Source organism: Nyctereutes procyonoides, unplaced genomic scaffold (assembly GCF_905146905.1).
Source record: "Nyctereutes procyonoides isolate TBG_1078 unplaced genomic scaffold, NYPRO_anot_genome, whole genome shotgun sequence".
NCBI lineage: Eukaryota > Metazoa > Chordata > Mammalia > Carnivora > Canidae > Nyctereutes > Nyctereutes procyonoides.
The window spans coordinates 20,588,726-20,730,913 of record NW_026575020.1 but is presented as its reverse complement, the minus strand read 5'-3'; the positions used below and the strand labels follow the sequence as shown (position 1 = coordinate 20,730,913).

At 53.7% G+C, this 142,188-nt stretch overlaps 1 protein-coding gene across 1 annotated transcript; it reads left to right on the top strand.

Moving 5' to 3' along the window:
• The first annotated feature begins 59,343 nt into the window (after positions 1–59,343).
• On the top strand, positions 59,344–114,648 carry TMEM132E (transmembrane protein 132E). The gene is made up of 9 exons (XM_055331058.1): positions 59,344–60,480; positions 101,830–102,760; positions 104,377–104,523; positions 104,805–104,997; positions 105,904–106,047; positions 108,251–108,456; positions 110,142–110,430; positions 111,354–111,545; positions 112,519–114,648. The coding sequence occupies exons 1-9, from the start codon at positions 59,913–59,915 to the stop codon at positions 113,572–113,574; spliced, it is 3,726 nt and encodes a 1,241-aa protein (XP_055187033.1). The 5' UTR covers positions 59,344–59,912; the 3' UTR covers positions 113,575–114,648.
• The last annotated feature ends 27,540 nt before the right edge of the window (positions 114,649–142,188 follow it).

Here is a 142,188-nt window from a genome sequence, read left to right as displayed (position 1 = left end):
CCCCCAGACCTGCAGCTCCCATTCCCTATCTCCTTTCAGGGCCCCAGCACCCCTGCCCATCTACCCCACCCTGACCCCCGCTGCCCCCCCACCCCACATTGTCTCTGGCCTCTGAGACCAGGGCCTCTGCAACAAACAGCTGCATCAGGCCCCAGGAGAGCATCCCAATCCAGCACCACACCAGCCCGTTATCAGAAACGGAAACGGGTCGGTTTCCCGTCGGCCTTCCCCACTGCACAGAGCCTGAATGACTTCTATTCAGAGCTGTAAGTCCCTCACATGTCAGCCTACACCCAAGGCAGGGATCCCTGTGCCTGCCCAGCCCTCAGGGAGCTCGCTTTCTAGAAAGAGTGACAAGGACAAGGTCCTGCCCCACACCTGCAGCCTGGGCTTTGTGGAGGCTGAGGCATGAGCCAAGAGCTGGGAAACTGGGGAGCCAAGGGGTCGGGGGCGGGGGGCAGTGATCAGGACCGTTTCACAGCAGAGATTAGCCACTTCCTTCCCTGTTGCAATTTAAACTGCTCCTGGTTCCATCCACCCACCAGTCCAGTTTCTGCCAAATCCAAGTTCTTTCCAATCTGTGAAGACAATGCTGGAACTCCCCAGCCCTTTCTTCCTCAAGTCCAGTGCCTCTGACTCTGCCCCAGATGGTTCAGGGTTCACTCTTCACCAGCCACCTCCAGTTTGTCAAAGTCTACCTCAAAGTGTGGAGACTAGCAGGGGATACCAGGTGCTCAGAGACATTTTCACCTCCTTTCTGTGAGCACCCTGCCTCTATTAATGCTGCCTAAGATTTTGCTAATCCCTAGCCAAAGGTTAGACTGAACCCCAGCCACTGATCCAGTCACAGTAAGAGATGGAAATGCCCCAGAAGTCAGGTATTTGAGGAGCCCTGAAGCAGGAGACTCGGAAGCTCTGAGGTTGCCTTTGGCAAATCCTTTCTCTCCTATTTTATTTCTGCTCTCAGCCACCCAGACCAGCCACACCCCGACCCCCACCAGGCTTCTTTTCTCTTTCAGCTTCTCTTTTCCACCTCTTCTCATCCTGACATCAGATAATAGCATGACCTTGGGCGAGTCACTTTGCCCCTCCAAAGCTCTCTCATTCTTGCTCTGAAAATGGCAGTAATAATCCCTGGGCTGCTTACTTCCCAGGGCCTGCGTGAAGCTCGACTGAGATAATTAATGGATGAGAAAGCACTTTGAAAACTAACGCTGCACAAATAAAAGGCATTATTTATTTATTTATTTATTTATCCATTTATTTATTAATCTTGCACATGACCCTCTGCGGAGATGCCACAAAGGGAGAGGAATAAGGAGAGCTCGTGACTGCCCAGGGCTTGAATCTTGGAATGCCAGAGCTGGAGGGACTTTTGGGGAGCAGAGAGCATACCTCCTTTATTTTACAGATAGGGAAACTGAGGCCTGGGGAAGTTGAGTAACCTGTCCACACTTGTATTAATGCAGCCCAACGTTTTACTACCTCCTAGCCAAAGATTAGACCGAGCCCCAGCCACTGATCTAGTCACATTTAGGGAAGAAAATCCCCCAGAAGTCAAATATTTGAGGAGCCACAGAGCAGAAGGAGAAATTCCAAGGCTCTGTTTGCAAATACTCCTTTCTCTCTCTCCCCTGTTTTTTATTTCTCTGCCACCCAGACCCTCCCCCCGCAAAGGTCATGCAGCCAAGAGGAACAAAGCCAGGATTCCACGGACAGGCGTGTTTCGGAGTGCACACCCCTCACCACTGTGCAAGCTCACCCTGTGTGTTGCGAGCAGGGGCTGCAGGCCAGGACTCCTTCCACTCCGCACTGGTCGCTGAACCCTGACGGGGCCTGGAGAGCAGCTCAGAGTGGCCCTGTCTCTTGACACCCACTGTCACCTTGATACCTAACAATTTAAGGATTTATGACTCTGGGTCAGAAGGAGAAGGCTTGGGGGAAAAGCAAGCCCTGAGGGAAAGGTACAAGCCCTAGCAAGAGGACAAATGGCTTCTAGAAACAGGGAGAAGTGAGAGAGTAGAGAATGAGCTCCCCAGAAGATGAGGGCAGAGGAGTGGCGCTTTAGAGGATGGCAGCAGGTGTGTGACAAGGACAGAGCTGGAGCTGCTCTGCGTGGGCGCTCGGGCATTTGTGTGATGTCTGCTCGGCATGGCCCCTTTCTTAGGAACTGTGCTCGGCTTGAGGACAGGCTAAAAGCCCCCCTTTCCCCTGGGGACCTCCCAGGCTAGTAAGGCACAAGCAAGTCTACAGACCACTCCAGAATACCTAGGAGGTGCCAGCCCCAGGGATCCACACCAGACACACAAGGGCCCCCCAGGCACATACCCTGAACCCAGCATTTCATGTTCTAGAAAGCATCCCATTCTTTTCAGACTAGAAAAAAATGCTCAGGGTTTTAAAGGAGAAGGAGCTCAAAGTGGATTCAAAATCAAGAGTCCTGCGTTTTGGCCTCAGTCGTGGGCCTTGCTCTGTGCTCTGTGATCTTGGACAAGTCACTGGGCCCTTACTGGCCACCATCTTTCTAGCTGTGAAATGGGATGATCACCCACCCACCTCGTCAGGCTATCCTAAAGACGGGAGCCGTTGGCTCTGAAATCACTTGGTTTAGGAGGTGCCATCAGCCGTGCGGATGCTGACTCGTGTGGCAAGGGAGTGGGGCAGGGGTGACTAGGAAAGTGGGGGGAGGGGTGCAGTGCCCCTGTGTCTGAGCTGACCCTGGGGACAGGCACCTGAGGCTCCTGCTTCTACTGTGTTGATGCCGGTACCCCCTCCACGAGCTCACTGCTGAACATGCTGTAACTGGGTTTCATTACCCAGACCCAGGGAATGGGCCATTGCGAGCCCCGAACTTTGGACAGAGCAGCAGCACATGGGAGCACAGAGGTGGCTCAATGCAGCCCAGGAACAGAATCCTAGGCTCAGATTAAGGAAGAGCAGATCTTTTTCTTTCTTTCTTTTAAGATTTTATATATCTATTGGAGATAGAGAAAGTGAGACAGAGCAGGAGCAGAGGGGGAGGGGCAGAGGGAGAGGGAGAAGCAGACTCCCTGCTGAGCAGGAAGCCTGATACAGGGCTCGATCCCAGGACCCCAAGATGATGACCCGAGCTGAAGGCAGATGCTTCACCGACTGAGCCACCCAGGTGCCCCAAGAGCAGGTGTTTCTGTTGGAGAAGAGATAACTCATGGCACAGGAGTCCACGTCCTCATCCGGAGCTCTGTCCACTGTTCCCCCTGACTCCTTGCAGTTTCAGCCCCTGGGAACCTGCCCACACCTACCCCTCAGCTCCACACCAGGCTGGATAATTCAGACTGGCAGCTGGGTATGAGGCCAGAGGCAGAGCTGTAGCCAAGACCCTCAAGGAAAGGTCACAGACATGTCTCGGCCCTGTGGCCCACAAATGCCTTTAGCCTATCCTGGGGGCTTCTGCATGGGAAGGCCTATTGGGGTGATGAACACCCCCCTCCCGTGGGTAGACTTGGTGACCACTCTCTGCTCCCAGATCTTCAATAGTTCCCCATCGCCTCTTTCCAAGTAACTCCAACCTGCTTCCTGAGCTCCGTCTTGCAATCTTCCACTCTCCACCCTCAAGCCATCCCTCGTCCTTAGATGTCCTTCCTTCCCATCCCATCCTGTTGAAAATACCCATCCTCCAACATCCTCTGGAGGTAGAGAAATCCGAGTCTGAATTCCAGCCCAGTAACTGAACAGCAGCATTGCAGGACCGGCCTCTTATGCTTCCTGCTTCAGTGTCTGCATCCGTGAAGTGGGGCTGGTGCAGATGACAAGCATGGCTTCAAATAGCCCTTCTCCAACTCTGGCGTGCGTGTGATCACCTGGAGATCTTGTTATCCAGCAGACTCTGATTCAGCAAATCTGGGGTGGGGCCCAAGTGTCTGCATTGCTAACAAGCTCCCTGGGGCTGCTGCTGGCGCCACTAACACACTTGGAGTTACAGGGCTTAAACGCCTCATCTAATGCCCAGCAAACAGCATTAGCTCCCTGCCATGGAGGATGGAGGGGTGCAGCTAGAGGATATGGGCTCCCCCAATATCCCTGGGGGCTTTGAGCCTCCACCTCCTTTCCACCTACCCTAGCAGATTTTTAAATGTACTAATAGTCTATGAGGGGTTATAATCCTACAACCCTTGAACCTCAAAGATGGCCTTTTAAGAGACCTCCTTCCCAACAAATAGTAGCTTTGAGAATAAAAGAGATGAGATGGATCCCAAAAGGGCACCCCACTCTGCCTTGTCGGCATTAGGGAAGGGCAGCTGGGGGTGGCTCTGAAGCCTGACCCTCAGGCATCTGCTTGTTCCCAGAAGGGTGCTCCCCAAGCTGGGCTGAGCCATCGCCCACCTGCACATCCTGCAGGAAGCAGGCCTGGGGTGTGGAATCTGCCCCCCTGCAGCTGGGAGGGGTCCATCCACCAACCTTGCATGACCTGGGCCTAGACACCTCCCTTCTGGGGGCCCCAGTTGGCTCACAGCAGCACTCGAGGGACATGCAGGGGTTTCCACCTCTTCTGTGAGAACGAAGGCAGGCAGGAGGTGAGGGCATGAAGGGCTAAGGCCTGAGGGGTGTGGGGGGCGGGGGTGGAAAGGAGAACCAAAACACCCAAAGGAAAAAACTTCCACTTGTAAACTAAATAGAGTTACTTTGTCAGGAAACAGCACATGGCACCATAAAAATTAAAGTAATTTACTATGGAATGCCATCCAGGTTTGTGTTAGTCCCCCGTTGGAAGCACAGAGCTAGCCTGAGTCAAGAACATCAGAAGTGTGGGCAGGAGCAGGGGGAAGGCCACAGCAACCCCACCTGGCTCCAGGCAAACGAGGCAGGATACGTGGGCCCTATGGCAGCCAGAGAGCCACGCCACCGGCTCCCCTTGTTGGGTGAAGCAGGATGAGGCTGAGCCCAGGAGAAAGCCCGGGGGGCAGGAGGCCCATCCAGGCCAGGTGCTGCTGTGAGCCAACTGGGGCCCCCAGAAGGGAGGTGCCTAGGCCCATCCAGGGCAGGGTGGGCTCAGCCTCCTAGAAGGTTCTAAATGTGGTCAGGCTGCCCATCCCAGGCGCTGCCAGCACTGTACCCCTAGCTGTGCAATGGGTGAGTGCAAAGTGAGACTGGCCTCAGATGCCTCAGATGCCTCCAGCAAAATGGCAAGAGACCAGGATTCAAATCCTGTCCTAACTCTCACTGACTGAGTAGCAGGGCAAGATGCGAAAACTTCTGGAAGCTTAGTTTTCTCATTTCATCTGCAAGATGGGGATAATTCCCCTCAGCTCATTGGGTTGTAGGGAGGATCAAATGAGAGTATCTGATTCCCCCTAGGAGTTCAGCACTGCCAAGAAGTCCCTCAATCAGGGCCCGCCGCTCTGGAAGAAAGCTGTGCCAGCCACACTGCGCCTCCACACACTACCCTCCGCTCGCCGTGCACCTCCTCCCTTGTCTACTCAGCTTGAGTGTGAAGCCCCCCACTGGCAGCAACAACATAGTAACAGCTGTCCCCATCCACCTGTATCCTGTGAGGGAACAGAGGCCTTGAGACACTTGCCCCCGGTCACACAGCAGCAAGCCTGGCGTTGGGCCCTGCCCAGCTCCAAGGCGTTGGTTCTTAACTACTTCCCTAAACTTCCTCTGCTGCCATGGGAAGAAGTGCCCGGAGCTCCAGATCCTCAGCTCTGCCACAGGTAAACTGTGCCCTGGGCACATTACTCCCTCCCGAGCCTCAGTTGGCCCACCTGCAACAAGGGGGTGATCGCTAAGGATCTGCTGGCTCTGATGTGCTCCAATTGTAATGAGCTGCCCTAAAGGGTTTGGTGCTCCACCCAAAAAGTGATTACTTTGTCAGAGGGATGACAGCCAGGACATAGGAGACCGGCCCAGTGGCCCACTTACCTCTCCTAATGACAGGCTCACGCCTTGCCACTCCTGCTTCATCTGCCGGGTCCCTGCTGCCCGACAGGGACAAGCTCCCACGTCACCGCAGCAGAACGGGAATCTCTGATCTGACTTTGGATGTAAATCTCTCATACACACACTCTCTCTTTCCCACTCCCAGTGGCTCCCCAGAGCTTCTGTGATCAAAGAGCCTTTACTGTAAGTCTCCCAGGGCTGGCTCCGCTGGGAGGAGGGGAGGAGCCAGCCCGCCAGGCTCCAGGGGAGGAACCCCAGGGAGGCCTCCTGCCAGCTCCGCTCTGGCCTGGGCTTCAGCACAGGTGCAGCACAGGTGGGGCTGGGGCCCTGATCTTTAAAGTGAAGACTATATGGCTCCACCCCCCACTGACTGATCTCTTGTATGGAGCCAGAAACTCATCTCCATGTGGTCCCGAAGAAGCATCTCTGCCTGGCCAGGAGACCAGAAGAGACTGGCTCCATCCGGTCCCTGTTGTGACCAGATGTCCCTGACCCTGGTTGTCAGTAATCCCATTGGGACAGTAGGGCCTGCCTACCTCCTGGACTTGAAGCCATGCTGGTGAGGCCCAGAACTTAACCATGTGTCTGCACCCAGGAGGACGCAAGCAGTGGCCAGCCTGGCCGTCCCTCTCCCTGCTGCCCCTTTGGTGAGGCTCAGGGTCCTAATCTCTAAAATGCAGCCCAGCATCCGCCCCTTAGGGTGAATATAAAAAGTAAATAGCCGGTGTGATACACATGGTGCTCATAAGGAGGGGCCACATGCTCCCCTCCAAGTCCCAGCTCCTGCGTCTCTGAGAGCCGGCTCCTGGGGCTCCCTTCTCCTGGCTGCCGATGTGGCACTCAGAAGAGACACCCCCCCCAACACACAAGTCCCCCTGCCCGCCCCTCCCCTTAGGCCCAGAGCTCTACATTTGGTGCATCATAGGATTTATTGTTGGGAGTGTCCAGCCACGCAGGGCCACCACGGACACTAGGGCGCCAGCTGTCCTTCCAGAAGCTCAGTGGGAGAGAACTGGGTAGCGCCATCCTTCTTAGCCACCAACCGTTATTATTGCCCAGAGACCAAGCAGGTCGGGGCCTTTCTGTCCTGGCTAAGTGGTTGTCGGCCCGTGGGCAGGAGAGTAGAGGGATTCGGGCCAGGAGAGAGGGCTGTAGATCTCCAGCTGTCTCCCACCCAGTGGCTGCAACAGTCGCTGCTCAGATTCATCGGGAGGACCCACTCCCCCACTCCCGGCAGATAAGCAGGCCGATATATCTCCCGTCAGAGACTCCCGCTCAAGGGCAGCACCATAAATCCCGGGGTGGGAGCGAGCAAGCGAGCAAGCCAACCACTCCTTGGCGAGCATCTTTCCTCCCGGGGCCCAGCCGCTCTGCACTTGGCTGGCACGGGAGCCTGCACGGAGCATAATCTGCAGTTCTGCATCTGATCCATCAATAACCCCGGGAGAGGAGCCTCCCTCCCGCTCCACGCTGGCTGAGACAACCGCCTGTTTTTCACCTCTCCCTGAAGCTGGGAGTTTAATTCTCCCCCTGGACCGGGATCTCTCTCACTTCTTGGAACGGTTCTGTGGCTGCCTGCCTGTGTTCTCCCGCTCCTCAAACCTTCCCAACCCAGGCTGCTGAGGAGAGGCAGGAGTGCTCCTGGCATTGCCAGGAAGGAAAGGTGGGTGAGAAGGCAAGGGTGGGGGGCTCCAGCAGGGAGAGGTGAGCTTGGTTGGAAGCCCAGAGCCACAGACTCGTCAGCCAGCAGGCTACATTTGCCTTGAGGTTCCCAACTGTACAATGGGTCTGCATTTATTTTTTCCAACAATTATTTACAAGCCCATCCTCTTCTGAATGCTACATCGAGCCATCAATAAGATAAGACCTCCCCCCCCCCCCGAGCAAGCTGGCACTCCAGTGAAGGAGACCAGCAATGTTGAGGTAAACCCATGGAGAACGGAGAGTCTTTCAGATAATCATGGCTACGAAGAAAATTGAAAGGGTGCCAGAAGAGAGAGTGACCGGGGTGAGGACATCACGTAAGCTATGCGTTTCAAGGAGGTCTGGGGAAATAGCATTTGAGCTGAGGACTCAGTGATAAGGAGAAACAGCCAGGGAAGGACATGAAGGAACAGTATTTGAGGCAGAGGAACAGCAAATGCAAGGTCCTGGGAAGGAGTTTAGCATGTTCACATAGAAAGGAAACGTCTCCAGAATACAGGGGTGTGGCTGGGGTCTGGGGGTCAGGCAGGGAATGCCGTTAGAGCAGGAGCCAAAGGACAGACCTCACAGGGCCCTGTGGACTGGGGGCTCTGGTCACAGGTGTGCACTTGACTCACAGTGGGAGCCACTCAAAGGTCTTGAGCTGGGGCAGGCCATCATCTGACTTAAATCTGATACAGTCGCTCCAGTTGCTTTGCAGTGAATAAGTCGGAGGGGACAGGAATGGGAGCATGTGGGAAGGAAGGAGCCACCATTATAGGTATGAATGTTTGATCCAAGTGAGTTTAGAAAGAAGGCCACAGAATGTAGCTTTAAAAGACAGACTCAGCAAAGATAAGCCGAAGAGCCAATGCCAGGAAGTGGCTAGACCAGCCTCCTCGTGTTTCATTTACAATTCAGCAAACGTTTATCAAGTACCTCGTGTATACCAGACAGTGGTATACAGTGGGAACCAGACAGCAGTAAGATAAAATCCTTGAGGTGGTCCCAGGCCAGCAGGGGAGACGGGGAGACAAACGACTTCGGGTGCAGACAGCCAGTGGACAGCCCGACGCAGGGTGGTCGGGGAGGGCTTCCCAGGGGAAGTGGCTATCAGCCAGCATCTACAGGGGGAGGGAGGGAGGACAGGCAACAACAGAGGGGGAACTCCAGGCGCAGACCCAAGGCCACGCAGTAGGACCAAGGATCGAGTCCATCCTGCCAGGCACTTTCAGCCAGCAGCCCCGGTGGAGAGGTCCCACACGGAGAGAAACGGAGGCCCCCGGGTGACTGCCAGCCTTAAGCACCAGACAGATTCCAGCCCTGGCCTTTGAATTCCACAGAAGCCGTGACATAATAAATAGTCGTTTTATACCACCACACTTTGGTGTCATTTGTTACACAGGCGGGGTAACTAGAGCGGCTCCCCGCTGTCTGCTCTCACCATGACAGCCAGTTTCTTTACGATGACTTGCGAGGCCTCCGTCCCGGACTGGCCCTCTTCTCCTCTCACGGCCTTGCTTCTGCCTCCTGGAAATACCTTGACTCCTGGAACATGACTTGCTCCCACACTGCACACGTGCTCTCCCTGGTGGCCGGCACATTCGTTCCTCCTAATGTCCCCGGCCCGCTCCACCTCTGGCTCATCTAGACCCTATGTCCCTTGGATGGTCTTCCCGGACCCCCACAATGTGCTCTCAGGAGCCCTCACGGGCCCCCTAGCCTCTTGCCCTGGACACAGCAATGATCACTCACTCCGTGGCTGGGGGCCTATCCTCCCGCCTGTTCTCCTCCCTTGACTGGGAGCTTGTGAGGGCATCAACTCCTCCTCTCTTACTGTTTTGTCTCCAGCACAATGCCTGATACACACCCGTTGAAGAAAAACACAGCTGCGTGTAAGAATGAGTTCTTCTGGCCCAGAGTGACCGGGCACATGCCAGGCATTGGCTGAGTCCCTCCTTTGTGCCAAGCACTGCTGGGTGCAGAAAACACCCATCTGCCTCTAACACACAGAAGTCTGGGAAGAAGCCAGTACTGAAGCAATCAGAAGGACAGCTCCCAGCCAGGGAGACTTCCTGGAGGAAGTGGCACTGGGGCTCGGCCCTGAAGAATGGACAGGATTCCAGCAGGTTAACATGAAGGGGACCGGGGCAATTGGGGAGATGAAGGGTACCATTTAGATAAGGGTCCCCAGATGCCACAGGGCCCCCAGACCAGACAGGGCTCCCCTTGCCCGCACTGGCATCCAAGTCACTAGCTCTTTGGTGGGCGGGGGCATCCTCTGTCACTCCCCAGCTGGTGCCAGGCTCCTGATTTTGTTGCAGTTACAGACCCCCCCTGAGATTCTGAGAGCTACAGACATTCCCTTTGAAGTGTTCCCAGGTGCACTTTTGCTGACACATTGACCAGTAATTCCAGAAGCTCCCAGGATCGCATCCCCAGTTAGGTACAAAAGTACGAAGCAACCCCTTGGACGATGGTGGGCTCTCCCCAATTCCAGGGCCACTAGAATCACTTTGAGGCGCTGATGGTGGGACTTCCAAAACAATGATTTATAGGCACACGGGGACTGCGCCAACAGGGGAAGGGGAATGTTCCCAAAGTCGGCTTGAAGACAGGGTAGAAGCCGGTGGAAGGAAGTGAGGGTCTCTGGGTTGGAGGGTGAAGCGTGGGGAGGGGAAGAGAGGCTAGTGAGGCTGAGGCAGGGCCAGCGAGGGTAGCGGGCATGTGGGTCCCTCCTGGGATGAGCTCTGGGTGCCTGGAAGAGGAGGAAAGCCTGAGTGAGTCTTGCCTCAGTTTCCCCATTTGTGAAATGGGACGATGCTCCTCCTGCCCTTGCTTCCTCCCCTCCACCTCCCAGCGAGGGAGGAGGGCTGAGATAAAGCCCACCAAGCATCCTGGGCCCCTCAGAGAGGCGCACAGGATTAACGTGAGGATTATGCTCCTATAAGGAGCCGCAGCCCTGCCAGGGAAGCGAGGCTCTGGGAAGCATCAGCCTTCCAGGGAGAGAGATAAGAGCGAGAGCGATAATGCCAGCAAAGGAGGAGAGAGAGCATCTGGAGGGTTTTTACTGAGCCAGGAGGGGAGAAAGCTGCTGGCTAATACGGAGGGGTGGGAAGCGGCTGCTCCTGATGCCCGGATAGAGCCTCGGAGCTGGAAAGCAGGCCCTCCCTGGGAGAGGCCCGAGCAGGTGTGGAAAGCAGAGGGGAAGCCGAAACCAGCAGGGCGTCTCTAACTGGTTCCTGCCCCTCTGAGGACCTCGGGAGTGGGGCTGAGGGACAAGAGAGCACAGTTGGACCCCAGACAAACCCACCAGGGGCCAGCCCAGCCCGTCAGAGAAAGGAGGGTCCTCGGTGGGTGTTCCTGTCCTGCTCGGACCCACCTGTTCTCTGGGCCCACACAGCTCTCTCCCTCCTCCTGCACGCTGAGAGTACAGAGCCCGGGCCAGCGGGCAATTCCACCAGGGTATCCACGAGGAGACTGAGGCACACTCTCAGCCATTAGTTACTCTGGGATCTAGAGTAAATCAGCCAAAAGAGAGAGACTGGGGCATTCAGATCTCGGGAGGGGGTCCTCAGAGGGAGGGGCATTGCCTAGCAGCCCTCTGCCTAGGCCGGGAAGGATGAGGAGGCTGGGGGTGCAGACCAGCCACTGAGGGGTGCAGAGGGCATCTCGGGCAGCAGACAGCAGAGCTAAATCCAGAGAAGATGAGAGGCTATAACCATTTATAACAGCTATAATTTCTTGGGAACTCACCACATGCCAGGCATTCGGCTGATGGACGGTATCTCACTGGATCTGCACCACTCTATGGGAAAGATTCGTTATCCCTTTGTGACAGGCTCTCAGAGAGGCTAAGTGACTTGCATCTGGTCACACAGCCAGGAATTGGCAAGCCAAGATTGGAACAAGATGTATCTACTTCCCAATGCCTGCTTTTCCCACTGTCTACGCTGCTTAAGATTCTGCTGAGGATGGGTAAATGGGATTTAGGTACAGGGCAGGTGGAAGCCATACGAGGAATATCATCCCGAGGGTTTGATTTCCCACAGTGGGAAGAGGAGAACAGGCAATCAGTGCCTCTCAGGCCTCGAGAAACAAACCCATCCTGAAGCTCAGGAAAGTCTCTCCAAGCGAGACTGGAGAGCAGAGACTGCCTTTGGCCTGGAGGACTGCCTGCTTTGTCTGCCAGTCAATCATCAAACAACACAGGGTCTCTGGCCTCTCTATCCCCGGCAATGCCCAGCAGCATTGGCTTTGCTTCACATATTAATTTTTCAATCTGATAAAAGCTGTTTGTCTCACAGCCACTTCTCTGCCCTGTTGGAGAGAGACACATCCTGAATCCTGACCCTCAGGGAAACACATGCCGTTAAAAAATCATCAGCCTTCAAATGAGGCTCAGGGCACAGGGCAGGAGCCTGTCACCTGGCTCTGAGCCCCAGGCTGCAAGTGAGGTTCATGAGCAGAGGCCCCAGGTCCACACTGGGTGGCTCACATCATTCGGTCTCCTCTTGACTCTCGCACTGCCTCATGGCTGAGTGACTCCCCAAGGTCTGCCCTTTCTCACCCGGGTCCACAGCCCCTTCTGAGGACATTGCCATCTCTTAGCTGCAAACCTGCCACCCTGTCTCTGTCGTCATCCCTTCTGCACCGGCTTCGCTCATTCAAAACTGTGTTTCTTGAGTCACTCAACACCTACCACATGCCAGGACCTCTTATACACCCGAACACTCATGCTAGGGCTTGCACACCACAGTGAAAGGCATAGTTCATGCTTGAGGAGCTCACAGCGTGGTGGGGGGGAGTGAGGGAGACTTGTGAATGAACCGATTCAGAACAGTGTGGTAAAGGTAAGCATCCAGCAAGCCCAGCGCTGTAGGAGAAAAAGGGAGGTGTCAGAAGTCATCCCAGAGCAGAGAGGTATGGGATCAGTCTTAAGGGATGAATAAGAGAGAGCCATCTAGACTTTCCCCCTCCCTATGTTCCGCTTGTTGAGATTCTGCTTAACCAACAGGCACAGCTTTAAAATCCCTCCTTGATCCCCTTAACCCAAACCAATTCCTGTGTTTTCTCCATTTCCCCATATCACATGGTTTTATTCTTATTAGAGCTCCGTAAATGGTCCTTGCAAGGCCTATAGCCATCCTGACTGTGCACTGCTCTGGGCTGCTGCTCCCCAGCTGGTGGGTGAGAATAGCACCCCTGGAGTTCTGTAGTGTGAAACCTGCACAACGGTATGTGGTCGCCCTGAGGCCATGAGGGATTTTTCTTCTTGGTGCCAGTCTGGCCAGCATTCCCTCAGCAAAATGTCAGACTGGTCCTCACTTTTACCACTTGGCTGCCCACCCATGTTTGTTGCACACCACCTAATAGGCCCCTCCACTTCCTTTAGACCCTACCTGCCTCAGCTTTTTTTTTTATCTTATTTATTTATTTATTCATGAGAGACACAGAGAGGAGAGAGAGAGAGAGAGAGAGGCAGAGACATAGGCAGAGGGAGAAGCAGGCTCCATGCAGGGACCCTGATGTGGGACTCGATCCCGGGACTCCAGGATCATGCCCTGGGCTGAAGGCAGGCACTAAGCCGCTGAGCCACCCAGGGATTCCCCTCTACCTCGGCTTTAATGGTCTCTGCTGATACGGCTAGCCATGTTTAAACCGATGACTGCAATGGTCCTGCCCAATCCATGTTTTCAGGATTCTTCTTCCAACATGATTTCAAGAAATGTATTGATTCATGAAATCAGAGAGTGTCGGCATGTGTGTGTGGACTATAGATAGAAAAGAGAAGGAAAACCATTGATCATCCACTGTATTCTGGCCACCATGCTAGCTGCTTCACGTAACCAGGTACAGATTATTTTAAGGGGGATAAAAAGGGCATTATTTCTGCTTCAGTGCTGAATCACAGGCAGTGAGACGGAGGCATTTACTGAATGCACATGTTGAATATACACACACATCTACACATATAAAACATCATTCTCTGTCTCCTCCCTCTATCAACGCTCCCTTTATGTATGGTATCCTTTGGTCTATCATAATGATGGATCCATGTATGGACTGAGGTAGACAAAGGTGGGTTTAAGCCTGACATTTAACCCCTTGAGCCCCCAACGTTCTTGTCAGTGCTATAGGGGTACCACTAGAAGGCTTGCAAGACCGCTGGGCAACCCCATGCCACGTGTTCACATGGTGCCTGTTGCACATTTAAGCAAGATACATTAGCTACTGGCATTATTACCATCATTATTTAGATGCTAGCTTGTTGGAGTTTGCACGTCAGCGCATCAGTTCAATGGACACTGGAACGGTTAGTGTGGGTGATGGCAGGAGCCACAGCAGCCTCGTTTCTGCACTGGTCCCCTGGATCTCAGCAGGCTGGCCAGTGGGAGTCAGAACGGCCCTGGGCCAGCTCTCCTGGAAGGCACAAGCTGGGAAACTGGCTCTGCCAAGTCCACTTCTCATGGAGCGACTGTCACAGCATTCAGGGAGGAGAAATCAGCCAGGAGTGTTCATAGAGCTCTCACAAGGGTGCCGAGAGGCTCAACAGACTCACTTTTTCCAAGCGGTTCCAGATGATCAAGTGTAATTCCCTGTGTACATATGATTCCCTCCTGGATTCAGGACAGCAAGGGGGATGTCATTCAACTGACTATTTAACAAAGCTGTTTAAAGAGGGAGACTGTGGGGGATCATGTTTTATGTATTAGCTGTGAAAAATTCTCTTTAAAATTTGTCTCAGTCACCAGAACGCAGGAGTTCTGATAAAGTGCTGAGTTTTATGATGTATGTTTTACAAGCACACGCACACTCACACACACACACACACAGGCTTCTCGGGGTTTACCTCACCCTCCAACCAGACAAGCCCCCCTCAAATCCTCAAGAGATGCATTTCATCCTCCCCCATCCCCAAAATGTTCTAAGGCAAATATCACACACCATTTTTCATGGGTGTGTTAATAATTCAAGCTTCACACCAAGTTTTCAAACTGGATTGGCTTCCTAGGCCGATGTGGAAATGTCTGGGTCAAATATACTTTAAAGAAAAATTCTTTTAATTAGTTTCTTTTGAACACCACACAAAGGCTTAGCTGGATAGCGAGGCAATTTATTGCCATCTTGACATTGCTTCCATGTTTATCAGTTAAATGATTCTATTGCATTGGAAGTAGGGCATCACAGCTCCAAAGGACCTTGCAGGCTGGTGTATTTGCTATTCCTCCCCTTGGCTGCTTCCTAGGAGGCTCTGGGCATTGTTCTCTCCAGTCTGAAAGCAGGGAGCAGCCCGGCCTCGAGATCAAAGTCATTTGGCCAAGGTCACAGAACAAAGGGAAGCCAGAGTCACAGTGGGAACCCGAATCTCCCTGTGTGATCTTGACAGGCTGCTCACCACCTCCGCCCGTCCTCATCTCTGAAATGGGAATAAGGATGGTGGATTCTTGATAGGGTTGATGTGGGGAAAAAATGAGCTCACGAATGTCAAGTGTCTGGTGCAGCTCGTGCAGCTCGTAGTAAATGCTCAATCAACTTTAGCTTAGATGCTCATAATCACTATCGTTTTTCTACCAAGCTGTTTTCTCTCTCTGTTCCTAAAGTCCTTGCATTAAAAACCCTCCCCAGTGCCTTTCCCATAATGTAGAAGAAACCCACCTCCCCTCGTCAAGGAGTAGACAAGGTTCCAGCAGCCCAGAGCTTCTCAGCAGTTATCCTCTACACGGATCTCTGAAAGACCTTGCTACAATGCATGCTCTTGCTTTTCAGTGGGCGTGGGGTGGAGCCTGAGATTCTTCATGTCTCACAAGCCCCTGGGTGATGCTATGCTGCTGGACCATGGGCCACACTTTGAGTAGCAAAGGGGCGTCCACAGGACAATAGTTTATTTCTAGAAAATGTATGTGGAAGGGAGGACAGAGGAAAGAGGAGTATTGGTCTCTTTTCTTTCCTTCTTCCCTCTCCCGCCTTTCCTTCCATCATCCTTCCTTTCTTATTTTCTTTCTTTCTCTTTCTTTTTTAAAAATTTTTTTAAAAGATTTTATTTATTTATTCATGAAAGACACAGAGAGAGAGGCAGAGACATAGGCAGAGGGAGAAGCAGGCTCCCTGTGGGGAGCCCGATGCAGGACTCAATCCCAGGACCCCAGGATCACTCCCTGAGCCATAAGTGATAGGTGTCACCCAGGTGTCCCTCTTTCTCTCTTTCTTTTGGCCTTCAGGGTTGGTTTGAGATCAGGCATTCACAGAGAAGAGCTGAGAAAGGCCTCAGGCAGGACGATTCAGTCATTAAATCCAAGCCTCCTTCCTTCCTCAACCAATAAGACAGGAATGGAGGACACACTATGCGCCAGATGCTAAATCCCCCCTGTAGACAAAAGCATTTTTCCAGGGAAGGAGGTCTCCATGGCTGAAAGGCTTTCCCGTCAAATCTTTACATTGCCACCTTTCAGAACTTTGGGACCCATAAGGAAATAAATGCCACTACAGAGGTCACAGTAGCTGCGGTTTCCATAGCCACTGTTTTTACCTGATCAAAAGGTCAGGGGGGTTGCAGACTCTTTCCGGGAACTGTGAGTGGCTTGGGGACAGGAGGAGTCATAGCAACATTGACCTGGACAGACAGGGCGCCCTGCACATGCTGGGGACAGGCAGGCCACGGCCCCCTGTCCCAACTCTTCACTTCCTTGCTGGGGAGCCTGGACCTCACTGAGCCCGGTTCCTCATCTGTGACAAGATAGTGAGAGCACTTCCTGCCCAGGGATGAGGGGAGTGGGGGGTGAGTGAGATTACACATGCCCAGCGGGGTGCTCGGCACATCCTTCTCCCCCACTCCAAAGGCACTGTGTTCCCTCTCATCCATCCATCGCAGGGAGCTGAGGCTTTTGCCTCCGAGTGACAAGTTGAGCAGTACCGAATCACAGGGGGTTGGTTCTTTTGTTTGTTTATTTCCCATTGCAAGCCTGTCTACTCAATAATTCAATTCAACAAGCCCTGGTTAAGCCCTATCTTTATTCTAAGGGCTGTACTGGGCACTTGAAGGGACAGAAGAATAAAGATAAATAAGACTCCGCTCCTGCTCTCAGGGAACTTCCTGTCTCCGCAATGAGGGAGCTAGACACCCATACAGCACCCTATTCCCCAGGGGGGATAACGGTCTCCAGCCGTCAGAAACACAAACACAACTGTCATGAGTATGTGACATTAGCCGTGGGTACTGTAAAGACTAGAATTCAATTCTATTTGTTTCAGAAAAGGGTGACATTTTCTCAAATTTTTATTAGGGAAGAAAACAAAAAAACAGAGACTCTTAGCAGTGTCTGATCAAAAGGCCAAGGCATCAGACATAGCTGAGCATGCCCCTGGAAATAAACTCACCACACATGTAACTCTGATGTCAAGGAAATTGAGACCGATGCTATAATTAAGGCACCCAAATAGCACAGGGTTCTGGTGACCGTCACAATTTCATAAATTCTATATCTTGTTGTCTCCTTAGGTATATGAGCTCTTGCCAGACCAAGTGTCCCGCTTGGGGGCTGGGAAGATGTAGTCACCATAGAGATTATGGACAGTCCGGCATTCGCTGCCTTGGTTTGGAGCATCTAGCACAGTACAGCATAACCAACTGCTTACCTGTCTCTCCGTGGGTCTGGGTTGGCTGCTCCTGGAAGGCTGGGCCTGAGTCTTTTGTCACAGGTAACTCCGTACCCAGGGGCCACGACACAGCGGCTACTTTCAAAAGATACCCATTTGGATCCTTTTTACAACCCCTTCCTCTATATAAAATTACTTTCTGTAATAATCACTATTTTTCTGGTTCAGTTGTTTAAATTTTAAAAATACATTCTCATTTTAAAGATATTATTCAAATTCCATTCAATATCTCATGTCTAAAATAAAATTTGCATTTACCAAAAAAAAAAAGAAGAAGAAGAAGAAACAACCAAATAACCAAAAAGCTCCTTGTATGGTACCTGCACGTGCGTTGGTGAATGCCTGAGTAAGGGGAAAGGGAAGGAGGCAGGCAGGAAGGAGGAAGGGATTAAAGACAATGGGAGAGGAATGATCCCTTCCACCTGGGAGAAATTGCTCCTTTGAGGAGGTGGGAGTTGTGTCAGTTTATTATGATGATAATAAAGCCTGACTTATTCTGGCAGGTTCCCAAACCTCTGCCTTTCTCCTCCGCCCCAATGCCTCCCCCAGTTAATGATTAACATGATCATGATCGCAATGCTGTTCTGTGTGAATCCTGGCCAGTCAGCACCGCTGGAGAGAAAAAGGCATTTAGAGACACCTGCAGCTCTGCAACCACACTCAAAGCCCAGAGTTCTGGGTGATTTGCACACAAGGGGGACGGGGTTGAGATCTAGAATTCTAGTCGCAAAACTGCACTGTGTGCTCCATGACACCATGCAAGTCTCCTTCCTGAGCCTTAGGTTCCCCATCTGGTAAATGGACAGTTGCCGACTACTCGGTGGGCATCAAACTCTGCTCCCTGCGGTGGTGAGGGTTCCAGAGAGACGGCTGGCAAAGAGAGACAGAGGCAAGGAGAGAACAGGCCCACGCCACCGTGGTCAGAACAGCACAGCTTTTATCTATATATAGACCAGGACTCTGCATAAACTTTCCCTTCGAAGAAAGGGTTCTGAGGTTAAAAATAAACTGAGAATTACTGGATTGGGCGTCCTCTGAGATTTCTTTCAGCTTTGACATTCTACTTCCCATCCTTGAATCTATTTCTTGAGTGCCTCCTGCAAGGTGAGGGCCGCGCTGGCCAGTAGGGATGGACTGGCGAGCAAGACCATGCCCTGCACCTCAGGACCTCCGTCTTGGGGTGGGGAAGATGCAGCCAGGCACGGTGTCCCTGCTAAATATGAGTACTTGGCAGCAGGAGCCAGCAGCTCCCAAGGGCCCTCACTAGACCCTGGGCAAGATGGAACCCAAACTATTTCTGGGAAATAATACACAAGAGCTACTCCTCCATGAGTGGTGTCAGACACATGAAGGGGACAAACTTAGGGACCCAGATGTGAAAGTGTCCTGACCCCCACCTCTAACACCCAGGATGCAGTTCCACAGGTATAAGGACATAAGGAAATCAGATGCCCACCACCACACAGGTGCCTTTCCCGAGCTATTTTTAAGTCTTCCTGATCCTAAACCCTGAGCATTTTTTAAAATTTTATTTATTTATACATGAAAAGCCACAGAGAGAAGCAGAGACATAGGAAGAAGGAGAAGCAGGCTCCCTACAGGGAGCCTGATGTGGGACTTGAACGCAGGACCCCAGGATCATGACCTGAGCCAAAGGCAGATGCTCAACCACTGAGCCACCCAGGTGCCCAACTCTGAGTATTCTTATCCCCCTTGTACAGATGAGAAAACTGAGACCCAGAACAGTGAAGTGAGTCGCTCAAGTTCCAGCAGCTCAGTCTGCCTCCTGTCCCTGTTTCCTCCCTTTCATGTCATGACCCCCTATGGCCTTTATTAAAGGTCATCTCCTTTCCCTCCTTGGCTCTGCTGTGGAGTGGAAAGAGAAGGGCCATTGGTCCACGGCAGGGTCAGAGTGTCCCTGAGGGCTCTGCATCCCCTGAGGCCAGCACGGTGGCCGCAGCAGAAATCAGAAAGGGGACCTTTGAAATGAGATGAAATGGAATCCCGGTCAGCCTTGTTCCCCAGCTGCCGCCTCTTTCTGACACCCACCTTGGAGCTCTGGAGCCTTCCATCCAGGCAAGGGGCGTGCATTCAGCCTCAGGCATCTACAGCCACGCACCCCAACAGGACCATTTTCCAGAGCATGCCACCTGCTGTTCCTCTGCCAGCCCCCAGTGATGGTTCAGCCACAGAACCCAAACCGACATGAGTTGTCACTCGGCCTCCTCCACCAACCGGCAGGTGACCAGGAGTCAGTGATTTATCCCTCGCTGAATCTCAGCTTCTTCCTCTGGAAGATCGTAACAGTGATATAGCAGGGTCATCCCTTTTTTCTTAGGATTAGTGTGTGATTTTTAATTTAATATGTATTTGATTCTAAGTTACGTGTGCTCATCGTTTAAGCCTCAAATGGTTATACAAGACTTTTCTGAAAAACAGCAGCTCCCTGCTCCATTTCTACCTCCATTTCCCATGTCCCAGAGGAAAACACTTTCAACCTTTGGAATCATCTATATCAAGGTATCATCCATGTGCCACACCATTCACCCTTTTAAAGTATACGATTCAATGGCTTTTAGCGTATTTGCAGAAGGTGCATCCATCACCACCACTCATTTTAGAACATTTTCATTACCTCCACTCCCAAAACCCCCCACCAGCTCTTAGTCACCAACTCTGTGTCCCCAGCCCCAGTCTTAGGCAGCCACTAATCTACTTTTCAGTGCCCCTGGATTTGCCTCCTCTAGACATCTCATGTGATGGAGTCATGCAAGAAGTGGTCCTCTGTGACCAGCATCCTTGCTTTAGCATCCTGTTGTCAAGGATCACCCATGATGGAACCAGTGTCAGTACTCTGCGCCCTCTTTTGCCTAATAATATCCCATCGTGTGGCTCTTCTATGGTCCATTTATGCCTTTATCAGGTGATGAACATTTGGGTTGTTTCCACTTTTCAGCTGCCGTGAACAAGGCAGGATGAACACGTGTAGACACGTCTGCACTTGGATGTGTTTTCATTTCTCTTGGGTGCACACCTCGGAGTGGAAGTGCTGGGTCATATGATTACTCTCTGTGTAACCATTTGAGGACCTGCCAGATTGTTTTCTAAAGTAGCTGCACCATAGGGGCATCTGGTGGGTGGCTCAGTCGGACTCTTGATCTTAGACCAGGTCTTGAACTCAAGGTCATGAGTTCAAACCCCATGTTGGGTTCCATGCTGGGTGTGGAGCCTACTTAAATAAATATATAAGTAATAAAGTACCTGCCCCACTTTACAGCCCTGTTGGCAGTGTCTGAGGCCCGGGGTTGTTCTCACAAAGGCGACCTGAGATGATGTTTATAAAGTGTCCTTGTATGATGCCTAGGAAGTAGTGGAGAAAAAAGAATAGCTTCCTTTTTCCCTTTATTAATATATCAGTGTTCCTTGGGGCACCTGAGTGCTCAATTGATTGAGATCTGCCTTCAGCCGGGTCATGATCCCAGGGTCCTGGGATTGAGTTCCACATCGGGCTCTCTGCTCAGTGGGGGAGTCTGCTTCTCCCTCTCCTCCCCACTTGTGCTTTCTGTCACTATCTCTGTCTCTCCCTCTCAAATAAATGGGTGAAATCTTTAAAAAATATATATATATATATATATATATCAGTGTCCCAAAGCCTCCAAATTTTCCAAAAGCCACCCCACTGACCTTGTTCTGAATCTAAGGCAGAGTTTCTCCCTCCAATTTATACCACATTTGTGTGGTAATGGTTCCTTTAATAGAACTTGTCCCATGCAACCAGGAGCCATTCTGGGAGCCCCACACAGCACCACACTTGCTTGTCCTCCTGATGTGATTGGAAGGGCCAGCTCTTGGGTTAGTTACCCTTTGAGACCGTCGTTCCTACTCCTGGGATCTTGTACAGTTGCACTGCTCACATGCTCTTAGAAGCCCACATCCAAGTCAGGAATCTGCTGGTGCTTGGCACTGGGTAACAACTCAGACCATCTGTATCCTGCCCAACACCCAATATCTGCAGATAAGGTAAGGCACAATAAACAGGGCCTGTCTAGGCATGGAATCCCAGCCTTGACTGCCTATGGCTCCTTCCAAGGAGGCACTAAAACTGTCCAAGATAAAAGGACATGCAAGGTACAAAAGAACACCAGAATGGGAAATTCATTCCAAGACAGCTTTTCCTGACTCTGGACCTCCACACTTTTAGCCAGATGCCCACCACAGGTCACCCCAAGTCTCTCAGAATACTTCATTTGTAGTAGCCAGGCTTTTTAGTGGTTGAAAGGTATGAAGTCCCAACCCAAGATAGCTGGAGCTACGAGGGCATTCTATTTTGTGGAGAACCCTGGATGGTGTTGGGGGCATTTTAAATGAAATCGCCAGGTCACCATTCTCTCTCTTATGTGTGCCTCTGTCTGCAGCCTTCTTCTGCACACCGGCTTCTCTGTGGAGATAGGGTAGGTGGGACAGAGAAGTAGGGGTAGGAGCCATGTCTCAGATATTTCTACACTTAAATAAATCCAGTTTAGTAATCTCAGAGGACAGGGAAAGAGCTCTGTCCTCTACTGTCTATATATAAAATCCCAGAGGTGGACTCTGATAGATCTGGCTTGGGCCATATACCCACCTCTCAGCCATTCTCTGGCATGTACTCACCCTGAGGCTTAAATGGAGTCACAATTCTGGGATTGGCAGGCCTACCAACACTATATGGAATGGAAGAAGGGAAATTCTCCAAAGGAAAGAGCCCCAAAGAAGGGGAGCTTGAAAAGACAAACATAGCAGGTCTCTATTATGACTTTTTTTTTGAAAGGGAGGGGGAGGATCAGAGGGAGAGAGAATCCTAAGCTGTTTCCACGCAAAGCAGAGAACCGGACCCAGGGCTCCATCTCACAACCCTGAGGTCATGACCTGAGCTGAAATCAAGAGTTAACCAACTGAACCATCCAGGTGCCCCTCCACTAACATGACTTTTCAACCTTCTCAGTGAGCATCACAGACCTCCCAGTGCTCAGCTCGTGTGATATTAAGTCTCAGTCTCCTTATGATAATCCTTTCCTCTTATGAACGCCCAGGGCCTGCCAAGCACCTCCCATGGACCTCCTCTGGTCTTCACAACTGGGTATGAGCACCTCCATTGTACAGACAAAGAACCTGAGGCTCAGAGAGGTCAAATCAGTTGCCCGAAGTCACATAGCTAGAAAATGGCTGAGCTGGGCTTTAAGCTTTAAATAAAAATCGGATACTCTTTTGCTTTGTTCCCTCTTGTTGGTGGACTCCCTGCAGCCAGCTGGTGTTTGTGCTCTATTGGCCCGCACAGGTGTGTTCTCTGCATCTCCTGACAATGACTGAAGGCTTTTGAAGGAGGCTCCTCTGCTTCTCTCCATTCCCCATCATCCTTGGGCAGGCTGACTCCCACTAGAGGAAGCTGGGACATTCATTACAAGGCTAACCAGCCCGTGCGTCAGTCACTCAGTCACAGCACCTGAGTAAGCTTTGAAACCTGGTAAGGAGGGGCTTTCTCCTGCCAAGCAGGAGGGGTGGGAAGGCTCCAATGCTGTTAGGCACCGTCTGGGTGCAGTGGCAGCCACACTCAGGTGGAGAGGTCTCACCTGGGCGATTCTGGTAACTGGTGACCATCACCTCAGACTCCATGCTGACAATATGACAACCTCAGAGGCAGGGGCTTCAGATTCCATTTCCAAGTCTCAACAAGCGATAGAGCATGTGGGCTCTGGAGCCACACTGCCTGGGTTTGAGTCCCTCCTCTTCCCACTTTGCAGCTCTATGACCTTGGGGAAGTGATTTAACTCTCTCTGTGCCTCAGTCCTCATCCATATGACCACTGAGATCTTGCCATGAAGGAATAGCAGAGTAATTACTTGTAAAATGCTTTAAATGATGTTCCGTGATTGCCAGGCATTACTATTCCAGTGACCCTTTGTTGGGGGAGGGGGGGTTGGAGGGGAACACATGAGGAGGCAGAGGGAGGGATGGCAACCTTTCCTCCCTCTTTCAGGGGAAAAATGGTTAAACCTGCCTCCTCTGGGGACAGCTGTGACATCTTAGCTAGCACCCCAGCCCTGGTTACAAATTGTCCTGTGACTTTGGACAGTTCATGCTGGTGAATTCTCTTACCTAAAAAGCAAAGGGAGTAACACCTGCCCTTCTGCGTGGGTTATGGAAGCCACAGCCTCCTGTATAGCTAGCATCAGAGACATGCTGGCAGGCACACTGGGAGCAAAGCAGCATCAAGAAAGTTGGCAAGAGGGACACGTGGGTGGCTCAGCAGTTTAGCGCTTGCCTTCAGCCTAGGGTGTGATCCTGGAGTCCCAGAATCGAGTCCCACATCAGGCTTCCTGCATGGAGCCTGCTTCTCCCTCTGCCTATTTCTCTGCCTCTCTCTGTGTGTGTCTTTCATGAATAAATAAATAGAATCTTTAAAAAAAAAAAGAATAAGAAGGTTGGCAAGACCATTGGGGCCTTACGGAGGTAGGAGAGCTAAGACCAGGTTCTGGGCGTGGGGCTCTGTGGGAGCCACCGTCATTGTCATCATCGTCACCATCATCATCTCTGTCGTTGGAACTCTGGCACTCAATGTCTGATTTCATGCCATAATTGGTGGGGCTGTTTGTGGAGAATGGTGGGAGCTCTGCTGTTGCCTGGGGATATATTATTCTCTGCACCAATGATTCTCATCTTGAGGAAGGAGGGTGATCTTGTCCCACCAAGGAACATTTGGCAATGTCTAGAGACACTTTAGTTGTCACAACCTGGGGAGATGTCACTTCACTGGTGAGCAGAGGCCAGGGATGCTATTAAACATCCTACAAAGCACAGGACAGGCCCATAACAAGGACTTATCCAGCTCAAAAAGTCAGTAGTGTCAAGATGGAGACCATGCTCAACACCTACACTCTTGATATTGAATGTGTGACCAAGACAGGGCATCACCTTTTCTTGGGGCTACCGAATAAGAATCTGTGTTTATAGTAACATTCGGAAAGCACAGTCTGAAAAATGCATGAACACAAGATACATTGCCAGCAAACCAAACTATTCATCATATAGGCCAAATGTGGATGTTTGGGATTGGGGTGAAGAAAAGACAGTTGAATGGTGGATGACGGAAGGATGGATAGACTGGAGGAGTTAAAATTTAGTGACAACTGGGTGCCATGCTGGATACTTTACACTAGATACTTTGTCTCCTATCTCCAAATGACCCTTGGTGTACACTAGATGCCCATATGGGCAATGTCTGGAGAGACCGGACTAAAACCATGACCTCCCTATCATATATCTTGAAGCTTTCCAGAATCTTCCTACTACTGTCTGAATTTGATTGCATAAAGAACTTAGTTTCATACATACATTCGCATGTGAAACCTTATTTATAGTTGACACCTGATGTTAACTTCAAGTTTCTCATTCACATAGAGGCACAGCATTTTTATATGTGCAAGGCATACAATTTTCTCCTTTGTTTTCTCTTAAAAGATCAATAAACATCTTGTTTTGCCTTCAACAAAAGTGTGCAAATTCTCTGTAATCCCCATTTATTTCCTTTTATTAGCAGATATATCTCAAGTTAATAATAAAATTTAGCAACATTGAGTCTTTATGGTCCAAAAGCTCAGTGATTACAGTACAGGGATATAATAGGAAAACATCCACCATTTACTAAACACCTACTGTTTGCAATATGCAAATATCAGTACCTCTAATCTGCCACACAAGCTTATACCTTATTTCAATTTTCCAGAAGAAGAAACTAAGGCATAGACATGGCCATGGCACTAAGTGACAGGGTCAGGATTGGACATGAAACCTACCTGGCTCCAAAGACCAAGTTCCCTGCCTGTCCCACACTGCCTTATAGTCCTAGTGGCCATTGGTTCACACTGGAATATCAGCTGGCTCTGGTGCAGGTGCTCAAAGCTCCCTTTGTGCCCCACTAACCTCATTCCATCCCCAAGACCAATTTCCCTGGGTCTCCTTCGCCCTTCCACCAGCAGGGTCCAATTCCCCTCCAGCCCAACATTAGCCCAGAGCTTGGAAGATGAGGCACAAGAGCCTGCTAAGGATGAATGTCTGTTGACCTGCGTTGGGGGTCTGCAGGGCCACTCCCCCTTCTATAAAGCATGAGATGGTCAGTAGTATGTCAGGCTCTCCAAAGTACAGGGCCTTCCAGCTCATTTACTCCACTCAGCTGTCCCGGCATCAAAGCAGTCAGAGACAGTATAAAAACAGACATGACTGTGTTCCAATAAAGCTTTATTGACATCCACCCCCCAAAATGGGCAGCAAGCCAGAGTTGGCTGTCAGGCTATAGTTTGCCAACCTCTGACCTGTGTGATCTCTGTTTTTTTTTTTTTTTTTTTCACATCGTGGTGTTCTGTGCCTTATATGTGGAAGTCCCAGACTAGAGGTTGGAAAATGGTGGTCTAAGCCCATCCATTCCACCAACAAACAAACAGTGTTTGTTTTGAAGGACATTTTAAACACATGCCAAAGCAGAGACTAGAACAATGAACTCACATGAACTCATCACCCAACTTCTGCAACTATCACCACTTTGCCAATCCCATGTCATCTATCCCCACACACACATTGTATTTTCTGAAGTATTTTAAGACAAATTCAAACATCACATTATTTCACCCATAAATACTTCAGCACATCTCTCTAGCAGATAAGGACTTTTTAAAAACAGAGCCACGCAAGCATTATCACCCTAACAAAATGAAGAATAATTCCTTATTAGCAGCTAGTACCTCATTTGTATTTAAATTTCCCTAATTGTCTCAAAAATGTCTTTTTACAGGTGGTTTGTTTGAATCAGGATACAAATAAGGTCTACACGTTGTATTCACACAGAGCTTTTAAATTTTTGAATTGGTTGTCAAATGTGAAAATCTGGGTTTCACATAAACATCAGATTTTCAGCTTCTCTTGGAAAAAAAAGAATCTGACAGATTTGCAACTTGGCGGTAGCACCAAGCAGCCAGCACACTCTCAGGAGGAGGACCTGTGCTCCCTTGCCCCACTACCTCACCTCACCATTGCAACAGGATCCCTGGAGCCACTAGGGCTTGCCAGGTCTGCTCTAGACATTTCAAGTCTCTCTCTCCCACCTCACACAGGAAATCACTTGGGCCAACTTTCCCCTCCATCCACCGCCCACACTGCACCTTTGTCATTCTTTTTCTTCCTTCAAAACAAATCTCCAGAATGTACACAGTTCCAGGAAGAATCACATACTGGGGGCGAGGCAGAGAAGACAGTTTACCCAGAATGTTCGGCCAGCCTTCAAGCCCCTTGGGTGGCCGCCTCCTGGGCACTAGGAAAGCTCCCCTGATCCCTGAACTACTCTCCACCAGCTCAGCGCATGCCTGATGCTCAGGAGCACAGAGCTCACTCCCCAGGTTTGTCTACCTTGAATTCACTGTGTGACCTTGAAGAAACCATTCTCTCTGTCTGGGCCTCTCAGTTGCTCTTTCTACACAATGACAGGGGGTTAGTGGGAAGGGGAAGTTGAGTAAGAGATTGGTCCAAATTGAGTCACTTCATGAGATGTGAATAATCTTGAGCCTACAACCTTGGGATCCTGTGATTCCATTGGTCATGATGGCCTCTCCATCCCATCACCTGGATGGCCCAGGGGGTGGGAGGGAAGGAGGGGAGAGGTGGCACTCAGGGGCTGAGTGGGAGGAGGAAACAGTCCACACCCTTACTTTCCCTCTGCATTTTCTCAGGCACTCGTTCTTGATTCTCTTTGTCTCTAGTATTGACCAGCTCTGTCTGCCCATGCCTCAAAGTGGCACATACAGAACAGCCATCAGGACAGGAGAGATGCTGAGCAATGCTAAGCCTGCCTCTGAGCTCACGTGCCTGCATGCATGGGGGTGGGAGTCTGTGTAGGGTAGGCATAGGACAGCAGTGGTAGACTCAGGGTCTGAAAAATGTGCTTCAGGCAACAGCCCATCCTGATGCACTCGGTCACACAGAGGAGTCCAGCTATAGGGAAGCCAGGTGGCAGTCGCAGCCCAGCGGGGGAATCAAACACGTAAACAAGCAATTATAATAAAACATAATAAATGCTAGACTAGAAGCCTGCATCAGACACTTGGGGAACATAGAGAAAACCGTGTGTTTATCCAGCTATATGTGCCTCCACCCTGTCCAAAAGTGATTAGAGGCCAACAAAGCTCAACACAAAAAAACTAAGTGAGGGGCGCCTGGGTGGCTCAATCAGTTAAGCGTCTGCCTTTGCCTCAAGTCATGATCTTGGGGCCCTGAGATCAAGCCCCACGTTGGGCTCCCTGCTCAGTGAGGAGCCTGCTTCTCCCTCTCCCTCTGCTATTCCCCCTGCTTGTACTCTCCCCCACCCCCACCCCCGCCATTGTCGAATGAATAAATAACATCTTAAAAGGAAGAAAGAAAGAAAGAAAGAGAAAGAAAGAAAGAAAGAAAGAAAGAAGAAAGAAGAAAGAAAGAAAAACTAAGTGAAAAGTGAATGGGGAAAGAAAAATGATAAAGGAAGAAGGGGGTAAAAGCAAGGGCAATCAATGCTAATACCCAAGACATCCGCCAGGAGTTCCACACTCTTGCTGGAATGGAGCTGCATGTTGGCCTCTGAGCTTCCTAGCAGCCAGTGCAAAAGGTGAAAGCCTCAACGTTGTGCAATACACAGAGTTCCTTAAAGTAAAGCAAGAGGCATAAGCAATTCTAGTGCTGGGACCTGTGAGTTTTTCCTCTCCAGGTCCTTAAGAAGAGCCCTGAAAACCGCTGAGGAGTGTATGGGAACAGTCTGTACTATATTTGCAACTCTCTGATAAATCTAAACGTATTCCAAAATTAAAGATTTATTAAAAAAAAAAAAAAGTCCACAGGTAGGACCTAACTCTTCCCTCCACACTGCAGGTTATGCTATTCCTATTTGACACTCCAGGGGGTGCCACTCACATAGCCTCAGTTGCTGACACACAGTAGATTCTCTAACCATGTCCCCTGAAATAATCCTTGAGCGGTCAAAATGGACATTGGGAGGGCATTTAGAAGTGATTGTCTGTCACTTACAAAGGATATGGATCCTGAAATCAGGGAAGACCTAACAGGTAATCCAGATGTTCTTGGGGCATTTTAAGCCACATCCATAGTGGTCAATAATTTGACATTTTCATCTATGCTTATTGGTTTCTATACCAATAGATGTCATGTTCCACCCATGTCCCTGGGCAGTGACAAAGTCACAGAATAGAGTCCAGAGTGGGAATTGCAGAGCATGGCAAGATTTGGGAGAACCGCCATTTTGAATAAGTGGACTTTGTACTTCTTTTTTTTTTTTCTTTTTCAAAACTGTTGACTTTAAAGTGACACAGTAATCTCCCCCCCCCCCCACCATAAGAATATAGCTTCTTGCAGCCAGGATAAGATCCAGGACATCTAACCTGAAAGCTATAGGGAAAACAAAACAATGGGAAGGAAGTGGGGGAAGGCACGGGAAGATTGTCTGCTGAATTCTGAATTGTGTAACATTCTGACTCCCTTATTTTAGTCTCTCAAAAATGTATTACATTCAAAATCTCTAGTTGATCTCCAGGCCAATTCAACAAACCGAGGCCTAAATCCAGGACCGTGCCTCACAATAACTGACAGGATTCTTAATCAGAATGTGATTCTTAGAAGGCAAATGCGATCATTTTATAAAAATGCCACAGTGTGCTGTTTAGCTCTGTCTTTATAATATGAATAAACCCTGAGCCTTCGGGCCTTCTCCCTCCACCTCATAAAGACCCTGGGTGACAGGATGAATGAGCAGAGGTCTCAATCACAACCGTGCAGTTGACACAGTGCTATAACAGCCAGCTTCCTGGGGCAGGAGGGGAAGCTCTGCCGCAGAGATCAGGAATGCCTTCCCAGGAGAGGTGACTTTGGGCTGAATCCTGAAGGATCAGTATGAGGTTGTCAGTCCCACAAGGGAGAGTGAGTGGAAGGACTTCCAGGCAAATGGAAAGGCAGAAGCCAGTGCACCAGATGCCTTCCATTTGCCCCATAAATGCTCTCTCTGTCCACCCTGACTTGGGATCCTATCTATCCTGGTTGGCTGAGGGGATGCTAAAGATGCCAGTGCATTCCCTGTCTCAGCCAAGACTGACTTCCTGCCTGAACTTCCTCTGCTCCTCACACGATCCAGAAAGAGAGTCAGATCACCCCTCCAGGGGCTCTAATCCCTGATAAGGGCTCCACCCCATGATCTGATTACCTCTCAAGAACCCCATCTCCTCATGCCCCCACTCTGGGGTGTAGAGTTTTGACCCATGAGTCTTGGAGGAGGGGGTGGGACACACAGACACTCAGTCCATATGAGAGAGGAATAAACAAAGAGCCCCATCCAGCCTGTTCACCGAAGCTCTTAATTATGCCAGCCTCCAGCCAAAAAGCCCATCCTGACCCGCCAGGCGGGCAGAGGTGAGAGGGACACAGCTGTCTGCCTGAGTTCCAACTGCAGGTCTGAATAGGTCATTTCTTGTGTCAGGCATTTCCCCAGAAAGGGTTGGAATGCTTGTCCAACACAGGAAAGTCAGAATGGGGTCGGTCACAAAGCCAGAGCCTGTGGTCTCAGAGAAACCGCTCAGAGGCACCTGCGCATCACTCCCCTGCCCTCACACCCTCCTGACCTTGGTCTTGTGGCATCTTTCCAGATACTGTCAGTGAAAATTTCAAAGATGGGATACTAGCACTCAGACTTTTGGTGCACATCACAACTTGGGGAGTTTGCTGACACCAGAGACACTGAGATGGCTAACAAGCTCCCCTGGTGGCTCTGAGACACTCTGAGAGTCTGAGCCCACCAGGCCAGGGAAATCCTGAAAAGGGATAAAAGCAAGGATTTCCCTCTCTGGTGGGTATTTATTATTGTCATTACTATTAGTAAATTATTGAAGAATTGAGTTTTACAGCAAGCACTTAGAATAGTCCAGTAAGTAAATAATAAGTACCAACAGTGATAACGCCGTGAGAGTTGTACCCACCATGTACCGGCTTCATTACATGCGTTCAAATCCATCCTTACCTAAACAAATGTGGTGTGGCCATGCAAGGGAATAGTGTTCTGCCTTAATTGTATTCAGCACATTGACCTGTGCGATGCCATCAAGGAACCTTGAGGACATAATGCCCGGTGAAGTAACCCAGTCGCAAAACGTAAATTCTGGATGATTCCACTGGATGTGAAGTTCTTAGAGGGGTCAAATTCACAGAGGCACAAAGCTGAGAGGTGGATGCCAGCGGCTGGAGGGAAGGGGGAACAGAGAGTTAGTGTTTCAGGATATGGAGTTTCGGCTTGGGAAGTCGTAAAGGTTCTGGAGCTGGACAGTGGTACATCAATGCACAACAGTGTGGATGTACTTAACGCCCCTGAACTGTACACCTAAAATAGCTAACATGGTAAATGTTGTGTTGTGTGCATTTTAGCACACACGTCTGGAGAGAACATGTGCTTACTAGGCTAGGAGGTGAACCATGAACTTCAGAGCACCCTAGGTCTAGGGTGAATCAGTGCACCAGATGCCTTCCATTTGCCCCATAAATGCTTTCTCTGTCCACCCTGACGTAGGGCCCAGCTGTCTCTGGGAAACCCAACTTGACCTCTCTGAGCTTCAGCTTTCTCTTCCGTGATATGGGAATGAGGGCAAGACCTAACATCTCAGGGAGTTTACGAAGGCAATCATTTTACAGACATCATCTTTGTGACTATCCCACAGCCCGGTGCGATGGGTGGGTAATATGAGCCTCATCTTGTTGAAGAGGAAGTTGAGACTCAGAGAGGTTGTGTGATGTGACCCAGGTCACACAGCAGGAGTGGAACTGACAGGGTTCCAAACATGAATACAACGTGAGTCTAACACTGGGCTCTGTGCTCCGTGCACTGAGACCCCTCCCCACCCCTCCCTTGAATCACATGCAGAATCTCACCTTGGATCTGTAGACTTGGTGGGTGCAAACCCAGGGGCCCGATTTAGGGCTGCTGTTCAGGTTCTGATATAAAATGTATTGTTTTGAGGCCATTACCTAGCATCTCTCAGTTTATGGGCCTCTTTTATATTTACAAGTCCTACGAATGTGCAATTGAAATAGACCAAAAAATGTGTTTCTAGAATCTTACGTGCTTGGAAATCAAAGCAGAACCGGTTGGTGAAGGGAGAAGTTGTTTCAAAAGCTGAAGTCTAAATTACGGGAATCAAGTCAAAATCTCAGTTCTGGGAGTTAGGTTCAAAATAGGGAGAACCAGACAAGATAACAGGTATCAGTGCCAAGAGAAAGGAATGGAACTTCAGCAGGAAAAAAACAGACCCAGTAGAGTTCCCCGGCCTGAGAAGTGAAGGAATGAGATTTTTCACTCCTGCTTCCCGCCAAGGACGATGGCACATAGAGCCACAAAAAATCACGCACAACTCCAGGAGGCACCATTTGCATGTTCAATATTATGAATGGTGCCTTGGCCCTTGACTTGTGTGGTGTGGCTACTCTCTCTGCCACCAGGTTAGGAGGCTTTCTAAGGACACCACACGTTGTAGGGATACAGGGAAGATTGTGAACAAAGTCTTGGGAAACATCCTGACCTTCTTAGGACTTGGAGACCAGATCCTGGAAGGCGACAGGAATACCATCAGGCTCGGTTTCAACCATTTCATCTCAAGTAATCCTCAGCATCTCCCATTTTAATGACAAGGAAAGAAGCTCAGAGAGATTCTGTAACCTGCTAACAGGTTACAGTCCACAGTCACACAGCTAGTAAGAGGTAGAGTTAGGACCGGAACCTGGAACAGTGACTTCACATCAGTCCCTCCACATCCAGCTGCCGGCTGGGAAGACTGCACCCGCCTGGACATGGATTCACCTAGGCCAAGCTGGGCTGAAGGAGCCACTGGGAGCAGAGGCACAGAGGAAATTAAGCCACAGAAAGTCAACCCGAAGGGACTGGGGATAAACAGAGGGGGGAAGAGACCCAGTCCCGCTAAGCCTTGAGGACTGGGGTGGGGGTCAGGACAAGAGTTGGGGGTAATTGTTAATCAGCATCAGTGAAAACCAGCAGCAAGGTGGGGAGCCGCCTCATTCTGTTTCTATTTCCCTGAGTCTCTGCCGGTCCAGCCCTCACTGAGGGATAGCCAAGCTGTCCCCTGGGTCCTGCGCATTGTGGACATGGCTCTACTGGGTCAGGGAGGAACTGAAATGCAAAGCTTTGAATGTGGATCAGGAGCTTGGGTCCAGAGGTAGCCTGAGTGGAGCCCAGCACCGGGAGGCAGGGTCTGAGTCCCAGCCCTGCCATGGCCATCTGGGGCCAGATTTGGGGCAGGGACCTCCTCCCCTCTCTGACACTTAGTTTCCTTACCTCCATCCAGTGCAGGAAGGTTGACTTGGTAGTATTTCTAAGCGTTGTCTATCTCTAATATCCATGAGTTCTAGAATTTGCCTCTGCTTCAATCAGAAGTGCTAGCGGGAAGCCTTCTCTAGGGAGGCGGCCTTGTTTTGCAGACATTGTTGGTCTGGGTGGCTCAGCTGTGCCCTGCACTTCTCCCCTGGCCCTGCACTCCCAGGCTTGGGCCTCGTTAGCTGACCAATGTGGGGAGAAGGATGGGAGGGGGGCAGAAGCTTCTCGCCTTTCTCGGTCCCAACACCTCCCTACCTTTCTGAATTTTTTAAAGTGCCTTTACTCAGACTTCATCGAAGATTCATCAGGCTTGGGATTGGCCCAAGCATTTGCCTGAGGAGCCAAGTAGAGGTGGAATGGGGGAGGAAGGCAGGAGGCCGGCAGGCTGTGCAGGCATGGGGGCATCCAGAGCAACACAGGCACTCTGCCCGCCTCTGCCCTGTGTGCTCGGTGGAGGGACTGGAGACAGAGGAGTCAGGAGGTTTGAGCCCAGCTCTGGGAGACCCCTTACCCCCGCTTCAGCAGTCTGGGCCTCACCTTCCCCCAAGTGGGAATATAGCCGATCTGCCCTCCTCATTTAACAGGAGCTGGCGAGGATCAAGGAGGCAGGCTGGGAAGCAGATTGAGCAGCATCCCAACTGACTTGAAAGTAAGGCATTCAGAGCTGATGGGATGGACCAGTGTTCCAGACTGGGCAGATGCAGGGGGCAAGGGAGAGATCAGAGGGCCAGGCTCTGGGCTCCGGGCTTCCAAGCAGCTCCATCCCACCTCTGCCTTGTATCTTTGGCTTCTACTGGAGATTCTGTTTGGAGAAAGAAAAAAAAAAAAACAAACCCACCATTAATTTCTTAAACTTTGCAAACCACTGACAGTCTACTCCTTCATTTTTCGGAAACTTCATTCAGGAAACAAACAGCCTAAGTGGACTGTGATTTGCCCGAGGCCATTTGGTGGGTGGGTGGTAGAGCTGGGACTAGAACCCAGGGTCATGGCTCCCGAGCCAGGAACCTTCTCTCTTCTCCACTGGCCTCACCTCTCCAAAGCTGCTGTCTGGGTGTATCCGTTGGTTGCCCAAACCAGAGGTGAACTTGCCCAGAGCAGCCAGCTTGCCTGACCTCAGGAGGATGTTTTCCCGGAGTCCTCATAACTAGGTCGGGTGGATCCCATCCGACACCCACGATGAAATGTTCTGAATGCCTTTGAAGTGTCCCTGGCTTGAGGCTTCCTGTGGAACACAGTGACGTCCCTCCAGCCCCGGTGGACACTTGGACTTCAGCTTTAAGGGCACTGGGTCATTTGGCCCAGCTTGCCAGTTCACAGAAGAAGAAACTGAAGCCCAGAGAAGTCATGGGTCGAACTGGCACTAGGCCTCCCAGGTGCCTGGTTAGGGCTCTTTCTGCCAAATCACTGCACCTCCCCAAGGCCTCCATCCTCCTTCAGAAGTGTCCCTTGGCCCCCACTGCTACCTCCTCTGCTATGAGGTGTGACAAGACCAGGAACGAGGGTAGATCCTCTCTGGGGGTCTTCACCCCTCAGTATCAGGGAGGCCTGACTGGCTCTCAGCACGAGAACACCCACTGAGGACCTAGCAAGACAATAAACCGTGATAATCATGTTTTTAATAATCGCCTGGAGTTTGTTTAACATACAATCACGGCTGGCAATAAATCCAAATTAAAAACCCAACCGGGAGGCCTAAGTTAAGCCGCCTGGTTGGAAACAGAACAGCTGAGGGAGAGGAGGGGGAGGAAGAGGAAGGCTGGGGCCAGAAGGGTAGCAGTCTTCCTTCAAGGCTAGGATATCTTCAGGTGGCGCAGAGAGGAAGCTGGTGGGGCCAAGCCTGGCCCCGGCCTCAGCCCAGCCCGGACACATGTCTTGCTTTCTTCATTTGAAATGATTTCTTTGGTGGTCCCTGTAGAAAAAACCTCTAGGTTCCCAAGCCTCAGAGGTGTAAGAGAGACAACATTCATTCCCCTGCCTGCAGGCACACAAGCTCCAAAAGGCAGGGCCTGTGCTTGCCATACCCAGTGTTATATCCCAACCCCGCATCTAAAAGATAATCAGCAAATATTTGTTGATTAAACAAATTGAATGAATGAGTACAAATATAAAAGGACACTTCCACATCCATTTATTCATTCGGGGTTTCTCCCCACTTCAAATGTCTGTCGAGCATCTGCAAGATCTGGGGATTCAGAACTGTACGAGATTCCCACCTACGAGCTCACTGCCCAGAGGACAGCCGCGGACAGTCTGCGTGATGTGTGTATCCCCAAAGGGGATTGACCAGGCGGGGAGGACCAGGCGAAGGGAGGGCAGGATTGACAAGGGCTTCCAGGAGGAGGTTTCTTGAAGGGGGCAATTAAATGTGGAAGGCGGGAGTGGGGGAGGGGTTACGGTTGGGGTGATGTTGACCTAAGAAGAGTGTTTCAGCAGAAGGAACAGTGTGTGCGAAGGTGGGGAGGCAAGAGGGGATATGGCTCAGATAAGTAAGGAAAGCTCAGGGAGAGCAGAATTAGGGCTGGAAGATGAGGGGGGAGGGAGAGAGGGATCGTGGGGGGTGGATACTGGCAGTGGCCAGATCACTAAGGGCTCTGTGAGCATGCTAAAGAGTTTGGACTTTGTCCTGAGGGCAAAGGGAAGTTATTGAAGGGTTTTAAGCCTGGGGATGACATGACTAGAATTGCAGTTTGGAAAGATGGCTCTGGCTGCGGTGTGGAGAATGGATTAGAGGGGATGGGGCCTGGGGCCAGGTGGAGCAGGGAGGAGGCTGCTGCTAGCTCTGGCCAGAGGAAGCGGGGCCTGGCCCAGGTAGGAGCAGGAAGATGGAGGGGCCGGCACCCCTGGGAAGGGTCAGGGAGGGCGGGCAAAGGGCCAGGGCCATGGAATGTGAGAGTGAGGCATGGGCGCAACTCCGGGCATCTTGGCTGGGTGGGCAGATGGCAGGACCTCCGAGGACAAGCGGCAGCACGCCTGCCTGGCAGAGACACTGGGTCTGGGGCTAAAGCCTCTCACGAAGGAAGAGGCCACTGGTCCCAGTGCCAGCAGCCCCAGGAGGAGGTTGTACTTCCACACGTCTGCCTGAAGTCCAGCCTACTGTGGCGACCTGCCCTTGTGCCTCCCCCTGGAAGGCACAGCTCTGAATGTCCAAGCTAGAGTGGGCCTTGGAGAAACCTCTAGATCAACCCTTTCATTTGACGGTCTTGGAAACTGAGGCCTGGGGAGGGTGGTGCCTTGCCCAAGGTCACCCAGTGAGTAGGTGGCAGAGCTGGGAACAGAGTCCAGGTGTCCCAACTCAAGAGCAGAGATGTTGTGCAGTGGTTGTTCGTGTTGCTGTGCAACTTCTTGACCCTCTCTGAGCCCCAGTTTCCCCAACTGTAAAAAGAGAACCAGATGGGCTGGAAGTGTGGATTGAATAGGAACACACAGGTGAAAGGCTTTTGGGACTGGAAAGCACCTCAGATAGGTAACAGCTTCATATTTTTTATTCTACCTCCTTTAACAGCTATTCCGTTCCGAATAAGCTTCTACCCACCATGGGGCATGCAGACATGACTACCAGGGGCGCTGCAGTGGGAACTCGCCCCTGGCCCCGGGCTCTGGGCACTGGCGGCTGGTGCATTTCGGCAGGTGAGTCCTTCCTGCCAGGGCCTCCCTTGCTGCCTCAGGCCTTCCTCACACTCCCTCCAGGATCCTGAGATCTCACCCAGTCTATCATCCCGGGGAGGGACTGCTGGCAGGCCACCCGATATTCATTTGACAATCCTTTACTATATGCCATGCACTGTGCTAAGAGCTGGGCTCTCTGCGCTCCGAGAAATTACAGCCTGATAGGCCTGAGGTGCATGGGGGTCCCGGCTGCAAAGAGATTATGTTTCTCAACACACTTAGGATAAAAAGCCCAGACTTTCCCTTGCCACAATGACCTCATGTGCCACCACCACCCCTCACTCCTGCCACTCCAGCCACACACACCCCCACTTCTTCTTCAAACAGGCTGGGAAGGTCCCAGCACCAGGTCTCTGCCCTTCCTTACCCGCTGCCTGAATGCTCCTCCCCAGATACCCACATGGATCTCTCCCTCCCTTCTTGCAACTCTCTGCACAAATGTCTCCACCTCAGAGAGGTCTTCCCTGATCACCCTCGTTAAGAGAACAATCCCTGAGGTGCTTGGGTGGCTCAGTCGGTTGAGCATCTGCCTTGGACACAGGTCCTGATCCTGGGGGCCTGGGATCCAGCCCTGCTTCTCCCTTTCCCTCTGCCCCTCCCCCCAGCTTGTTTTTTCTCTTTCTCTCATAAATAAATAAAGTCTCTTAAAAAAAGAACAATCCCTGATCACTCCCTATTCTCCTATCCTGCCTTATGTTTCTCAAAGCTCTTACCATGGCCTTCCTTTTAAATTATTTACGTTAGACTTTTATTTATTTGTTTACTACTTGTTTCTCCCAATGGAACATAAGCTACATGAGGTTAGAGACTTGGTTTTGTTCATTGCTCCATCTCAGTGCCTAGAACCAAGCTCCATAAATATTGATTGATTGAATGAATGAATGAATGAATGAATGAATGAAATCAGTCCTTGTGGCTCTTGCTCCACAAGAGAAGCATCCACGGCATTTCCTTGTTTCCAAAAGGCACTTCTCAAAAATATTTGCACATTACTGAAATGCAGATATGTACATTTAAAGCAGAGTTTCTTTTCTCCCTAAAGCTATTATTAAATCGATGGTGCATCTCACAATTGATGGCATCTTACAATTGAGGAAATGCACAGGAACCCAGAGAAGCAGGGATTCATCCTCCCCAAGGAGACTTGGTAGAAATATCCCCAAGCAGAGCATATTTAGCAGGGCTTTGAGGAATGAGAGAGCATTTTTCATAATGAGATTGTAGAAAGGGCATTCCAGGCAGGGGAAACAGCACATGCAAAGGCCCGGAGCCAAAATAGTATCTGTGCATTGCTAGAAGAGCTCCAAAGTTTGGTGAATCAGGGGTGGAAGATGCTGGGGGCAGTGACTAAAAATGAGGCTGGGAGGCCATTTAGAAAGGGCCTCAAATGCTCCTCCTAGGGATATGGACTCTGTTCTGGAGGCAGATGAGAGCCACGAACAAGTCTGAACTCTTCTAACGCACATTGGCGCTGTACCAAATAACATGGAAAAGCATCTTTGTGGATTTAGCAGGACAGGATGAGTCCAAAACCCAAACATCACCAAAATGGATCCCCCCCCCCTTCTTTCTCAAAATGATCCAGGTTACTTGCTACTAGGCCTTGCTTCTACTTGACCTGCAAAGGCTAAGCCCTTGGGACATGGTACTCCCTCTGGGATCCTAGGGAGCGTAGGGGAAGGCAGCAAGAGCAGCCAGTCCTCTGCCCACCCAGGATGCCCTTCTGGCCTCACTCAGACAGACTGATTTCCCTCCTGCTCTGGAAAGGAAGAGCTAGCCTTCCCCAGGTGGGAGAAGATAAGGTCCAGGCTGGCTCCTAACAGCACCATATGCCAGGCACATCACATCCATGATCTTCTCTCCCTGTGAGGCAAGCAACATTGTTATTCTCATTTCACAGATGAGGAAGCAGAGGCTTCCATTCCAGCCCCTGCTAATGCCTGGCCCATAGTAGACATTATAAAAATTTCATTTTCCTGTAAACATTATTGAGTACCAACTGTAGGCAGGGCCTCCCACCAGGTCCTGCTCCTAAATCAGCTGTACACATGTCAGGCTTTCAGGCTCATGCTGCTCGCTTGACATAGAGTCCCTCACCCCCCTGAAAAACTCCATAGATGCTTCAAGATGCTACTCAGATGTCACTTCAGTGACCTCCCTAAGCAGGACCTATTACTCCTTCCTCTGCTTCCCTCCCCCTGTGCAGGACCCTCTTCACAGCAAGAGGGGTTCACCTCCCAGTGTTCCCTTCTTCCAGGGCAGACCCTGGGCCCAGCACACCATCTGGCACATAGTAGGTCTTCAAAACACGTTGGCTAAATGTGTGAATGGAGGAACAACCAAGTGTTTAAAAAAAAAAAAAAGAAAGGTACTGCCCTGATGGAGAGCAGAATCAAAGGTGGGAAACATGCAGAGCTGAACTGTAAGTCAGGGAAGGTCAGCTTCCACCTCATTCAGCCAAGCCCCGGGGTGCTCAGAGCAAGGACGGAGGTGGCCCCCTCTGACTAGAGCAGAAGGACAAGGAAGTCCTCACTGAGGAGGTAGCTATGCAGGGCTTTGAACTGGGGCAAGAAGCACTTTCACAAGAAAAGAAAGGGTTAGGGACAGCTTGGCAGGCTTGTCCAGATAGCAGCCACCCTTGGGGAAGCAAGGGGTTAGGGTGCTCATTTAACAAATGGAGCCGGCATTCCATAGCCCTTCACCAGCAGAACAGAAGTAATCTTTGGGTTTGCAGTTAATTTGTTCTTTTAATGGACCCATCTTGTTATCAGCTATTAAAATGGGCTTTCCCCATTAGCTGCTGGAGTCCAGGCAGTCAGCTAGCTTCCACGTCCCTCTGCCTTGACAGGGACCAAATATAGCAGCACATATGTGTTCAGGCACTGGTGGGGGCAGGGGGCTGTCAAATTGCCAATACACACTAATTTGGGGGCATCTGAACCCTGGGCACACACACAGTGTAACCTACACAGGATATGTCAGACACAGAATATCATAAATCTCACCAATGTCCACACATATGAAAGGAAAAGACTCAGTGATTCCTATAGGCATTAAAAGCAAAGTTGAAAAGGGCCTTAGGCATTATTGAGCTTAGAGCCCTTCTTTTGATAAGTAAAGGGGAGAGTCCAGAGAAGGAAACCATCTTTCCTGAGGCTGCACAGCACCTTGATGCCAGAGCCAGGCCTGGAACCCAGGTCTCCAGGTGCCCAGTTTCAGTAGTCTCCTAAAATATGGGCTTCAAAGCCTAGTCCAGGTCCCTCAGAGCTGGGGTTCCCTACAATCCCCTAGGACTCCCCTTGTTCATTTTCCACTCTGCCAACCTGTTGCCTAAACATAAACCTAATTACAGCATCACCACTCAGCTCACAATAGTTATAATAGTTATACTCCCTGGCATGGGTGTAGCACTTTACAGTTTACAAACTACATACCTCATTAACTCTCCATCTCAAAGGTAGGCAAAGCTGGTATTATTTTAATCCCCATTTTCCAGATAAGGAAGCCAAGGCTCAGAGACAGTAAGGGATTTGTCCAAGCTTGCAGCTTGGAAAGATAAGGCCAGGACTCAAAGCCAGGTCTTCCAAATCCAAATCCTAGTACCCCCCACCCCACCTCAGGGCTGCTGTGATTGCTGTATACAGAAAACAAGGTTCCTTTCTCCTAAAACTGCACTCAGAAACCACGCGGGAACACACATGGGACCATCATCCCAACACATGTACCCAAACAAATGAGCAAGGCTGGTATGTGTTTGCAGACAGACGGCCTCCCCCCTGCTCACATAGTCCTCCCCACAGCCAAGGCTGGCCCAAATCTGCCGGCACTCCCGGGCACTTAATAAGCAAAAACATCAAGTCACTCAATCAATAAGCTCAGCTGTTGACAACAAGCGAGAGCTGAGCGCTCCTAAGAGCTAATAATGCTTTGAGCTATAAACATGGCCATTAGCTGGGCTTCCGCCCTGCCATGCAGGCTCTGCTGCTGTGTGCAGGGGCACCCTCGCCTACAGCCAGAGGCCATGGCATTTTGAGGTTGACCGAATGCACTCAGCCTGAGCCTGCCCAGACGGGCTGCTGCAGCCATCTCCTTTCCCTGGCTCTCAGGTACTCCTGAGAGGCCCCAGCTGGGTCCCACCAGAACACCTAGAAACCCCAGGTCCCCTCCAGGACTCCTAACTTCGAAACCCATGCTGTCTCACAACCACACAGTGTCACCCTTGGAGAGCCGCCAACAGAAGATGTTACACACCCAACCCTCAAGGAAACCCTATTCAAAGAGGATGTGAGACTCCGAGCTTAACTACTTACTAGCTGTGGGACCTCAGGCAAGTCACTGAACCTCTCTGTGTCTCAGCTGCCTCATCTGTAAACTGGGAATAACCACCACCTCCCAATGTAATTGTGAGGCTTAAATGTGTTCACTGGGGCTAGTAGAGTGCCCAGCACATGAAGGATGCCTAAAAATCGAGGAAGGAGGGAAGTGACCCATGGGAGCCACCTACAAGGGTGGGAGAAGCCAGCTTGATGAGAAGGGGAAGGGTGGGAGCCAGGCGACATGCCTTGATGTCAAACATGGTCAGGCAGCAAGCAGAGAGTCTGTTCCGAGCTGTTCCCTCCAGATGATGTCTGACCTTAAAAATCCTAATCTACCAGGGTAGGTGGGGGAGGTGAGGGATTAGCACATCTGGGTGGCATGGGAAGACAGTGCCTGGCAGGGATGCCAGCCCAGGATTAAGGAAGGCATTGCGGCCCTATCACAGATCCTAAATCCGAGTACAAGATTACACCAGCCTGTCCTTTTAAATGAATCTCAGCCCTGGCAGGGAGTTGCAACATCTGAGGGTTGCCCTTAATTAGTTGTTGTTCCAGCAGATAGAATCAGGGGGCATGTATTCCCCCAACTTCCCAGAGGAAAATAATAGTACTCCTTAGTAAGTAGGATGGTTTGAAAGCAGTGTCAAAACAAAAGCCACTTTTTTTCCTCTCTGGAAATCTCTTGGCATTTCTGACTTTGCACTGGTGTCTGCCTCTGTGTGTGTGTGTTCCTCTGTCTCTGTGTCCGTTTCTGTCTCTCTCCCTCTTTGCCTCCCTTTATCTCTTGGTCTCCCCTTTATCTCTGTTTTTGTGTACAATGTGTGTGCCTATGCAATATTTTTTCCCTCCTATTACTGATTCTTTCAGAATCCCTGAAAACTTTTAGATAAGAGTTCCCACTGAAGTCCCAAGATTGAGGGGTAAAGTGCCTTGGAGGTATGATGGTTCAGAACCATGGACAGAGTTTTGCCTTGGCCATGCTGGGATCTCCAGGTCCTGAGGAAGCCCGTGCTGCCCACATGTTCCTCATCCTGGAGTGGGGTGGGGGAGGCTGAGCAGTATGGGAAGAAGCTTCTAGAACTGGAGAGGGAAGAAGAGTAGGAGTCTGAATCTATGGGCATGGGCAGGGCTGAGGGCAGAGTGAGGGTGAAGGGCAGGCATATGAAAGGAGGTGGGAGTGAATGTCAAGCAAGGCTAAGGTTATGAGTTCAGCTGTACCTGAGCATGAGAGTGAGGTCAACAGAAATGGCACATCCATGAGTGTGTAAGAGTGTGTCTGTTCACTAGAGTGGATTGGAGGCAGGTATGAGAGATGTGCAAATGAGAGCAACCCCGGACTACAGCTGGGCTGCTCTCAGGCTTCCAGTTCCCCTTATCTTGCTCCTGGGAGGCAGCAGGAGCCACTGGGCTCAGCCCCCGGGGAGGCAGAGGGTAGAGTGGCAGGAGAGTTGAGCTCACGCTTATAGGAAGGCAGAGAAGGGAAGCAGGCCATTCCACCAGGCTGGCGGGTAAATATTTAGAGGGCTGTTTCCACATGTATAAAAACTCAGCCCGTCTGCTAGGCAGTGTTTGCAGAGGCTGGGAGGGGAGCGCTGGACTTAAGCCAGCCAGGAAGCCTGTTCAAACCCCTCTAGCTCACAGCTTCTCCAGCCCACATAGCATCGGCCTTCTGGCTCTCAGAGACACACACAGGGCACTCAGCCCACTGGCACACATGCTAGTACACCCCAGCACCCTGCATATAGGGACATAATTAGCCACACACACACACACACACACAGCCTGTTGGTTCTCACACAGATGCACATGTGAATACACACTCATGGCACCCAGACACATACTCGCATCCAGAGTGTGTGCTGGCTTGCTCTCTCTCTCTCTTTCTCTTTCTCTCTCTCTCTCTCTCTCTCTCTCACACAGTGCTCTGTCACATACACAACCAGACCACATAACTCACATATCATTATAAATACATCCACAGTCGCCCATACAGCCCACACAATAGCACCTGCACACACTCACAAGGCATCACACCCACAAATGTACATGTGACTTAAACACACAAAGACCGATAATCGTAGATTAAGCAGTATCACAGGTAGACCAACACGTACACAGAACATACACATGATCCATCCCAGAGACAAAACCATACACTAAATAGCATGTTACACACACACATACACACATGGGTACGTGTGTGCACACAGGCATTTAACACTCACAGACTCAGCATAGCTTGCACTTCATTACAAATACAGTTTACCTATCAGAGCCTCTCGACGCACCCAGCGATGTCACACACTGTCTTGCACAAACAACCAACCACCACCTGGGGGCTTTATACTGTAGGTGTAAAGCTTGTAGGTTAGTGGTTAACAGACTCCCTTGGAGTCAGGCTGTCTGGGTTAGAACCCAGTTCTATTTACTAGCTGATGTTGGAGGGGGCGAGTGAAAATTAATTGAGGTCGTGAACTTAGAAACAGTACCAAGCACATGGGGAACATGCAATACACTCCGTAATTATCACAGGGCTTACGTATACTTCCTGCCCCCATTTCATAAGTAAGGAAGCTGAGGCCCAGAGGGCAGAAATGACTTACCCAAGGTCATAAGAATAATGGTGGTTGGGGTTGGGGGGGGACGACAGTGATGATAACACAAGAGCAGATGCTTATGTTGTACTTATGAGAGCCAGGTTCTGTTGTGTTTTCCTTATATATCATATATTATCTCATGTAATCCTCATAATGACAATGGGAGAAGGGCCTCTGTCATTATCTCTAATTTATGGTTGAGGAAAACGAGGCACAAAAGAGTTATCGAGTTCAGGCAAAGCAGGAGGCAGCTCCACAGTCACTGCAGAGTCTTGCAAGCCCTGCCCAGCCAGCCTGTGTACTCCCGCACCACCCTGATCATGAACCCCAGGACCTTTGAGTGATACCGGCTTTTCCCCTGGGACTCCTACTGTTCCCATCTACAGGATCTTTCCTCACTGACTATGAAAACTTCCTCTCTGGGGCAGCCCCGGTGGCGCAGCAGTTTAGCGCCGCCTGCAGCCCGGGTTTTGATCCTGGGGACCCTGGATCAAGTCCCACATCGGGCTCCCTGCATGGAGCTTGCTTCTCCCTCTGCCTGTGTCTCTGCCTCTCTCTCTCTCTCTCTCTCTGTGTGTGTGTGTCTCTATGAATAAATAAATAAAATCATAAAAAAAAAGAAAACTTCCTCTCTGGTTTGTACTTTTTTCTAGGAACCTAGGCTTTACTCTTGGTCCACAATATGGGAAACCCAAGGGAAATGCAGCCAAGACTCTGAATTATACCTCTTGGTCTGTTGCTCAAAGGGTCCATATCCTTCCAGAAAGTCACACCAGAAAGGAATGTTTCATAGGACTGGGCATGCTTGCCACAGAGGCTGGATCCACCCAGGAGCTATGGCCTGGCTAAGTTCCTTTACCCCCTCTGGCTCCCAGGCAGCCCATCTGTGAAATGGGAATGGCTTGGTCTCCTTCAGAGAGATTGGGCATACACAGGAGCATGAACAGTCTCTGTAATCTCTGGAGCTAGCCATAGCCGTTGATGGCAGCATCAGAGAGCTGGGAAGCTCCCAGAAATGCTGGCTCTCAGATTCGGCTCTCAGGGCAGCATCAGGATCTCAAACTAACATTGGTGGGAGCATCCACATGTCCTGCAATCCTTCTGGAGAAGTTCTCAGGGCCCACAGGGGCAGAACCTTGGAAGCCTACCTGCCTCTTTACAGCAATGAGGGAAAGGTACGTCTCAGTCAGAATCGGCTACACCACACCACAGTAACAAATAACCCCTGAATCTCAGTGTCTGAAAGCTGCATTATTTCTTGCTCACACTGATATCCATCACCAGTCAACAGGGAACTCTGATCCCAGGCCTCACTGGGCCCCAGACTGATGGAGCAGCCAACATTTTTCCTGTTGCCAGTCATCTACCATGGAGGGTCTCACTTTGGCAATTGTGCTTGGCCTGGAAGTGACAGGCGTCAATTCTGCTTATAAGTTAGGAGTCAGAACTAACACAGAGCCCCACTCAAGATGACCAGGCAGTGCAACTCTACTATACAGGAAAGGAGAAGTGAGGACAGCTGGCAGTAACTACATACCAGTGCTAAGGATGACCCCAAAAAAGAAAGCGAGGTGCACTCAATCCCAAGGCAACAACTCCTGGGGTAGATTCAGCCTCTGTGGCAAGCTTGCCCAGTCCTGTGAAACATTCCTTCACAGTGTGACTTTCCGGATGCGGTCTATAGAGTCGCAGAGGCCTGAATTTGAACACTGGGTCTGCAACTTCCTACTGTGTGATGATGAGACAGTCATATCCTCTCTGAGCCTGTTTGGCTCGTCTGTCAAATGTCAAGGTCCCTGCCAGAAAAGATGTCATAGAGATAGCACCTATATTGTACCTGCCACCATGCCTGGCACATAGAAGGCGTTACAGACATGGTGGCTATTTCTCCCGAGGGCTAAGGCACTGAAGAGACCGGTCCTCCACCCTAGCCCCAGCCTCCGAGCCTAGCCTGGCCCTCCCCGGTCTATTCCACCCTGGCTATCTGCTGCTGTCACCGAGTTTTTGCAGTCCCATCATGCCTTGTAGTGAGGCTGACCCATCCCTCACTGGTAGGGCCCACCCGTGGAAGGAGAGAGGGGGATGCTGGCTACCCGGCAGATGGTGAGCCAAAGAAAATCTCAGTGGCTTGTCTGCATGCTCATTAATGAGGACAACTGTCATCCACTGCAACCTAGGGACTGGAGAGAGGGACATAGATGTTCTGAGCAGCATAGATCCCCTCATCCTGAGCACCTCCCTCCGCCACAAAATGTAGCTGGCTGCCTCTGGCCCTAAAAGGACTGGTGGGCAGGTCCCAGCTCAGGTAACTGGAGAGAGGAGGAGTCTGTCCTCCTCCAGCCCATCCTTGCTCAGCTGCCCTCTTCTCTATTCTTTCTCCCTGAGCATGTGCATGTACCCCATTGCTCCAGCTACTGCTCCTAAATGCACATCCCCCACATCTCCCCCAGGTGCAGACCTGCTCCCCAGCTCCAGACCCAAGTGCCCCTTTCATCCTGGGCACCTCCGTGTCCAAATCCACAGACAGCCCAAATCCAGCCTGCCAAACCTCACTCACCTTCTAGCCCCAGCCCACCCCAACCTGGTCTTCCTCCCACATTCCTGCTGTCAACGCAGGAACTTTTTGCAGCCATTTGTCCAACACAACTTCAATGCTGCCTGCATGCCAGGCCCTGTGCCAGCAGCTGGGGATGCTGAGATGAAAGACATGGTCCCAGCCCTTGGCAAGTTCTCAGTCTAACGGGGAAGACAGAGACGGAGCACCACCGGGCAACTGCAGGGGCCTGCGAGGCAGAGGAGGGAGGATCAACCTTGCGGGCAAGTCAGGAGGTGGTAGGGAAAACTTCCCAGAGGAGGAAATCTGAGGCCTGAGTGTCCTGGGCACAGCTGGGAGGGGGCATTCCAGGCAAAGGGCACAGCGTGTGCAAAACAGCTCAACAGCATGTTGCATTCAAAGAACACAGTCCTCTGTGGCTCCACATAAGGTGGGAAACCAAATGAAAGGAGTGAGTGGGGGAAACAAAAGTACAAAGCAAGCAGGGAACACGTGTCAGTGTTGCTATGCTGGATCCCTCCCTCTACCTCTGGGGGTGTTACTGGTAGGACACCTGGAAGCTGGAGACTGCTGGCAACCCCCTAACAGAGTCCAGGTCCAACCAAACCTCCCGCCTGTAGCGTGTGCTTCCTCCTAGCTTCATGCCTCCTCTCTGCTTGTGCTCGCCAGGATGCCTCCTTTTCCTGGACTCTTTCTAGTGCTCTAGGTCCCTGCAGCCCCAAGCTGCCTGCCCTGGAGTGAGGCCTACCCTGGGTACAGCCAGCTAAAACCCAGGGGGCCCTGCGGCTGCCCCTCCAATGAGGGCCCTGCAGAGAGGAGACTGGCATGGGCAGGAATGAGGTGGGAACGGCTCCATCACCTTCAGGTATAGCGCTGCAGCAGTTGCCAGGAGGCCCTGATAGAAACACCTGGATTCTGTTCTGAGCATAATGGGAAGCCATGGAGAGGTCCTAAATGGGGGAAGTGATAATGCTGGATTTGTGAACTGAACAGACGATGGGAAGATTCGAGCAATAACTCTACCAAGTGCTTGGCCATGGAGGGCCCTGCTGGAACACTCAGCGGCGAGGCAGCCCTGGCCTGTCTTCCCATAAAGCAGGGACTTTGGGGCAAGGAGCACACTGATGGGAGTTAGAGGTAATAAAGTATATTCCCCACACTGGCAGGGGCTGGAGCTCATCTCTTCCGGCCTTTCCAAGTACAAAAGGAGCGAGAGTCTTGCTCAGGATCACTGTGTGAGTTGGTGCCTACCCGGAGCTTGAACCCAATGTCCAGTCCAGTGTTGCATTGCCTCTGTAGCAAAAAGTTGACCATGGAGCCTCACAAGGGGGAAGAAGCCACCCCCAAGTCTGTGTGAGAGAGTGGGGAGCCCCTACCGGTCCCAACCCCAGCTCCCTTATATACACAGCCTACCACATCCCATTTTTCGGGACTCCCTGGGACATGGGAAGAGGTAGCCAAACTAGCAACCTCGTGGCCACAAGGGCCAGGCTACAAGAAGGTAGAAAGCTGTGCGAGGACTCCCAACCTCCTTCCTGGTGTCCAGGAATTTTGAAGCTGCAACTCCACACTCAGGGAGGCACACAGACACACCAGCAGCAGGGGTTGCCCACACAGCCACAGCCCTTCCGGAGCACCTTGAGCTGCACTGGCTGTCCTTTCCTTAGGTGGCTCTCGCTCTGAAACACGGTAGGGTCGCGGCATAGAGACCACCACACAGAGCAGTAGCTGCTTCATCAGGCTTTTCCTCCCAGGCTCTGGCTTCCTGAATCTCCTCTGCTGTGTCCCCAGTCCCTGTTCTGCTTCCTGTCTCTCTCTCTATTCCTATATCTTCCTGGATCTTAATGAGTCTCCAAGCTGGGTCTGCCTAGGTCTCTCTGGCCGTCTTGGTCTATGTGTGTCTATGTCTCCAGGTCACTGTCTTTTTCTATCTCTTTCTCTTATTCTGTGGCACCATCACTGACTAACAGGTAGAAAGAGGCTTTAGACTTTATCAGACCCAAAATGTACTTGTGGAAATGATGGAATTGGGGCCCAACAGGGGGAAGGGGCATACCTGTAGGTATCCACCTAAGCCAGAGTCTTCATAGCCAGTTCAGGCTGAAACCAAGTAGGAGCAGGATGTGCAGGAGAGAGAAGGTAATGGTGACCCCAGAGCAGCAAGGTGGAGTAAGAAGAGTTTGGGCCAGTGGACAAAAACTCAGTTCTAGCAACAGCTGGTCTGTGAGCATGCTGTCCAACCTTGGTCATGTCACTTACCGTCACAGCCTCAGTCTCCTCTGCAGTGAAATGGAGGAGATAATCAGAGCAACCCGGCCCACTTCACAAGCCTCTGATTAATTTCTCATTAGAGCAAGGATATGGAAGTGCTTTGGAATAAATTGTAAAGCATCAGGCAGTAATGGAAGGCAGGATATGGACAAGGTTGATGATTGGTGATAATGAAAACCCTGGTGATGGTGGTGATGATGACAGTGATCATGGTGGTGGTGGTGGTGGTAATGATGGTGATGATGGTGATGATGACAGCTATGATAGTGGCGGGATGGTGATGGTAGTGGTGGTAATGATGATTGTGGTTGTAAATGATGGTGGTGGTGGTGATGGTGATGATGGTGATGGTGGTGATGCAAGCTGTGGTGAAGATGACCACTGTGATATGTGATGGTGACCGTGGTGATCAAACAAAATGGACAGTAACAAAATGTAACGCCCTGGATCCAGCCTTCTGTTACTGAGATATAAACCAGTGGATATGCTTCTGAGATAGCAGCCGCCCTCCACCTCACACCCAGGGACTTCTCTCCCCTCTCTGCCCCTGGGCCTACAATCCCAACTTGCCCTAACTGCAGGTCTAGGCTCCAGACCTTCAGCCTTCCCATTTCCTCCAGCCTCTCCTCTGCAGACGCCACTCTATCCCAAGCCCAAATGTCACCTCTCCCTCTGTAGCCTCAGCTCCTCTTCCCTGGCTACCTCCCCAGTCAGTTCTTTCTCTGGACTCACTGCCACACCCAGGCAAGGAGAGTGAGCAACTCAGCCTTGGCCTCCTTCCATCCAGCACTGCCCGGCAGTCAGCTTTCTAAGACAGGAGGCAGGACAAAGGAGCTCCCTGATCCCCACCCAAGGCTCTTCCTGGACTCCTGGGACGGAACCACCATGGCCTGTAAGAAGACCGCTCATGGGGTGGCCCCAAGCCCCGCCTTCTGCTTCAGTTTCTGCCACGCGGCAGTGACTACTTAATCTCTGGAAACCACGAAAGATTTTCCCGCTGGTACAGATATCAATGGGTCAATGGCTTCTTTTTTTTTTTTTTTTTTTTTTTAATTTTTATTTATTTATGATAGTCACACACACAGAGAGAGAGAGAGAGGCAGAGACACAGGCAGAGGGAGAAGCAGGCTCCATGCACTGGGAGCCCGACGTGGGATTCGATCCCGGGTCTCCAGGATCGTGCCCTGGGCCAAAGGCAGGCGCTAAACCGCTGCGCCACCCAGGGATCCCGGGTCAATGGCTTCTAAACTCTGTTGCCACTCTGCCAGTCCTTGGCAGGGGAGGCTGTAGGATGGGTGTGTTCCGTCTGTGTCCGGAGAAAACCACACCCTCTTCCTTGGCCCTTCTCTTAGCACAGGGAGGGCTCAGGACCCATCAGGAAACTAGGAAGGATTGAGAAAGGAAAGGGAGACAGAGCTTTCAGCCTGAATTGAAGGCTGAAGTTTGGAGCTCCAGCATTCTCATCCAGTAATCCTTCCCATTATATCACCCTCTCTCCTCGTGCCTCAGTTTCTCTTTTGCAGGAGACATAGCCTCTGCTGGATGCAGAGGTGCACTGGTTGCCCTCACTGCAGAGTGGCTGGGGCTGGCAGGCCCCCACCCCCCTGGCCTCCCCAGGGTCACTCACACGCTGCCCACACCTCCTCCCCCTGCTACGTCTGTGCCTCTGACAAGCTCGGCCAGGGAATCAATCACCCCGGCAGAGCCAGGCCCCGGCCCCTGACATTCCAATTAAACACTTCACTCTGACCTTGGTTGCATCATCTCGGCTTGGAATAACGTCATCTATCTTCCCCAGACGGACGGAGCCTGCAGGCCAGGCGGGGGGACCAGCAGCCCCTATGCCCAGAGCCGGCCTCATCACCACAGGGACACATTTCAATCAAGAGGACTGCAGCACTCTGAGGAAGAGAAGCCGTCAGCCTTCCCAGGGACGAGCATCCATCTCCCTGGGAGGAGGAGAACACTCCTGGGCCCCCACCAAGGGGAGCCCCATGTTTATGCCTCTGCGCTTCTCGTTAGCTGGGAAATCACCAGTCAGCCAAGAACTCTGGAATCTCAAGGAAGTGGCAAGCAAGGGGAAAGGGAGAAGGTCTGAAGGGAGTTGCCCGATGGGGCAACTTTAGCCCTTCCTGGACGCAGCTCTCAAGCTGAGAGGCCCGTGCCAAGGCCCCTTCCAGGTTGACGGGAGACCGTCTTTTCTGAGGAAGTGCCAGACTGAGCTCGGAGTCCTGGCCTTGGGAACCCTCTTCCTAGAAAGGGAGACATAGCCCTACCTTTACCTACCGGGAAGCCCTGAGAGCCACAGCCCCTGCCTAGGGGACTCCCCAGGCCTAAAGGGGAACACAGCTCCCTCCTGATGGCAGAGCAGAGACCAAGCACCTGCCTTGGGAAATGCCATCTGAATGGCAGACATGATCTCTGCCACATTCTGAGTGCCCCCCTGAACCCCCACCGCGCGGGCCCTGGAGAAGAAGAGCCCTCAGCTCAGGGCTTCCTAAAGGAACGTTTCTCATCTTTGGCATTGGGCAGACCTGCCTGAGTTCAAATTGCAACTCTGTGCTTTCCTTTCTGTGAGTCCTTGAACCAGTGACTCAGCCTCTCTCTTTTTTTTTACCTGGAAAAATGGGATCTGCTTTGAGGAGAAAGCAGTGAGGCTGTCTGGCACAGGGAGCCCCTCAGTGGTGCGCAGCTGCGTCTGGGTCAGACCGACTCACAGGATAGGGGAGAGAGTCAGCCTCACCCGCTCAGGGACCCCAGCCCTTGAGGGGGAAAGGGAAGCCAGGTCCCACGAGGTAGTAACCAAGCCAGCGGTGGGAAGCAGAAGCAGGGCTCCAACATGCCACAGCACCCCCCCTTGGGTCACCCAAAGATGGCAGGCGGCCAGAGGCCTAGATCATCACTGAAGATGACCTAGGGGCCTAGGCTGTGGGGACAGGGACATAGGCCCTACCTCCCAAAACAATTCCAGATTTGAGAATTCTACTCTACTACCCCAGAGGCAACGGAACAGTCCCATGGACAGCCCCTCACCCCCAAAGAACTGCTTCTGAGCTGGCACTGCTTCCTTTGGGGTTATTTTTAGCTTGTTTTCCCGGTAATGATTCTTTTGGGTGGATTTCAGGGTTGTAGCTGTGTGCTCTCTGGGAGACGGGAGCTGTATCCATCCAAGAAAAAAAAAAAGAGGTTGTTATTCATAGTAATTCAACTGGATTTGTAAAGTTATTATTAAGCATTTGTCACCACAAAAGTCACTTTGATTTGGCTTTCCTTGGAGCCGTCCTCCCTGACCAATTTTTTCCTTATCTCACAGAGGAGGCCTAGAGAGTTTAGAGGGGCCGTCAAGAACACACAGGGAAAAACGGAGACCACTCTTCTCAGAAGGGAAAGGGAGAAGGCAAGCCCTCTGGGGCCTGCACCTCAGAGGAGGAACATGGTGTGGATAGCAGTGATAGCAAATACGCAGTTTACCTCGAGCCAGTCACTGCTCCAAAGGGCTTTGTAACACTGCAAGGTAGGTATTATCAAGATCCTCATTTTAGGGATGGGGAACTGAGCACAGAGAGGTTAAGTAAGTAGCCCAAGGTCACACAGCTAGTGGACAGCAGAGCTGGGATTTGAACCCAGGCAGTGTGGCTCCAGGAATTAGGTTCCTAACCATCCACTAGACAGCCCCTGGTAGCTGCCCCAGGAGGATCTGATCTGAAAGACCAGTGGTGAGCTGGAAACATGGATGCCTTCACTTAGCCCGAGGAGGGAAGGAGGTGTCCAAGCAAAGAAGACACTGCAGTCACCCTAGACTCTCTTCGAGGCCCCATGCTGATGGATTTTGAGGTAAGTACCAGAAGCCCTGGGGAGATCAGCCTCAGAGGACATTTATAATCGATGTGCTCTGAGCAGATGAAAAGAACACAGGAGTAGACAGACTTGGAATTGAGCCTCGGCTCCTCCACTTCCTAAGCTGTGTAATTGTGAACAAGTTACTTTGCCTCTCTGGGCCTCAGCTTCCTCATCACCCAATGGAGATTTATGTACCGCTCAGAATCATTGCGAGGATTCAAAGAGGTGATGGGTAGGAAGCTCCTGAGCCATTACCCCTCTGCCCTTCATGTATTCATTCATTCGCTTGTTCACGAAACATTTATCGAACATTAAACGCACATATGGAACTATGCTTGGTGTTGTGGGCGACTTACAGGTGAATAAGACGTAATCTTTGTCCTTAAGGATTTTATGAGCCAATAGGGGAAGCTAAGAGATCAGGTGAATCCTAACTACAGGGCAGACAGTGATTGATTCCATCTGGAGTGAGGAGTAAGGTCTTTGCAGGAAAGGCACCACGAGGAGGTGGGGAAGGAGGAAATAGTATTCCAAGCCGGGAGAAGAGCAGGCAAAGTGCCCCAAGGCAGAGAAGCATACAGCTAATATTAGAGGGGAGAGCGGCTAAAGGTGAGGTGCGGGTGTGTGTCGAGCGCTAAAAGCAAGTCTGGGAAATTTGGAATTAATCCTGAAGGCGGTGGGGGCACCGTAGCTGGCCTTCTAGCAAGAATGGGACAGAAGGAAGCTGAGAATCAGATTTGGGGGTGGGGTGGGAAACTAAACCAAGGATTCCCATCCTAAGGGACTGGGAAGGAGAACTTCAGTTTGGATCCTCGAGTTCCTTGTGGGAGAAGTCAAGTGGGTTGCCCACGGCTCTGGGTCTCCTGTCCCCACTTGTAAGGCTCACCGACTTCCCAGGTCATCTGGAACAGCCGTACAAGCCTAAGGTGTTGGAGCCTCCTCGCTGGTCCTTGGCAGACCTGGCTTCCCATCTCAGCGTTCCCAGCAGTCCAGCCTGGCATCCTCCACCCAGAGCAGGAGTCCTGGGCACTGCCAAGCCCAGGAGCCTGACAGAGCTGGCTCGATGACTCTGTGGCATCACAGCGGTTTGGGAGGGTCAGCAGAGAAGTCGGGCCCCTGGCTCTTCCTCTTCCACCTGCACCTGGCAGCCGAGTTGGCCAACAAAAGAGAAGTTGAGTAAGTTGTAGGAAAACCAAGAGTTTACTGCCATTCAGCTGCTGGGCCGTGGCAAAGACAGTGTGCTTGCTCACTGAATTTCTCTCTCCCTCTCTCTCTCTCTCTTTCTCTCTCTCTCCCTGGTTCTGGCTATTTCTCTGCTTCACATTTGACCAGAGCTTTGCCTTTGGAATTAAGTGAAGCTGTGTGGGGGGTAGGGAGGAAAAGATGGGAGAGCAGAGCCCAGCCCACATGGCCAGAGTCCAAATCCTCCCTTGGCCGGGTGCCCAGGGGTGGTCCCAGCTTACTGTCAGTGTGTGCCCGAGGGAGGAAGGGGAGGAGAACAGCTAGAGTCAGGGCTGGCAGAGGGTGGGGGTTGGAGGAGTGTGCTGCCTGACGAGGAACCAAGGGTGGAGTGCTCTAGGGAAATGCAGCTAGATGCTTCTGTAAACAGATGGTTCAGGGGGCAACTCATTTTGCAGAGTTGGGATGTGTGTGCATGGTTGTGTGGGACTGTGCACACCGATGCACTGTTCAGATGCTTTATCAGCATCTCAGTGTCTTTGCTTGTGTGGGGCTGTGCACACGCATGCACTGTTCAGATGCTTTATCAGTATTTCAGTGTCTTTGCCCGTGTACATGTGAAGTTGTATGTAACTGAATATAATAACATGGGAGTGTGTGTCATCACAGGCATATGCCTTTGTGTGTCCTCTTGCCTCTCCAGCCTCCCTCTCCAGTGCCACTCCAGCACCCAAGGCTCCAGCCCTGTTGTATCCCCATCACACTCCATCCTCCCCATACCCCCACCTCCTGGTTCCAGGCCCTTGGGAAAGCTGCACTCTCTTCCTGCAGCAGCCTTCTCTCCTGTCTCCCCTCCCCCACTTTCCTGGCACACTTCAGCTGGTCTTTCTTCAGAGCAGCTCAAAGCTCACCTCCTCCAGGAAGCCCTCTCCCTTTTCCTGCAACACCCAAGACCTAGGCTGAGCTAGAGGCCCTTCATTCCAGCCCCCACAGCGCCTGTCCTTTCCTCTCTGGAAACACTCCCAGCTACCCTGCTTCATAATCCCTATGTCTGCCCACTTAGCTTTTCCAACAATGGTGAGTTCTCTGAGCTCATTTTATTCAGCTCTCTCTCTCCTCTCTCTCTCTCTCTCTAGAGACCATTTTATTCAGCTAGCTTAGCTCCAGACACATAGTAGGTAGTCAATAATTCATTTATTCAATAGCCACTAACTGTGTACCCAACAGATGCCACTCCAGGGGCATATAATGAGGACAACAGATACATGGTGCCTGCCTTCCTGGGTCTCCCTTTTATAGGAGGACAGAGCACATCGACACAATGCCATGCCTGCTTAGATTCATGACAAGACCCTCTAGGGGCACAGAATAAGGACGAGTGTGTGCAGCGTCGTCGGGGAAGGCTTCAGAGAGGAAAAGGTATCTAAAGTGAGCCGGAATGAGTGAAAGAGTATGTAAATGCAGTTACTAGACTGAATCCAAGGCCTGAGCAGAACCGAATCAGGGCTGAACCCCCAAAATAATGACCTGGGGAGCTTCATTCTCTCAATCAAAGAGAAGACCGGTTCCCAAGGCCACAGCGGGACTGAGACAGGTGGTAAAACTTTGGTGATGGCCATACCGTGGGGGCAGGGAGCCAGGCCTAACCTTGCATGGGATTATATTTCTATCTATTAAGAACTGGCTGTGTGACCTTGGGCCAGTGGCTATCTCTCTCTGGGCCTCGGGTTTCTTATCTATGAAATAGGAAGGCAGTCGATTCTAATCATAATCCTAATTGAGAACATGACCACATCCCAGGGTGGGGGAGTGGATTAACTGTGTAGTAATGACTGGTTGCTCAGGACACAGAGAGAAACGGAGCAGAAGGTAATACAGCTAGGATTTGGACCTCGGCTGATTCCATACCGTCTGTGTGTTCCTTTTTGCTCATGAAGCCATGCAACCATATCACTCTGAATCTAGGAGGACTTCATATTGGAAGTCCCTGAGTGGACATGTTAGGATGGGTAGGATTTTAAGTGGTGAAGAAGAGTGGTAATGAGGCAGGGGCACAGTGCCAGCCAAGGTGTGTGTGTGGGAGAATAAGCCTGCAAGGCGGAGGACATCCCTGGTGATGATGCTGGCTGGCCTGGCCTGACTGGGGCAGAGGATTCAAACTGGGGAATTAGTAGTAGCATGGTGCTGTGGAGAGAACACTGCCCTCTCATCAGAGGCTCCAGTGCCCCCAGAGCCCCTGAGCTGGCCTCCACAGCCCTGCCTTCCCAGCACTGAATGGCCTGTTTGTGCCTGGTGCCCCCAACTGACCAAGACTTCTCCAGCCAGAGGCAATACCATTGTTATATGGAAGCGTGAGAACTTACACCTCACAGTAAGAGTGGTTAAGTGGGTTACATACCGAATTGGGGCTCAGCTATTTCTTTGCTGTGTGAGCCTAGGCAAGACACTTACCTTCTCTGAGCCTCAAGTTCCTCCTCTGGAAAATAGCAATAATAATAGCATCTACTTAACAGGGCTGTAGTGAGCACCCAGGTAATGTATGCAAAATGCCCAGCATGATGCCTGATATATCAGAAACACTCAGTAAATGTTAGCTATTAATATGACCAGGCACTCAATATGGGTTTGTAGAACTAAGCTCTTGAATTTCCCCATCTGGCTCTGGTCTCTCTTATCCAACCTATGTGTTCCAGGACCTAGCACAATGCTTCACACATAATTAGAGCTCAAAAAAAAAAAAAAGTCACAGTATTTAATAAGATGACTAAATTAATTAATTAATATAAGAAAATGAATGAACTGAATGACCTCTGTTTTTGCAGCTGTAAAATGAGAGGCCTAGCTTAGGACATCACTGATCCCCGTGCCAGCAGGATTCTAGGGGAATCCCAGGAACTCCCCACAAATGGTGAGTCCCCCCTTAGTGAAGCCCCATATTGGCCTGTCCTATCTTCTCCAGTTGGCAGGCATCCTGAAAAACTGGGACGTGCTGACAGGGCAGATGTCATCAGGTCCGCCATGGTGGCAGGTGGAACAGTGGAGGAACCAGATGCCAGTTTCAGCCTGGGTCCTTCATAGACTCCCATGCAGAGCACAGGGACCTAACACAGAGCTTGCTTTCTGGCTGCATGGCAGGAGACTGGGGCTTTTCTAGGCACCATCCAGGAGCTGGGGTTCTAGGAAACCCCCAACCATTGCCAGTCCTCTGGTTGGAAAGATACTTGGCCCCGAACAAAATGGGAATAGCAGAAAGGAGATGCCATCACCCGAATGAGTAAGATTTGGGACAAAAGAGTAAGTATATGCCAGGCCCTTTCTCCAGGTTGGGATCCCCTTGGGTTTGCTCCTCTGACCTCCTCCTCCCCAGGTTCCATGAGTTGGGTGCCATGAGTAGGCCTCATGGGTGAGGTCAGGTCTGCCTGTGGGGGTGTTTAGAATAGGTCTGTGGAAAGATATGAGTCCCTTTCCAGGTAAATGACATACGGGGTTGGAATAGTTGGGGCAGTTGGCTATGTCTACTTCATGCCAACCACTTCCTTCCCAAGTCCTAGAACTGGCATCATCAAGAGTAACAGGCCCATGGGGCACTGGGGTTGGAGTAATTTGGGCACTTGACCCCCTAGGTGGGCTGTCAGCAGCCCTTTGCTTCCCTAGGGCCAGGAGGCCGATCTGGCGTTTGGAGCAACAGAGGATAATCAGACATGTGGCCTGGGCAGGCAGCTTCTGGTCCATGAAGGCTAGATCCATGTAGGGGGTGGCAGGAGAACCTGGGACTGAAATTACACAGCAGGCTGCCCTCTACTTTTTCTGACCCTGGGCCTCAGTCTCCTCCATACAAAAGAGGAGCAAAAATGCATGCTGCCCTATTACTTCTCACAGTGGTAATCCATGTCAGCTTAACATTTGTCTTCCCCTCTAGAATGTAAGTTCCACGGGGATGAGCTAGGTCTACCCAGCTCCCTGTTGTGAGTAGTGTCTGTGATGTTGGAGACATTCACCAAGGTGCTGTGAAAGGACACAGGTGTGTGTGTGTGCGTGTGTGTGTGTGTGTGTGTGTGTGTGTGTGTGTGTGTAGGCTTATTTTCCCTTCTTCTAAGAGCTGAGGAGGGGGGTGGAGAGGAGGGTAGAGAGAAGAACCAGAACACTGTGTTCAGTTTCCAGAGAAGGCCGGGACAGTGGCCTGAAACTGCTGATCCATGCCAGCCATGACCACCTGTGGAGGACAGCTTGGTGCACATCACTGGGGGCAGTGGGTCCTCAGCTCAGAAAAGCAAACTTGTGTCTCTCCTCTAGACTTATGATGTACAGGCCCTGTGCCCCTTCCAGTTGGGGGGTGGGGTGGAAGGGATGGAAGTCCTTCCTGCTTCCTTCCTCCTCTTCCTGGAGCCCTCTTGTCTCAGAAGGTGGCTTCTATCCCTCTTTCTCCCACACACAGAGCCCGGATTGCTGGCTTGCCTCTCAGTGGGATGGTTAATAAGCCCTTGGGTGACATTAATTGCCATCAGGCATTAGGGGCCTAATGAGAATCATCTTCCTTGATGAATCCAGCACCTTCCGTCCCGAGGGCCTCCCAGAGCTGCACCTCAGAGCTCCAGACAGATGTGGGGGTGGGGGGAGGGGCGAGCGCCGCTCTCCGCAGGCCCCAGGGCTAAGCAAGAGCCGGCAGCCGGGGAGGAAGGCGGCTTTCAGGAAAGGGTCCAAGCCGATCTTCCAAAAAGAAAGTGTCACTTTCCTGGACGAACAGGAGACTCACAGGGTCAAGAAGTCTAGGGCAGAGTCAGGTGCCTGGGGGGACAGAGGCTGAGCACCCCAGCTGGCCTTGCTCTGACCTACCTCACCCCACACTCTCAGACTGGTTGAGAGCAGAAGTACGGAGGAGTGACCCCCAAGATCTGTAGCCACTTCCCCGCAGCCCCATAAGAGCTGTGTCCACAGGACTGAAGACCTTGTCTGTCCCTCCCGAGTTGAGTGGGATTAGATGCGGCCCCCGGGGGCTGGGGCGCGATACCCCAGGATGCTATGATGGAACGCCGGGCTGCCGGTTGACGGTTGACTTGTCGGGTCTGATCTGGGTTGCGCTCCAAAGGAACCGGCCTGACGGTGGTAGAGAACGCCCCACACCCCTCCCGGTCGCGAGCGGGTGCCGGGCGGGGGTGCCAGAGGGGCGGTTCCCCTCCCCCACCCCCTCGTCTCCGTAAAGGCTTGCAAAACAACCTGTAGGAAGGCACGTCCCCTCCTCTCCGCCCCCACCCCCAGCTGCGCCCGGGGTCCGTCCCGGACGGAGCTGAGCCCGCGAGCTCCCCGCGCGGCGGAGCGGCTGGGCGCGGCGGCTCGGCCGGTTCCCACCCGGCGCCCCGGAGAGCCCCGCGCAGACTGGGGGTGGGGGCAGGGTGCCCCCTACCCGCGCCTCCGGGGAGCGGCCGTAGAGCTCCTCGGCGCCTGGCGAGGAGCGTGCGTCCTCTGAGAAGGGCCGTGGCGGCTGCGGGCTCGCGCCCCGGGGCAAGCCTACGACCCGGAGGAAAACAGAGCCGAAGAGAGAGGCGAACGGAATCGCCAGGTCGGCCGCTGCCCGCGTCTCGGGAAGGAGCCGCGCGCGCCCCCAGGCTGGGAATGCGGAACGGACACGTGGACCGGGGGGGCGGCGTGGGGGGGTCTCCGAGGCGCGCGAGTCGTGGGCCGCGCGCTCCGGGCCCACGTGACCACGGGGACTCGGGGCGGGGGGGGGGAGCGAGCGCGCCCGGCTCGGCGCCCGCTGCTGCCGGGGTGGGCGCTGCGTCCCGCACGGGGGAGGAGGGCGGGCGCGAGTGTGTGTGTCTCTCTCGAGTCATTTACGGCGGAGCAGCCGGCGCGATCGCCGAGGAGGCAGCGGCGGCGGCGGCTTCGTGCAACCGTGGCTCTCCCCGCCTCCTCTCGCCTCTCGCTCCTCGATTCTTCTCCCCCCACACACGTCCATGGGGAGCCGGCCCCCCTGCCGGCGCCTCCTCTCCGCTCGGCCCCCTAGGCACCAGCTGCCGCCTCCCTGGCCGCGGGCTGCGCGGGCGCCCGGTGCCCCGGCCGCGGCCCCGGCCCCGGCCCCTGGCGTGGCGCCCGGGTCTCGCCGCCCGCAGCCCGGGCTGGCGGGGCGCTCGGCTCGCCCAAACTGACTCCGGGACCGGCGAGCCGATGCCCAGCCGCACCACGGCAGCCAGCGAGCGGGCGTCCGGGGGCCGGGCGGGGGCGGCGGCGGCGGCGGGAAGGAGGCCGCGGAGACTCTGAACCCCGGGAAAGTTCAAGGTTTGTGCGGTCCCCCCCGGGGAGGCGAGAGCGAGGCGGAGCCGCGCGCCCCTCTGCCGAGACCGCGAGACCCCGGGAGGAGAGGGGGCGGCCCGAGCCCCTCGCCATCCGACTGCGGCGGGCGGCCGGGAGGCTGGAGCAGGCTGCCGGAGCGGGGAGGGCGCGCGTCGGGCGCTGGCGCCGGTGGCCCCCGCCCCGCTCCTGCGAGCCCCGTCTGCACGGGGCAGCGGGCTCCGGCCGCACCACCCTCGCCCCAGCCGCGCAGCCGCTGCCCGGGCCGGCGGCGCCGAGCCAGCCTGCGTGGAGCCCGGGCCCTGGCCGAGACTGGAGAGAGCGCGCTGGAGCCGAGCCGCGAGCTCTGCGAGGGGACGAGCCGCCGGCCGCCCGCCTCGGGCATTTTGTCCCGGCGTCGCCGGTCTCGGCGCTGCACGGAAACTTTTCCTGCTCCAGATGGATTAAAGTTGCCTGGATCTCCTCTTTCCTTGCGAAAGAAATCATTCGTTTGCACCTAACCTGGGATTTTTATGCTGGGGCTGCTGCAGGGCGCTTGGAGGAAGGAAGCCGTGCTGCTGTCTCTGTGGGGTTACCACCGAAACCGAAGGAACTGGGGCTGCGTCGGGAATCTGCACCCTCGAGCGAGTTCGGACTCGAGCTGGGCCTCGGGGCTGGCGGATCCAGCTCTCGGCTCTAGGCAGTCCCCGAGACGCCGGTGGCCACTGGGCTCCGGGACCGCACGTGCGGCTCCCCCCTCGCCGCGCAGATCCTGCAGGGGGCACCAGCCCGGGGAGGTGGAGGCTCCTCCCGCCCGGAGCTGCGCCCCTACCAGCTCCGAGGGTGTAGCCGGCGGCGCCTGGGACGCCCCCTCCCCTCAAAGTGTCCCCGAATTGCGCTCCCTGCCCCCCAGAGCTCCGGCGGAGACCCTCGGGCGCCACGGCCACCCCGAGTTGGATGTGACCGAGCCCGGGCCGGGGCCACGTCGTCGACGACTGTTGCCCCCTCGGCCCCTTCCCGCTCCCTCCTCAGCCATGGCCCCAAGGATGTCGGGCCGCGGCGGCGCCGCCCTGCTCTGCCTCTCGGCGCTGCTCGCCCACGGTAAGTGTCGCGGCGCGGACTGGGGAGTGAGGATGCGGCGGGCGCCGCTGGGGGGGGCACGGAGAGACGGGCGAAAGGCGAGCCCCCACCCCCCGGACTCGCAGCCCGGCGTCTCGGGCTACAGCCGAGTTACCTCCAGCACCCCCAGTCCTCTGGCGGGAGCGGAGGCTGCGAGCCCCGCCCTGGGGACCGAGCCCGGACCCGGAAAAGGGAGGGGAGGGGAGGGGGGGGGTACTCCAGTCCTTCCCTGGGTAGGAGGAAGGGTCCAAACCCGAGAGTCTGGGGGCGTGTCCGCCCACGAAATCTATGGGGGATCCAAGGGATCGGCTCGATCGTGCCCGGGCCGCCCTCCTTCCCACTCCCACCCCCGCAGCCGGCGGGACCCGAGCCGCTTCGGGTCCGCGGGTCCGGGTCTCCGCCCCGGGTGCGCAGGCCGGTGCGGGGCCGCGCCGCCCGGCGCCTCGCTTCCTGCGGCGGTCCTCGGGAAGGGACGTGGACTGCCAGGGGGCCGGGGAGCCGCGGCGGCTCGCTGCCCGCCTCCCGCCGTCCTGTGAGCTGCATCTAAATGGCCGGCTTAGCCGAGCCCGGAGGGCGGGGGTCTGGGCCACGGGCGCAGGCCGGGCGGCGGGCGGCGGGCGGCGGCGGGCGGCGGGCGGAGGGAGCGGGCGGCGGGCGGCGGGCGGAGGGAGCGGGCCCCGCGCTCTCGCCTTCTGCAATCTGTTGCGTCTGCTCCCTAGGCTCGCCCCGGGCTCCGCGGTAAAGGGGGTGGGGGAGGGAGGGGCCGGGCTTGGCGCGCTTTGGCAGCGGGACAGCGGGGATGCGGGCGGGGGACGGAGGGTCTCTGAACGCCCCCCCCCCCGAGTGACAACTCCGATCCGACGGGAGGAGGCTGCACAGGGCCTCTGCAAGCGGGAGGCGCTCCAGGAGGCGAGGGGCGCGGACCGAGTGGGGAGGGAGAGACCTGGGGTGGAGGAGGAGGATGGAGGAGAGAGGCCCTCTGCCCCCACCCAACCTGAAACCGGCAGACCTGGGACACAGTTCCCCTAAACGGCGGCGGGGAGGGGGGTTCGGGAAGGGCTTTGTTGCTCCGTACTGAGGGGTGAGCCTGGACAGGCTGGAGAGGGACTCAGATGGAGAGGGCAGTAGGCTCTCCGCGCGGACGGAAGACCCTCGATATGTCGTGCTCAGCTTTTCCCCACATCTGCCCAGTCCTGAGGAGCCTGCCCAGGCTCCCCTTGAGCGCGCCCACCGCCTCAAACCAGCTGCCTCACATCCTCACCAAGGCGCGTTCTCAAGGTTGGAAGAATAAGGAAAGGAATCGGCTCCGGGAATCCGGGGTCCTGGGGTTAGGAGGGGGTGGGGAACCGACCGACCTCCCTCCAGAGTGGATTGGTCCTTCCCGGCTTGGGGGGGTGACTCCGGGCGAGAGCTGTTTTGAGTTCAGTTCACCAGACACTGCCAACCTCAGTGCTTTATCGGAAGAATGGGCGGGGGGGGGGGGCAGGGGTAATGCAGCTGGGAACCAGAAATCTGGGCTCCGTGTGCCAGGCTGAGGGCCGGGAGCAGGTGGGACGGTGGGCTCCGCTTGTCTGCCACCTGGAGCTGCCGGGGTTCGCCTGTGACCCGGCCCCAGTGAGCTTGGAGTCTGGCCGCCTAGCAGGACGAAACTGAGCTCAGGCCTTGCTCTGGGCGTGGTTCTGCCCCCCTCTGCGCCTTGTGTCTTGTTGCCTGAGTTCCCTTCCTAAAACCCAGTCATGGCCCCACCTTGGGGCAGCCCACTGCCCACCGCCCAGCTTCCTGACCCCTCAGCCTACTGTTAAAGATCCTTTCTCTTTCCTCACCGCCCAGAATCCTGCCTGCTCCCTCGCATCCAGCCCCAGTAGGGCCTTGCTGTCCTGGCGCTGCTCCTCTAGAGGGTTAGCAATCTGCTTCATTTTTCCTTAGATGTCCCTGTCTTCTCCGTGCCCTGTTAGTTCTGGAGGGGTGGAGGCAGAACCGTGGGCTTAGCATGGTGCCTGTACACACAGGACCCAGGGCTGGCTGGCCAGCTGAAAGAAGCTATTTGCAGGGGTGGCCTGGGAGTCCCCCAATGAGCCCACATTTTCCCCTCCTGATTATCCGGCTCCCTTTCCAAACTCCTTCCTGGAGCCCCCATCCCATGCCTCAATCTCCCAATCCTCAAGGAAGGGTGCCAGCAGATGCTCAAAGCTTAGAGACACCCCCCCATCCCAAGATGGATAAGGCCAGAATCCTAGAAGTTTCTCCCCCTAAAAAAAAAAAAAAAAAAAAAAAAGCCATCTTCCCTCCTTCAGGCTGCCTGACACCCACCCACCCAAACCGTTCCTCTATCCACAAAAGGATGTATGGATTTAGTCTCACTTCAAACCAGTTCTTGGTTGGGATTTCTGAGCCCTTCAAAGATGCTGGGATTGGGGAGGGGGAGTTGTAGTTTTGGATGCCTGGCAGGCTATTGCCAACACAGCCAGACTGGGAGCCAAATAGCCTGGGTTGCTGTCTGACTCTGGCGCCATCGGGAAGGGTGACCTTGGGCTGCCTCTCTCATGTTTCCCATCTTCCACAAGCAGTGTGCCCCCCTCCCTCCCCTTCTCACTTTGTGCCAGGACCTCTGGGCAGATACCATGTGTGAAAAGAGCCCCACTACCTTTCAGGGCCCAGCTTAGCCTGGTGGGGTGGCAGCCTAGACAACGCTCTCATCTCCAGGCTTCTGAGAAGGCCACTTTCCTGCATCTGGTCTTTGGGGAGGCTTTCTGCTCCATTTTTAGTTTGACTAGGAGTTTAGGGGGGCAGGGTGCTGGTTAAATCTGTGGCAGAGCTGATAATGTCACAGCCTCCTACTCGGTAACCTTCATCACTGGCTCTCCACTGCCTATAGGATCAAGGATCCCTTCTTTGGCCCAAGAATCAAAGCTCTTATATGATTTTATCTCAATCCACGTCATCACCTTGGTGGCACTGCCCGCCCTTCGTCCCCCATGCATCTTAGAAAGTATCACCTGGCTCACCTCCCTGCCCCTCTGCTTTTGCACCCACCAGCCCCTCCCTCTAGAATACCAGCCTCCAGAAATCCATACCTAGCCATCAAAACCCAATCCTAACCTCATCTCTTCCAGGGAGTCTGCCTCTGTTGCCCCTTGGCTTCCCACCAGCAGCCCCCACCCTGCAACAGAAGCAAGTACTCTTTCCAGAGCAGCCGCGGCTCTTCATGCTGCATCTCTGGCACTCCTCATAGGCCAACAGTGTGTGTGTGTGTGTGTGTGTGTGTGTGTGTGTGTGTGTGTGTGTGCAGAGGGGGTGTGTGGGCATATTTCTGAGTACGCCCCTCCTCGTCTCCGCATACTTGCATTTAGAGCAGGTGCCATGTGTTCTTCATTTTTGCCCCATTCTCCGGTGCTTGACACATAGTAGATGCTCTGAAGAAATGAATGAGGTGGGAGGACAGCTCTACTGTGGGGCCCTCCCAGTGGATATTGACAAGAGAGCTCTGGGGTGTGGGGGAGAAGCTGGGACCAGGAGAGGATAGGCATGGATACCAGGAAGACAGCAAAGGAATGGGGCAGAGCCATGCCACGCCCTCTTGAGGGGCACACACAGGATATGCATATCTGAAGTGACACGTTACAACCCTGCCCCACAGGATATAAACGCAATGTCCCATGGCACTCTGACTACACGACCTCAAACGCCTGTGTCCTCACCTTTTGGTCATCAGCCTGGCAAACTTGAGTTTCCCTGGTGGGTTGGGTCCATGCTCTCCCCACCCCACAGGATGGCCCAAGCTCTGGGCTCCGTTGGGGAGGCAGGAGGGACACAGCAGAACAAACTCAGCACTGACCCTTGGGACGTTCCCTCACTGCTGGGAATGAGCAGTGATGCTCCGACCTCCCCCCTGCAAACACACACACCCATCTTCATCCTGGCCACATGGAGCCCTACACCACAACACAGCCTTGTTATGTTTGAGACCAGTAGGTGGGGATGTGTTATAAACTTGGTGGCAGAAAATGAGCTTTATTAGAATCCTGAGGATAACTCAGTGCGTGGCTGTAGGAGGTAAGGCCACGGTGGAAGATGAGGGGAGGACCTGGGCCATTTCCGAGACCCTCGCTGGGGGCTTGTCTGGAACGGATGGCTCCCAGGCCTGAGATTGACAGTGAGGGCTCATGAGCCTGCAGAAACTGAGACCCTTAGAGGCACCAACTCCAACCACCAGGGTCTGCCCACCCACCTGGGGCAGGGGAAGGGGGCTGCATGGCAGTGGGGGAAGGGCAGGCTTTGCAGCCCTACACATGGTGATGTTCATCCACAACCCTGAAACTGAAAGAACCACACAGAGCCTCTACTCCAGCCTTCATGCAGATGAGGACATGGACGCTCAGAGAGGGAAGGGGATTGGCCAAGGTCACCCTGCCAGTTGTTCTAGAATCAGAACCAGCACCAGAGCCCAGAGGGGATTCCCGGATTGGTGGTCGGCTCCAGGCCACTCATCAGAGATCCTGCCTACCTCCGTTATCCCGTCTCCAGGGCTTTGTCCAAAGATGCACTTCTGGCCTCAAGCCAGCCTCGAGTTCCAACCAGTCAAGAGAGCCAATCACCAGTGGCGTGAATAAGCCTCGCCAAGCACTACAAGGGAGAGTGGAGGGGTTCTGGGCCTTCAGCTCCCTTTCATGAGCTCCAAGTCCAGTTGAGACTAGAAAAAGGCCCAGATTCTAAAATTCAAGGCAGTTTGAAACCAGAGTCTCCAGGAAACAGGAGACAGGGGTTCAAATCCTAACTTTGCTGTCTACTTGCTGTGCAACCACAGTAAAGCCATCTCCCTCCCTGAGTTTTTTCCTCCTCTATGGATGAGGGGACGGTGCCCGTCATGTCCCCTTCCTTTGTCTTGTCTCTTGTGATGGACAAGCCTGCCGTTTTGTTTATGCTTCTCGGCTCCATGTGGGGCTTCCCTCCGATGATGCCACAGCAGATGCTAAAGAGGGTATCCGTTTCTTTCTCCCCACCCCCTCCCCAGGATCCTCCTTACTTCTTCCTTGCCAGTACTCAGCACAGAATTTTAATAAGAGATTAATGAACCAGTTGTGGTGGTTTTGTTTTAAGAAAATGAATTCATTTTTTTCTATTTTCCTTTTCTGTCTTCTTACATGAAAAGTGGGCCTCCTGACCATCAATTGGGTCAGCCCTGCCTACTCCAGCCATCCCCAAGAATGGGGCAACATAGCAGGAAGCACCAGCACTGTGTTAGCTACTGCACCCATCTCTGGGAGATGACCAGCCCACCCCAGGGAGAGAGGCACTGAGTCAGGGGAAGCCAGTGCTGTAACAGGGAGGGGACCAGCCCTACCAGGGACGCAGGCAGAGAGGCCAGACATCATTTTCTCCTTCCTCTGTCCCATTCAGCCCCTCCTGCCTCGGCTCCCCACGCACACATGTCCACCCCAGGCCCTACGGGCTGGTGCACAGTCCAGCAGGATAAAGTGGATGATAGAAGCAATTGTGTGGTGCCCAAGGCTAGTTGCAGGTGTGAATGAATGCAAGAGTGAATGATTCAGGGCAAGGAAAAGGTAGAAAAGGTCATGGAAGAAAATCCCTTTTTGCCTAAGTTATCTAGAGGATTATTTGCCTTTGGAAAGTTCTGCTTTTTATCACCCTTGAGTCCTTCCTGCATTCTCCTCCTGCATTCTTGCCCACACTGTTTTGGCTTGTGAGGATGGGCAACTGGCTGCTCTCTTCTTTTGGAGGACTTTTCCCATTCTTTCCACCCCGGACACAGGGGGCAGGATGCCGGGGCAGGATCCTCAGGGCCCTCGGAGCCAGGAGAGTGAGGTGCCCAGGGTCACCTGATAAACGGGATGACACAACAGTTGAGGTTTTCAAAGGCGTCTTCATCCAAGAATCCAGGTCTGAATGGCATCAGCCCCTACAGGGCAGGCTCCTGGCAACCAGGACACCCTGAACTCTGAACCCCTGCCCAGGGGCACGGCCCCAGAGGTGGCCAACCCTTACCCAGAAGGAGTCACGGCCACACTGAGTGACAACCTCCCTGTTTGAGGGAGAAAAGGAGAGGAGGGAAGATGCTTTCTGCCCCCACCCCACTCCAGGAGTGCCCAGTACAAGGGGACACAGTCTCATGCCAAAGAGGCCCCAGTCTGATAAAGGAGGCACAGCCCCAGCCCTCAGAGGTCTTTTGTCCCCTTGCGTGGTGACAGTCTGACACTGGGCAATAAGATGGCCACATCGGCCCAGAAGTGGAGGGCCCCACCTCGCAGGCCTCCTCTGCTCCCCGCCGCCCCCAGGGCTATTGGAGAGCATGGCTCTGGGCCAGAAGCGAGTGTATTTTTGGTGGCTTGGTACAGATGATGCAGCAGACTTGTCACGGCAGGAGAACGGTGTTGCTGGGAGCTCGCGGCATGGGCACACGCGTGCGTGAGCACCCACACAGGCACGGGCACACCTGGACACGCTTGAGAGCTCCCACGCTTCTTTGGAGTTCAGGTCCACCATCTCATTTGACCTCCACAGTAGCCGCTGGGCACAGGCAGCTATCATGATCCCCATTTTACGGAGGGCGAAACTGAGGCCCCACGGAGTCCTCACCACGCCAACTCTTGAGGTCATTTTCCCACCCTGAATACGGAAGGCTTCTTGCCATCCCTCTCTGTCTCTCAAATACAGGGAATAAGCACAGACATGGACAGCCAGACGCGCAAGTGAGTCCCCCTCATCTTGAGCCCCTCTCCCCCTTGTTGTCTAGGCTTCTTTCAGTCCCTTGAAGGAATAGTGCTCTTTTCCACGTCAGAGCCTCCGTATGTGCTGCGGCCTCTGACCAGAACAACTTTCCATATCTATCTCCTGCCCAGCCTTCAGGCCAGAGTATAACCACCCCTCCTCTGGGAAGCCCACCCTGATTCTCAGGTGGACAAAGACCCACCGCCTTCTGCAACTCATTGCCGATTTGCCTTGTGTGTACCTGCACTGCATGGCCTCCCTGCTGGCCGTAAGCCTGAGTGGACCTGGCCTCTTCCTGCTGCTGTGTTCCCGCAGTCTACTGGGATATCTAGAACAAAACAGGCACTTAATGATTTGTCAGATAGGTCAATGAAGGTACTCTTGTGCGTTTACTTGTGCACATAGGCACCTTCCCTGTCAGTCAGTGAGTATTCAGTTGGTGCTTACTGTGGTCCCGGTACTGTTCTAGTCATTTATCTTTATCAGGGAATATAACAAAAATCTCTGCACTTATAGAGCTTGTATTCTTGTGGAAGGCGGGGAGGAGGGCAGATAGCAAGTAATAAATATATTAAACAAGTGAATTATATAATATATTAGAAGGCAGAAGGGGCTAAGGAAAATAAGAAAGGTAGGGTAAGGGGAATTGGGAATTCGTGTGTGTGCCGGGAGGGGTTGCGTAGTATAGAATGAATGCTGGTATCCTAAAGTGTCATTATGCACGCTCGAAGGAGGTGAGGAAGCACCTGTATGCGAATATTACAGAGGGCAGGCCTAGGGCAGGAGTGGGCTTGACCATTCAGAGATGGTGAGGAGGCCAGAGGGGCTGGATGCTGTGAGATGAGGAGGGTTGGGGTAAATGGGTGGGGGAGAGGGCGGCTCTTGTAAGACATGTAGGCTCAGTGCAAGAGGGTGCCGTAGCAGGGTTTGGAGCAGGAGTGACCTGAGCTGATCCGCAGCGGCAGGCTTGCAGAACTCCAGACCCTGCAAGGTCAGGGACTGCCCCCTCCTACCCCCACCCAGAGTAGCAGGGAGCCAGCTGCAGCAGGGACCATCCAGGGACTGGCCAAGCTGATGTCCAGACCTGCCCCACCAAAGGAGCCGTGTGGCTGCCCAGGCCTCTTCCGATGGGCTTGGACCTCTTGTCTGTAAAATGGGGCTGCAGCAAGGGGTGTTTCTGCGGCCTCTTCTTGCTCAAACCCCCACCATCGCCTTGGTGGCGGAAGCCAGACGCCAGTGCCTTCGTCTCAGCTGGGGCATTTGGGATGCTAAGCTAGCTCCGGTTTATTTCATAGATTCTGATTTTTAACTAATCATCTCCCTTTATGAAAAATCCACTCCGGGGGCAAGAGGGATCATAGGCCCTTGTGTGGACAGTGATCTTACACCACTCTGATTTGGGAAGTGTGACAGCTCGGATGTGTGCGGGCTCTGTGTTCAGGGAAGCAAAATCTAATTTCCCTGGATGCCTGAGTGCCCCGCAGTAACTCCACATCACCTGTTGCTTTGACCTCTCTGCCTGTCCCTGTTTTATATCTGCTTGGTTGGTGGCCTTCCTCCATCTACCACCGCGCCTACCACCCTGTGACCACTGCAGCCACATCTCTGGGGCAGGGAGGTGACCTGCCCTGGGTGCAAACCACACCCTCCCTAGCCAGGTCCCTCCTGGAGCGGTATGAGGCCTTTATTCAATAGGAAGGAATTCTTGGATTGAAAATAGGAAAAATTACCATTTTCTCAGCTGCCAACACAGCAGAGAAATGATCTCAATTTTCTGTGGCTGTTCTCTGCAGGAGAAAAACTGCCAGCCGCCTGCCCCGTGCATGAGAGGTCTGAGATGCTGGAGAAGAGAGACTGGAGCTGGGGGAGGTAGTGGGATGAGAAATGGGGGACCTGGCATGGTGCAGGGGGCTGGGCTCCCCACTCAGGCCCTGCAGCAGCCCCCACTGACCACAAGCCTATGTCTGAGCACCTATTGAATTATCTGATTGTCTCAAGAATCACTTCTATTAGCTGAACACCTACTATGTGTCATGCCCTGTGCTGGGCACCAGGAATCTTTCCCGTGGAGGCAGGAGTAGGCTGTCCTCTGTTTTATTTTAGTCCCGATGCCCATAGCTCTCCTCCTGTACCCTCACTTCTTCCCTGCACTTGACTCTAAAACCAATCAGCCTGGCTTTGTCACTTCCTGTGTGACTCTGTGCCTTGGTTTACTAATCTGCAAATGATTATGAAAGTACCCAACTTATGGGTTGTTATGACTACATAAATGAGTCCCTGTTTCATGTCAGATACTGAGAATAGTGCCTGACACATATTAAGTGCCCCCCAAATCATGGCTGTCACTGTCATTGTTATTAATGTTAGTAGTACATGCCAGGCATCATTAAATGTAAAAATGAAGAAAATATGGTGCCTGTCCCAAGAGAAGCTTCTAAGGTGATGGCCTGGGCAGATGAGCCATGTCCACACAGACTCTGATACAATGTAATCATAGGTGTGTCAGGAGGGACAAAGCAAGAGAGAAGGAGAGAGAGAGGAGGGACAAAGAGAGTTGTGGAGGGAGAAATCTCACAAGTATTCGAGAGATCAGGAGAGGCTTCACAGAGGAGGTACCATTTCAAGAGGCCTTAACAAGGTTTGAGAGTTCTGTCTCTGAAGACTAATCAGTCACTATCTACTGTGTGTCTGATACCCTGGGGAAGACAGAAACGCAGAGCAGAAATGGCTGTTGGCCTACAAAGTCATTCCACCAAGGGAGAGCCAAGGCTGCCTGGGAAGGAGTAGCAGGAGAGGGGGCTAAATGCCGGCTATGTGGTTGGTAATTCTTTACCTGGATGCTCTTTTGAGACCCCTTGTAGCTTTGCCCCTATATTCCATGGAGCACTGGAGAGCTATTGAGTGTTATGGAGTGAGGGAGTGACATGATCAAAGCCAGGTTCTCAGTAATGACTTGTTTGGGGGCGGTTTGCAGATAGGAGCAATGCTGAAGGGCGCTGTTGAGTGGGACTCCTGGGATGGGAAGTGATTGCCAGCCATCATAAGAGGTACCACCATATGGCAAAGAGCCCACCGTTAGAACCAGAGAGATAGATCTGAGTGCTGGCTCTGCCACTTGCCCTGGCCGGACCTCTTTCTACTCCTTGGTTCTGGACCTCTGGATGAGAGGTCCAGAGCCTGCAGCCCAAGGCTCAGTGTTTGGAGCTGTCTTGATTATCTTAGCAGCTAAGGCCTGAAAAGCAAAAGGGACTTGCCTATGGCCCACAGCCATTTCTGACCCCCTGGGGGTCCAGGAGTGTCAGAGTCTTGGGGAAAGTGGCCTGGTAGGAGAAGTGAGAGACACAAGATCTCCCTCAGCATTTTCAACAAACTCCCGGCCTCCCTCATTTCCCAGCCCAGCTGGCAGCTGCGGCCAAGGGGCCAGATCCCAGGGGTCATTGCCAGAGCTTGGACTCCAGGAAAGCCTCAGAAGAAGCCATGTCAGGTCAGAGAATGGTGATAGGTTTTTCGAGTCACACAAATGTAGGTTTGAATCTCAGCCCTGCTACGGTGAGGCTGAGTAACCCAGAAGCATTTGCCTGCCTGTCCCCTTGGGTCTCAGCTTCTCCATCTACAGAATGGGAGTAATTGTGTCACCTCTCTGCAGCTGGGCTTCTACAAGGGTGCAAGGGTGGAAGTGCCCAGAACAAAAGTTGTGGGCCTGCCGGAGGGCTCAGTAAATGCGATAGGCTTGGTTTGTCTCCTTCCTCCCTTGCCTAGAGCCAGGCCTCATTGCTGGGAAGGGCGGTTAAGACTGTGCCAAAGACTTCCCGGAGATCTGTTTTCTGGAGGTTGGGGGTTTTTTTGTTTTGTTTTGTTTGGGGTCTTATTTTTCTTACCCTCAATGCCTCCTAGCAACGTGCTGCTGTTTTAAACACAGCAGTGGCCAGCAGCCAGCCCCTCACCCTCCCTCCATTCTTCATCCCTTCCCTAACCAGGGAAGCAGCCACAGGCTTCGGCTGGCCCCCATTCCCAGCGCCTCTCCCCCACCCTGAGGCAGGGGAGGCATTCCTGGGTCCTGGGTCATGTCAGGCTGGTGAGGCCATGGCTTGTGGATATTTGCATTGTAGAAGGGCACTTCTGCAATGCAAAAACCACTGCCAAAAATCAGGTCTGGGGTTATAGATGCAGAACCCAGGGTGTTCCTGAAACACTTGCTCTTATGCATCCTACAGCCCAAAGCACACGCAGACCCTGGTGCCAGAGCTGCCTCCTCTCCCTCTTTTGGGTCTCGGAGTCTTCATCTGCAAACAGTAGGAAGAAAAGCAAACCTGTCCTGTAGGGGAGTTGGGGGCAGGGTACCTGAGGTCATGCTAGCGTGAACGGTGGGAACTCTGTTCACGTCAGTGTAACCATTTCTTATTTATCGTGAGCCCCTAGGGGTCGCCTCAGATGACCCGCCCCGCCCACAGGGCCCTTGTCTCCCCAGCCTCCCAGCAAGCCCTTCCTCGGCCTCTGGGCTCTCTCAGCCAGCTACCTGCCTCAGACACAGCCTTCCTCCCACTGGAGGTCTGTATCTGGGTCTCTAAAGTCAGGGCCGCTGTACCAGATCAGGGCTGCCCGATGGAGATAGGCTGCGGAGCCACCTATGTAAGTTAATTTTCCTAGTTATCGCGCGAGAAAAGGAAAAAGAAACAGGTGAAAATGAATTTTAATATATTTTAACCAATATATATATATGGTTATCGTTTCAACATGTAACCAGCATAAAAATTAGTAAGGAACTATTTTACATTGTTTTGTTTTCTTTTTTTTAAATTCTATATTAAATCTGCAAAATCCCCTGTGTTTAACTCTTAGAGAAGCTCATTGCATGTTCCAGCTAGCCCCATTTCAGTTGCTCAGTAGTGAAGCCTAGAGACTGGCTGCTATCTTGGACAGTGAAGGGTTAGATGCTCCCCAAGGGTGCTACCAAATTCTCCCCCAGGAGGTTCCTTTGGGGCCCTGGGACTGGTGTGCTAGGCCACTGGCCTCTCAAATGCGGTCCTTGGAGATTCCCTGCCCACATCGAGCCTCCTTAGCTCCTCCCCAGCATGCTGGTGTGATGCATGCTGGCCAAGATGACCCATCCATACCAGGGCTCCCAGCCGCCTCCCAGAGGCCACTTTCCTTCCTTCCTGAGATCCTGTAAACCACACATCAGATCAAGTCATTCTTCTGCTCAGAACCCTCCACCCTACTGAGAGTGAAAGCCAGAGTCCTTATGGTGGCTTATATGGCGGGCACGGATCTGTCCCTCTTCCTGACCAAATCTTCCTTCAAACGTTGCCTGGCCCCCACCACCCTATTTCCCTGCTGCCCTCCCACATGCCAGACACCAAGCCTCAGCAACTCAGCCCCTGCTGCCCCCACCTGGCCTCTTCCCTCAAATAAGCACAACTTGTGCCCCCACCCCCTTCAGGCCTCCACTCAAATGGATGTCACAGAGTGACCCGCCCTGGCCCATCCCCTAGCCAGACTAGCCCTGCCCACACTTCACTCTGCCGCTCACTGTCTCCCTTCACCTGCCATGTTGTGTAGTTATGTGTCTTCTGGTTCAGAGACTGACACCTCCCCCCACACCCCCACCTTAGGATGGAAGCTCCTGAGAGCTGGGCCCCAGCTATCTTGTTCACTGCCATATTCCCAGCACCTGGATCCATGCCCAGCACACAGGGGATGCTCAGTACACATGTGTGAATGAAAGAATAAAAAGGTGGTTCCTTGTCCCTCCTCTCACCTTACTCCCCCGGGAGCCACTGGGACCAGAGATTTGGGAGTTAAATGAGGCACAGAGACCAAAGAGAAATTTCTTCCTCCCTTCCTCCCTCCCTTCCTTCCTTCTTTCCTTCTTTCCTTCTCACACTCATCTGCCATATTCTAACTTTGTGGTCTTGGGAAAATTATTTCACTGCTCTGTGGCTCAGTCTCCACATCTATGAAATGGGGGAATAAGTACCTGTCTCATAGGTTGTTGTAATGAATAAACGAATTAATGCACACAATGTGCTTTAAGCAGGCATCACCTGGCTTGTGGCAAGTGCTCAGGAAACGGTAACTATACATTTGTTCAGCACAGGGCTTTGAGTACCTACTCTGCGGAGTAGGCCGTGACAAGGGCCGTGACAAATGGTGGTCATGCAGCAGTGAAGATGCATTTACCGGCTGATGTGGGACAAGGAGGCAAATGCTTTCCTTGCTGTGGAATTGGTGCCGGGGGTGGCTGAGTGCAGGAGGGCAGGGGGAAGAAGGGCAAGTAACTGGCCTCACCTGGACTTGGGGGGGCACAGCTGTGGCTTCCTGTCATTTTGCAACAATCACTGCCAAAATCTATGAGAACTAGTGAGTTGAGCCCCAGTAGCCACAAGGGTGGCCATCCTGTCCAGAGCCATGCCCACCCAGCTCCTGCAGGGAACACAGCAGATAGGGGAGGGAGCCTCCTTACAAACACTACCTACATCTGAGATCCCGAGGGCTCTACGAGCTAGTGTTGCATGAAGGCACTGGTCGGGAGGCCGAGCAGACAGAGATTATTGCCCTCACTATTGCAAGACTGGCTGGAGGGAAGGCAGGCAGCGTGAATCTCCTTGCAAAGGGCCCTACCCACAGCTGGCACTCCGTCAGAGCTTGTAGAATCTGCTGAAAGCTGGTGCCCTCTAAAATCCTGTCTGCGCTGTGGTACGGAAAAGCCGCTCAGTAAAGTGAGACAGTTAAGTCAGATAACCTTGGGTCAGGGGAGCTAGATGGGAGTTCAGGCCCCTCTCATCCTTGAACCATCTCTATTTGAAAGATAGGAGCCCCAAGGTCCAGAAGGGGACCGATCTTAGCCTAGCTCACACAGCAATCAGGCACGCCCAGGCCACCCCTCAGACCCCGTTCCTGATGCCCAGTGCCATGGCCTTGTCACCGTGTCTTTAGAGGTTTTGTGCAAGGGTGTTACACAGGGTACCCCTGCCACCTCCGGCTTCCCCAGCAGCTGCATCTGGGGGATATGTCTCAGCAGGCATGGTGTTTACACAGAGTAACCAGATTCCATCTCCAATAATCACATCACAAACAGCATGAAATGTGAACTGTGGGAAAGGCTCTGCTAAATGTGTGACCCGTTTTCTTATTTGTCCCTCCAGTCCCCCCACCTCCTTCTCCCCCTGCCACGTCACATGCCCACATATGGATGCACGCACACGTGCCCTGCATTCCCCAGGCATCCGGTTCAGGCCTCTGATCCCGGCCTGGCATAGGTCACTTAGTCCCTGTTCACGCCCTGGAAGAGCTCAAAGAGCAATTTCTTCTGCCTGGGGGGTAGATAGGAGAAGCGGGTATTCAAAGGTCACCCCTAAAGTTTGCCACTGTTCCTCATCAAGACAAGGAGTGTGATGCCCTGGGCAGTTCAAAACCAGCTAGCACACACTTTATCACCTTGTCACAGGTAAGCCCAGCCTGTGACATTGGCGATCCAGATCCCCATCATACGGATGAGGAGGGGATCAGAGACAAGAGACTGGCCCAGGTCACAGAAAGAGAAGTCTGCCTCTGTCTGCCACTCCCCACTGAGCCCTATCTCCTGATCTTGGCTCCAGGTCCAAAGGCCCCTCCACTCACCCCAGTATCATAGAGGAAGTGTCATGCTCATTCAGCTTGGTCCCAGAGCGGGCAACTCACCCATGCAGATGCCCCAGTTATAAAAGGGGAAACCAAGGCACAGAGTGACTGGCTCATCCCCTGGAGCTGGCTTCCCTCCTCGTGTGTCTCAGCCCTCAGCCCAACATATGCTCCCCACCCATCCTTTTCCTGGGTCCCTGGCTGCTGCCTCGGGACCCCCACGGGAGATACGTCAGAGCAGAACCCTGCAAGCCCCTTCTCCTTCCCCACACCCCTCCGAATCCAGATTCTCCTTGGCAGCCCTGCGAAGCTGATCTGCATAAAACCATCCCCGGGCCCTGCCTTTAAAAGTCTTCATCTTTTCTCTTCTCCCTAAACGGCCCCTAAATGATTTCTGTAAATTGCTCTAAGTAGCTCAAAAAAAAAGAAATAATAATAACTCAGCGAGTGGCTGCCTGACCAGAATGTGGATGGCTCTCATCCTGCCTGGTTGCAGCTCCCAGCTCCTTCCCGCCCTGCACCCAGACACAGGGCCTTGGCTCCTTAACCCAAGAAGTGGGGGGCACTGCCTCATAGGCCCAGCCGCACCTCCTCCCTCAGGCAGGAAGCTGCCCATGTTAGGTGCATCCCCCATCAGACAGGGAGCTCCCTAGGACAGGACATTCTTCCTTCCCTCACCTCTACCCCCACCCCCACCAGGCTGGGGACTCTCCCGGGGCGGGGGCGGGGGCAGGAGGCACTGTGCCTCCCTCATCAGTCTAGAGCTCCCCAGAGAAGTCACTGCCTCTCTCATTGGATGAGCAGCTTTCCCAGGAGAGAGTGTGCCTGCCCCATCAAGCCCGGGGTTCTCTTTGGCCAGGGCTAACCTTTCTTGTTTCGGCAACCGGTTCTTTCTAGAGCCTCATTTCCTTCACCCAACATCAGAAACTTGGGCCCTGATTCCTAGACTGGGCTCCATTTCCATGACTCAATCAAGCACACATTCATCCATCCATTCATTCATTGTACAAAGCTTTCCTAAATACCTCCTGTGCACCAGACACTGACTAGATAGGTATCTTTGTGCAGATTTTGCCCCTTTGAGGTGCTCCTGTGATCGGGGTCTTGAGAGTAGGGTGTCCAGTCAGAGGGTCAGCTGGGCTAGTGTCCCTTGTGGACACGAGCCCAGCCTCAGCCCCTGGTCACCATCATAACTGCCTGGCCTCTGCAGTGTGGTGGACCAGAGAAGGGCCTCTCTTGGGAAGCAGATGCCAGAGGGAGGTGCTTCCACAGAGACCTGAGCCTGGCCCATCCTTCCCTCCATAACCTCTCCCCGAGGCCCCCACCGCACACCATCTCCTGGCTACAGGAGGCTGAGATCAGGGCCATGAGACCTTGATCCTAATAAACGAGGCCCTAAGATGGTGGCATGGACTTGAACAAGACTCTTCCCCCTTCTGGGCCTCAGTTTCTAATATGTGACAGAACTGCACTCAACTAGTAATTTTTTTCTGGCCAGGGAAACACATCATATATTGTATATAGGACATAAATTGTATATGCAACATTGTAGGTAATACAGTTAATATATGCTCCAAGTCAAAGCAGAGCTACTGGTTAAGTGGAGAGTAGAGGTATCTCCCTGAGGGCTCACCTGCCCTCCCCTCATCCCCTGTCACCCTGGGGCAGCCCTGGAGACACCCAGTGAGCCCAGCTGGCAAGCCCTGGGTGCACTTAATCCATCTCTGAGACCCCATCCACTCTGCCTGGATAGTGCTGCTTGATTGGGGGCAGTCCCTCCACCTCTCTGTCCCTGCTCCCCTGAGTCCACACCCAGCCACTGCATCCCCCCTCCAAAGGAGGTGAAGCCCATGAGAAAACTTGACTCTTGCCTGGGCACCCAGCACCCCCTAGGACCTTAAATGAGTCCAGCCTCTGATTAGAAATGCAGGCATGAGAGCTGCTCAGAAGGCGGCAGGTGGGGCCAGCCCCAGGGCAGCCCTGCCCAACCCTGACAGGAGGTGGATTGTTCCAGATGGGATAAAGCCCGTTTGTCACCCTCCCTGCAATCTCTTTGAGGCTCAGAAGGAGGAAGGAGGAGAATAAACACAGACACAGCCCTCCGCTTCCTCTCCAATTTAATTGGAATCCAATTAAGTGAGTAATTGTTACAAATGTGAAATCACCTTCCACCAACTTGGGGATGTGAGCTGAACCGGCACTCGGCCTGAGCCTGTGGGACCAGCCCCATGGTGCAGGGTTTCCAGGGGCTGCAGAAGTAGTGACTCACAGGATTCCTGACCCCCCTCCCCCAGCCTGGAGAGATTCAGGGTAATCCAGTCTGGCCCCCCTCTACCCAAGCACAACCTCCGGCCCCCAGTCTCTGGTATCCCATTCAGCCAAACATGATCGACCCAGTACGTGGACTCCTCGTCCCAGGTCCCACAGACACTTGCTTGGTCTGACCCCAGGTGTATGGAAGTAAGTGTCACCGTCAAGGCAGGGACTTGGGTTCTGAGAAGAAACGTGAGAAGCAAGAGGGAGCAGGTGTGAGTTACGGTGTCTGTGGATTCAGGTGTGGGGAAAGGGAGGCTGAGAAGTAGAACAACTCAGGCAGCAGTTCTAAACCTCGGCTACACACTCGGGAGTTTTTTAAAAAATTGCTCATGCCTTGGGTCCCAGCTCTAATGATTCTGAAGCCACTACCCTGGGGTGTGGCATGGGTTCCCGGGTGAATCTTGAGTCACTACTAGAACGAGGGCAGAGGGCTGGCAGTAGGGCAGGCGTCTCCTCCTAGGACCCTGCATCTTATAAAGCTTCCTAGAACCAGGATGAGCCCAGGGGAGATGCCACCATGGTGGGGTCCGTGGGGATAGGGATTTGGAGGCCCTGGGATGGAGGAAGAGGGTAGAGAAGGGCCTATCCCGTTTTTAAGTGATTTGAAGAGAAAACCACGGGCCTATCCCATTTTTAAGTGATTTGAAGAGAAACTTTGTCTCTGTTTTTTTGTCTGCTCATTTTCTCTGTTCCAGGGCCCAGAGCTCAAGGGGCCACTCTTAGAACTGCTGTTCAGTTTCATGATACACACAGGAGGTGCCCAATAAATATTTATTGAACACATTATCAGCGAAATCCATTTGGTGGACTAGCCTGGGAATGTAACTGCTATTGATGACACTGGCTCTATGGAGGAAGGCATTGAAATGCATTTCCAGGTTCTGATACCCAATTTCCAGTGGACTTTTGTTAAGTAGCCAATGTATAAATTGGACTCTGTGGGCGGGGGAGGGGAGGGAGAGGGAGAGAGACAGGGAGAGAGAGAGAAAGAGAATGTTCTGCTCCCAGTGAACCTAGCATGGACCCCAACCTTGGGACCTGCACTGAGATGTGATACGAGTTACCCAGATTGAACTCAGTGGTGCATTTATGGAGCTGGCCGAGAGGAGTCAGAGGGAGGAGGGCCCGAGAGGTGGTTGAGAAGAAAAGCCAGAGAAGGGTCTGAGGCGTCCAGGGCAGGCGGAGGGGCAAGGGTTAGAGAGGCCAGGGCAAAGCTGGGGCCTGCGATGCAGCTGTGAAGGATACAGATGTTCGGGGCCTTTGCACACACAGCCTCTGCAGGATGTGCAAGGACAGCTCAAGCAGATCAAAGATTCCAAGCAGGAAAAAAGGTGCAGCTGGACACAGGGAGCTGCAAGAGAGAAGCCGTGAGGTCACAGGACCCCATGACCTGGAGCTCCAGCCCAGGCCCAGCTCGGAGTGCAGTGTTTGCTGTAGGAGAGAGAAGGGACGGTCCCCACCAGGAAGCAGGCAGAAAGCAGAGGGGGCTGGGGTGAGGAGGAGTGTCCTTACTGCCTCCTCATGACACAGGACTTGGGCAGGAACAGCTGACCAGAGTCCTGGGAAGAGGGTCACCAGAGACCAAGGAGGGCTCTGGCTGACAGGCTGCTAGAGGTTTGCAGGAGACCCCGACTTGACCATCACGCTGGCATCCTTAAGGAATGCAGTGGAAAGCTGCCAGAGAAGCAGAGGCTGGTCCCGAGGCCTGGCCAGCGCCCTCCCTCCCCTGAGCTTCTAAACCACAGGGTCAGGCAATATCTCCGGGGGCGAATGACCGTCGTCCACCTGCTGGCCAGTCAGCCCCGGGGCATTCCTTTCTCTCCAAAAGGCAGCCACAGATCTCAGAATGGAGGGCTTGAGAGACCCCCGGCTCCCGAGGCCACCCCCACCCCCAGACCAGGCTGGCTGTCCTGAAGCCGGGCTTGGCCCTGCAGGGTGTTCTGACCTCTGGCCGAAGGCTCCTTTGTCCCCACTGTCCCAGCCCTCCTTCCTGCTGGCAGAGCACTCCAGAGAGGCGGCCATTCACAGGGGAGGTGACCCGACGGCCTTGGGGGTGGGGGGGCTGTCTCTGACCACACAGGGTGACAGTGATTAAATGTACCAGCAGCTGGGCTATCAGGGCCCTCCCTGCTGCTAATTTGGGTCAATTAAGCCAATTTGTCTTTGTCGACTTGAAGTCCCTTCTCTGTAATGGCCGGCGGTCCCTCTGGGGCTCCCAAGAGAGGAAAGAGTGCGGAGGCAAGGAGGAGGCAGTGCTTTGGCCTCTGTGGCCTCTCCCTCACCCCCCTCCCAGAGCCCCCTGGCTCAGGGACATTCCTGAACCTTGTGGCCCCTCCCATCGCACTTCCCCGAGGGCTTCCGCAGCTGTCACCCCTGCAATTGCCCCTTGAGGCAGGTCAGGCAGGGTTCATCCCTGCTCCACAGATGGGCAATTAGGGGTCCTCCAGGGAAGAGGTGGCTCCGAGTCAGCAGAATAGAAGGACCTGCACCTGGCATTCGGAGCCTGGTCTGGTGCTCCTCTCCACACACCATTCAGGCTCTGTGGTTTCCTGAAGGTGCTCAGTCTGTGCTCTTGAGGCCCCCGGGAGCCCTGCTGCCATGGCCCCCTGAGAGGTTTCAAGGAACCCAGTTTGGAAACTACTTCCCGACTCTATCAGGCTCCAGCTTCCACCAAGAAGGGAGGCAGGGACAAAAATCAGTGTCTCCAAAGAAAAGCCAGCTGCCTCTGCTTGGCCGCCCAGCCAAGGAGACAACGACCATCTTCTGGAAGCTGGGCCCAGTGAGTATCTGGGCCTGGCATCACTCAAAAGACAGGTGGGAGCAGCAGCATTTTAGGTGAGCACAGGGTCAGAGGCCAGGAGCCCAGCTGCTCCCGCATACAGCTCCCTCTACCCTGAGTTGAATGAGCTGAGACAAGCCCCTTCGGTCCTCTGGGTCTTAGTTTACCCAACTCCAACATTGCTGGACCTGAAGACGAAGTTGGGCTAGGGCCCTACAGCTCTCACATTTGACAGGTCACCCTAGAGGGGGGGAGGGGAAGGGGCCCTTCTCTCTTCCATGCCTGGAAAATGGAGCCCTCCCTCTCTGCCTCCATTCTGTAGAGGTGAGAGCAGGGGGGACACTTGGCCACACTGGTGGGCTGACAGGGAAGAAGATCCAGAGCTTCACAGTGTCCCCTGAAAACAACTACAGCTTAGATTTCCTCCCTATGGACTCAGTCTGGATCTAACACTCAGGGCAAAGGAAGGGCATTGCCCAGGGCAGTGGTTTCCAGAGGAGGTGGGCAGGGGAAGAGAACCTGGAGGTAGGCAGCAAACAGAGGCAGTGTCCACCATGGAATCAGTTGAGCTTCCCTTGGAGACCCTGCTAGATGGGTTTCTTTACCTGTCTTGTGACCAGAATCACTGACACCAAGGGCAGAGGATGGGGAAGCAGGTCCAAGTGGGCTGAAGTCAGTGAACCTTCTGCAGAGAGCAGAAAAGAGCTTTCCAGAAGTGCAGTGCAAAACACCAGAGCCAGCTGTGCAGGGTTGCCAGGTGGCATGGCCTTGGAGGACGTCTTCCCGTGAGACCTGTCCCCTGGCCTAGGCCTGGCTTACATGGGATGGAGGTAGACCAGCTGGCCTGTGCGAGGCCCAGAGGTAGTATCTTGGTGCTAAGCTCTTATATGAAGTCATCTCTGTGGCTGCATTTTGGCTGGCAGGAAGTGGATGGGTGAGGGTCAGGGTGCAGAATAGTGACAGATGCAGGGGACCCTCACCTCCTAGGCATCCTCTCCTTGCTCATTCTCTTTGAGGATAAGCCAGTGTCCTGTCTCAGATGTGAGCAACCTCAGATTCCTCAGTCTGTATTGCAGTATCAGGGGCCTCCCGGCAGGAGCCTAGAGTGGCAGACGCACAGACCACCTGGAGCCTTGGGGCAGAGGCTGTCAGGGCTGGAAGGGGCCCATGGAGGGGCCAGCTTAGCCCCTTCCTATCATTACTGTAGAGAGACTGAGGCCCGGAGAGGTCACAAAGGAGGAGACGGCTCACTGGCCAGTGCACTGTGCAGATGTGCCCCATGGAAGCCAGCCGATGACTCCCAGGCTTAGCCAAGTGTTGCTTTCCTGGTCGTATTTAATAAACCTCCACACCGTGCCAGGTACCATGGGAAGGGAGGGTGTGGGCTGTGCCTGCTCCTGCCCAGGCATCCATTTGACGGGGGACACATAGGACAGGATCAGTGGTGCTACTGAGAGGACTTTGGCCTGGACCTTAGAGGGAGCTCTCAGGGGCCATTCCTTCCCTGGGTGTGATCTGTGGTCCTGTACCCCTCTAGCCAGCTCTTTCCCTGGGGTGTCCCCATACCACCACCACTGCCACCTGCCTTCTCAGCCTCCTTGCAGCTCCTCTTGATGCCCATCACTCTCAGCCGTGTGCCCCGATGGGCAGCCGTCTCCCTCGGCCGTCTCCATTATGCTCAGAGCTCTGGGTGCCAGACCCAGCCACGCATCCACGTCTGCTCTGGATAGCGCACAGCTTCCTCACCGAGGTCACCCACCCAGCCCCATCACCCACCTGAGCCCTGCCTCACACAGTGGAGCGGCCCTCCCTCCACCCAGGGGCCAAAGTGGCAAACTGCCCACCATCTAGACCTTTCCCTCTCCTGCCCCCTCCCTCCCCCACTCTGCCTCAGGTCTGGTTGACAGTACTGCTTTAAAGTGGCAGCAGCAGCATTCTTACCTGCTGGTACGTACCTATTACCTGGCATTTTTCTAAGAGGTTTGCACATATTAACTCACTGAGTCCTCCCAATAACCCTGGTGGGTACCAGTACTGTCTCTGCTTTGCAGACAAGGAAGCAGATCCAGAGAGGGTGGTAATTTGCCCAAGGCCACACAGCAAGCAGGGTGTGAAGGTGGGACCAGGCTCAGAGCCCTTGTGGTCACTGGGCTTCACAATGGCTTCTCAGGCAGGGTCCTTTGCTTCCTCTCTGTCATCACCCCATCTGTCCCCCAGACCACTGCAACTGCATCTTGTGTCCAGGGGGGCTGTTTTTATTTTTATTTTTTTAAAGATTTTATTTATTTATTTATGAGAGACACACAGAGAGTGACAGAGACATAGGCAGAGGGAGAAGCAGGCTCCCGACAGGAGCTGATGCAGGACTCAATCTCAGAACCCTGGGATCACAACCTGAGCCACAGGCAGAGGCTCAACTCTGAGCCACTCAGGTGCCCCGGGGGGGGGGGTGGTGGCTGTTTTTATTTATTTTATTTTATTTATATATTTTATTATTATGTTTTTATTGGAGTTCAATTTGCCAACATATAGCATAACACCCAGTGCTCATCCCGCCAAGTGCCCCCCTCAGTACCCGTCACCCAGTCACCCCAACCCCCCACCCACCTCCCCTTCCACTACCCCTTGTTCATTTCCCAGAGTTAGGTGTCTCTCATGTTTTGTCACCCTCACTGATATTTTCACTCATTTTCTCTCCTTTCCCTTTATTCCCTTTCACTAATTTTATATTGGTCTCATTCATTTGGGGCTGTTTTTAAAATGAAAATCTAACCATGTCACCACTGCTCCCTTGCCTTTACTAGCTTCCCTTGCCCGTTGTCAGTGTATGGGATGGAATCCCCCCAAACTTCTCACAGTGGCATCCGAGGCCCTGATGTGGCCTTGCCCATTCTGCTGTGCCATCCCCCACCTCTGTGCCCTCTCTCCCTGACCACATACTCTCAGAGTGTTCCCCACCCAGATGGCATGAACTCACCATGCCCCAAATGTCTCATGTTGCCATGCTGACCCACCCGGCCCTGGCTCTTCCTGGCAAGATCCTGCTCCCCAGTCAAGGGGCCTCCTGAGTCTCCCAGGTGGACCCCATTATTCCCTGCCCTGTACGCCCTCAGCAGCTGAATTAGCTACCTGTGGGTCTGTCCCCCTCGAGTCCAACTGTGACCTCTCTCTGCTGCACCTGGCACGTAGAAAACCTTTGAAGGACTGAATAAAGGAACAAATGCATTTTCGGGAAGATAAAGTCCTAAGTCTAATGAGAGTGATTTATTATTAATAGCAATTGCAAGCATTTATTACTGAGCATGTATCTGTGCCAGGCACTGGGCACCACGCAGAGCTTGCACCGTATCCTCCCATCCTCACGGCAGCCCCATGAAGCATCAATTACTGTTGCCAGCACTTTAATGGACAGGTGGCTGAGGCTCAGTGAGGTTGAGCAGCTCGCTCAAGGTCACACAGCTGAAGAGAAGCGGGGCTGGGATTCCTAGCCAGGTTTCTCTGAGTCCAACCTTGAGCAGACCCCCACTGCCTGCAACCTTGCTGCCCAGAACTGCCCAGAATAATGGGGAGAGCTTGGAGGGGCCATTCATGTGTGGGCAGCGCTGAGAGGGATGTGCCCATCCTCTACTGCCTAAAGAGCTGCTTGCATTTCCGTATGTAATCAGCCATGAAGTCCTAAGTGAGCAGACTCAGGTCCCTTGTCCCTGCCTGTCACACGGGCAATTGGGGCCCTCAGAGCATGAACCATATGATGAGTGAGGCTCAGCCCAGCTCCAGAACCATGTGGCTCTTCATACCTGGGCCCAGCAAAGGTATCTCTTTTTGGAATAAGGAGGTCAGGTGTGCTTGGCACCCCCATCTCCGTGGCTACATGGGACAGGAGGGGCTGCCCCTTTAGGCAGGCCCCTATGGAGGCCCTTCCCTTGTCATCCAGAGCCAGGCTGGATGAGGTGCCAGCCTGCCCCAAATACACCCCAGCATCAGAGCAGCCTGACCCTGTCCTACTGTCCCACCTGGGCTGCAGACAGACAGGGAACTGCCCTGTGCCTCCAATAAGCTGTGGGATTGTCAACTGGCAGACTAAGGCTGAGATGACTTTTCAAAGCCCCTCTTCAGCACCAAGATTCCATGTATTAGTCAGCTACCACCATAATGCCATGTAACAGACTACCCCCATCCGCATCAAGGTATGTCTTTCTCGTGCGTCTTCCAGGCTGTTCAACACTGGGCTTGGCTGGCTGGACCCCAAGCTGCTCTTTGGGCCCTGGTCGGTCCATGTTTCTTACATCCTCTTTGGACCAGGTGCTACTTGAGGCTTATTCTTCTCCTGGTGAAAAGGCCCAACTGTGCAAGCACATTTCAAGCCTCTGTGTGTTTCATTCACTAGAATCTCATTACAAGTCCCATGGCCAAGCTCCAAATCAGGAGGTGGGGAAGTATACCCCACACACACAAGCCGTGGTGGGGTGCAGCTATGTCTCTTGGCTGCAGAGCAGTGAAAAACTGAGACCCATAATTCTGTCTGCCACCCAAGGAGAAAGTGAGCTGGACTCAGGGCCAGAAAGGGTGCCAGAGATCACAGGCCTAGAAACTGTGGCCCAAGGACGGGATAGGATGTACCCAGAGAGTCCTGGGACCCAGCCTCATCCCCTTAGCTTGTGCTTGTGCTCCCTGGAGAGAGGGAGCAACTGAACCACCTGGGGTTGGGGGCAGTGTGCCACCCCAATACCACGACCTCCCCTAATGAGCAGAGACATGGCTGCTTGAGCTTCTCCAACTACAATCCCACCTGCCCTCCCTGGCTGCCCCTACCCTGCCCGAAGGACAGCACAGGGGCCCCTCTCCCCACTCTGCGTCTCCCACTTCCCTCTCTCCTCCTTTCCCTTACTCCTTTTCTTCCTCCACTTTACACAATAGACAGCAGTTCTTAAGAAGGGTAGCCTCACAGAATCTCCTGGTTGGAAAGTCCTCCAGGCCAATGCTCTGCCAGCGCAGAAGCCCCTGTGCAGTATCACTGATGGAAATCATCAGCCTCAGGTGGCTGGGATCCTTCTAGAGATGGGGAGCTCACTCCCTACTCCCACAAGGCAGTCCCTTCTGTTGCTGGACAGCTCTGACCCCAAGGAATTACCAACTCATTTTTAGTTCCAAGTTTGTCTTCCTCCAAATTCTATTCATGGATCTTAGTACAATGTGTAGGGGAAAACTTACATGTCAGCTGGGGCCTGAAGATACAGAGATGAGATGAGAGTCTGTCCTCATGCCTAAGGGGCCACAGACCACAGAGGATGAAGATGAGGGGACATGGTGACAAGTGTTCAAGTGGGGGAATCATGGTTTTCCTTGGGAGGTGTCCTAATCTTCCTGGAGCAACAGATGGATCTCTTCCCCAGGACATCTTGAGATGCTTTGGTGCTAGACAGACCTGGGTTTGAATTCTGGAGTCATCATCTATTAGCTGTCATCATCTATCATCATCTATTAGACCTTGGGCATGGCTGGGCTGTAGCGTCCTTCTGCATAACCCTGGGATAATGGATACGTGCTCTTTTGGGAGAACGGAAGGAAGGGTGCATAATGCACTTGGCACATAGAGGGGCTCCGTGAATGGCACTGTCATCATCATTGTCGTTAATCGCGTGCCCCAAGATGGAGTCAGCAGTTAGCACATCTGCACTCAGCAAGTTAAAACTTTGACCTTCAGAGCAGGACTTTATAGTTGCCCCCCAAGCTAGAGTGAGCAAAGGACCATAGAGAATGTGAGTCTGTTATCTGCCTTCTTGTCGCTTCCTCTCAGAAATGAGGACTGGAGTCATTGCGCCCCAAGAACCACCTGGGGGCATTAGGACCAAAGAAAAGGTGGAACAGAGATCAGGAAGCAGGTGGCCTTCACATTGAAGAGATGTCATCTGCTCCTGTGTGCCCTCTTTTGGAATCTGAGGGCTGTAGGGAACTGCAAACATGTCTAGTTGAATAACCCCCCATCTCGGAGTTTGGGGTCAGGAGGGTAAGGACACTAAAGATGGTGTCAGGAGCCACTGTGTCCCCATCCGGCCCTCACAGCAGACATTGCTCAGCACTTAGCGCTCTCTTCTTTCCCTGAGTGTGGACTCAGAGTCACAGCCACTCTCAACTCAGGCTCCTCGGCACCAGAGATAGGAACTCCTTGACCAGTCTTGCCCTACAGCAGTCCATGCAGGCTTTCTAAAGGAGGCGGAGGGAGAGCACATTCCAGGTGTGCAGTGTGGGGATGTCCGGGGAGGGCCTGGTGCTCAGTCCTCTTGCCCTCCCAGCAGATGCCCGTGAGACAGAGCAGACCGGGCTGGCGTCCAGTGGACCAGAGACAGGGACCCAACAGGAGAGAAGGAGGAAGAATGCACTTGTGAGCAGAGGGGGCCGTCGGGTGAGCTGGGGTCTAGGGCAGGGGCCTGTGGGGGTCTGGCCCCTTCACCTCAGGATGTCCAGAGCCCAGGCTGTTGCAATAACAGCTCAGAGAACTCTTGGCAATGATAACACTTGCTTCTCATGCCCCGTATCAGCCCCTCAGAGCAGTGGCTTCATCCAGGTCCCCTGCTTTGGTCCTGCTGTCTTGAGTGTATGTTGGGAGCAGGGTATATGGGAAGGGGCCGGGAGATAAGGCCAGACACCATCTCATGGCCTCACTGACCTGCTCCAGAACCCTAGTGGCTTCCCATCCCTGGCAGCATGATGAGCAAACTTGTAAATAAGACTGCTATTCATGTGAAAGCCTATGTGAAAATCCCTGACTACAAAAGTTGCTGAGGACTCCTATAGCATCACCCACCTTGTGCCGCCCTGGGCCTTGTAGGGCTGGGACCTGTATGCAGAGCCCCAGGGCTCCAGGGAACACAGTTAGAAAACCCCTGGGTGGCTCGGCGGTTGAGTGTCTGCCTTTGGCTCAGGTCATGATCCCAGGGTCCTGGGATCAAGTCCCACATCAGGCTTCCTGCAGGGAGCCTCTTTCTCCCTCTGCCTATGTCTCTGCCTCTTTCTGTGTCTCTCATGAATAAATAAATAAAATCTTTAAAAAAGAAAAAGAAAAACCAGAAACCCTGAGATAAAGTCCCCAGACTCCTCCATCTGGCACCTGAAGCCCTTCGCCACCCCCCACCACTGCCACCCCAGTGGCTCCCTATTACATGCCACTCAGCCCAGACCTGCCTTAATCCCTGGCCCCATTTGCCACCTTGCTCACTCTGCCTGGAAGCCCTCCCAATCCCAGGTCCTATCACACTCCTTCGTTGATGCCTGTGCCGTTCTTCGATGCTCTGCCACTCATCCCTCCTCCTTCTCCCAGGGCATCTGGCTCCTCCTGAGCCTTGCAGCACTTCCTACCTTTTAGCACAGTTATTTATGTACCTGTCTGGTCTCCCTGTTAGCTAGCAAATTCCTTACGGGCAGAAACTGTCTTCTTTATCTGTCTCCCTGGCAATTCCCAGCAGGGTCTTGAGCAGAGAGGGACTGGGTAAATATTTATGTGCTGAATATCTTTATTGAGTACTGTTGTATGGGCAGCCTTGCTGCAAAGTATAAGGCCCAGTCCCTGTCCTCAGCAAGGCTTCAGTATGAGAGAAAGCAAAACCTATAAGACAACAGTCGCTGTACAGAAAAGAATGCAGAACAATGGATGCAAGCAGTTCAGAAGTGCCTAACACAGCCTTGGGGGTGGTCAAGGAGGGCATCATAGAAGAGGTGACACTAAAAAAAAAAAAAAGAAGAAGAAGAGGTGACACTTGGGAGAAGTCAAAGGACAAGCAACACCTACCGAACAGAGTACGCAGGGAACAGCACTGTAGGCAGGGGGAACAGCATTGCAAAGCCACAGAGGCAGAGAGCATGTCTGGAGTCTTCCAGACCCGAGTATGTGAGGTGGGGAGTGGGAGATGACTCAAGAGCAGGTAGGGACACACAACGCTGGGCACTGTGGGAATGAAACACTCCTGGGGATGTTGGCCGGGGAGCAGGAAAGAAGGCATCCCACGGGGAAGAGGATTGGGCTGCAGTGAGGCAGTGTGGTACATGGGGGAGGTGGGAGCTGTGAGACCTTGGGCAGGGTTTTTGTCTCTCTGAACCTCAACCTTCTCACCGGTAAAATGGGTAGTTTCAATCAGAGGGGCTGATTGAAGACCCCTGACCAGTCCTGGATTAGAAATGCCCACGGAGCATCAGCTAGACCACTACCCATCAGTCAGCCAGTGTGGTGCCAAGAGAACCAGGTACAAGAGGGCCTAGGCTTCAAGGGACAGTTAAGGTGGGCCAGAGCAAATCAGGAGGGCTCCACGGGGGCCTATGGGGGGCAGGGTCTGTGAGAGCACTGAGGATGGATTCTCATATCTACTCTTCCAACACCCAGATATAGGTGGGTTTGATTGGCTCCATTTCATGAGTGAGGGAGTTGAGGCCCAAGGATTAAGTGGCTTGATCTGTCCCCTGCTGGTAGGCAGATCCCATCATCCAGGGATCCCACTCTCCACTCCATCCCACCCCACCCCCAGGAAACTGGTCCAGGCCCCACAGTCACCCTGCACACACTTGGTAGCTCTTCTCTTCTTTCTGTCACGACCCTGTGGGGCAGAGAGAGGAGGGATGGTTAGCCTCCTTCTTAAGGTGGTCAGCTGTGTCAGTTTCCCCAGGACCGAGGGGCTGTCAGCGTGAAACCCCTGGCAGTCCCAGGCACACCAAGACAGTTTGGTCACACTACTCATTCCGCAGGTGGTGAATTGAGGCCCAAGCTACTTGTAGCAGGTGGCAAATGCCCTGGTCCCCAAGTGTGCTCCGACTCCAGTGCACATACATATTCCAGCCCAGGGGCCAGCTCAGGAAGGGGCCTCCCTCCTTAACCACTCAGTTCTCGAGGCCCCAAGCCGGCGGCCACAGAAGACTCTCTAGCAAGGGCACCAGACAGCTTAGACCTGAGTCAGGGAAACCCAAGCCAAGGCTCAAAACCTTAGGGCCATCTTGGGCTCCTCCTGCAGGTCCACATGCCCAGACCGGCTTGGAATGTGCTCTGCACCTCAGTGGGTGGCTCTCTCCTCCCCAACTGGAAACTCCCTGGATGGGGCTTTGGCTCCCATTGCCCAGCTGTGCAGCCCCCACAGACCTCCTACCCCGCCGATCCATCCCAGGGATCAGGAGTCCAACTTCCAAACCCTGCTCTGCCACGAAACCTCTGGGACCATGAACAAATACCGTCCAGTCCCTAGGCCTCAGTTAAAACAGGATTGGAGGAAGGCCCGCCTCTCAGAACTGCTGTCAGAACGTGGGAGACAGTTCACGAAACAATTGCACCGCGGACGAGCTGCAAAGTCCTGCGTTCAAAAGGGTGCCCAGCACCAGAGCAGCTCTGGGAACGCAGCTCAATCTGTCAATACAGGTTCTCAAATTCCAGATTCCACTGCTTCCAGGAGGTGAGCCCTGATGAGAGGCAGAGAGCTCCCAGGGCAGAGAGGCCTGATGGGGCCCAACCCCAGCTATGGGGCCCTGGGCAAGCCTCTTAGCCTCTCCACCTTAGGACCCCCATGGCCATGCCCTGCCCTTTGCAGCCCTTCTGTGCGCTGCAGCCCTGACTCCCAGCCTGGGATGGAGGGGGCTGCAGGGGTGCTGGGGTTCCCCAGCTGTCCCCCTGAGCTTCCCCTCCCACGGCCCAGCTCCAAACCCACCCCACCCACCGCAGGCAGATGCATGCTGGAGACACACACACACACACACACACACACAAATTCTCTCTCTCTCTCTCTCTCTCTCTCTCTCTTTCTTTTTCTGTTGTTTGCGGCTAATTGTTTATTAGGAGATGCAGGCGGCTGTGCCAGTGGGAAGGCTCAGCTTGCTCCGCTATAATTAGGATAATGCACATTAGTCATTTAGTGTAACTCAGAGAGCAGCCCCTCCCCCACGGTTCCTGCTGCAGCTCCCAGGCCAGGCGCACCGTGTGTGCCCCACCCCTGCCCTCTGCCCACCTCCTGACCCCCTTCCTCCATCCCACCTGGCACCCTCCAGGCTGAGGGGTTCCTCCCTTGCCCCCCTCTCCCTCCATCTCCTGGTTTCCTTCTCTCCGGCTCCTTTCTGTACCTCCCCTCTTTCCTCCTGACTCTAGCTTTCTCTCTCCTTTTCCCAACCACCATGCCCCCACCCCAGCGCCCTCCTCCAGGCCTCATTTCCACCCTCCCCCTCCCAGCCCTCCTGGGACCTGGAACCAGAGCCCTAGGCAGGTAGGCCAGCCTGGGTTTCCAGGTCCTGGGCAGGGGCAGTTCTAGTGTAGACCTCATGGGAGGCCCACCTCCCCCAGGCCTGCTTCCCTGGGGGCGCCCTGTTCGTAGCAGCCTTCCCCTCTTCCCTGCCCCAGGCCGGGTCTCCAGAAGCCCCCTCCCATGAGCACAGCACGGGGACTCCATTGCCCTATTCCCCACACCCCCTGCGCACTTGGGTCTTCCTGAAATCCCAGAAACGGGGGTGTTTGGAGGATTGTGGGCTTGGGATCCTGGGGGGTGAAGGTCGGGGCCCCCCTTGGGCTGGCAGAGGAAGGAGCCCTCTGCCTCATGTGGCCCCAGGTGGGTAGGGGCAGCCGGGAACAGAGGCTATTCCAGCAGTTTCCTTTTGTTCTGAACTCCACAGCCACTGGCAGACTGCAGACCTGGCCACATATGACCCCCCCACGCCTCCTCCTCCACCCTAGAGGCCCTGTCCCCACCCCTTCTACCACAAAGGGGACCTCACATCAGGCCCATTACAGCTGGGTAGACCTAGTTTGCCCTCACCCTGACAGTTGTGGCAGGGGGCAGAGGTGAGGCTGGGGTCCCCTCCAGATTTTCAGAAATCAATAAAAGAGCTGTTCCCCAGGGGTGAGGGATGCTTGCCTGGACACACAAGGCCTCCTTGTCCTCACCAGCCTGTCTGAGCCTCTGGTCCCTGTCCTGAGTTCATAGATACAGGCGGACGAACAGACACATACTCACAGCTCGTGAGGGCAGGCTCACAGAGCAGTCCCTGGGAGGGGGGCCAGGGTCACTGTGCATTCTGGAAGGGACCGGGCTTCTGTCCCTGAAGCCAATAACCCCTCCTCTCCCGGACTCCCCCAGCCCAGAAAGCCCGCCTCTGTGCTCGGGGTTCTCCAGCCCCGGGTCACCATCCTGACTCTTGCGCCTCTCAGAGCTCTTGCCCCCAGGAGGTCTATCTCACCCCCTCCAGAGCTATCCCTTCTCCCCCTCCCTCTCTCCATGGGCACTGAGGCTCTGCAGGGGCGTGGGCAAAGGGGGCCATGTGATTTACAGCATCCCACAGAGAGAGCAGAGGCTGGACAGGAAGGGAACCATCCTGGCCCAGCCAGTCTTAGGACCAGGAAACCCTCCCTGGAGTCGCTTCCCTCTGGCTTCCAGGCTCCAGGACTGGCAGGAAGGCACCCCTGGGACCAGCAGGGAGCCCGGAAACAAGAGCTCCGGTTCCAGTGGGTCTCCCACCTGCCTTGCTGTGTCCTGAGCTGATCTTCTCTCCCTAGGCTTCAGGGACCAGCATGCAGGGCCGTCCTGGTGGGGTAGCTCCTTGGGGGTTCAGGTGTGCTGGCCCTTCTCTAAGCCCCCTGGGGAAGCACTCCAAGCCCCCTACATAGCTGAGCTTGGTCCTTTCCCTCATTCATCCATAGTTCCTCCTCCCCTCCATCCCTCCACCTGCATTGCTCTGATTTCCTCTCTTATTCTTGAAGATAAGGGGTCACAGCTGGTGGAGGGAAGGATTTTAGGCTGAGGGAGCAAAAGGAGTTGGGATAGTTGTCTGAGGATAGTGGTAGAGCAGGGTGCCTGCAGGGGGAGGACTGGTACAGAGCCTGTGTGTGTGCACTGTGTGTGCATGTGTGCATGTGTGTGTGTACATGTGTGCACACACATGCATCAGCAGGCCTGACTGCCCAGGACCCTCAGTCCCCAGTCATTCATTTGTTCATGGCTTTGTGCTGAGTACCAGGGATATAGCAGGCAAGTCACCAGCAGTCAAAGCAATGAAAGGCCCGTACACAGTGAGGAGGGCAGCCGGTGGCTGGGGTTCAGGGGATCCAGGGCCCTGACTCAGGAGGCTGTGTGGGTTCCCTTCTGTTATAAGGACTATAACCATCAAACAAAAGCTGACATTTAAAGAGGCTGACTGTGTGCCAGGCATGGTTGAGGGCTTTATAGATCACCTTACAACACGTGCATTTCCTTTTCGAGTGACACGGTGAAAGAGGGGCTGCTCTCACCCCCTTGGACAGTCTGGGAAACTGAGGTAGAGGTATGCTAAGCTGCTTGCCCAAGCTCACACAAAATGGCAGACAGAGCCCATCTGAAGGGAGTCTTCCTGACCCTCAGTTTTGGGGGATGGACCCTGCCGTCCCTGCAGCTAAGAACGGGGAGTTCCTGGGTAGACGCAGGAAGCGACCTGGCCGACCGCAGGTGCCCCTGGCAATGAGCAGACAGGGGGGAAATTGAGGCAGAATGGGGGATGGGTGTCTCTCCCGCTGACGCCTCCCCCCAGCGTGTTCCAGCCAGACGTGGCAGGGGGTGTGACAGTACGGGGAAGCTGCCCCCCAGGATTACAGCCCCCAAGGAGGTGAGCAAGAGCCACCTGGGGGCTAGGCGCTGCTGGAGGCTCTGATCGCCTCCACCCCACCCCTGCCCACGCCAAGCAGTTAGTTCTTCTGTATTCACCGGCCGTAGGTCCTCGCCCTGGAGCTCCTGCTTCTCAGGGCGCAGCCAGGGCTACAGCCACTCGGGGGTCCTCAGTGTGGGGGCACAGGAGCCAGGCTGATAGGGAGACAGCCCCTCCCTGACAGAGCTGCCTTGAAGGGGCTTAGAAAGGGGAGAAGGAGAGGCAGTGCGGCTCAGGGTGGGGGCGGACATCTCAGGCCCCAGACCTCAGGGAGGCACCCCTTCGTCCACTGGGCTCCTCCTCCAAGAGGTGATTTACCGCAGCCCTGCCCTGGGTGGGGACACAGCTCTATGGACCAGCCTATGTGACATCCTGGTGAACTCGGAGAAAGACAGCAGCATTTCTGCACTAGGCGCTGGGCTTGATGAGCAGAGCCGGGTGGGCCTGGGGACTGGGTTTAATCCCCTGCCGGCTCCCTGGGCCCAGCATCTTTGCTGGTACGTGGAGGCCCTGTATCAGCAGATAGGGGAGGGCAGTGTTGGGGCCCACCAGGTCCAGCTGTCACCTCCCCTTTACCCAGTTGACCCTTACCTGGTCCAGAATCTACCAGACTCCCTGCACACATGGCTCCTGCCCACCACTAGGTCAGCCATGTGGCAGGCAGGGCAGGGGCTATCGGCTTCTGCCCGATGAGCCCCAGAGAAGGGAGGAAACTGCCCGAGGTCACACAGCAGACCACTGGCAGATCTGCCTCAGCTGGCTTCCAGAGCCCCCCCAAACTGGTACTCCTTCTAGCCTCGTGCCACTTTTGAGCTTCCTGGGACACTGCTCCGTGCACCTATCATCTCTGTACTTGTCCTTTTTAACTTAACAGGCCCTGACAGAGGACCTGCTGTGAGCTAAACAATGCATCAAGGGCTAAAGAAAAGCAGGTCAGCACTTCTCTCCTCAGAATAAAATAACCAATAAGTGTTGAATGAATAAATGAATGAACGCTGAGCACTGACTCTGCATGAGCAATTTACTTATTTAGTCATGACAACATTATGAAATAGGCTCTATTACCCTCATTTAACAGGTGTGGAAATGGAGGCTCAGAGAGGTTAAGTAACTTGCCGAAGGTCACACAGCTAGGAAGTGTCAAAGCTGAGATTTGAGCATGAGTTTGTGTGGCTCCCCAACCACACAAAAGGTTCTTTCTTCCTTTTCTTTTTCTTTCTTCCCCCAATTTCCTTTAAAAAATCTTGGAATAGTTTCAAATACTTTCCTTCGTTTTTAATGACATTTATTGTTTTCTTTCTAATTTTACAAGCAATACATGTTCATTGCAGACAACTGGAAAATACATCAAAGCATAAAGTAAGAAATAACAATCACGCATAATCCCCACCCCCCAGATATAACTACCATTAGCATTTTGATGTCTTTCCTCCCAGTGTCTACATCTCTTTATGTAAAATTGGTATCATACCATACAGCGAGTTTTATATCCTTCTTTGTTTAATTCAAACTATCTTGTGAGCATTTTCCCATCTGAGTAAATTTTTTTTTTGAAAACTAGATCTGTAACGGTTACACACATTCATTCTTATGCATTTGCTTTTATTTAACCATACCCTGCTTTTGTACATTTAGGTGTTTCTAATTTTTTACTAATAAACATAACATCACAGTGAATATCTTCTTACATAAATCTTTGAGCTGATGTCTATGCATGAGATTCCTAAAAGGGAGATCCTGGGGCAAGGAGCATGAACAGTGGCAAGTTCATGTGCTTTCTAGAAAATTGTCTAATGTAGCCTCTGACAGTGGGTATGCAGATGCCCCATTTCTTAAAACCCTTGCTAATACTGATATCATTAATTTAAAACACAAAAACAGGGGTACCTGACTGGCTCTGTGGTTGAGTGTCTGCCTTTGGCTCAGGGCATGATCCCAGGGTCCTGGAATCGAGTCCTGCTTCAGGCTCCCTGCAGGAAGCCTGCTTCTCCCTCTACCTGTGTCTCTGCCTCTCTCTGTGTCTCTCATGAATAAAAAAATAGCATCTCTTAAAAAAATAATGAAACACAAAAACAAAAAAACCCTCCTTAAGACAAGTTTTTCCCACTTTGGCACCCGGCTCCATGGTATCTGGTATATTGGTTGATGATTCCCAGTTTTGCTGATGGGGAAGTGGGGCCTGAGACATGGCATGCTTGCCCCAGTAAGATCTACCCATTAGCCAAGGAAGAGCAGGACTGAAACCCGGGCACCCCTCCTCCTGACCAGAGCCCTCTTCCTGTCCTAGAGCTCTCCTGGGCCAGAGGTGTTTTCCCCAAAGTCCCACCTCTGCTATGGGCCTAGAGGTTTGACCTGAGAGTGGGAGTGGGGGTCACTGTGCAAAGCCCCTCCCTGGCCTCTTGATAGTGGACACGCAGACCATAGGATGCTTGCCACCTGCAGCAACCATGTCTATTGCTGCCTCTCATTCATTCCTTCATCCATTCACCAATTTGGCACTTGTATGTGCCAGGCACTATTCTAGACTCTGGGTGTGTCATCATCCATTGTCAGCATTGCCAAACTATATCACACCAGTCACAACCTTCAGTGTCTCCCAACTTTTCGTGCTTTAGCACTGTGTTTTCCAAACTGTGATAACAGTGTCGGGGATGCTCTATAAACATACAGATCATCAGGTCTCTCCCCTGGAAATTTTGATTGTGTTAAGCCTGGGTCCACCCTTAGAGTCTCTTTACTCTTGTTTTGTTTGCTCCTGCTGATTCTTATATTCCGGCAGGCTCAGGAGCAAATTCTAAAGGATCCCCGAATGCTGACATCTGGTGTGGCACTTGCACACACACACACACACACACACACACACACAAACAGGTGAGTAACCAAGCCCGCTCCCAGCATGGCCCAGCACCCTCGGGCCCTGCTGGCACACCCTGCTGTGTCCCTCAGTCTCAAACTCACCAAAGCTAATGACAATCTTTTTTTTTCTGATTTGCCAGCGATTAGTTTTAATTTTGGGACAATTAGAGGTAGAAGCAGGAGGCATCTGATCTTGATTAGAAGCAGGGAGATGGCCAAAGGCACCCCCATCCCCAGCCTTCCTGGCTGTAGCCTCCATGGAGATTAATTTATATTTTCAATAGGTTTGCCAGGGAGGGGGCCGGGGCTGGCCTGTGTGCCTGGAGAGAAAGTGGAAGGTTTTGTAGGGGTGGCCAGAGAGGTCCCCACTGTGCTCCCAGACCCCAACAGCCAGCCTGAGATGAAACGGGAGGGCTTCTGTCCAGCCACTGTCCCCATGCAGGTGCCCAAGCCTTAGAAGAGGGTAGAATTGAGATTCATGAAGCACCTCCTGTGTGCCTCCCCTTACGTGTGCAAAGCTGACTGACCCAAACCCAGCGTCTGCCCATATCCCAGCCCAGATGGAAAGGCAAAAGCAGAAACCAGTATGTGCCTGCTGGTGTTGGGAGTGGCCTGAGAGATCTCCGCACAGATGAAGGGACACGGGGGTCAGCATCCTGCCTGCGGGAGGTATTCACAGAAGTGACTAATGAAACAGTTCGATAGCAATTTGCATGTCATGCTGACACCAGGGCCAAGCTCCAGATCGGTCAGATCCAAAGCTGGACGGAGCAAAGAAGCAGCAAAGCACCACCCAGGTGGCTGTGGTGAGAGGCATGAGGGCAGTGCTTCAGGAGGAGGCAGTGCCAGGGCTGGGCATGGAAGGATGAGTGGACCCCACACCCCATGCTTTGTGCAAGTCTTCTCTTGGGTGCTGGTGGGTCCAGAGCCAGTGAAGCCTCTGTTCATGTTACGGTCTCTTTCTGGAACAAGAAAGGAAGGATGAAGGCCACCACCTCTCAGCTGAGCATAACCCCGAAATGGCCCGGGTCGATGCTCCCCGAGGAGCTGGGCAGATTCAGTGCCCAGGGAGGCTGGGGTGGGAGGATTCCAGGATGCTGGGAGTGCAGGCTGGTGCATCCACAGACACCCCATTCTTAGTTACCACACTGTAAAGAGCGGGGTGTGCCTTCTGGGGTTGTGGGAAGGAGCTGGCTCGGCTCAGCTGGGAAGGGTCACATGCTGGGTGTAGCATCAGGAGGGGGCTGGGAGGGCCTCAGCCGCCATCATCATCCCTGTACACAAAACCCACACCATCTCAGTCCACCTCCTTCCCCTGGTACTGTGTCTCCACTCTTGATTGGGGAAACTGAGGCCGGGAGCGGCACAAATAGCCAATCCCCCACGTTAGTCTGCTTGGGCTACCCTCACAAAGCACCACAGGCTGGAGGGCTGAAGCAACAGACACTTGCTTCTCAGTTCTGAAGGCTAGAAGTCCAAGGCGAGAGTGTCGGCAGGGTGGGTTTCTCCTGTCTGCTGCGCGCTCTCTCCTTGCCTTACAGATGGTTGCCTTCTCCCTGAGGCTTCCCGTGGCCTTCCCTTTGTGTGTCCGTGTCTTCATCCCCTCTGCGCGTAAGGACACCAGGGGCACCTGGGTGGCTCAGGGGTTGAGCGTCTGCCTTTGGCTCAGGTTATGATCCCAGGGTCCCAAGATTGAGTCCCGCATCGGGCTCCCTGCATGGAGCCTGCTTCTCCCTCTGCCAGTGTCTCTGCCTTTCTTTCTGTGTCTCTCATGAATAAATAAAAATCTTAAAAAAAAAAAGTATAAGGCCACCAGTCGTATTGGATTGGGGTCCACCCTAATGACTTCATCTTACCCTCATCACCTCTTTGCAGACTCTTTCTCTCCAAACACAGCCACATTCTGGGGTCAGGTTTTTCACATATGAATCGGGGTGGGGGTCACAATTCAACTCATAACACCCATCATGCACCCGAGAAGCTGTGGAGAAGCCCTTCCTATGAGAAGGTGGCAGCAGGGCTGGGCCCAAATGCCTCAGGAGGCCCAAGGCTGGGTACTGGCGGGGAGCCCAGCATCTGCTGGGGGTGGGGGAGCCGAGGCCACTGAGGGGAAGACAGCGCAAAGCCTGGTCTGTAGGGTGAGTTGGGCCAGAACACAGGAGCAGGAAGGGGGGCCTGCAGGGCAAGTGCTCTGTGGAAACAAGGGGAGCGGGATGAGGGGCGAAGCGTGGCTGGGGTTCAGAGCCACATCTGCAGACCTGCATTGGGCAGTCTGGTGTTGGGCCCGGTGGGCAGGTATGCACCAGCCCAGGGGAGCAGCTCCGCCTGTGTTGGGGGTCCTGGCTGTCATGTCCACCCCAGTGACACCCCTGTAGCACCTTTCCTCCACCCCTGGACCTGCCTAACCTCAGATCTGTGTAGTTCTTCCCCTCCCCCATCCACCCAGGAAAGGAGCTCTTTCCTGGAGCTCCTTCAGGAAACCTTCCAGCAGCTCCTCCTTCCCAGGGCCGGGCGGGTCCTGCTCCATCCCCAGATGCAGGCCAGCGTACACATACACGTTAGCACATGCACAGTTGTGCACACGCCTTCCCCCAGAGCGTCCCTAAAAACCTGACCTGTCAGCCCACAACTCCACAGGTCTCAGCTTCCTCCCCTCCAGCTCCCACCTCCGCAGAACACTTCCAGGGCCTCTCCCACATCCCTGGGGAAACTGAGGCCCAGAGAAATCAAGCAACTTCCTTTAGGCTCCGGAGTAAGTGAGCAGAACAGAGGTTAGTGCCAGAAGCTCAGAAACACTTGCCTCCCTCACAGAGGAGGCCTTAGGGCCCCAGAGGATAGAATGACTCACAGTGGTGACTGGAGGGGGTGTCGTGTGTCACGATGACATAAATATAAAAATTGTAGCACCCTAATACTGTCTCTTCTGGCTTCCCTTTCTGAAAGCAAGCTGTTCCCTTAACATAAGTCACTCCCCCTTTCAGGAACTCAGACTCCTTGCCTGCAAGGCTGCTGCTCAGCGCCAGGAACCCTGCCCCTTAGCGGCCTCCTGGTCTCCCCTTGGATACCGCAGGAGAGGCACTCATACCCCACATGGCACCCCTGCCAGTGGTAGGCAGCTCATTCCCAGAATTCCACTTATTCATTCAAATTCTACTGAGGGCAGAGGGGCACGTGCAAACACAGTCTCCAGTCCTGTCCTCCCTGCCCCCCTGGGGCTACTGCCCATCTGCTGGCTCCTGCCCCTGCTGTGCCTCCTCCCAGGGGTCCAGATGGCCCTCCATGAGGTTGGGACAGTGAGAGGGCCAAAGGGAGCTAAGTGCCACTTAGCAGCCTCTGGAATCTCCTGAGGAAGGTAAGCAAGGCAGACGCAGGGGTGATGGTTTCTGCGGCCCCACCCTGTCCCCCCCCCGGCCTGGACAGTGAGCACTTCCAGCTCCAGCAGCTGCCTTTCTGTAACCCCAGTGAGACAAGCATGGTTGCCCCTCCCCATGTCGGCCTGGTGCCCACAAACCCTGGACATCCCAGCATGCAGAGCCACCCCCCCACTTGCCACCCCCTTGACCTCTTAACTGCTCTGGATATCCCCATGAGGGGGCCAACGTCACCATCTCAATTTTATTTTTTTTTATTTTTTTTAAGATTTATTTACTCAGAGAGAGAGAGAGAGACAGAGACAGAGACAGAGACAGAGACAGAGACAGAGACAGAGAAAGAAGCTCCATGCAGGAAGCCCGACATGGGACTCGATCCCGGGACCCCAGGATCATGCCTTGGGCTGAAGGCAGGCGCCAAACCACTGCGCCACCGGGGCTCCCCACCATCTCAACTTTAGATGTGGGAACCAAGGTCCAAAGTGGGAAGTGACTTGCCAAGCAAGTGTCACGGGGAGAAGAACCTTGAAATCTTTGTTTGCCTGTTTCCCGCTGCTTCCAAAGCAGTGGGTTGCCCTGGCTCAAGCTGTTACCCTGGACTCCAACATGGTATGACTTGGGCCAACATCCCCACCATCTCCTCCCTCCCTGATGGCAAGGGAACCTCAGGGACTCCAGGGGGAACTGTGAGGCAGCAGTTCCAGCCAGGAAGGCTCTCCCCATCTCTCTGGATATCTTCCTGTCCTCGTCTTGGACTTGGCTGTCCATCTGTCCCCGACCACTGGGAGCCAGCGTACCTTGCAGGACACAGAGTATCTAGTGAGGAAGGTGACCCAGGAACAGAGTTCTCCTGAGAATTGGAAGAAGCCATCTGGTGGTTAAAGCATGGGCAGCACCCCCATGGCCAGTTTCCCCAGCTGGTCCTAAGGGCCACTCAGAGAGCCCCCAAGTAGATGCCTAAGACCAGGTGCCACTCCTCTTAGAACAACTGACCCCAAGGGCCTATGCCTTGCCCCAGGCCAAATGCCTCTTTTTGGATGAGGAAATTTAACTACAGATTAAAAAAAAAATACGATGGAGACACCAGAGCCCCTGGAGTCTCCAGAGCTGGGGATTTTTAGTTCATTCCTTTTATGAGGAATTGGCTGCAAAGGTTTGTAGAACTGTCAAATGGTAAAAAAAAAAAAAAAAAAGGTTTCATTGATGGTGATAAAATGATAAATATGCATAAGCTGCAAGTAACCACCATAGCGTTATTAGGAGTCTCCTCGGGGGGACACAGGTCTCCACAAATCACCTAATGTAAATCAACCATGATTTGTCGAAGTCTTGCTCAGTGCACCGCCTCACAGATAACTAACCTCCAGACAAGACAGGATGAGAGGTCCCCTCAGAGAAGGAAAGTCCCAGGAATTGGGGAGTCATATCTTAGAGGGCTTCCTGGAGGAGGTGGCATTGGAGCTGGACCTCGGGGGCAGGTTCCTATGTGGATGCCTGTAGTTAGGAGAGACTTTGACCCAAAGGGCACAGCATGAGCAAAGGAGGAGAGATAAGGTAGTGTTGGCAAATGCTAAAGCCAGAAGTTGTCCAGTTATGCTGGCAGCAGGGACTTGGGAGGAGGAGTCCTAGGGAAAGGGGAACCTGAACTGCATTGTAGAGGACCCTGAGGACTCAGGCTCAAGGTTGAGTTTGAATTTTGTAAGCAGAAGGGGGAGAGTCTCTCATAATACTTAACAGACATTGGCAGTGTGTCACACAATTTATGGTCTGCTTTCTTATTTGAATCTGGAAAACAGAACAATGACAGCGCAACCTCCTTTTCAGAGCAGCACTATTATTATGATCCTGATTTTCAAGGTGAGGGAAGCGACAGGGAGGTCCATAGGAAGATCCAGAACTGCTTCTCAAACCTTGAACCCCCACATCGTGGTCCCTCCTACTCCTTGACAGTGTCCAACAGAAGTGAGCTGGCAGTGAGGGGCCCATTCACGTCCAGGACAAACAAATCACTCTGCTGCTGTGGAGGGGAGGGGATGCCAAGGAAGTGGTTCAGAGAAGAGGGGAGACCCAGTCATGCCCTGTGACATTGTCATAGCAACGGGATCCAGGCCAGAACTGGGGCAGGGTTCTGGGGGACACAGCACAGAGTCAAGAGGCGGAATTGCAAGAATTTGGCAGGGTCCTGCAGGGATGTGGGGTGGGGACCAGAGATGTCAGACCCAAGAAGGGTTTGTGAGACTGTGGGGTGGATCAAATTCCTTGCATGCATAGTGCAAGGGGGGGGGAGGGAGCAGGGCACGGGGGGGGGGGGGGGATTCTTTGCATGCATAGTGCAAGGAGGGGAGGGAGCAGGGCGCTGCAGGGGTGGGGGCGATGGGATAGGTACAGATCTCTGCACCATCTGAGGCAGCTGGAGAAGGAACTGGCTTGGCTTTGAGGGTCAGGTGGCCCCGAGGTTCGAACCTCATTGCTGGCCCCCCCGTCACTCACATGACTTGGGTAAATTGCTTAAGCACTCTGCGCCTTTACCTGTAAGATGTAAGGAACCGGCTCTCAAAAAAAAGAGAAATTGATAGAAAATGGATTGAATCCATGGCGATGGCAGACGGCCTAGCTGGGAGGATCCATCTGAGGATCAAAGAAGCTAATGCTCCCGGAGCAAGCTGTAATGGCAAGAGTCTGTGTGCTCTGCGCCCTGTCCGCACACTACTTGGTAAATCTTCATGACCGCACTTGGAGGCAGAAACCCCACTTTATCCTCATTTTACAGATGAGGGTGCAGGGCGGTGGTGGTGGGAGGGGGGGTAAACTCCTTAAAGCCTCAGTGCTTTGCATTGGTATCAGCTCTGCCCGCCCCCCCCCACGCTGCCCCAAAAGAGGCAATGGTGAGGACCGTTGGCACCCCAGCACCGGGTGGGCGCGGGGCAGAGCTTGGGGCGGTTGCCCTCTGCGGGCGGGAGGCTGGGGTGCCCTGCCGGCCCAGCACAGCCGCTGCTGACCCCTCCGGGCTCTCGCTCTGTCTGTCCCCAGCCTCGGGCCGCGCGCACCCGGCCAGCCCCAGCCCCCCGGGGCCGCAGGCCAGCCCGGTGCTGCCGGTCAGCTACCGCCTGTCGCGCACCCGGCTGGCCTTCTTCCTGCGGGACGCGCGGCCCCCGCCGCCCGCCGCCGCCAACGGCTCCCTGCAGCGCTCCGAGCCCTTCGTGGTGTTCCAGACCAAGGAGCTGCCCGTCCTCAACGTGTCCCTGGGGCCGTTCAGCACCAGCCAGGTGGTGGGCCGCGAGCTGCTGCAGCCGTCCAGCACGCTGGACATCCCCGAGCGCCTGACCGTCAACTGGAAGGTGCGCGCCTTCATCGTCCGCGCCCGCGTGCCCGCCTCGCAGCCCGTGGCCCAGGTGCTCTTCTACGTGGCCGGCCGCGACTGGGACGACTTCGGCGTCACCGAGCGGCTGCCCTGTGTCCGCCTGCACGCCTTCCGGGACGCCCGCGAGGTCAAGAGCTCCTGCCGCCTGGCCGGGGGCCTGGCCACCTGCCTGGTGCGGGCCGAGCTGCCACTGGCCTGGTTCGGGCCCCCGGCCCCCGCCGCGCCGCCCGCCGCCCGCCGCAAGCCTCCCGACGGGCTGGAGCCCGAGGCGGCGGGGGAGAGTCAGCAGGCCGAGCTCTACTACACCCTCCACGCCCCCGACGCCTCGGGCGGCTGCGGGGGCGCCCGGCGGGGGGCCGGGCCGGGGGCGGGCGCCCGCGCCGAGAGCCCCACCCAGCACCCCCTGCTGCGCATCGGGAGCATCAGCCTGTTCCGCCCGCCCCCCAGGAGGACTCTGCAGGAGCACCGGCTGGACAGCAACCTCATGATCCGCCTGCCTGACCGGCCCCTCAAGCCTGGAGAAGTGCTCAGCATCCTCCTCTACCTGGCCCCCAACTCCTCCTCTCCCTCCAGCCCCGGCGTGGAGCATTTCACACTCAGGTGGGGGGCTTGTGGGTCGAGGTCGAGGGGGCTGCCTTTCTGTCCAAGGTCAAATGCATAGCACGGCCCCGCTAGGGGTGTCCCCACACCTGCTTGGCCAGCCTAATCATCACTTGAGCAACCTCAGGAAGACACCGTACTCACTAGGCCTGATGGCGGCAAAAATTTCTGCCCGACCTCTGTAGCTCACAGAGATGGCCAAGGAAGCCCCGGTGGCGGGCGCAGCGGTTTAGCGCTGCCTTCCACCCAGGGCCTGATCCTGGGGACCCGGGATGGAGACCCGCCTCCGGCTCCCTGCATGGGGCCTGCTTCTCCCTCTGCCTGTTTCTCTCTCTCTCTCTCTCTCTCTCTCTCTCTCTCTCTCTCTGTCTCTAATAAATAAATAATCTTTAAAAAAAGAAAAAGAAATGGCCAAGGAGAAGGGTCAGTATTCGCGAGCATAGGTATCAAGAATGACAGAATGGGGATGGAAGGGCCCTAGACGTTAGCTGGCACAACTCTCCCATTTCACAGATGGGGAAACCCAGATCAAAGAGAAGATATGGAGATCAGAGAGCAGCCCATTGGCTAGGAGTCAAAAGATGAGCAGGAGTCTGTCCATGTGTCAGGACGTTTGCCCCATCCTGGAGTTGGGAGAAAAAAAATCTCAGGTGTCCCAGCCTTTTCTACACCCTGAACAGGATACAGTTCACAAATTCAGAAATGCCTTAAGTCGTCTCAAAGGCCCCACCAAAACATTCCCCTTACCCCAGGCATTATGCAGAGGACCCAAAACATCACCATTAGCCTCCAATTTCTTTGAGTTAAGTATTGCCCTCTCTCTCCTGAGTGTACCACCTTAAAGTTCAGATACTCCTGGAAGAGATAAGACCTGACTCAATGATTGATATCTGAATGTGAATATGACTTAAATCAGTCATCACAGATCTTGGGCTACATTAATAGGAGTAGAGCATGTAAACTTAAGGAAGTGGTCACCATTCTGCTTTAGTCAGGATCAGAGCACAGCTGAGGTGTTGTATAGGCTGCGGTGCCTATGTGTTCAGTGTCCAGAGGAGAGGGACTAGTCTTACTTGCAAGGGCTGAACCCTAGTTACAAGCACTGACCGGAAACTGTGGCAAAAAGTAACAACTGGAGAAACTAGAGATTTTAGGCCTGTACAAAGAGAGGACTCAGGGAACACCTGCTCCCTTCCTACTGCCTGAAGAACTCTTACAATTGAGTTGAAGGACAGCTGTTCTCTCTTTCCCCAGCAGAACCCATGACATTTCAGCTAAATATAGGAAAGGGGCTTCTGGTCCTTAGGGCCTTTCTGAGAATAGAATGGGATGTGTGCCGTAGTGAGTCCCCTGTCATTGAGGTACACAAGTAGAGCTTTGATAAAACTTGGCAGAGAGATATGGTAGAAGCACTTTTAGCCTCCACCAAGGGTCAGAGATTTCAGCTACATGATACCAGATTCCCCAGGTTCATCTCAAGCACTAGGTCTAAAACTTGGGGTGATTTACTCACCCGTTCCCCCTACTCATAGCTTCAGCCCAGGGGGGTGGCCAGGCGGGCAACCACTGGGCCCTAGGCTGACCCTCTCCCTCCTCTTCCTCCCATTTTGTCCCAGGGTGAAGGCCAAGAAGGGTGTGACCCTTCTGGGCACCAAGTCACGGAGTGGCCAGTGGCACGTGACCTCGGAGCTGCTGACCGGGGCAAAGCATTCGACAGCCACCGTGGATGTGGCCTGGGCCCAGGGCACTCCCCTGCCCCCCTGGTAAGCCGAGGTGGCACCTCTGTCCACCTTGTTGCAGGACAGCAACTAGAAGGGGTGGGGGGGTTTCATGATGGAGGAGGCCAGGCTGGCAGAAGGGCTGGGGCTCAGATTGTGGGGACTCTGAGGTCCAGGTTGGGGCACCTCAGGTGGCTGGAGAAGCCTCAAAAGGCCCCAGTAGGCAGGCTGCCAAGGAGGGCTGGGGTCCCCACCAGGGATTTCAGGGCTCCTGAGATACTCCCTGCCCTTCCTCCTGGGCTCTGCTTCCTGCCCCGACCCTGCAGGGAAGGCCAGGGGCCCCTGGAGATCCTGCAGCTGGACTTTGAGATGGAGAACTTTACCAGCCAGTCGGTCAAGCGGAGGATCATGTGGCACATTGACTACCGCGGCCACAGCGCTCTGCCTGACCTGGAGCGGGCGGTCACAGAGCTGACTGTCATCCAGCGGGATGTACAAGCCATCCTGCCCCTAGCCATGGTGAGCAGGACAGGCGACTGGGTCGGTGGGTGCATATGTCTGTCGTAGGTGCATGTGTGTGACAGGCATGTGCCCAGCTGTGCATGTGTATGGATCAGTGCATGCGCCCAAGTGCGTGAGTGCCTCCTGCACCCGGGTGTGCCTGTGGGTATAGGTGTGTGTGCGTGAGTGTGTGGAGGCAGGCGGTACTCTGTGCCTGGGCTGGAGTAGGACAGCAGATGCTCAGGGGGACAGAGATGGGAGAAGTCACCCATGGAAAGGCCACTCAGTGGAGTTTCCTGGAGGAGGTGACCATGCAGTTGAATCCTGAAGGACGCGCTTGGAAGGAAGGGCTCATAGAATCAGAGAAGGTGAGGAGGGTGCTCTAGGCAGGGGATCACGTGGGCAAAGCTGTGGCGATGGCAATGTGAGTAGTTTGGTCTAAGGTGCACTGGATTTAGGAAGAGTGCCTAGGGACCAGGGGGTGGTAAGGCTGGAATGATCTTCTGTGAACAGCCCCAGGGTGCCTGGAATGTCAGGCAAACATGAGACCATCCCAGGACACCTCACATGGCCAGAGGGACATTGGGCCAGGCCAGGCAGATGTGCTGTATGTGACTCTGTGAGTGCTGAGGGGCCTGCGAGGTGTCGAGAGAAGATGATGGGGCACTGGGGCAGGGCTGTTTCCTGGCAGCCGACTGAGGTAGAGGCAGAAGCCTACGGCAGGAGGCCGAGCAAGCCCAGCATCTGAGAAGATGAGTGAAACTGGGCAGATGCACCTGTCTGCACATGAGTGCAGGTGTCCCCGGGGGAAGGCCGTGCACCTGAGGGGTAGGGCAGCCAGGAGCCCAGGCCTCGGCTGCTGTGTCCTGGGAGAGCGGAGGACCACCAGCACCCCAGCTCAGCAGGGCCCCACCCTACCTGCAGGACACGGAGATTATCAACACTGCTATCCTGACTGGCAGGACGGTGGCCATCCCTGTCAAGGTCATCGCCATCGAGGTGACTGGCCTCATCCTAGATGTCTCTGCCTTGGTGGAATGCGAATCTGACAATGAGGACATCATCAAGGTGGGCTTCCTGGAGACAGGGACCCTGGGAAGAAGGCTTCAGACCTTCGTGGGTGGGGCGGAACCCCAAGCCAGAGGGGAATTCGCATCCCAGGCAGCTCCCTGTGGTAGGCAGGAAGAGAAGAAATTGTGTGTGTGTGTGGGGGGGGTGGATAGAATAAGCTTTAGGCATCCTGCAGCTAGCCTAGGTGGGGTGAGGAGAAGCCCATTAGGCAGGTACTGGGGAGAAGGCAGTGTTGACAGCCTGAGCTCAATCCAATGCCGCAAGTGATTATTGAGCCCCTGCCCGGACAGACACCAGGCAAGGCAACGTGGGTGGAGAGGGGGCCCCTCAAGGACATGCTCTGACCCTAGCTGCTGGTGCCCAAATGGAGGAGATTCCACTCAGAGAGGAAACCCCAGAAGCATGTGATTGGGCCAGTCATGAAGATCGTATAAGGAAGGACCTGCTCAGGGCACACACACCCCAAATCCACCAACTCCTGAAGGCCCCTCCTAGATCTCCTCCCCAGAGACCCCCTCTGGGCCCCAGGTCCTCGTGACCCAACAAACAGGACATCAGTGTGACTCAAATGACCCAGTTTGCCACCACCCCCAGGAGGGCCTCCAGATTTGCCCCTTTTGGTAGTGGGATGGGTGGTGATGCAGGAGTGTGGCAGCCCTGGTGTCGGTGTGGTGGGTGAGCTGTTTATCAGGCCAGCCTCCAGCAGGTGCCAAAATCAGATGATCAGACAAGGGAATCTGTTCCCTATGCCTGTAAATAGCTCAGCCTGAAGGAGAGCAGGAGGAATGGGCCGTGGGTGTCCTTCTCCCTCTAACTGGGGCTAGCCTGGAGTGTGCACGCTCTCTCTCTCCACACTCTGCCCCAGATCCCTCCAGGTCCTGGGAGCTGGAGCCTCGCCTCATCCACCCCCCACCCAGGAAGAATGCCCCCCACGTGAGCCAGAGCAAATGGCTTGGGACCACACCCCCATCGGCCCCTGGGGCTTTCCAGGGCTGGCAGGCTGGGACAGGAAAAAAATGGACCTGCTCTCAAACACCCTCATCCAGCACCTGCCTCTTCCCCCCAGGGTCCCCCCATCCCGGCCACAGAGTGGACCAGAACAAAGTCTCGACTGCTTAGATACCAAAGGGAATTTGCAAAGATCCTAACTGGAATTTGTTTCCATTCTCAATGAAATGCACTCAGGTTCTTTATGGAGTTTGCCAACACTCTGAATGGAATTTGCCAGCCTTCAGATGGAATTCTCTGCCTTCTGAAGTGGGAAATGAGCATTTCTGGCAGGGCTGCTGCTCCACGTCCTACCATCCCCATCTGAGAAGATTAAGGGAGCTAGCAGGAGTTTGGGAACAGCTAGGGGCTCATCAGAGATGAGCCACAGCCCGGGCACCCTCCCTGCTCCCTACCAGAGCCTGCAGAATGTCAAAAGCCCGCCAGCTGCGTGATTAGACCCTCCCCAAATGCGAGGGTGTGCACCCATGGGCCTGTACCAACAGGAACACCTAAATGCACTGCACACGAGATTCAGTCCTGAGTGTGCCAGGTCCATACTGGACATACTTGACGGATACACCCACTTACATCTGTCCTGAGTACTGGCCCAGGTATCCACCAATATGTGTTCAGCAAGCACGTGCCCATCCCAGGAAACTTTAGGAACATAAGTTGGTGTCTCAGTGGGCATTTATAAAAGCTGCACCCACTGGTGGCCACCGTCCACCAATCTGTCCTGGTTTTTCCTCTTCCCATCCCCCACCTCCACCCCCTGGCCAGAAGGGTCCCCTCACCTGAAATGAAGCAGCTGCTTATTTTCCTGGGGCCACAGGGCCAGATGGGCCACGGAAGAGTCATGGGTTCAGGACGTGCCCCTCTGTACTACAGAGGACCCTACCGAATGACACCTATGCCAGAGCACAGGCAGTCACGCTGGGAAGGGGAGCCAGCCCTGGGGGATGTGGTCTGGCACACCAGATGCAGCCTCGGGTAAGAGCAGGTGCATGCTGGCTCCCTGCCAGGGAGCAAAACGTCCCCTCATAGCCACTGGGAGATGATCTGTGAAGAAATAATGGGAACAGAGACACCCGAAGTGGACACCTCCCAGAGGAAGTAAATTTGGTGCCTTCCCACACCTTGTTCCTCCCTGTCAGCCCACAGGATGCCCTGTAGGCAAGACATGCCAACCAACCTCCCTTCCCATCCCCAGGTATCCAGCAGCTGCGACTACGTGTTTGTGAGTGGAAAGGAGTCTCGTGGGTCCATGAACGCCAGGGTCACCTTCCGCTATGACATCCTCAATGCCCCTCTGGAAATGACAGTCTGGGTCCCCAAGCTGCCCCTGCACATCGAACTCTCGGACGCACGCCTCAGCCAAGTGAAGGGCTGGAGGGTACCTATCCTCCCCGACCGGAGGTACAGCCCTTCCTCAGGATACTCACAGGTGGACACAGCCCTGGCACATGGTCTGGTCCGCGTATGTGTGTAAGGCCCTAGGTATACACCTGCAGGTCGGTTATGCAGTCAGCACACTTTTATTGAGCAACTACTGTGTGCCAGACACTGATGGGTGCTTGAGACATGGGATGGGTGTGGTGGCTGGTGCCTGACCCAGCCAAGCTCTGGATCCAGCAGAAACTGTCCTATACATGCCACAGGACATGGTGGACATGTGTGTGCAGGGAATCAAGTAGCACATAGGAGAGAACCACCTCCCCTCCAAGACAAGCCAAGACAGGCTTCCTGGAAGAGGTGACTCCTGACCAAGTCTTCAAGAATGGGTGGAAAGGAATTGGCTGGAGAGACAGAGTGAGAGAGTAGCCGGGCCACAGACAAGATGGAGCAGACACAGCAGTGCAGGAGCACACACACCCAGACACATGTACTCGGCCTGTGCATAGCAGGGGTACACTCGTGAGCCCATCAGCCCAGGCATACAGCGACTCACACCAGCCTCCCTGGCTGGGGGGCACCTCACACACCTGACTGTGCATCTCTGGGGCATGTACTTCACATACCCCTCATTGCTGCTGGAGAGAAAAGCCAGACAGAGGAAGAGAGGTGGGCAACTAAGAGAGGAGGGGCTGGGCCGGAGGAGAAGCAGGCGGCCAAGGGAGAGCTGGGCGCAGTCCATTCTATAGAGATTAGGAACAGCCAGGCCATGTAGATCAGAGCCTCTCAGACTTGAAAGTGCATAAGAATCATCTGAGGAGCCTGTTAAAGTGCGGATTCTGATCCAGTGGGTCTGGGAGGGGACCTGTGATTCTGCACTGGGACTAGGTCGGGGAGGACCAGCTTTGAGTAACAAGGGCTCAGTGAACTCTGAAGCCAGACATCTTGGGTTTCAATCTTGACTGCTGTTTACTAGCTGGGCAACCTTAGACGACCTACACAGCCTCTCTGTGCCCCTGTCCCTTCAACTGCAAAGTGGGCACGTTAATACTTACCTCAGCGTGGTTGTGAGGATGCGGTAACGCATCACCTGCGAGCCCTCTGTGAAGAGATGTTCTGGGTGCTCCATCCTTCTACAAGCAGGAGCAAAGCACTAGCCACGTCCTTGACACACTCTCTCTCTAGAGCATGCTTTCCTGACTGTGAATCTCCTAGTTTTAGCATCTTTGGCACTCTGGATAGGCCAAATTTCCCGAGTCATCAAGTCCTGGCTCCCCTGCGCTTACCAGTGCTTGCCTCAGTTTACCTCTCTCCACTGAGGTTTTGTGATAAGCAGGAACCCAGGCCACCAAGCGTTCTGGCCCTCCGTAACAGGGAGCGCCTTTGCTCCAGTTTAGAGCCCAAAACAAGGCCGCGTGCAGGCTTAGCACTGAAAAAGACAGCCCATGCCAGCCTTCAGCACCACCTGTTCCCAGGCCTGGGTGGAGTCCCGCAGAGGCCGAGAGGGAGGGTCCAGAAAGTACCTTCCTAGGAAAGTGAGGACTGGGGCCTCCTGGCTTGGCAGAAGGAGTGGGGCAGGGGGGAGGCTCTCAGGGAGCAGGGGAGGAGCCAGCGGGGCAGGGGGCAGACAGTGACTTGTGCAGTTCAGAGGCAGGTGAGGAGTCCTGACCACCCCCGCCTACCCCCCTCCACTCCACCTCCCACCCCAGGTCAGCCCGGGAGAGCGAGGATGAGGATGAGGAGGAAGAGGAGAGACGCCAGAGCGTGAGCCGTGGCTGCACCCTGCAGTACCAGCATGCCACCCTACAGGTCTTCACCCAGTTCCACACGACATCATCCGAGGGCACCGACCAGGTGGTCACCATGCTGGGCCCGGACTGGCTGGTGGAGGTCACCGACCTGGTCAGCGACTTCATGCGGGTGGGTGACCCCCGAGTGGCACGCATGGTGGACAGCAGCACGCTGGCGGGCCTGGAGCCCGGCACCACCCCCTTCAAGGTAGGCAGGGGCCCTGCCAGTAGCCTTGGTTACCTGTGGGCAGAGAACAGGAATGTTCCTGGGACAGGATTCCTAGGGCCTCAGCCTCCTGGGTCAACCCCAGCAGGCCCCCAAAACAACACACTCTTCCTCCTCCCCCACCCTCCCCCTTCCTGAAATCCCGACATCAGAGGTGATCACCTTCCACTTCCCCTTGGTGAAGGCTCTCCCTGCAAACCCTGTCAACCTTTACCACCTCTGTATGGCTCAGGGTGCGTCCCTGAGAGCACGCGTGGGTGAGGAGAGGGGGCAGGAAAGGGAATCCGGGCACCTAGGAATTCAACTCTGACCCTCCTTCTCTACAACTGGGTGGAAATCATCCCCTAAGAGATTGTCAGTTGTGTGACCGGTTGGCTAGAATCTACCTGCAGATGTGCTTATCTGTAAAGCAACTGATCCAACATTGAAACATGGGGAGCTGTCTCAGTTTTTTTAAAAAAATCTAGATTTCTCGTTTTGCAAAACATGCATCTGGCAACACTGTGTCCACGTGGCAATCATTGGCTGGAGTCAATACTGGTGCCCTCCCTGCATGAGGACGAGTTCTCTTTGCCAGGACCCCACCACTCCCTTTTGTGCCTCTGACGTTGAGGCCAAACATCCGTTGCTATTTATCACTATGTGGGGCTACTGTGTACCTTAAAATCTGCCCACCTCTCTCATCCGTGTTCCTGCCTGGCTCTCATGAGCCCCTGAAACTCACCTGGCCTCTGGATCCTGGTACAGCCCTAAGGCAGAGCCCGAGAGTCCTGCCTCCCAGCCTGCCCCCACTTCCCCCCGGTTCCAGGCGTCTTTTCCAGCAGCACTCGGACTCCTCCCTGGCTGGGAATCCTGGGAGTGCTGCCCTCCTGGCCTTTGCCCACCTCTGTCCCACTCTGCCTCAGGTGGTGTCTCCACTGACGGAGTCTGTGCTCGGGGAAACGCTGCTAACGGTGACGGAGGAGAAAGTCAGCATCACACAGCTGCAGGCCCAGGTGGTAGCCAGCCTGGCCCTCTCCCTGCGGCCCAGCCCAGGGAGCAGCCACACCATCCTGGCCACCACAGCTGCCCAACAGACCCTCAGCTTCCTCAAGCAGGTAACCAGATGCCCAGCTTGCCAACCTGGGGGCTTGGGGTGTGGAAGGAAGAAGGGGACTCGAGCTTGTCCCTCTGCCATGAGGCCCCTAGATTAGGGCTTTAATGGGAGATCCATCTACCGTGGTGCCCTTCACACCTGGCCCACCCCGTTCCCCTGCCATCTGCACAGGGAGGCTGGCCAAGGTCTCGATCCTTGCATCTGCCACCCCGAGATATTCCTGCTGAGGGTTCCCCCTTCTGGATTCTCAAAATGCCCATCACCATCTCTGCCCACCACCACACCCAGGAATTACCCTCACCCATCTCTGGAGCCCCAACTACAGCCTTCCCCCCACCCCTGACACACCAGGACACAGGCTACAAGACAGCGGTGGAGAGGTGACGGGCAGGAGCACAGGGAGCAAGAAGGCAGGTGTCGAGCACTGACCCAAGAATCCCCTGCCCCTAACTTGCTCCATGATCCCAGGCCAGTCCCTCCTCTCGGGGCCCTGCTCCCTCATCTGCAGGGAGGGCAATTCTCAGAATGTTTTAACGGAGGAGAAGGCTTGGATGGGGTATGTGTTCTCCTCAACCTCCACATGTTTAATGAGGATGATCCCAAGGTCAGGCATGGAGATAATGGGGTTACTCCTGCAGCAAAACGGACTCGAGGTAGGCCGTAAGGCAGGATATACGTTTCGGCTCATCAAGGGGAGACAGGGACCTGCATGGTGCAGTATGAGGCCATAATGTTCCCCTTACCCTGCCCCAGCCTCCAGAGGAGGACTTCCTGCTCCCACAGCTGTCTCTAAGCACCTGCCACCTGCTGGGCAAGGTTCCAGTGCTGGGAATTCAGCAGGGGGCCAGATTATCGCAGCGTCTGTCCTCACAGAGCTTGGCATCTGCACAGCATGTAGCAGTGAAACCAGCCAGGAGTAGCTCTCTAACCCCTGTCCCCTTCTCCTCCTCCTCCTCCTCCTCCTCCTCCTCCAGGAAGCCCTCCTGAGCCTCTGGCTCTCCTACAGTGATGGCACCACAGCCCCACTCTCCCTCTACAGCCCCCGGGACTACGGGCTGCTGGTGAGCAGCCTGGACGAGCGGGTGGCCACGGTGACCCAGGACCGGGCCTTTCCGCTGGTGGTGGCGGAGGCCGAGGGGGCCGGGGAACTGCTTCGCGCAGAGCTCACCATCGCCGAGACCTGCCAGAAAACCAAGCGCAAAAGCGTGCTGGCCACGACGCCCGTGGGCCTGCGGGTGCACTTTGGGCGGGATGAGGAGGACCCCACTTATGACTACCCGGGGCCCAGCCAGCCGGGCCCCGGCGGGGGCGAGGACGAGGCCCGGGGCGCCGGCCCACCCGGCACTGGGGTGCCTGCAGCCGAGGCCCCAGGCCCGGGCACTGCCAGCCCCGCGGTGCCACCCACGGAAGACTTCCTGCCGCTGCCCACCGGCTTCCTGCAGATGCCCCGCGGGCTGACGGACCTGGAGATCGGCATGTACGCGCTGCTGGGCGTCTTCTGCCTCGCTATCCTCGTCTTCCTCATCAACTGCATCGTCTTCGTGCTGCGCTACCGGCACAAGCGCATCCCGCCCGAGGGCCAGACCAGCATGGACCACTCTCACCACTGGGTGTTCCTGGGCAACGGGCAGCCGCTGCGGGTGCAGGGGGAGCTGTCGCCGCCCGCTGGCAACCCGCTGGAGACGGTGCCCGCCTGCTGCCACGGCGACCACCACAGCAGCGGCAGCTCACAGACCAGCGTGCAGAGCCAGGTGCACGGGCGGGGCGACGGCTCCTCGGGCGGCTCGGCCCGGGACCAGGCCGAGGACCCTGCCAGCTCACCCACCTCCAAGCGCAAGCGGGTCAAGTTTACCACCTTCACCACGCTGCCCACGGAGGAGCTGGCCTATGACTCGGTGCCTGCCGGGGAAGACGATGAGGAGGACGAAGAGGACCTGGGTTGGGGCTGCCCAGATGTGGCAGGCAGCACGCGGCCCACTGCGCCCCCGGACCTGCACAATTATATGCGCAGAATCAAAGAGATGGCATAGAGGCGCCGTCCCCCCGGGGGGTGGGCTGTGTGTGGGACACAGCTGGGACCCCCGCTCACACTGATGCAGGCCGGCTGAAGTGGATTTTGTACTCCCTGCCCCTGCAGCTTCGCTCTGTGCTGGGTGGCCGCCTACCCCACGCGGTCCTTCCTGCCACCTCACCCCGTACCTGAGGCTGCCACCGAAGGCGGACGGCTCCTTCCTCAGGAGCTTGCTAGGACGAAAGCGATCCCAGGCCTTGTTCTACCCTTTCTGAACATCCTCCCATCTTAGATGACCCCCGGCCCCAAAAGTGAGGCGTGGAGGCCAAGCTTGGGGTGAGGGGGGCCCACACTGTGCCCCTGCCCCCCATGTCCCCTGTCTTCCCCCTGTGTGGGGGAGCTTCTGGGGGGGTCTTGTGTCACAAGCTGCACAAAGACTTTTCTCAAACCACTATTCAGGGATTTCTGTCCTTCAGGGTGGGGAGGCGGCGGCTGCCTACCCTGCTGAGGATCTTGCTGTGGACAAAATATTGGGGGATGGGGAGACACTTGTAGCATCTGCTGGCTTCCAGGTACCCCCCAGTCCCGTCCCAGGACCTGGGAGCTAGCCCTACAGAGAGGTCTTATTTGGGCCAAGGCAGGCACCTTCCTGAGATCTCAGGACTCCCTCCTCTGTCCCCATGGGCTGTGGGCAGGGGCCTAAATGGGGAGAAGCCCTAGCAAGCCAAGCCCCAACACTGTGGTCTGGGCGGCCCAGGGAGGCCCCATCCCCCTGCTGAGCCCACAGTGAGGACAACACTACGCGCCTTAGAGGCCCCTCCTGCTCTGCTGACCACTCCTTCCTCTCTGCAGGGGCAGCCACCCATCCCCCCCAGGGAGCAGAATCTGGTGGGAGGGGGGAGAGGGCACCAGGGGATGCTGTGGAGGACCTGGGGATGGGCAAAGACAGCAGGGAGCCGGGCATCTCCCCTATCGCTCCCAGCCCACAGCCCACTTCTCTCTTGGGTTCTACCCACCACTGTGTCAGATTTTCTTAAATAAATGGGGGTGACCAGATGGGGCCGGAGCAGCCGCCCCCAGAGAACAGAAAGTACATGGTGCCTGGCTCTGTGTCTCGTCCTTGTGCGTGCACACGCACGCTCATGCACACTGTGGGCACACTAAATGACATGAGATCACAACACGGCTGAACCAGGCTGCAGGCCTGCTGCTCCTCTAACATCCACATCCCTTCGGACCCTCTGGTGCTGAGGGGCCACCCGCATCAGGAGAGGACGGATTCGCTGACCCAGAAATGTGACCTCACAAAGATCTGCCTCTTCTAGGAGTTGCCATGATTGGCTCGGGAGGGTGGGCCAAGCCTCAGGGCCTCCAGAGAAAAGGCTTGCAGGGGGTGAGAGGGCACCGAAGGATAAAGAAAGGGGTGAAAAAGCGTTGCTGTGCATACCTGAGCTCACCCTGGATTCCTTCTCCACCTTCACTCCACCTCCCGGAGCAGGTTACTCCCCGCCGCTGTCACGGTCACCAGGTCTCAAGGAGGCCTCCCTTCTCCATGGAGGAAAGCCTGGGGGTCTCTGTGTCCGAGAGCCAGGCAGGAGAGAGCAAAGGCCATTGAGTGGGCCTCTCTCTCTCTCAACAGGCCAAGGGCTCACCCATAGGCTGTGAGGGCACATCTGACCTGTGTGTATGCCCATGGCTTCCCATGGCCCTGGGTCACCACTCCCCAGGATGGGCAGCAGCCCTGGTGGGGGTAGGAGTGGGGGTGGCAGAGACAGGAGGCCTGGCCAGAGCAAGAGCCCAGCCAAGGCTGCCTCCTCCAGTGCCCCAGACAGGTGACTACAGCCCCCAGCATCTGTCCCACAAGGAACCAAGGACAGAACTAGGGCTGCAGTGGCGCCCACCTCAAATGCTGTCACCCACCACGGAAGGAAGCCTGCCTCCGTAATCATCTGCTCAGCGGATTGTGGTAGCCATAGGGTGGTCATGAGGACCAAAGCTCCTAGCACAGACCCTGCTTGTGGAGGTTCTCAGAAAATGAAGTATCTCAGGCCTTAATGTTCAGGATCCATTTGTTTATTTAACACATTAAGCTCCTACTGGGCACTGGGACCTCCTGGGCAGCATGGAGGCAAAACCAGGGACCTGTCCTCTCGGAGCCCCAGCCCTGCTGGGAAGATGGACATGCCAGCTGTCCATGGTTGTCTGTAATGATTGATGGCATATATGATAGCTTTACCATGGGTTGGTGGAACACAGAGGAGGAGGGAGGAGACATTATCAAACTGTGTGTGCTGAGGACAGGGCCTAGAGTTATTCAAGGAAGGGAAGCCAGTGCATGTAAAGGCCTAGAGGCTGCATACTCCATACCCCATGGAAAGAAACCCCAGTTTCTTTCGCTGACATATCTCTGCACATATTATTTCTGTTTCTCTATGCACATATTTCTGGAATATGAGTTCCCAGTGGTAAGGGAGACCCAAAACACACATGCAAAGTTGCAAAGCTCAGAGGCAGTGTAGTGGGCTCAGCATGGACTGGAGACTCAGGCTCAGACTTGAGGTTCAGATCGTTTCCCTCTGACCAGGTGATGAAAGGAAGATTTGGGGAGGCCAGGGACCCAGTTAGGAGGATGCTGCAGCAGGGGGACCAGGGCCAGGGGGAACAGAGCTGAGTGGACACAGTGGCATTCAGGTGTGGAATTGCCAATGACCTTGTCCCGCATGGGGATGGAGGGCAGGGAGAGGACACCAGTCACTGCTCGACACCGAGACCTCCTTCCCAAATGAACCTCAGAGACCAGGCCATTCCAGGAAACAAAGTGGAAGCTATCAACATGGTGTCTGTCAGCATCCATGCTTTCACACACAGGGAAACAAGGACCGGGAGAAGGGGACAGTTGGCCCAAAGTTACATGGCAAACTCTGCTGTGCCTGCCACCCTGTCCTGTAACAGAGCCCCTTTCTCTTCATTCCTCACCCCCTGTCTAAATGCGAGAACTCAGAAGCAATTGCTAGAAATGGCAAGTCCTGACCCTTGTGCAGTTCAAGAGGGAGCAGGCTTGGAGGGAACGAGGCAGGACATTAAGTTAACAGCCCCTCTGGAATGGCCCTGGCACTGAACTTCTCTTTAAAAATTTGTCTTCAACCCCGAAAATGAATCGAGGGACCTTGTAAAGAATAGTTATTGACATAGAGCTGCTCAGGGAGCAGCGGGACACCAGGCCCATGAATCAGCTTGCTAGCAAAATGAGATTTCTTAGACAGCCAGGCCTGGCAAAGGCAAAGCTGGAGGGACAGGGAAACCACGTCGAGCCTGTCCCAGCCCTGGGGCTCAGCTCCCTGCCCACCCCCTGCCCCACCCACACCAGCCCTGCCTGCACCTCCTTGCCTGTCTTCAACAAATCTTGACAGGTGCCTACTAAGTGCCAGACACGATGCTCCCTTTAAGGAAAGGCTTCGGGAGAAGGAGAGGTCTTGGAGCCAAACTGAGAATGCTGAAAATACAACAAATGGGCCAGAGGAAGGAAATTCTCACTTGAAGCGATGATACTTCCTAAGACGGGTTGGTAAGGACTCCTGGAGTCTGACAGTACATTTGCTGTGTGTGATCTTCAGCTGATATATCACCAGCTCTGGGTCCTCACTTCCTCATTTCTATGAACATGGAAATCACCACCACCAGGCAGTGTCCACTGGCCTCTCTCACGAGGCCACAGTGTCTCAACACCAATATTGCTGAGAAGAGTCTAGAGAGATAGGAGTTATTAATGCCGTGTTAAAGAGACAGGAACACAGAGAGGGCAAGTAGCTGGCTGATGGCCTCCAGCTCAGAACTGACCTGGCAAGTAGCTGTCCTCAAAGCTTTGCCAGCTCTGCCATCCTCTACCTGATGCCACCATGGGTTTGGATTTGCCGTATTGGGGTGAGAAGAGCATAATGGAGGAGAAAAGGGGGGTAGGAATGATTACTATCCATGTGTGCCAGAGAGGCAGTGAGTCTCTGGGCTAAGACAGAGCTTGCAAGGTCCCCTGCTCACAGGGAGCTCCCAGTCTTATGAGAGAGACCCGGTGCTGTCCCAGGGGAGCTCCCAGTCTTAGAGAAGAGGAACGGGCCCTCTCCTACAGCAGCTCCCAGCCTGAGGGGGGAAACAAGCCATCTGCCCTTGACAAACACCTAATCTGATAAGCCTGGTCACACCCTGAAGAAAGTACGTGGTGTATACAAACAGGTGCAAGTAAGCACACAGTACTTGCTGCGTGCACTTAGCCCACAGTGCGGAGGGGTGAAGCAAATGTGGAAGGCAGACGGCTAACCCAGAAAGACAGCCTGGAGCAGGGCTGCTGGTGGCACTGAGGGGAGTCATAAGAGGGGTCTACCAGATGGCTGGGAAGTCAGGCATCAGCACTTAGAGGTTTAGGAGGTGAGATGGATTTTTTTTTTTTCTTTTTTTCTCCCTGGCAGAAGGAAGGGAGCCCTAAGGGAACCTGACCAAGAGGAATGGGTGTGAGGATGGGAGGAAGTGACTATCCCTCAGGTGACCCTGGAGCAGCCCTGGGCTGTTGGAGAGAGCACTGCTGTCCAGGCATGAGAGAGGCTGGGGAGATGGCCCCAACCCTTTCCACCTCTCAGGGAGGAAAAGGTGCCTGGCACCCAGTGGAGAGGCCTGGATCAGAGCCAGGAGGCTTGGCTTCCAGTCCCCTGGGCAAGCCCCCTCACAGTGAGACCTGGCATGAGTCTCTGGCCTTCCTCTGTGAGACAAGGACTCTGGACGAGCTATTGTCAGACGGCCCTCCCCGGACTGAGCCTTTGTGCCCTCCCATCAGAAGCCCAAAGGCAACCCATATGCAGACCCATATACATAAGTTCAAGCACAGGAATCATTGTGCCTGGCACCCCCTCCCTGGATGCTTAGACTGGACCTCAGGCAGGGGCACTGGGGCTGCTCCCTGCAGCTCCTCCCTCCAGGGGAGGTCCTGCCAGCCTGGAGAACTGACAGCAAGCAGAGGGAAAATGAGTAGAGCCCTGGCTTGGATCTCTGTGCCCCATCTTTAGCACATAGCCCAGCACTTGCCCTGAAAGTGGACTCCACCTACAGCCTGGCCCCATGGACCTATCAGGGAAGAGGGTAGAAGAAAGTTGCAGAGAGTGAAGGGTCCCCCTAGCCTCCCTGCTCTCTGCCTCTCATTATTTACTCCTACCACTGACTCCACACATACTTTGCCCTCCAAGAGACAGGGTGGAGTCCACCCCTCCCCTGGATAGGACACTGGTCTAGGGCCGCCTCCCTCACACACATTTGCCCACTCCATGGGGTCCTCTTGCCTCTGCCCACCTCTTCCTAGTTGCTTTGGTCCATATTCCAGTCCCCTGGGTGAGATGGGAAGGGGTGGGCCCAGGGGACGGGAGCTGGACTGTGGTGAGCCCTCTGGGCAGGGACTACTTCCCCAGGGGAGGGTAGAGGGGAAGAGGGGAAGCAAAGAGCATCCTCAGCATCTGGGCTTCTCTAGGAAATCTCCAGAGATGCCAAAGCCATGAGGTGACCCTCCACCCCAGCAAACCCTGCTCAATGAACAGACACAACAAAGCACAAGGAGTACCCGGTGATTAAATCGCTGCCTTTGTCAGAAGATGAGAAACTAGGCTCTGGGGAGTGGCAGGGTGAACTGAGCACTCGGGGAACACACTCCCTACACGCGCACAGAGTGCACAGAAACGCACACTCTCTGAGCACTGCTACTCACTCATGTGCCCGCCAAACTGGCTGCCCCCAACATGCATGCATACTTACACAACACACACATGCATACATGTACACACACGCATATGCACACGGCGGTTGCACACTACAGCCCAGTGCGGTCACAAGCAGAGGCAGCTAATGTTTGAGCACATGATGGGGGCAGAGCCCTCCCAGCCCCACCATGCCACCAGGCAGGAAGGCCCAGAGTTGCGAAGGAAGGACGGTGGGCCTAACAGCGAGGGGCTGGAATAAGGACAGACACTCTGGGCTCTAGGGTACCCAGGGGCTCTCTGCAAAGAGTTGCCACTGTCCATCTGCGGAAATAACCTCAGGGTGGGAGTGGGCTTGACTGTATAGGACCTTGTTGGAGGGAGGAGTGGTGAGGAGCATATTTATCCCATACTTAAAACAATAAATAAATATTCTCATGGCACTCAGAAGAATTCCCATTTACATGCGAGCCGTCACTGAGTTAATTACAAAGATTCTTATCTGTTCATTAAAGCAGACTGGAGGGCCCTCTATTTGGAAACACTTTGCAGTTAAAGGGACTATGTTATTACCTCTAATGAAATGATTTATTTTGGACTGGAGCCTAGTGAGGTAGAACCTAGGACCAGAAGCCCTCATGGAGGGGGTGGGTGCACCCTGGTTGTCTGAGCTGACACTCTTTGCACAGAAGTCATGAAGACTTCTGTGGGAAAGAGGACAGAGATCTGGAGAGATTAATATCTCTCTTGTGGATGGAGGAAGCCCCGCTGAGGCTGACTGGACGTGAAGGGCATCCCAAGTGACTCGGGGGTCACCCGGATATGGCCTCGCCCTGGAAGGCAGCGGAGTTAATTTTTCCCTAAGGTCAGTTCCCTGTCTATGAAATGGGGATGAGATAGCAGTCACCTCATAGGGTTCTTGAGAAGATGAAATGAGTTATTGCATGTGAAAAAGAAAAAAAAAACAGAAAATGTCCAGCTTAGTAAATGCTAGCTATTATTTTATCATTTTCCAGGGAAAGATGAATTTTCTAAAGTGACATGACACATGATCTGATTCTCCATGTGATACTCCAATTTTTTTTTTTTCCAGCTTGGTGTTCAGATGCGGGACTTTTCTCTCAGACTGAGCCGTCTCTCTGGGGGTACTTCAACAATTTGGAGGAGAGGCTTGGAGTCCCTAAAAAAAATATTGATGTTTTGCTAATTTGGAGGCAGGAGGGATTCAATCAATTCATCTGACAACCCAAAGGAGATCTGAATCCAGCCTCGTGTCATAATACCTGCATTTAAAATAGTCTTCAGGACAGAGTTCTTACTGATGTTCCTTGGAGCTGTTCTAGAACTAGGAGGTCTGAACTGAATCTTCTGTGGGTGCTGGGAGAAGAGGGATGGAGTGTCTTGATCTTGGCCCAAGTGACATCATAAAGAGTAGGAATGCTTCGAGAGAGCCGGCCCCTGGAGCCGAGGCCAGGGACACAGCTCAGAGAAGCAGGCCCTCAGGTAAGGCAGGCCAGGGAGCGGCTTGCCAGGCCACACAGACCCTGCTGCCACTCCTCAACCTGGCACAGGGCTCAGAGGACTACTGTGGGCCAGAAGCAAGCAGCCAGGTAGAGGTATAGATCTTCAGGGTGGCCCAGCCTAATGCAGGGAGCTTATCTCACAGTAACCTTTCTGGGCTGTGCTCACAGGCTGGCTAGCCTGCTGCCAGGGCTCCCCTCTCCATTCCCTATTCCTGTCCCCTTCCGAGGCCTGCATTTCAGACCCCCCATGAGACTGAGCACCCGAGGGTGTGTGATTCTACTTGGGCTACTCTGTACTCCAGGCCCCTCTGCTGGAAAGGAATGAATGTGCAGGGATCTAGCTTCTCAGCCCCATCTCCACCGCCCTGGGGCCCACAGGTGGGGAGGCAGCCCCAGCTGGTCCCCAGTGACACAGTGAGTGGCTCCCGCCTTCCCCGGCCCAGCCACGACCCACAGCTCCTAGGCAGGCATGGCTCGAGCTGTACTCAAAGACCAGACTGTAAGAACACCTACCGCCCAGTGCTCAGGCTCCTCTAGTCGTCACCCCTTTCTCATAAAAACACTCTACCTTTTCGCCTGGAGGGTTTCCCCAGGTGTGGGGAAGGAGGTGGAACAAACTCTAAAGTCCACATAGGAAGATCAAAACCTCCTTCCAGACACCAGGTAAGGAGAACTCATGCTGGAAAGAAACCAAGACTCCAGAGAGACACAGAAGAAGGAGAAGGAACCAGGGATTTGGGAAACACACAAGGCTTCTCCCCCAGAGCTCAGCAAGCCGACTGGGAAGGCAGGTAGAGCCAAACCAGGCATGAGGGCTGTCTCCTGGGGCCAGAGTGCACCCACAAGGACTGGCAGAGTGGCCCCAGAAGATCAGGTCTTAGAAAGATGGCTATGGGGTGCCTGGGTGGCTTAAGTGGTTAAGCATCTGCCTTCAGCTCAGGTCATGATCTCAAGGTCCTGGGATGGAGCCCCAGGTCAGGGATCCCTGCTCAAGGGAGAGCCTCCTTCTCCCTCTGCCTCTCACCCCACTCATTCTCCTCTCTCTCTCTCTCTCTCTCTCTCTCTCTCTGTCAAATAAATAAATAAATAATATTTTTAAAAATTAATAAACATTTTTTTAAAAGAAAGAAAGATGGCTATGATGCAGAGGGGCAGCAGAGGCCTGGGGCCCCCTGAGAGATGGAGCACCACTAGGTGTTACCTGCATCCTGGAATGGGAATGCTTTCCCCAAGGGCTCTCTCGAGATCCTCAAATCCCTTCTTTTGATTATTTATTTCTCTGTGAGATTCTCTAAGTTCCAGGGGCCCCAAAAGTCCCTGCACCCGGGGGGTGGGCACATCACCTAAGTAAGAAGAAAAGATGATGGAGCCAACAGGGCTGGGTTTGAGTCTTAGGTCTGCCATTTCCTTCTCGAAAGTCACCTCAAGTCAGCATCTCAGTTACCCAAAGTGTAAAATGGGACTGACGTTGGCCTGGTCCCCAAGGTTCTTGTGAAGATCCGACCCTCTTTTCCATACAGCCTAAGGCACACAGTGAGCCCTCGATAAATGGTGGGACATTCGTATCGCAGCTTGCCGTCCCCTGTGCATCATCACTCACCAACACTGGGAGGAATCCGTTCCAATTCCAGGAGAAAGCAAGACCCAGAGCCGTAGAATGATTCGCCTCAAGTCCTAGAATTTCACGGACTGCGTCTTCCCAGCTGCCTCACCCCAGGCAGACTTGACCTTTGCAGGTTCAGTGAAATGACTGCCCTGCATCACGCGCTAAGACCCTGTAAGGCTATGGGGCCTGAAGGCAAAGCTTTCCACCTCCTCTAGCCCGACACTGCCTCCCCTTCTCTGTCTTGGGGCTACACCTGCTCCCGAGCGAGCGCCATCCAGGTCAGAGGCCCAGCGCGGGGAGAGAAGGAGCTGCACGGAGGAATGTTCTTGTCTCCCTCTCTCCCTGGGCCCCAGAGCGGGGGAAGGCACAGGCCAGGGCTCTGTCAGCAGCCCCCGGCCGAGATGGATGCGGAACCTGGTCGGATGGTGTGGGCAACACTTGGTGAGATTCATTTTCCCCGCTTCTCGGGGAGAAAAATGTGGCCTCGGCGTCATCCATCTGCTCTGCAGCCAAGTGGTAAACAGGCGAGCCTCTCAGAGAACAGCCTGGAGCGGAGCCCAAGCTCGCCAGTTCACCGGGACTCCCTTCCGGGGTGCCCCCAACTGGAGGACTCCCAGCTATCGCCCCACGGGGAGGGACCCTTGGTGGAGTCACACACACCCTCGAGAAGCGAAAGTTAGGATGGACCGTGAGCCAACCTCATGACCTCCCTCCACCCCATGGATCTGTTCCTGAAGCCCTGCTTTTGCCTGTGCTGTCCCCTGCCTGGGGCAGTTCTCTCGGCCTCCACCTCAGGATCCTGCCTAGAGCCAGTCACCTCCTCCAAGGAGCCTTCCCAGATCCCCCCAGCTTTATTTCCCACTGCTCTGAGTATGTATCTTACAAGTCATTTGGCTTTAAAGAGCAGAATCATTTTTATCGTGCTTCTGCTTCCCGGAGTCGAATCATCTCCGAACTTCGTTCCTCTCGCCTTCCCCTGTAGTGAGTTATCTGCGTTCCAGGGCCGTTGAGGACCGGGCTACAACATGCATAAAACCATAGTTCACCATTTCCCTCCCTCTTGTCAGGCTGTCAGATGCTCTTGTCAAGAATCTCATGCTTCAGGGAAAGGCAACTCCACTCACCTTGGGTGGAGTCGGATGCTTCCCTCTCTGGCCCTCCCCACCCCCATCACTTCTTCCTGTGCAAACTTCCTGGAAGGCTTGTCAGCAATCCCACATCTGTTCTCCCATAAGCATCAAAGTGCTTTCATGCCCACCCTATCTTCCAGCCTTGTTTGCTATAAAGGGTTACTATTCTATTTCCCATTTCACAGACAACAAAACTGAGGCCAACACACAGTCTTGCCTAGAGTGGCCCGAAGCCAAAGCAGGGAGTATGCGTGCCGGATATGTGTGGACCCTCAGAAACAATCCCTTTCCACATTTTCAAAGTCCCCAGCACCAGCAGGAGGTCCACCCCTCCCTACTTTGTCACCGCCAGGGGTCAGGAACCATGTCAATGCTCTTTCTCTGTCTTCTCACCTCCTGGTTCTCACTGGGACCACCACAACACCCTCCGACCTGGCCTCCACTGCAGCCAGTGGCCTACTTGCCTCAGTGAGGCTGCCCTATGTCCCCTCCCCCTACCCCTCACTGGTGTCTTTTGGGAAGTGCAGAGATAGGCTGCCCCAGTTGAGGGGTCCTTGCAGGTGCTTTCAATCTGCCTCCTGGAGCCACAGGCCCCCTGCCACCCCTAGGAACCTTTGGGGAAGCAGACAAGGCAGCTCCGACATACACCACACATAAGAGGCCCTGCTGGAACCGCCTGGTCTCACCCCAGGCTCTTACCCCCATCCCCCAGCACTAATGCCCTGTGTGGTTCACAAGAAGAAAGGCCATGCAGGGAGGGCCAGGAGACCGGGATTCTCTCACTCCATACCTCTCTTTAGCAGAGATCATGGGGAGGTGAAGATAAACAAAACCCAGGCCAGCCCCCAGGACCCACACTCTTGCCATGGGACACTGGACAAGCTCCTCTCCCCATCTGTCTTTTTTTTTTTTTTAGATTTTATTTATTTATTCATGAGAGACGCACAGAGAGAGGCAGAGACACAGGCAGAGGGAGAAGCAGGCTCCATGCAGGGAGTCCGATGTGGGACTCGATCCTGGGTCTCCAGGATCAGGCCCTGACCCAAAAGCAGATGGCCGACCACTTAGCCACCCAGGCGTCCCTCTCCTCAACTATTAAGCAAGAGGACAGAATCTTAACTTGGGGTGAGGAGTAAGAACCCTTTAGAGAAGCCAGTGAAAACCATGAACGTAGCCCCCACCACTTTTCTTTTATTTTTTATTTATTTTTTAATTTTTTTCCCCACCACTTTTCTAAAACAAATTCCTATTTGTTCGAAATTTCACCTGCTACTCAGTGGGGGTGGTGGACCCTTGAGGACCCTCCCATGGACTCCTCCTTAAAACTCCGTTGAGGCCACTTCAGAAGCCCTTGAAGGATGGTTCCTAAGGACTCTTGCTCAGCTCTCTGAGATGGTCTGCTTCTTCACGCTCAGGTGGAGGCAGTCCCTCCCTGTCCCCTGGTGGCAAGCCCCAGGAAAGGCGAGTAGAGGGGGCCTTTCTCCTCTCATCCCTCACGGGGGTGTTAGTGGAGCTGGCATGGCCATTACTCACTGAGCCAATCTCTCATTCCAACACTGGCCTGACCCCACCCCCTCCACGGAAGAACAAAATTAAAAGAGATTTGTCCTCAGGCCACGACAGCTCATCTCTCTCACGCCAGCAGCGACAACTTTCCTGTGCTGGCAGCTCTGTGGGGATTGCCCCGTGAGCCTGGGCAGGTGGCCCAGGAGCCCACCCGCTTGGCCTTGATCCCAGGGCTCATCGCAGCCCCTCCCAGTTCAGAGCCTTCCCCTCCACTCCAGACCTCTCCTCCCCTCCCACTTTTAGCCCAGGAACATTTTAAATCGATTCAATTTAAAACTTCAGAAGCAATCCCTTCACACATTTTTAAAGTTCTCGGCTCCAGCATTAGGCCCTCATCTCTCATTTGTTCACGCGTTCATTCAACAAGTATTCTAATTTGTCACCCTTTGCCCAAGACTTCCCCTCCCTGTAAGCTGAATTATGGTGTCCTCCTTGGAAGTCTCAGAGCTAGTGCTTCCTTGAGGCTTCTGCCCTCAAAGTGAGGACCCAAGCTGCTAGCCTCTCTGTCCCTCCCACTGGGCAGTGAGCTGCTTGAGGGCACAGACCCTTTGGATTCATCTTTGCAACCCCCACCTGTGCCTGACATAGAGCACATGACCACTGTACTGGCTGTGGGGCCACATGTGCCTGGTACTGTGAAGGCCCAAAGGGGCTGACCAAAAACGATGCATCTAGTAGAGGAGACAAGTGTGCAATCAGACAAAATGCTACTGTGACCAGTGCTGCAATAAGGGTGGGCAGACCCCACCCCAACACTTGGCCCTTTAGCTACTCACCCCACATCTCTGTCCACATTGGCACACCCTCTGGAGCTGAATCAGGCTTCCCCAGGTAGGCAAGGTGCCCTGCTCACCAACTTCCCTTGTCTATGACACTGGGGCTCAAACGGACAGAGCTTAGTACCAGTTCTGCTCATTGAGAGGAGAGTGGAGAATTGTGAGAAATTCCATCATGGCTCTTGTAAGGGATGGGGAGTAGCTGATGGAAGCAGGAAAGGAAAAGAAGCATTCTCTTGATCAGCCCTAACCACTTGCTTACTTTGGCCTCACTAATGAGAGAACAAATGCATAGAACAAATTCACTGCAGAAAATACCCGAGGCCCTTAGAATTTAATTTGGAGGATCTGCTTTGGGGGACCTCCCTAAGATCTCCTTGCAACCATAGCAGAAGTCTGGCCTGAATCTGGACTCACATGAGGTCTCAGCTCAAGGGGCCCCAAGGAGAAGAACCACTCACACCCAGACAAGAACCTGCCCCGGGTCAACAAACTATCTTAAAGCACCAGATAGCAAATAATTCAGGCTTGCTGGTGACACAGTGTGTCCTCTCTCTTGCCCCTGAAAAAATGGCACCAGACAACATCCTGAGCAAATGGGAGTGACTGTGGTACAAGACAACTTTATTTATAAAACCAGGAAGCTGTCTGCTGGAACTCAAATATCACACACACACACACACACACACACACACACACACCCCTTAGAGAACCCAGGGCACCTCCTGTCACTCAGGAATATTACACTCAGGGCCGGCATCATATAACCCATAATCCTAAACATCCACCCTCATGATTGCCCAGTGAGGGCCCCAGAGACATGCATCTCCACAATGCACATTGTTTGCTCCAGGTTTGCAAAATAAAAAGCAACAGTCAGATATCCGAGAAGCTTTCTGGGACCTGCTGCTGCCATCATGCTCTGCTTGATGGAATGGGGAACATGGAAAGCATAGAGCAGCAGAAGCCCTTAGGTAACCAGGAAAATGAATTAATTAGCTTTTCAAATATCCTTGCTCTTCAATAGCATGAATGCAATAGATTCTTGAAAAACAAATATCGCTTCCAACTGTCCTTTTCTAGCTATCTGACTGCTCCAATTAATGGTTCTGGAAGTACTCACAATCATCAAGTTATTATCGGTACATAGTATTTGCTACAGTTGACACAGCAGATAAGGAACATTCTGTTACTTTGAACAATTCATATTCATTCAATTTAATTCATATTAATTATATGGCATAAAGCAGGTCTAGATGATACCGATTCATTACATTAACAAAAAAAATTGAAGAGTTAAGGCTATTTCCTTATAAATTTGTAAATTTTTTATAAAAATATTTAATGATAAACATCTTTCCCAAAAAATTAAAACAAAGTTTCCACCTTATGTAAATAATTTTTATTTAAATTTTTGAGATTCATTAATTCTAATATATAATTACAACATGTAATCACATCTCTTGATGTTAATCATTTTGAATGCTTTTTTAAAAACGTGAACAAGGGGAATCCCTGGGTGGCTCAGTGGTTGAGCGCCTGCCTTCGGCCCAGGGTGTGATCCTGGAGACCAGGGACTGAGTCCCACGTCAGACTCCCTGCATGGAGCCTGCTTCTCCCTCTGCCTGTGTCTCTGCTTGTCTGTGTGTGTCTCTCATGAATAAATAAATAAAATCTTGAAATAAAAAATAAAAACGTGAACAAAATTTAAGTTTTGAATTTTTCTCTATCAGTTGAACTGAAGTGTTTAAAGAAAATATATTCAGATTTTGTACACTTTGAAAAAGATTGCATATGATTTTTTCATCCTTTAGCTGACCTGTCCTTTACAGTAGTCACTCTCTGTATAATTGAATGCTTGAAATGTGATCAGTTTTTTTTAATATTTAATTAATTTATTTATTTACTTGAGAGAGAGAGAAGAGAGAGAAACAGACTCCTTGCCTTGGTGGGGCTCAATCTCAGGACCTGGAGATCACAACCTGAGCTGAAGGGAAATGCTTAACCCACTGAGCCAGGCACACCTGAAATGTGACCAGTTTGAATTGAGATGTACTGCAAGGGTAAAATACATACCAAATTCCACAGAGAGACTTAGTAAGGAAAAAACCACAAAATACGTCAATAATTTTATATTGATTTCTTGTTGAAATAACATTTTGGATACCTTGGATTGAGTAATGTATATTATCAAAATTAATTTCACCTGTTTATTTTCACTTTTAAAAATGTGGCTGCTGGAAGATTGTGAACGTGACTCACATCTGTGGCTCATGTTATTTCTATTGGACAAGGTTGCCTTAGATCATTCCTGCAAATAGAACACGAATTACATAAAAATCCTGATTGTAACAACAGAATTGGTGATTTTGCTGACACGATGGCAAGAAAAAATAAATTTTGTGGAGTAAATATGTGACAGTTTAAGCATTGTGCACAGCTATTTTTGTCATTTTTTAATCCTGAGTTGTTCTAAATTTCTCCTGATTCTGATGTTATTGGATTTTCTGTTATTGTGTTTGAGGTAAAATTTACATATGGTGCAACGCCTTCATTTTAAGTATTCAGTTGGATGAGTCTGGATCGGTGTATACTCCAATTCTCCCAACCCTCCATGTAGATATAAGACAACTCCAGACCCCAGACAGGTCCCTGGCATTCCTTCTCCCTGAAACCCACCTCCCAAGAAGCAATTGATTTTCTGACTTCTATCACCACAGATGCATTTTGCCTGTTCTTGACCCTGATATGGACAGAATCCTGTGTCATCTTTTGTGTCTGGCTTCTTCAGCATGTTTTTATTTCATTACTCATCCAGACAGCAATCCACCAACAGGATTCCAGGACATGCACAGTCATCATTAAATTGTTTGGTATTTACCACCATAGCCTTATACATTCTTTGCAATTTTGTCATTACAAGGATACATTTGCCAGTCTGATGGCTGTCTCAGTGACAGGTATTTAGATGTGTGGTGTGTGGGCCTCCATGGTTCCCACGGTTGCCCAGGGCCCCACAGATGGTAGGCATGGGTGGGCTGAGGAGGGAGAGAAGGGAGGCCAGGGCGGCAGGAGAGCCTCCACCCTGTAGCTCAGGAGAGTGGCTGAGTGGTGTGACTCAGCCCTGAGGGAAGGATCCTCCAGCTGTCTGAGAGCCAGCGGGGAAGTCCCGTTCAAAGGAGGCAGGGGTGGAAAGCTCAGGGTGGGTGGGAGAGTGATGAAGTGAGGGGCAGAGCCAGGGGTCCTGGGTGCTAGGCTCAAACAGGACTACTCATTGGACTGACAAAGATTTATTGAGCACCTATTGTGTGCCTGCAGTGTGCCAAGTCTGGGAAGGAAAGAGGAAAAAAAAGACGTGCCCTCTACCCTTGCATGGAGCTTACAGATTGTTGAGAGAGACAGATCTTAATCAAATAGTCACAGACACAAGGGATAAAACCTGTAGATCCAGCCCAAACTTTCTGGACAGACACTCAAGCCTTACCGCTGCTGCCCCCTCTGCCACAGCAGCCCTTCTGGTTCTTTCTTCTGCCTGAAGACATCCCTACCTGTTCAGCCAGGCTGGGCTCCAAATGCCTCCCTTCTCTGAGAAAGCTTCCCTGCTGTCCCCATCTGAAGTTTGGGTCCTTCCCCTGACTTCCTGGGCACCCTTCCTCTCCCTTCTGTTATCTCCTGCATCGTGTTAGGTGGGGATCACTTGTCACTGCACCTGTACCTCCCCCCACTGAGAGTTCTCTGGTGGGGGGAGGGGCAGGAGACAGAGGAGGGCTGAGCTTGAGCATTTGAGTCCTCCAGTTCCACCGCCTACGCGTGATGACTTTGTCCAGGTGAATGAGGGTCTCTGCACTTGTTTTCTGGTCTATACAGTGGACCAGAAACAAGGACAATTTGGGGGAGGATTAATGATGTTTACAGGTACATGTAGACTCCTGAGTAAATAATGTTCACCCACCTGTCATCCCTCCCACCTTTGTTTGGGAGGCCAGGACTGCCTCAGAAGAGGAATTGACCATCCTCACCTGGCCTTAGAGCCTCTGCATAGCTCTGCAGAGTGGACAGGCAGCTAGAACAGGGAGTGAGGGGGATAGAGGCAGGCTGGAGGCTCAGGGCCCCTGAGTTCCCTGTCCACCCCACACCCCCACACCCCAAGGGACTGGGTAAATTGGTTCCCATCTGTAATGTAGCAAAGGGTAGGGAAGAGGCGGCTTCTCTCAGCAGCATCCAGGCTTGGAATCAGCTGCCAGGAGGGACCCTGTGTGGTGGCAGGACAGGCCCAGGGCAGCTGGGATCCAAGTGGCCACTGCCAGGAGTGGACTCAGGATGCTGGAGCACTGCCCAATGCCGCTTCCCAAATCCCATCTTCTCCCCATTCCCAGGGTGTGGTGGCCACATTGCCAACAAACCTGGCAGCCCCTGGTCCCTCCGTTTCCAGAGCAGCCTGGGAGCCTGGGACTCTGCCAAGCTAGTTGCCAGCAGGGTGAAGTGCCCCTGCTGGGGCCCTGACACTACAGCCCCTCTCCGTCCCATCACCAAGCTCGAGGATCTAAAATTTGATTATAAGCTCTTCTGGAGCGAAGCCATGGCCAGGCCCCCAGGGACAGCCCCCTGCTCCAGACAGAAGAGTGGGGTCCTGGGATCCCTGGGTGGCGCAGCGGTTTAGTGCCTGCCTTTGGCCCAGGGCGCGATCCTGGAGACCCGGGATCGAATCCCACGTCGGGCTCCCGGTGCATGGAGCCTGCTTCTCCCTCTGCCTGTGTCTCTGCCTCTCTCTCTCTCTCTCTCTCTCTCTCTCTCTCTCTCTCTCTCTGACTATCATAAATAAATTAAAAAAATTAAAAAAAAAAAAAAGAAGAGTGGGGTCCTGAGCTTCAGCTCACTGCTCCATTTACTGACTCATTCTTGGTCCTGGGCTTGGGCATGGCTCCTCCAAGGGCCCATTTTCTCATCTGTCAAACGGAAAGAATCCACTCTGTCCTCCCTACCTCCCGCAACCCTGTAGTTATAAAATGAGTTTGTGCAAGTCCAGTGGATCGACTTGCAGTGGTGTGACTTTAAGTGGCTGCCTTCCTCTGTGCTTCAGTTCATATGAGGCAGCACTAGGAAAGAAGCTGGTAAGTGTCTGGCTCCTCTTTGCCCCATCCCCTTCTCAGGGAAAAAAGTGAGAGCATCTCCAAGCTGGAGCTGCCTGGGATGAGCATCAGGTTTTCTTTCCCTGCCCTTCAAGAAAGCCAAGGATTGATTCTCACACACACTCCCATCTCCATCCATCCTTGGACATGTCCAGGAGGTACTCCCCCTGTCCTGGAGAAAGTCCAGAGGGCTCCTGCCCTGAGAGATAAGTCCCCAACCAGATGCCAGCTCTCCTACCAGCAGCCAGCCTTAGCTGGGCTGGTCCCCTCCCTCCCAAGCTAATTATCGCTGTCTCTGGCAGCTCCTCTTGGCAGCTCCAACCTCCACACCTTGCCCCGCTGGGCCTCTCCTCCTATCAGGCCTTCCCTGTTGCTCCACTTCTGCCATTTATTTCCAAAATCACTGCCTCCAACGGGGACTCACCATGAGCCTGCTGAGGTCCAGGCACTGGACCAGGCGCAGGGGGCCGCGAGTAAATGAGACCCAGGCTGGCTCAGTGGGGCGTAAGAACACAACCAACCCCACTGACCTGAGGGCCATGTGCCATCTTACAGGTGTATAGTAACAGCTCACAGGTACCAGGGGCAGGACTGGGGGATTTACAAGCATGATCCCCCCAAAACATCCCCACACTGTGAGGTGGGTGCCATTACTGCAATGAAACGGTCCCATTCTCAGACACAGGAACACTGAGGCTCAGCAAGGCTGTCCCTGCTCGAAGTAGCACGTCTAAGTGGCAGAGCCAGAGCTGAGACCCAGTCTGCCTGACTTCAAGTCCCTTGTCCTTTACTACAACCTCATGACCCAACGCAGCTGAGGGACCAGGAGCTGATGATGCCTGGGAGAGTCTGCAATGCTAAAGAGAGATGACTTTCTGACAAGGATGGGCCTCGCCAGAGAATAAGACTGTCAGGAAGACAAGGAAGAGAAGCATTCCAAGCAAAGGGAACAGCATGGAGGAAGGCCCAGAGGCGTGGAAGCGGGTGGCAGGTGTGGGGAACAGCGCGTTCCTGAGTACCGCCAGACCCACAGAGAAGTCAGAATTACTGGGGCCCTGTAGATCTCATGTCACCCTGTCAACCAGAGGAAGGCTCCACCCACCAAGGCCAGGCAGCCAGGGCTGAGTGCGGGTACTCAGCCCCCAATTTGCTTCCTCATCAAACCACCTCCCGGCTTTTCTCCCTCTCTCCTAAGAACTTTCCCTCCTGGCCTCCTGTCCCCACCACAGCTTCTCCTCCTTCTCCTCCTCTCTCCACGTCCTCCCAGACCTGGCCCTCCCTTTGCTGCTCTCCCTCCCAACGCCCCCAGGGTGCTTTGTCCATAATGCAGAGGGCACCTCCAGGGCTGAGGTCGTGGGCAGGCATCATTTTACTATTCCGTGTGGAGCGCTCAGGCCACAGACTGCTCACCGGCAGGTAAAACGTAGGTCTCGGATGGGCCCTCCGCTCAGCCTGCTTCCAGGTTGTGCACAGGTGTGCTGCGCACAGCACCTGCAGGTGATGCCCGCCCACCGGGAGTGAGCCAGCCAAGTGCAGGGAAGCTGCCCAATGCACACACGAAAGAAAATGTATGCGGGGCCCTTCTCATCTCTTTCCCTGGACCCCTGCCCTTCTGTCATTCACATCCCAAGCGATAATAATGCAAATAATTCTTGCCCATAGAAATGCAAATTGCTTTCTGAGACATGCAATTGATTGTTGTTCTGTGGATACTGACTACATTTGCCAGTTTTGCATCTATTTATAAATTCATTCCAGCATACCTTATTTGACTATATATGAGAGGTACTTTGAATTCTCCTTTGAACAGGTTGAAACATCTCCTGGGGTCCCTCCCTAATTAATGAGTTAAATACAATCTTGACACATGTTCACTTTATTTCTGTATGAGAGTCAGGATAGCACTTTTTCAAAATAAGTTATCCTTTAATACTCCCAAGATGTCTGGCAATTTCTCATCTGGAAACTGGGAGGGTGGGAGTTAGGGGCAGGGTGCACCCCAGTTGTCCATCGGTTCCAGTACTGCTCCCAGCTACTTGCTCCCTTGCCATGGGGCCTGACCAAGGAGGTGGGGACCTTCTAGTGATCTCTCTTAACAGCTGTTCCACTAATGTTTTTGCTAACAGAAACATGGAAAGACGTCCTTGTTCCCTCCTGAGGGGAGGCCCCAGCCCCACATTCTGAGCAGAAAGGGTCCTGCCTCTTTCTAGTCATGCCCAGGCTTCTCAGAACGGGGCTCTGGAAAGCAGAGTTCAGGATCTTTGTGCTGGGCTCCTCAGTCATTCACACAGCATTAACTGTGCACCTGCTATGTGCTCTGAGAGCAGAGCCAACCAGGAGGGCTCCCCCTTTGGGTCTCCCTCAACTACCCTCAGTCCTGCTGTCACTCCTGTTCCAACTGGCCCTGGCATCAGGTAGGGCCTTAAGGAACCAGAGAGACCCTATGTTCCCACTCCCATCCCTCCAAGCAAGCCTGGCCAAAAATCCTCCCGTGGGAAGCAGGGCTCTCCACACTCCAGGGCAGCTGGCCTGCCTCAGTGGCTACAGCTTCCCCTGGGAAGACTTTCTTATCATGAGGCCTCCTTCCCCAGACTGGAAACTAGCACCTTTCCCCACCAAAGTTCCTGGGTCTTTAGAGCTCCCCAGTGTGGTTCAGTGGAAACTGTATCAGGCAGCACATCAGATAGAACAAGGTTGGAGCTCCAGCTCCTCCACAAATGACCCTCTCTGTGATCTTAGGCCAGGGTCCTCACCTTCCTGCTTTCCCACATGGAGGACAGGGACCATAATAGCTCTCACCCTACAAGGTTGTGAGCAGTAAATAGGACCATGCAAAAATAATGCCTTTAGCCCCGTGTCCAGCACACACTCAACACTAAATAAATGCTGGCTGCTTATTAATTATTAATCCACCCCCTATAAAAGGCTAAGTGGGGTCCAAGAGTTGTTAATTCCATCCTATAAACTGGCAAATTGAGATCCAGATGATAAGGAGATGCAAAATGTCTCTAAATGTAAGTCTAAGTTCAAAGTCAGAAAACCAGTCTCAGGGCCCCCCACACTCCTGATTTGAAGTCCCCTCATCAATTCCCCAGGGGCAGAGAAAGGCTGGGACCATCTAATGAGAAGATCAGGCCAAACAATGAGGATGACCACAGAGGCCCAGCTACCAAAATCCCAGGAGTCCTGTGCCCAGTTTGCTGTGTCCACCTCGGTGTCACAAAGGAGCCATGCAGGTAATGCGCTGTGACCCACGCTGGCTTGGAACTCCAGGTACCCTTGCCGGGGAACATGGGGGGCATGAGGTTCCTCCACCTGGGGCCTCTGCTCCGGATGCTCTACACCATTCCCACCCCATCTCCTCTGGGCTGCAGTAGCCACAGGGAGCAGCACCTGGGCCTCCTGGGATGCAGGTGATCTGAAAGCCCCCATGGAGGCTCATCAAAGAGCTTTTTGGTGGATCCCGCTGCAAGTCCGCAGATGGATGGATGGATGAACAGGAATGTAGGCAGAGATCTTCCCAGGAGACCAAAGTTCCGGCTTTCCCTCTTTCTAGTCATAGCGGATGCGCGACAGGGATAAAGGGAATTGCCAGAGGAGGGGTGTGGGAGGAAGCAGGTCAATGTCCGTGAGGCAGGGGCGGGGGGGCATGGATGGGACACATCCTACTGCAGGCCAGGCATTGTGCTAGTAACAACAGGCAAGCCTCAGGTGGCACCTACTCCTTACCAGGCAGTGGTCCCGATGCTCTCCGCATGCTATGCTATTTCATTTAGCGCCCCCACCACCATGGGAGGCGAGTGCTCTGATTATCCCCATTTCACACACTAGGAAACTGTGGCTCAGAGAGGTTAAGTAACTTGCATAATACCACACAGCTAAGAAGATGGGTAATATGACTTAGGACCCAGGATTTTTAGTGATTCCCCCACCCTGAGTTTGGGCTTTCATCATCATGTCATATTGCCAACAATCCTGAGATGTATTATCACCAAACCATGTTCTAGAGGGAGAAACCAGGCTTCTAAGGGCCAAGTGACAAGCCCAGGGTACAAGGCTAGTGACGTATTAATCAGCACTGGAGCCCAGGCTGTCCCCACTCTCTAGAGGCCACTGTTTTCTGGGATACCACATACACCTGTACAGGTGAAGGCTATGTCGTCCTCCTCAGACTAGGCCTTCCCAGAAGCAGGGGCTTGACGAGCTCTACTTCCAGGCCCTCTATACACAGAGTCCCTGGCTGGGAATGGCTCAGTGTAGAGATGATGCTTCCTCAAGCACAGCTGCCTGAAAGCAGACTAGCGGGTTCCCAATAGGATCTCCCATCCCAGACGGTCCACATCAGGCTAGAGGGAAGGACTGGGGTGCACTCGGGAGACTTCGTGGGTAGACAGGAGCCTATTTGGGGCAGGCCTTCGGTGGACCTGATCTCAGAGAAATTTCACAAAGCTCTGCCCAGTTCTCAAGAGCTCCCCTGGAATGCTTGACCCTTGGGGGCCTCCTAAGCCCTCTTGGAACTCACCTTCTGTCCCAGCGAGTCTGACCCTGAGGACAAGCAAAGGTTGAGGGGTGCCCTGGCTCCCAGTTTTGCCTCTCTCTGGTGCCCTCAGTGTCTGCTAGGTGACCTTGGGGGACAGAAGCTTCTCTTGTGGGCCTTGTTTCTGCAGGGAAACCCGAGGACCCCACCCTCAAAGCACCCCCCCACCACACCACACACACACACACACGGAGCCCTGACATACTGGCCCCAGCAGAGGCAACCAGGCCCAGGACATTCAGGAACCCACTCCACCAGCCACTCGCACTGGCCTAGGAGACCCTTGTAGAGAGCATCTCACCTCCACTGCCTGCAACCCAGGGTGGATGGCCAGAGAGCACACAGGGTACAGTGGGAGGGGGGCAGAGAGGGAGGAGGGAGAGAGGGACTGACACTCAGACATGAAGGAGAGAGTGACAGACAGAGCAGAATGGATGGAGAGATGAAGGCAGGGACAGAGAGGAGAGATGGAGACAGAGACATTGGAGAGATAGAGAGACAGAGACAGAGATGGAGAAGAGGTAGAGATAGAGCTGGGGGAGAGAGAGAAAGGGACAAAGATGGAGGACAGAGACAGAGACAGAGAGATGGAGAAGGGACAGAGAGATAGAGACAGAGAGGAGAAACAGAGACATTGGAAAGATAGAGAGGTAGAGATAGAGAGAGGAGAGACAGAGACAGAGATGGAGGAAAGATAGACACTGGAGAGATAGAGACAGAGAGGCAGAAGAGACAGAAAGAGATGGAAGAGAGAGAGATGGAGATGCAGGCTGGCAAAGACAGAAGCAGAGAAGGGAGAGCCGGAGATCCAGCAGGACCTAGAACACAGAGGGGGCAGAGGCCTCGAACACAGAGCTGAGGAAGCGAGGCAGCAGGAGGCCGGGTACTAGCCGAGCAGGTTAGAGCTGCGGGGAAGGTGGGCCAGGGGATAGCAGAGGCCAGAAAGCTACTGGAAAAGCAAAGGAAACAGACAACAAAACTAAAAGACAACCTACAGAATGGGAGAAGATATTCACAAGTGACCTATCAGATAAAGGGCTAGTATCCAAGATCTAGAAAGAACGTATCAAACTCAACACCCAAGAAAGGAAGAATCCAATCATGAAAGGGGCAGAAGACATGAAGAGAAATCTCACAGAGGAAGACATACACATGGTCAACAAGCACATGAGAAAATGTTCTGCATCACTGGCCATCAGGGAAATACAAATCAAAACCACAATGAGATACCACCTCACACCAGTGAGAATGGGGAAAATTAACAAGGCAGGAAACAACAAATGTTGGAGAGGATGTGGAGAAAGGGGAACCCTCCTGCACTGTTGGTGGGAATGTGAACTGGTGCAGCCACTCTGGAAAACTGTGGAGGTTCCTCAAAGAGTTAAAAATAGACCTGCCCTACGACCCAGCAATTGCACTGTTGGGGATTTACCCCAAAGATACAGATGCAGTGAAACGGCAGGACACCTGCACCCCGATGTTTCTAGCAGCCATGTCCACAATAGCCAAACTGTGGAAGGAGCCTCGGTGTCCATCGAAAGATGAATGGATAAAGAAGATATGGTCTATGTATACAATGGAATATTACGCAGCCGTCAGAAAGGACACATACCCACCATTTACTTTGATGTGGATGGACCTGGAGGGTATTATGCTGAGTGAAGTAAGTCAATCGGAGAAGGACAAACATTATATGGTCTCATTCATTTGGGGAATATAAAAAATAGTGAAAGGGAATAAAGGGGAAAGGAGAGAAAATGAGTGGGAAGTATCAGAGAGAGAGACAGAACATGAGAGACTCCTAACTCTAAGAAACAAACAAAGGGTTGTGGAGGGGAGGTGGGTGGGGTGATGGGGTGACCCGGTGGCAGGCAATGAGGAAGGCACTTGATGGGATGAGCATTGAGTGTTATATGTTGACAAATTGAATTTAAATTTAAAAAAAAAGAAAAAGAAAGCTACAGGGAGCTCCGAAAGGAAACAGGACACACATGATGCAGGAAAGGACTGGGCTAGGGGACGTCTGAGGTGGGGAGGGGAGGCTGGGGGGTGCCCCCCTCACTGGGTGGCCGGGGTGGGGGGAGGCATGGCCAGCAGGGAGTGGAGCAGAGGCGCCCGTGCCCCGCCCCCCCGCCTGGGCATATGGCTCCTGATTTCCTAAAGGCACGGAACGATAACCATTCATCTCTATAAATAATTTCATCCGCGAGCCTCCTAAATGGGTTCTCTGTGTCTGTGAAAGCTTTTAAAAACCATTTGCTTGGTAAACATGCAGGCAGCAAACAAAGGCCTCTTCCTCACAGCGGGAGGGGAGGCTGGGAGCCCAATTAGGCCGAGGGGGTAATTAAAAGGGAGAGTGCGCTCCGCTAGGCCCCTGCCCGCCTCCTTCCCTCCCAGGGCCTCCGAGCCAGCTGAGGCTGCCAGTGTGGCTCCTCACCCCACTCCCCACCATGCTCCTCTCTTCCCAGCAGGGGTGGCGGTGCGCTGGGAGGGGACCCCTCCACTCCCATTCCGTGGGCACCTGGGCCAATGCCCTGCCCTGCGCCAGGCCACCCACACACCCACACGCTGAGGGCATCTTAGTCCTGGCAGAAGCCTGAGCCTGCTATTCCTAAGAGCTTTGTCTCCAGCCCCATCCCTCATGCTCTTCCCTGCCCCACAGCCTTTAGACCTGAGGCTTTCTTGGTCACAGCTGTCTAAAACCAGACTGGGGATTGGGCCTCTCGGGAAGTTTCTCATCCCTAACTCTAAATCCCAGTGTGTAGTGTCAGGCCCCAGACCTTCCAGGGCCACCCCGAGGTTGACATCCCACTTTGTCAACATCCTCACCTCATCTCATACTAGGAACTGGGTTCACCCCAAGAACCATCTCGCCCCTCCTCTTGGCTGCTGCTTTTGCATGAACAGAGCCCCGGAGAGCATTTCCTGCCCGGGTACCTATACGTCTCCACCAAAGAATCATTTCTGCGCGGTGTCAGCTGTCTACGTGCTACAGCCCCCAGGTCATCGTCACTCCTGCTGGGCCCTGCCTTGGCTCTTGGGACACCCAAAACAAGATGTCCCCTTTGTCCCTGTTAAAGGTTCATCTTGTCCAATTCTGGTGTTTGCTCCAATCATCCAAGATCCTTTTGGACTCTGATTCTATCATCCAGACTATTCTCTAGTGCTTTCTGACCTCTGTTCGACCTCTCGTGGCTGGGCTCCTGAGCACCACTGGGGACACTCTGGGTGTTTTGGGGCACAAAGCACCTGCATCTGATCTGCCCTTACTCTGCAGGCGCGATCTGTGTGTGGGCTACTCTGGCTCCCTGAACTGCCTGCTGCCAGCAGGCCTTCCATTCATGCTGCATGTTGTTGCTAGACATGCCGGAGAGCCTCACTGGGGACCCTGGCTTCATAGGACATGCCCCCGCATGGCCCAAGGTGGTCCAGTGGTGCCAAGACACCTCCAGCCAGCCCTCTCTGACACCCGAGCACCCTACCGTTCCCTGACTCTACAAACTTAGAAGCCACCGAGGCTTCAGACAGCAAAGAGGGTCCGGACACCCACCCCCTACTCCCAGATACAGTTATAATTAAGCAAAAGCCTGTGCCTCCAATGACCAGAGACCTTGGTCTAAGTGACCAGAGGGGGAAGGGTCAGGGATGACAGAGCAGTTTCCCAGTGCTGGCATTCAAGAGCTCTCTGCACACAGGTCATCCAGGAGTGTGGAAGTTATGGGTTCCCGAACTCAACGTGGTCAGAAAAGAGGACCCTAGAACTCCAGCCAGCCTTTCTCTGAGTCCTGTGTCCAGCAGGACAGAGCTGGGGGGTGCACAGGGTGGAAGTCATTGGATAGAATTCATCCTGGACTGCCTCTGGGAAGAACGAGTCACCTGGTAGCAGACATTCTAATTCAGTGACTCGTATGGTGACTAAGACTGTGAATTTTGTGTTTGAGTGCAGCTCTGCTTCTTAGCCGCTGGCTGACCCCGGGAGAGTTACTTAAGCTCTCTGAGCCTCTGTTTTCTGATGTGTACAATGAGAACACTACCACCTCCTTACAGGGGTCATCTGAGCATCTGTCGAGGGCCCGCAGCATCCCAGGGCCCCCAGAAGGACTGCTTCATTTCAGCCCCATAGAATGGGTGCTATAGGTCCAAATCATTTTCAAAAACCATGGAACCAGATGTTTTAAAAGTAACTCAGTGCATCAAATGTTTATTTTATAAAGCCTCCAGGGGTGCACCCCATCATCAAATACATTAACGTATCTGCAGTGAAACATGCGATTCCTCACATCAAGCAAAGTAAGTAAACTCTATGTTTACAGCCTCATGTCAATTCAAATCAAGTCTGTCACCAAATGAGCTTCGAAAAACAGCTCGGTTTTCAAGAATTGTTGACTTCCTGAATTCCAGGTAAGGCATGGCTTACTGTCCCCATTTTATGGATGTGGCAACTAAAGCCAGAAGCCAAGAGGGCTCCATAAACAGATGTGCCCAGGGACACCCAGTGCGTGTGAGCAGGGCCGCACAGTGAGAGTGAGGTCTGCCTGCGGCCCGGCCTGAGCCCTTGCATGGCCCCTGCATATTTGGAAATGTCAGTATTCCCCTTCCATCCTGACAGCCTCTGAGGGACAGCCTGGGAGGCCAATGTCTGTGAAGGAGGTGTCTGCTCCAGACCGGGGAGTGACTTTTGCAGGGACACAGGGGTTTGTCCCTGCTGCTCCCTACCTCCCTTCCTAGCTGGCCTCTCTTTGCAGCCCATCCCCCAGGCCTCACTCAGGCCAAGGTCAGAGGTCCACTGCACTTGGTACCCACTGGGGTATGTATGTGCTTGATTGTGAGCCAAAGGCAAGCACGGATGGGATGGGGAGGGATTAGGACAGAGTGCCCTGCAACCACAGGACTGTGGGTGTGGGACATGGCTTCACGGTGCTCTGGAAAAACTGCTCCACCCCAGCCCCCACTGCAGCTATTGGGCCAAGGGCATAGGCTTAAGACCTCTTCCTGCCTGCCACCCTGCTCCCAGCCCTTGCCACCCCCCAAGCCCACAGGGCAGCCCTTCCCCCAGGCACTGCCTGCAGGGCTCCTGTGTACTCTGCTGTCTCCAGGCTCAGCCACCCCTTCTGCTCAGGCTCCCACCCTGAGCCTGGGGAAGCTTCCTTGATGTAGGAAAAGGTGTTAGGGTTCAAAGCCAACAGCCAAGAAAGAATTCTTGAGACGTCTTTGGTGCAAAAAGACGGTCTTATTAAAGCATGGGGACAGGACCTATGGGCAGAAAGAGCTGCACTGGGGTCATGAGGAGGGGCCCATTATAGACTTTGAAGTTGGGAGGGGGTTAGGGAGAGGGAAAGTCTCCGAGCAATTTTGGAAGCAAGCTTTCCAGGACCTTGACGGGGCTAGCTATTATTGGGGTAAGGTCATTTATCACCATCTAATAAAACCTTAGTCATGAGACCCTTCAGATGTATATCAGTGGGTTATATGCTTGGGGGGTGGTTGCCAACATGTATCTTGGGGGGTGGGTAGAGATAAAGGAAGTTTCCAAAGGAATTTTTTTTATTATTATTCTATTTATTTATTTGAGAGAGAGAGAGCACAAGCAGGGGGAGTGGCAGAGGGAGAGAGGGAGGGAGAGGGAGAAGGAGAGGGAGAGGCAGAGAGAGAAGCAGGCTCCACACTGAGCAAGACCCTGGGATCATGACCTGAGCCAAAGGCAGACACTTAACCTCAACCCACTGTGCCAGCCAGGTGCCCCCCAAAGGAATTTTTATATGTGAAAGTAGACTTTCAGGATCCTGGGGGTCGGGCTAAGATTGCCTTCCGCCCTTAGCAAAATATGAACATCAAGGCAGTTGAGACCCTGGAGGAAAGTCACTCTGCCTGTTTCAAGGACTTGTCAATGGGCCGTAGGGAGTAAGGACATTTCATAATTTATCTTCCGCCTTTGTTTCCCACGTCATTCTGGACATGATGTGTGTTAAGTTTCCTGTGACTACTGTAACCAGTTACCACAAACTTGGTGACTTAACCAATAGAGACATAATATTCTACAGTTCTGGGGGTCAGAAGTCTGAAACAGATGTCACTGAGCTGAAATGAGGTGTCAGTAGGTCTGGGGTCTTTCTGGAGGTACTGAGAAAGAATCTGTTCCCTAGCCTTTCCCAGCTTCTAGGGGACCCTGGAGATCCCCGGCTTGGGGCAGCAAGGGCCAGGGGAGCCCTCCCATTGTATCATTTCAGTCCTGCCTGTGCCATCACCTCCTCCCTGACTCTTCCACTGTCCCCTTCCAGATTGTAAGACCCTTGTGATTACTCCGGGCCCACCTGGATAATAGGCATGTTCTGCATCTTCGTAAGGTTGGCCAGTTAACAATTCTGTCTGCAAGCTTATTTCCCCTTTGCTTTTAGCCTAATGCATTCACTGTTCTGAGGGTTAGGATGCGGGCATTTTTGGGAGGGCCCTGTCTCCCTACATTCTTCCAGGAGCCACGGAAGCTGGAACGCAGTGTAATGAGGACAAATGGTCTGGGCTAGTGCCTGAGGAGGCTTGCCATTTAATGCTGGGTGACCCTAGGCAAGTAACTCAACTTCTCTGTGCTTTATTCGTGTCATTCATTCAACACCTATGTGCGGGATACCTACTATATGCA

What these genes read in the sequence shown, in the direction of transcription:
- TMEM132E (XM_055331058.1), top strand. Translation starts at nt 59,913, where the DNA reads ATGCTGGGGCTGCTGCAGGGCGCTTGGAGGAAGGAAGCCGTGCTGCTG. An exon ending in CCATCCTGCCCCTAGCCATG is followed by an intron (nt 104,998 to 105,903) that starts GTGAGCAGGACA and finishes CCCTACCTGCAG; the next exon opens with GACACGGAGATTATCAACAC. An exon ending in CCTATCCTCCCCGACCGGAG is followed by an intron (nt 108,457 to 110,141) that starts GTACAGCCCTTC and finishes CTCCCACCCCAG; the next exon opens with GTCAGCCCGGGAGAGCGAGG.